General features: G+C 38.2%; 1 protein-coding gene across 1 annotated transcript; it reads right to left on the reverse strand.

The window, feature by feature from the left end:
- Nucleotides 1-14,654: 14,654 nt before the first annotated feature.
- LOC149227238 (uncharacterized protein At1g03900-like) lies at nt 14,655-62,198 on the reverse strand. The gene is made up of 3 exons (XM_089377725.1): nt 61,315-62,198; nt 15,376-15,672; nt 14,655-15,240 (listed from the first exon to the last, which is right to left on the reverse strand). The coding sequence occupies exons 1-3, from the start codon at nt 61,795-61,797 to the stop codon at nt 15,169-15,171; spliced, it is 852 nt and encodes a 283-aa protein (XP_089233851.1). The 5' UTR covers nt 61,798-62,198; the 3' UTR covers nt 14,655-15,168.
- Between the last annotated feature and the right edge of the window lie 81,981 nt (nt 62,199-144,179).

Below are 144,179 nucleotides of genomic sequence, written 5' to 3' on the forward strand. Positions count from 1 at the left end.
TCAACAGAAGTCCATCAACGATATTGGCAACCCACCACTCAACATACTCCTATGCATTGAGTTCACCAATCCACCAAAACTCCCATTCTACCACCCCAAGCTGCAATAATTCCACAACTCCTTATCTAAACATTTTACTCCATGTCTCACAAGGCATCCCTAGCCAACTCACTTGGCAACATTGTTGCTTCCTACAACAATCCCACATCTCTCTCTTAGAGCTACTACCTATGCATAAATTTGACCCAACAATTCTTCAAAGTAGCTCTGATCCCATGTTAGAATTCCACGCACCCCTGGTCTAGTCTATGCTCTTATCTAGAAGACATAAACACACTGGCAGTGCCTAATTTTAAACAATTTTGCACGATGGAATATATCAACAATTAGATCAAATGATAGTACAAAATAATTTATGCCCAAACTTGTTTCTTATCAGTCCATTAATAAGAAAAATCGCAGGGCTCTCATACGAGGGATAATGACCCTTTATCCTTGTACAATGCCTAAAATACAATGTCATTTCCTTGTGACCAAACTCTTAGGGTTGAGGCTTTTCTCTCTAAACATTTCTTGCCCAACTTGAATTAACCAAACAATAGTTTACTCACCTAGGCATGTTACTTTAGCCCACATTCCTCCACAACTGGCTTGTTGTCCCTTGCAGCCAGCACTTTTCTCCATCATATATCCTTTACCATTCCTTCAACTAGCTACTCTTGACCTTCAACATCCCTATCTTCCTTGTTTTAGCCTTTTGTTACCCACAATAGGCCTATATTCTCCTTAGTTGTGAGTTGCTTCAATCAGCCTCAGCCCTCCAAAATAGCCTTCCACTATCCAACAACTTCTCCTTAGGCCTGCGGCCAATTTAACCAGCCTCGCAACGTCCTTTCTAGCTCTCCAAACAAGCCCTAATGCAGCCTCCTTCCAGCCACAACTCGACCTTGCTTCCTCCTTGGTTGTGGCCTCTTTTAGCAAGCCTAAGGTTTCCCTTCGTCCTCTATCTTGCTCCTGTGGCTAGGTTTGTGGCTTCTTCAGAGCTCCACGCCTTGTTTTTGGTTGCACACCTTGCCACATATATATACAAGTCATGAGGGATGTGAATGGGTGTGAGTAGCCCAACTGGCATGTCTCTTTAGCTCCTAGTTGACCCTTCATATGGTTGAGTTGACATCCCATCTTCTTAAGCCGGCCCAAAAAGATAGCTTCTAAACTACCAATATTTCAAAATTATTTACTTTTAATAAAACTACCCTAAGATAAATGAAAAAGTATCCTCAGACGCACAAATTTTATTAATAGAGGAAACAAAATTACATTAACTATATATGAGGGCTAAAGGTGAAAATCAACCTCAAAATGGATGGACGTAATTTTTAATAATTTGAATTCTATAACTCAAAAAATAGTGTATAAAAACTGATATAAACAAGTACCAAAATAACTGTGTTAGTGTGATTGATTTCTATATATATATAACATTTTATTCTAGAAAATTATAAACATATGGTATATAACTTTAACTTTATTATGGTTATTTCTAAATAACTTTATTTTTATAATTCAAAAAGTAATTTCTAAATACTAATATGGGCAAATAACCAAATAATCACATTAGCATGATTGATATACATTTATATTATAAAAACTAATGATATATAACTTGAACTTTAGTATACTACTACTAACATTCCACCCTTTGATCCAAAAGTTGTCTTGAGCAAACACCAAGTTCAACCCTAAAATTAGTGAGTTTAATTATCCCAAGTGAAAGTGATTTAGTATAGATATTTGAAGCATAGTCTTCTATTGGACAACATTTTAGTATTCATGATTCCTTTTATGATAAAAGTTATGATGTAATGGTACTTTGTATCCACATGTTTTTTAATTGAATGAAACACTAGATTTATGGCTAACTTGATTGTTGATTAATAACAAAGGATCTTCATCTTCATTTCGAACAACCCAAAGATCCTATTAAATTCTTCACAACCACATTAATTCACTTGCTACTTCTCAAGCTAAAATATGCTTTACTTTTGTTGTTGAATTCGCAGTTGTTCTCTACTTCTTACAACTCCATGACACTGCAATTGATTCCATATTCATTAAATGCTCTAATATAGAAGCCATGTGATCAATATCTCCAAAAAAAAATTGCATTTGAATATCCAACAAGTCTATTTTTTTTAATATTCAATTCTAAAATCTTTTGTCCCTTGAAGATATCAAATTACCTTTTTTTGTTACATTCCAATGGCCTTCTCTAGATTCCTAGATATACATTGAAATGATACTACAGTTTGGACTAGCATTTGTCAAATAGATTAAAGTTCTAATCAATTTCCTTACATGGTATTGTTGATAAGTCCCCCTCATTCAAACTTTTAAAGTTTTAATTTTTGTTCCGTGGGGGTGGAAGGTGGTTTACAATCCTCCATTCCAGCTTCTTCAATAATTCCAAGACACCTTTAGTTTGGAGAATAAATACACTTGTTTGTCCTTGTATTACTTCAATTCCAAGATAGTAGTGAATTAACCCCCCAGTTATCATATCATTTCAAAACCTTTTTGAAGCTCTTTCTTTACTTGAGAAATATGATCATCATTGTTTGATACTACTAGAAAATCATCAATGTACATTACCAAAATAACCAAATTATTTTCTTGAAGTCTAACATACAAAGTATCATATGATTCTCTCCGTAGAAAACTATATTTTTAATGATAGACCATCTATTTTAGCATACCAAACTCTAGGAGCTTGTTTTAACCCATATAATTCCTTACACGATTGGCACATTTTTGTTTTTTGGCCCTAAGATTTCAAAACTAGGAGGTTTCATCATATATATATCTTCCTATAAATCACCATTTAGAAATAACTTTTTACATCCATTTGGTGCACTTTCGTCCATGTTGTGCGGCTAAAGCAAACACCACCCTATCAAGTGTTCCTCTTAGTTGTTGGAGTGAAGATTTCCTCATAGTCAATCCCTTATTTCAAAGCAAAACCCTTTGCCATTAGTCTTTCTTTATACTTATCAATTTCATCATTTGCATATATATATATAACCATGGAAATCGATAACTCACTGGAGTGATCTAAGCTAGGCATGAGATTAAACCTATTTGTTGCCACTATAATCCAAGAGTATATCCAACACTCTACAAACCAAATATACAACTAAAGTGTGACTTATCAAGGGTTGAGGCATCCCAAGGCACACTGGAGTGGACCTCTATCCTAGGGGGCATCTATCCCTCTACTCTTATTGCAACATGACAACATGTCACTTGTGGGAATTGAACTTGGGTGGGGAGTAATCCACCCAATCATTCAAGTTATGAACCCTAGACCAATGGGTGTTACAGTGTGAGGACACAACAATTTTGCAAGTTTTATTCTTAATCACAACAACATATTCCTTCTCCCATTCTTCATGTTTGACTTTAGTTTATTTATGCTATGATGTCTTATTTCACTATATTATGTTTCTTAGATTATCCCACATTCCTAAAGTGGATTGCCTCAACTTGCTTGTAATTCTATTCAAGAAATCTTTCACTTTCTCATTAGGTAAATAAAATTTGGTGAACTCTTGCGTTACCTTGGTTTCTTTATGTACTCGATTTCATAATATGGTACCAAAGCTCCAACTAGAGCTACAAAGTCCATGAGAGCATGAAAACCTAGACTAGAGCTACAAAGTTCATGAGAGCATGAAAAACTAGATTGAGGGATCACTAGCATAACACATTGAAGAGCCAAAAGGGTTCGAAAAAAAAAACAAACAAACTCAGTCACCATTCCCATTCATCATATAGAACAATCATATAGTTGCACAAAATCATATGGAATTCTACAAAATTTCCTAGAAAAGTACAATAAAAAATCGATTTAAGGCCCAAATTATCTTATTTCTTAGTTTTCTTGATAGTATAGACAATTAGAAGAAGATTGAAGGTAATTTTCAATATATATATATATATATATATATATATAACAAATTAGTGAATTATTACACACACAAAAATGAAATATAGACAGATTCAAATCTCTTTAGAATTTAAAAACTAAAATAGTTACAATTTTACATGTTGATACTACATATTCAATCATACAACTAGTGCATATAACCAAAATAGCACCAAGTGCAATCCATCATTGAACCAAAAATACATCAACAAAGAGGCTCTAAATGGCCTCTAGAGTCCAAAAAAATATCATGTTACCACAAATAACTACATATCATCAAAATTATTACCTATATGGGGATCCTCATCATCAAATATCACCCTCACCCCATCTAAATAAGATAGAAAAAACTTAACATGTCAAATCAAAATTTTGTTTGAGTGATAGGTACATTTTTACTAGGATCATGCTAGAGTAGTTCAATAATCACTACCACCAACATCGAGGTATATAGAGGGCTTGGTGCTTTTGACTAAATGCTAGTTCCATACCCTCATACATGAAAGAATTGAATGGAAACATTGCAATCCGCCAAATCCTTATATCATTAATATTGAGTGGGATCTAAAATTCTATGTTCTCCATAAAAGATCCAGTGAGGTTGGAACCACTCTCACACATCCCAAAACAATTAATAGTGATGTTAAAAATTTAAGTAAAATGATGAAAAGGCATTAAGACTCAAGACCGTGATTTTTTAATAAACCACAAAAAAAGTCTAAAAATATCACAATTTTTTTAGGCTGAAAAATCATCTAGTTGAAAAAAATCATGAATTTTCAGCACATATCGAAAATCGTCGATGTTTTCAACATTGTTAACAAGGACCAAAAGAATAGAATGTCGCTTCAAACCTTGCTCCTCCAACTCATCTTAAGGGATGAGCATAATAATTGGTCTTTTAGAGAAACGACTGTAAAATGGCAGAGAGATATATATGAAGGATGTATTATTTATTAATGGAGTATTCAATACATCACTATCAGCTCGTTTTATACATTATACTAAACTAACCTATACTTAGTGTTAGGTCATTGACATTTATTGTAACCCTCTAACCTTAGGACACATACCAACATTTGTATTGAGTGTTACCACTCTAACATCCCCTCAACACGAAATAGCACATTTTATTTTACCACCTTTAATCACAAACTAAAAGTTCAAAAAAATTGTCAAAGAAAATGGTTTTGTTGCTTTTGCGATAATATTTTCCAAAAGATATTACAAAGCTTTTCATAACCTCTTCCCCAAAAATAAGAGATTAAATTAAGTCAAAAATAGTCAATTGCATCCATAAAACAAGCATCTTTTATTAAAAATACTTCTTCTTTGTCTAGAAGTTGATATCATATGTCATTATACCACATCAAACAAAAGGAAGACAACGAGATAGCCTCATGCACAAAAACAACCTTACACCTAATTTTTCAGTGAATAAATATAGCAAAGACCCTCAAACAATGCAAAAGCCTTACAAATGTGAGAGGAACCTAAAACCAACAATCACCAAACGCCGCACGTTGCCAACAAACCCTACCTTGAAGCACCCTAAAACACTTATCTTCAAGAAACCTCCAACACTATTTGACAAAATAACACTCCCAAAAGATCTGTTTAAATGTGTTTGCGCACTAACAAACATGACAAAGGAAATCAGAGAGTCCACTTTTGGCCAACCTAATCTTGGAGAGAACCCCTTAATATATCACCAACAATGTAAAAACTCTCAACTTATAAGAACATTAAATTGATAAAACATTGTGCAAGAGACGAATCTATCCATCCTCTCAATCCATCAAGAGCCAACATAAATTAAGGACCGAGGATAATAGATGTCTGATGAAGCACAAAATACAAATGATGAGAATCATACTACGAAAATGGACAACCAAATGACCAACTCCAATCCCTCCAAAATGACCTGGAGATTCCATTGTTCACTTTAAAATTACTCGATCTATGGGATAAGTCATCACAACTCCATAATCAAGAGATCATGAAGGGGAAGGAACTATACTCCTTAGCAAGATCACCACTCCTTCTAAGAACAAGAGTCGTTGTCCCACAAATCACCCCTGAAAAGGATGCCCTTCCTACCTAATCTACAAGATTGGAAGTAAGGCAACTTTGCTACAAAAGAACCCTAAATCCTCCAACTCTCAATAGGTTGACAAGCTAAGTCCCAACCTACCATGGGGCCCTCCCACAACAAATATACCAAACCTACAGCTACTTTCCAAGCTAACCAAATGTTCCAAAAAATGAGGGAGCCCAACACCTAAAATGAGTGAAGCGACAAGATGATATTGCATGGTCTAAAAGCCTAATGGACTCTACTTGAACATTGCATTGTAATCACTCAATGCTAAAACAAGATCTACCAAGGACCTAAACCCTTCAGGCACTGCATATCCACTTGGCTGCCAAAATGTTATGCTAGGTGGCAACATCAATCAAATCATCCCATCCTCATCCTTTGACATAGTGCAAACATCTCATGGAACTAATGGAATGCTCTACTCCCCACCATAAATTAAACCACAAATAGGCCCTCAAAATCTGCTGAAGTCAATGAAATTGTGCCTTGTTGAGAAACCAATATGAGACATAAGATACATGAGAAATCTAAAGAATATAGCCAACAACAAGTAGCTTGCCTACAAAAGGGAGGTCCTTATGGTGCCAAATGTGCAGCTTGATTTGCAACGTTTGTAAAAATCAATCTCACATGGCGACTAGAGATAGATAAACTCCAAAGGAAACAACAAATAGTGAGTGATAACTATAGGGAGAATATAAGACTGAGCCATAGGGATCTAGTCTAAGGTTGCATCCAATCCTACTAACCAAAAATATATTTTGTGAGCACTAATCACAAAACCTAAGGCAAAGCAAAAGGTGTCCAAAAAAGCAAGGGCCCCATGAAGAGAAGCCTTCTCTTCCCTAGCCAAGAGGAGAGAGTCATCAACAAATGGTTGTTAACCATCTCAAAGCCATCCAAGAGAAATATCATAGATATGTCCAGAAGTATGGGCAACCACCAACAAGTAACCAAAGCATTTGTAGTCAAGACCTACAAATACGAGGCCAAAGGACAACCCTAACAAACAAGATAATGTAGAGAGATCCAACGAGACAAGGCCCTATTGACAAAGCATCGGTGAATGCACTATTCATCATGGCAAAACATTGGGGGCCAAAACCCAAACAAATCAACATCTTTGAAATAAAGGAGCAATCAACCCAATCATATGCTTTTTCTGAAATCAATTTACAAAATCAAATGTTGATGCCCAATCTCCCTAGCCCACTCCATGGCCTTATAAGTAGAAACCACGATGTCAATAATGAATCTCCATTGAAGATTAATCTTGTTTGATCCTAACAAGCCACATACTTAGAGACTAAGTGAACCCAAAACATCAAAGCTCTAGCCACAATTTAAAAAGAAAAAAAATGATGATTTACAAAATTTTGATTTTTAGTTGCACTTTCCCCAAGTTTTTTCTTGCTCATAAAGCTATAATTATGCCAACAACACTAAGTTCCCGTAGAAAATTGTTTATGTCAATCAATCCCTTCAATGTTCCCCCACGTCTAAAGACCCACACAAGAGAACACAACCATTCAAGACAGGAAATCATTGTCAGGTGTCGTCACCAATGTCATCTTCGTCGTCCTCCTTAAAGTTATTATCAATGACTATTATCCTTTTTTTCTCAGTTTCTTTAACCTTTCATTTGAGAAGATCAATGGTTATAACTTTAAAAATTTGGGCTATGGGGCCTGGTTTTCCACAATAATGGCAATATGGTGCTCCCTCTTTGTTGGCAACTTTACCTTTACTTATTTTCTTGTTTGATTTGCTTTCAGGAAGATGATCATTTTCTGGAGTATTCTCCTCTTTACTCAATTGTTTTTCTTCTACAATAAGCATTGACATCATGGTCTCCAAAGACTGCAAAGGCAAATGATCAAGTGTGGCTAGCACATGGCTATAATCTAGGGATACAGTGCTTAATAATATCTCTTTAGTGTATTTTCATCAACTTTTACACCTGCCTTTGCTAGATGTTTCATTAGGGACCTCAACTCATTCATCTGACTTCACATATTTTCACCAGCATAAATCCATCTTAACCTTGGATCTATTAAGAGTTTAGAGGGATCAAAAATAAATTGAGGTGAATAAACCTCTCAATGCTTGGAAGATCAAGGGTTAACATATCTCTAAGCTGGTTTAAAATATTTTATTAATATAGTCCCTTTTTTTCTTTTTTATGTGATGGCCCTCAATTACTCTTTTATTTTAGTTTATTAGTATGTTACATTAGACATCTCATCCATTCTAAGTTGTAGAATGCATCTTGCTTCTATCGGTGCAACCACTAATCATTTTGAACCTAAAGACAATGGTTTTAGGGAGATCCTAACATTCAAGGATGGATTTTGACCTACTCAGTGCATTCAACTTGTCCCAAATTTCTTTTGATGGTTTTAATAAATCAAGATGATGTACCCTGGAGTCAATGATACCAAAACTAATGATGGATTTTCCCATGTCGTCCTGGCATTGCCATTCTATAATTTCCCTCAACTGTGCAGAATTTGGCTCAATCTAGCACCGATCTCTTCCCCAAACATTCTATGCAATTGAGTTTTGTTTTAAAGATGCTTGTTGTATCCCAATGTGACAAGCATACACCTTCCAATATGGGATTATATTCTATGCAATGAATCCAGCCTACAACATTCAAATACTCAAGCTCCTTCACCTAAGTAGCAACAAGTGGGGGGCATCTATGCTAACAAATATGCCTAGGACTTGCACCTGAGCAAAACCACAATAATGGCCCCATTTGCAAAGGTGTGCTAGTCCACAACGGGTGAAAATGTCACTGGCAAGGTTTGAACGTTCATTGGGTGGGGGGGACAGGAGAGGGGGGGGGGAATATCACCACCATGCCTTTACCAACAAACAAAGCCCCCATTGATAATTCACTTGAGTTTGGACATTCCATGTGTGGAAATTCTGACAATTAACTTTTTCGGGCGGGGCTTACATTTAAAAAAATTACCTCCTAGTTGTCTGCTAAATCTCTTAGAACTTAAAAAAAATACCATGAATGCTGATTTCATGCATGCTGACATAGGGTGAAAATGAAATTGGCAGGCTTTGTAACTTAGTGAAAGGGGGTATTACTACTGCAACTTTACCTACCAACCAAGCCCCCATTGGCAATGCAATTGAACGTTGACTTGCCAGGTGTGGAAATTCTGACCAATTACTTTTCAGGAGGGACTTCCATTTGGAAATAAAATACCATCAAGTTGTCTTCTAATAGCTTAGAGCTTGAAAAAATGCCTCAAATGTTGATTGGGTGCCATAAAGCCTAATTTGGTGTCTGCGTGTAGCATGGTCTGTAACCTAATATGAATTCTCTACTTAAATATTCCACACATCTGCCCGCTGTTCAATAAAATGAATTTTCATCTGCTTATGTCAAATTTAGTCTGGCCTATAGGGCTTGCAACTATGACAACCATAATCTGCACAGTGCAATTCTGCACACACCCACGTCTCTATTTGCTGGATCTGCAAAACGCCTGCAACAAAATCCCGTTTTTCCGTGTGGATCAGCAAAAACGTACTCCCTTCAAAAAAACTTGAATTTATTTGTTGTTCTGGCCTCCAATTTCTGCCATTGGCCATCTGTGGGCATCTACAGCAGCATCAATCTGCAACACTTGATGGTTCCACTGTCTTGGAACTTACCATGAAATCTGAAGACTGTAAAAAAAAAGTTGCTATTAATTCAGGCTACTTGAATTTTTCCTAATGCTGTGTTTCTCGTAAATAAGTAGTCAGGACAAGACCAGGTATATTTTAATTTGTTTAATTGCGCCCTCTGCATCTAAATCTGAAATGCATCTTGATCTGCAATAAAAATTTCTCTAATTACCAATCTCTTTCCTGTTGAAAATGTAGCAAAGGAAGGTCTTTTCGCTTGTGCCTTAGCCAGTAAAGAGATCTTGATCTGCAATAAAAATTTCTCTAATTACCAATGTCTTTCCTGTTGAAAATGTAGCAAAGGAAGTTCTTTTCGCTTGTGTCTTAGCCAGTAACGACCTCAAATCATCTTTCTCTAGTGTGAATGCAAATTCATAATTTAGACTTCAGTTGTGATGAGTTGATTTCCAGTTCACTGGAATGGTCATCAATAGATTGCATGTGTAGTGTTGGAGCTTCAGTTCGTTGGAGTCTTCTTCAGGATGAGGTGACAGAGACAAGTCCATTTAGGACGAATTAAGACTGCAGAGACAAGTTCAGTTAGGATGAGTTAAGACTTCAAAGACAAGTTCAGTGAGGACGAGTTATGTCCTTAGTTAACTTGGTCCACAACTAGAGGAAATCAAGGAGCGCCTCAAGCTAGTTAACTAAGACTTGCTCCAGTTAACTGGCAAAAGGAACTCGTTGCACTTGTGTGAATAGCCATTTGAACTTGGCCTCCTTGCATACATCGAAAGTCTATTAAGGCAAGAGAAGGACGAAGGCACAAAGATTGATGATTCTTTCTTGCTGGTACAGCGCACTGGTTGTGGAGCGAAGATCAGGAATTCGAGGAGCAAGCTGTGACTAGTTTCAGCCAGAAACAACTGTGTGAGTAGGTCAAGTTCAAAACGCAGGGCCAAGAGCAATTTCTCAAGGCCGAAAGCAGGGACAGGTTGAGAACAATTGGTGGAGCTGAGATTAGTGAGAGCAAAGCCGAGAGCTTTCTCAAAGTTTATTTGCTGGCTGCAGTAGCAGCGCATTGAATTGTAATAGAATTATTTGCTCAAAGAACAATCAACAAGAAGACCACAACAAAGAAAGCAGGTTTTCCCATTTAGGTTTCCTGGATAAAACACTGGTGTCAAATTTGTATGTGCATGTGTTTTTATCTCAACTTTTTCCCACTGCATGTTGAATGTTAAGAAACTCTATCTTGGTGGAAGTTAAACTTGGTTTCAGTTTTCAGTTACCTTGATTTTTCAGTAAATACTAAATTCATCCAAGTAGCTGCAGAGTTCCAAGAAAATTAACATTTCCTACTATCTTGATGTCTTTGGAAAAATCATAAAATGTATAGGTTTTCATCTGATGTTATTTGATATCCTTTTATATATTAATTGAAGAAATCCCCAAAGCTGAGCATTTTAAATAATTAGATGTTGAACTTAAGAAATATTACAGAGCTCACCCTTTCAATTTATAACTTCTAATTGCTAATTTAACCTTGGAACTTGCCTCAGTTAAGTACACTAGGTTCAGATATACACGCCTTACATTAAACTTCTTCTCCCTGGTCTTATTTGTATCTCCTTTACTCTTTCCAGTTCATAGGCTCCAAGCACCACTATAATACCATTGTTGATTTTCTTGAGGCATGCAACTGTAACACAAGACAGATATAAGTAAAACGTTGTATTTATCAATGGAGTCATTCAATACATCAACATAAGCTTGTTTATTCATCAAGTGATAACTTATTTAACTACCTCCTCAACTAACCTACCTGTGTTTAATGTTGGCCGCTAGATTGCCTCAGGGCTTCCATATGAAAATTGGAGATAAATAATTCTCCTTGCTTGATTAGCACGAAAAGTCAACCAAGTAGCTTGTTTTTATATATTGGCCACATTGAATTGCTAAGGGGTTCCATAACCCTCATGACTGAACTCTTCCTCCTAGCCTTGACTACCTTTCGCGTCTACACTTGCTTTCTTGAGTTTTTGGTTTTTTGTTCTGTTCACATCTAAAGAGAGTATGTGGAAGGGACCTTACTGTTGAAGTGTTTTAAGCAGGTATCATTTTCCTTGGTTTGTTTTAAGCAGGTATCTTCTCCCTGGTCTTATTTGTATCTCCTTTACTCTTTCTAGTTCATAGGCTCCAAGCACCACTATAATACCATTGTTGATTTTTTTGAGGCACGCAACTGTAACGTAAGACAGATATAAGTAAAACGTCTTATTTATCAATGGAGTCATTCAATACATCAACATAAGCTTGTTTATGCATCTATAACTCTTACTCCTAGCCTTGACTACCTTTTAGCTTCTACACTTGCTTTCTTGAGTTTTTGGTTTGTTGTTCTGTTGTGGTGGATTAAAAAGTACACAAGGGACCTTACTGTTGAAGTGTTTTAAGCAGGTATCATTTTCCTTGGTTTGTTTCAAGACGGTATCTTCTCCCTGGTCTTATTTGTATCTCCTTTACAGTTTCCAGTTCATAGGCTCCAAGCACCACTATAATACCATTGTTGATTTTCTTGAGGCACGCAACTGTAACACAAGACAGATATAAGTAAAATGTCTTATTTATCAATGACCATGAATTGCTAAGGGGTTCCATAACCCTCAGGACCGAACTCTTCCTCCTAGCCTTGAATACCTTTTAGCTTCTACACTTGCTTTCTTGATTTTTTGGTTTGTTGTTCTGTTCACATATATAGAGAGTATGTGGTGGATTAAAAAGTACAAGGGACCTTACTGTTAAAGTGTTTTAAGCAGGTATCATTTTCCTTGGTTTGGTTGGTAACTCTCTCTCTGTCTGGTTATTGCTAGCAGGATAAACGCTGTTGGTATATAGATCCATAGTCTTGACTCTTGAGCTAGCTGTTAGGAGTGGTAGCATTAAGTGAAAGTGTTTTGTTAGAAGTCCTAATATTATAGAGTCTCAATTTATGTTAATGACCCAACTGTCGGCCCACATACTCAACTATTCTCATTGTGAGTAGGGTTTCTAACTCATTAAAATAATAAAGCAAAGTCAATGGTGCCTTTCTGGGTCAGTGAAAGCAGGGCGTTCTTATTGGCCCCATCAGGGTTCAAGTCTTTACAATGGCATGTTCTATGTTTGTACTCGTGCTTGTGCTAGTGCTTGATTTGCAAACACAACTGGACCCAGATGCAAGTCCTGGGCGTCTTTGGTGGAATAGATACTCCCCACCCATGGCTTCTTAGCAGAACTTGAATAATTGAATGTTGTATATACGTCTTGTTTCATTGAATATACTTTCATATTGGGAAGGTGCAGAATTGCCACATGGAATATAAGAAAGCAACTGCCAATAAAAATAATAATGGGTTGGATCCAATGGTGGAAAGCAAGGAGCTTTTCACCGTTGGGCAAGGTTCAATTCTTGTGAGGGCCTAGCACTAAAGCCATGGGGGCACCTTGAGGTAGTGGTCGAACATGTGGTTGCACCCAAAGAGACTATAGATTAAAAATGGTCCCATGACCCATGCACAAATAAGTGGATCAAAGCCCACCCCCATATCCTTTCTTTGAAAGCCCCCAAGGGTGTAGATCAATTGGCAATAGAGTGTACTATGAAGGAACTCCTTGCAATGTCGCTGGTTCAAACCTCACTTAACCCCTGTGCTGTGCTTGGGGGCTGTGCGCTGCACCTAGAGGTAATATTGGTAACAGTTGGAATCAACCCCAACTCACATGAGTACAAGCCTGACCTAGTTTCCTATTCCTCTAAACACAAAAATAATAATAATAAAATAAAGCAAGATATAAATTGTTGTCCCCCTTGTAGAGGTTCTTTTGTTACAATGCAAATCCAAGCATCATTAGATGCAACTACAGGATAGGTGCATCCCTCACTTAAAATCTTGCCTTTGCACTTGAAATCTTGTTACACGAATCTTAGGATGTTATCACCCAAATGCTCTTTAACATCACTTTCATAAACTTAATAAATTTATAACATGTAGCAAACGCTTCAGAAAGGGACACTTTATCAGATCTCTTAAGAACAAAAAATGTTAAAATACATGAATCCTTGCACAATGCATATGATTGATGGAGGAGAATGTTTTATTCCTTTCTACCGCAATAGCAAGAAAAGATAGACTTGTTGACAACCAACCAATGCTTAAAATGGAACATATCGAAATTGTTACCTTCGTAGGGTGAAACCTAATGAGAACAATTATTTGATTGTAATTTTTTTGAAACTGAAGATGATAAAAGCTGCATAGAAATTGCTTAGTACTGGCATTCATGATGCACTTGACTATTATAAATAAAGGATTGGTTTTTGATAAGTGTAATGAACAAAAATTGAAATACAGAACAAGATCAACTAACAATACCAATCAATTCAGCAAGCAAAGTAGCATGCACTTCAGTTGAAAATCAGTCAGGCCATTACCCGATATTCTTTTTCCCAGATCCAAAAATTTGTGCTCTTAATGCATTACCAAATAGGAAACTTGTATAAACATCCTTTCCTAATTTTAAATCCGAGTTCTTCAAAAGGGTAAAGGACCTTTAAAAATATAATGAAGACATATTTCATAACATTTACTTTCTCGCAGTTTATCTGTGTGCTTGTTCATTCATTTATCTGGTGTTGTTAAAAACGAACAAAAAGCATCACTAGTGTCATTGGCACTTATTAAAAGAAGAACCATTGCTATCCTATCTTGGATTTATAAAAAGTAGAACAGAATTCTATGCTTACATTTAGAATACTTTCTTGAAAGTCTTTGAACTACAGAGGCGATGGTACTATTCCAGGCAATACACGCTAGGTATAGCAAAAATGAAACATGCCTGCCTACCAGTTCCATGATGATTCCACAAAGATCATAGTCATTACAGTCGTACCCATAACACCAATAATAAGCCCTCTTGTGAATTCATTGTTCAGACATACATGCTTAAAAATGTGCCTTTATGTTGGACAAAGGCAACATAAAATACGTTAAAGACAAAGTTCAATTCTGATTTACCTGAAAAAAATTCATCCTTCCAAAGGTTTACATCACCTGTGATATTTTGGCAAACACAGACACTAAATTGACATGCTGCTTAAGCTAGTCTTACAGAACACTATACTTCAATCTGCAAACATGTTTACAGATATTCTAGAATAGTCTCTCAAACACTCATGGTTTAAATCAAGGTAGAAGATAGACAAACATCTTCACAAGATGCTTTAACCATCATGTTTCGTACTCACACTTAATTTCTTAAATCTCTTTAGGAACTGCACCTATGATTGAGGCAGCAAATATGAATTCACTTTCCTTTCATTTCTAGGTGTTTTTCCATTATGACTGAAGAAGCTGAACTGACGACAAGCTTTGTTCACTGAAAGTTGGAATTGGTTGCAACAGATTCTTCAGAATGCTGCCCAGCCAGAAGCAGAAGCGGTCTTTGCTGAACCAGAAGAAGTGCTTGAAGGCAGGCTCATCTTCAAACCCTCAAAAGAAAGGAAAAATTCAATTGATTCCAGACATGGTCAATCTGAATTTACTTCCCAGAAGGAAGCAGAAAGGTAAATAACAGAAATCAACAAATAATTATAAGGGATAACAGCAAAACTTACCTCAAGCTGAGAAAGATCTGATAAGGGATCAGCATTATGCCTTGAAGTGTCCCTTGAAAACATTGATCCAGTGTTTTGAATTGGACTGGAAATCATCGCAGAGCCAATTTTGGCTGTCACTGTATCATTAGGTGGGGGAGGTAGAGGAGACCTAATTCTCCCACTCCCCGGGGGAGGGGCAAGAGATGCTTTTTGTCTGCCCGTGCTTGAGACACTCCCTGCTAAGCCTGCAGCTGAAAGCATGCCTGTACCTGCAGATGCTTTATTCTTGACATTTATACGGATAGTCTCACCTTCCTGCAATGATCATTAAATATTCATCCTTCAATCATGAAAAGGAACATTGAACACCATGACAAAATGAAACTGTTCACCAATCAAAGATAACTCTTAATACGGCATGCTGAGGACAGAAGTAAAACAGGACCTTATTAGATTAATTTAATACCATTGATGGTTCATGTAAATACTAAGGAAACAATAGATCATAAATTCAATGAAGCATCTGTACAGTAGTACCTAGACTAGTCTTACTTGTCTTTCATGTGGCAGGCAAGAATGATTATGCTTTTACTTTACTTACAATTTGAAACTGATACAGGCCACAGCAAAATGCCAAAACATATCAAGATTCAAAAAGTCTACAAAATAAGTTATAACAAATAACAGAACGCATAGCATGTTTGGCACTTGCTTCTTTTTCTTTGCAAATCCTAACATTTCTCAGAGCAACTTCTGTTAGCTATGTCCAAATGTTGCTAGTTTCCAGCTTTCCATTTACATTTCCAGTTCAATCCTCTGTAGCATTATCCAAGAAATTTGGCTCCTTCGGAGAAAATGACAACTGTATGTGTGCAATACAGCTTAACCATACAAACTGGTCCTATTCTTTGATTCGTTGATTCTTACACTTACACTTAATGTTTTTGATTCCTTTTTTACAAGAAAACGGTAAAGAAAATCATAGAACTAGGTTTGGATATATAGCTCCTGGTTACAACAAGCTAAGAACAACAATGTCAGACAATGGAGTATCAAAGATGCAAGGGTCGATGGACCAACTTAAACAAACTTGGGGAAGGGCATGGTGTTGAAAAATCATGGATGGCTAAACACATATTGGTTGAGGAACCATGATAAATGTCAATGTGAGCAAAGGACCTTATTTTTTGAGGAAATTGACTACTGTGGAAATATGGATTTATGTTTATAATATGAAATGTGGAAGCATGCGGTAGAGGACATTGGTCATGATGCAACACAGGTTATCACAATTCTAGCACCAATTTGTCAAGTTGTTAGTTTAATGATTCAAAACAAGTATCAGCATAAATTCTAGACTCTCCTTGTGAATGTGCCCTAAATAGTGCATTCAAAGACTTTGAAAAAAAAAATGATCATAGATATTATTTTAACATCAACAGAGTCACAACTATTCATTTTTAACCACCATGCCTCTTTATCTATTCAAAGGTTACATGTACTTGGGAATTTTTTAAGCTAGCTCGTACACAATATGCCACCTCATTCTTCTTGAGCATATGAATGAAGCGCAAAAGGCCTTTAAATTTTTCCATTGTTAGTATAGACTAGATTAAATCAGGGGAGACCAAAACAAGAACAGCAAAGTACAATACATGATTTTTGAACCAAGGTTGATGTAATGATAATGGTGATTATAATCCATGCAGATTTAGGTTCCCCTTGTTAGTTTGGGTTGCTCTAAACTTGTTCTCCATGCTTCTTTAGCTTTATGAGCATTTATGTGAGAACACTTCATGGGAGGGAATCTCAAGAGGGTGCTTTGCCTCATAGCCCATTTTTCATCTATTTTGTCACTTGGATTAGTAGGGTGCTCTTGTTGTATAAAAATGTGGAGTGGGTGACTTACAAATGTGGATGCATAAAATATGTGGTGTTGCATTGAGTTGACATTTGTGGGCACATGCCTACCTAGTTGGCACTCTACTGGAGTAGGTAAGTTGGTTCATGTGGGCATGTACCTACCTACTTGGCATGTGTTCAAACACATGCCAAGTAGGTAGGTACATGCCTACATGAACCAACTTACCTACTCCAGTAGAGTGCCAACTAGGTAGGCATGTGCCCACAACTGTAGATGTTAGAATTCCATCAAACCTAGCACCCAACACTTAATTCCTAGCGAGTTATCGATTTACTAATTAAATGCACAACTAGGTTCATTAACACAATAAATTTAGCATAAATTCAGCAGAAGCAAAATATACCAATCTCAATCACAAAATAAATGAAACAACAAATTATGCCCAATCAAATTAGTTTATCATTAAATTCTTCAAAACCTGCTTGGGCTTTTGTCCTAGGATAATGGCCCAACTAAGTAAATACATACAACAATTGGATCTCATCCAGTGCATCAAGCACTAATTGGTTGATTTGGATCTCCTTGATTCCCCCTTCCTCAACCCAGCACAGTAGAGTATCACACTCCTCACTTAGATGCCTCTTAATCTTATGTGGTTGTATGGTGTGTCTTCTCCATCTCCTTAGCCTTGCTTTTATAACTTTTCGTTGAGCTAAATCCCTAAAACTAATCTCCAAAGTGATTGATGGCCAAGATTAGCTCTCACCTCACATGGATCAAGAGTCGGGATTAAAACATAATCACTAAAGAAATTAATTTACTTTTCCTAAGTTTACTTTAGCTCAATAAGCCAAAAAGATAATTATGTGTTTTTCCTAAGTTAGGCTTAGGCTAAGTTACAAATGCAACTTGCTCACACTAGAGGAAGTTTCTAAGGAGACTTTGGGGACTTTTGCACTGTTGAGAAATCTAGGGCAGCTTAGTTAGGGTATTTAAATTTGATTTCTCTTTAACTTTGATATATGCTTGTGATCTTCTTATTAAATTCTTCTTCTTGTTGATATTATTATCTCTTTGATCATCAAACAACTACCTAAACATGAAAAACAAAGACATCAAATATAAGCACTTAGCCAGGGCAAAAACCCTATAATGGGGAAAACCCAGTCAAACTCTTCCACTAGTAGATTTCAGATCAAATTGAAACAACCAGACCAAAAACAAATGATCTCCTTTTCTCCACCAAGTCAAGCTCTCAAGTCCCAATTTTGTTCTTCAACAAAAATTTCGGCATGTCCTGCAACTTCGTGGTTCCATGTTCTGCAATATCGTGGATCTATCACAAATATTTTTGGCCCTACAACTTCATGTAGAATCTTCCATTATGATGAAAAAGTCCTTTAAGATGTGAAACTCGCATTCCTTTTATTCTTTAATAACTTCAAAACTCGGCTTGCTATTCTTTTAGACATAGGATAGGATCTTCTTCCAATATTTCACACTTCCTTTCTACTTCATAGGTTTAGATTGAATCACATATATGTCACCTTTAATTGGCCGACTGCACTTGTATATATATAGTAGTTTGAGTCTACAATATGAGGTCGACTTGTCAATTTGTTCTTCAAGGAGTAGGGCAAGCCTACATGTAGGAGAGAGAGTTGACTTGGTGGAGTCGTATTTTTGACACAAGACAATTGTTCTTCTGACTTAAGGTGCCCATGAAAGGTCTTTTACATTATGACTTTGACTTTGACCCAATACAAAAATCCTAGAGCACTCAATGGGTGCTTTGACCTATTGACCATTGACCCAAGCATGAAACCCATGCTTTAATAAGTCAATTTCTTTTATAATAAAAATTCATTTTTCTTTATTTAGATATACAATTATGAAGACCGACACTAGTTACATTCTTCAACACTCCCTCTTAACTAGGGAGGTATTCATAATTACATATATACATAGGTACATGGAAGATCTCAAAATGATACGCTCTACGAAGAGTCATAGCACACGCAGTGCTACAGATTGGATACATGACCAAGGTATCTAATCGGGTGGAACTAAGGTGTGTTCCAAGCTTTAGCCTCTATAGGTACCATCAAGCCTTAAGCTCTAACACCAACCCAAGGATCTAGGTGTGTATCCAAGGTCAGAGCTCCAAGACAACGCCACCCCCCATCTTCGAGATCTAGACATTATCAAAGGTCAACCAGATGTCCTCCCAAGCATCTTGTCGCCCCAATATGCTTCATCTCTCCTTATCGACTAAATCAGATATATCCACCAGTCCAAGCATGCATCAAAATGTTCAACATTCTTATAAAGTGATCCTACACAATAACAACCCCAATTAGTAATAAACTTTCAATATATATAAGTTAACTCAAACCTCCGGGGTTCTCAAATATACTGATGTTGTTAGGTCGTCATCATATTATTCAAACACATCTAGGAAGCTTTCATCTTTAACTTTTATAGTAACACCAAACTCAACCTCATCACTTCTTTTGGATCAGAAAGTCTTGTTTTACAACTTTGCCATTCACGAATATCTATCTGCAAGGCTTCAGCCATGATCTTTTATTCTTTCTTCAAGGTCTTAGATGTAACATTGTGCCCTACCTCTCAACTAGGAAGATATACACTTTCTTTGATCCAAGCTCCCTCTCAACTTAGGGAGATCAACGACTTCATTCTTATAGGTGCTTTATCATAACATCGGAGAAACTTCAACCTTTCAAAGCTTCATTCATACAGGAACATCATTCTTTTTCATGGCAACAAGGTCATCTAGTCATCATCATTCTTACAACTCCCTTTATTCATCATGCTCATCATTATTATCAAGTCTTCTTCAATTATGAACATCTTCAACATTTTGAGGATTATGTACTTGCAAATCTTCAATAGCAAGTATAACCAAGTACAAATATACAGAAGCATGAAGTCAACTATATCAAATCATGTCAAAACAATTAGGCTTTAGACATCATGCTCATCATTATTATCAAGTCTTCTTCAATTATGAACATCTTCAACATTTTGAGGATTATGTACTTGCAAATCTTCAATAGCAAGTACAACCAAGTACAAATATATAGAAGCATGAAGTCAACTATATCAAATCATGTCAAAACAATTAGGCTTTAGACATCAAATACCTAAACCTAGTTAGGTTCATAGTCAACAAGGGTTACAATTTTTATATTCTGGACTTCAACAACTTGTTAGGGTTTTTGTCATAAACCCTAGATTTCATCATTGAGACTTAAAGTTTCCGATATCAACAACTAAATCAAGTTAGAAATCCAATCGTAACGTTTTATATCTTCAAAATTATGCCCTAGAATTTTGTTAAATTCTACTAGGGTTTTGTCACAAACCCTAGGTTTCATTAATCAAATTAGCATACTAGCATTTTATATCTAGGGAATCATTCTTATATCAATCTTCTACTAAGGTTTTATCGTAAACCCTAGATACAAACATCAAACCCTAACAATTTTGACCAAACTAGGGTTTCAATCATGCGGAAGCTCATACACCCGAGTTTTCATTTGACTATTGCAAGGGTTTTGTCATAAACCCTAATTCACCAAACCCTAAAATCTAGGGTTTTATCATATAACTTAAACATCAACAACAAACCCTAAAAAGGTTAGGGTTTAAACATCAAGAGAGTAATATTTCATTACAGGTTCTAAACTTTATCAACAAACCCTAAGTAGACTAGGGTTTCATCATTAGCATACCCTAAGCATCGAAAGGCTAGGGTTTTACAGTGAACCCTAAAGGTTAGGGTTTCACCAAAATGAGCAAACAGCAAGAGATAAAATGATAAGGGTAGATTCAAGCTAAAATTAATCACCTAAACAAGAATCCTTATGATTCAAAATCCTAGATATGAAATAGTTAGTAATATAGAACAAATTTCAAAACATTTGCACCTTGTAATATGAAGAAGATTTACTATAAATTTGTATACATACCTTGAGTTACCCCTTTTACAAACCTTGTAAGTTTTCCTTAATGAAGGGTTGCCTTTGAAATATGATAGCATCTTCATAGTTCAACCTTATTAGTCAACCAAGTTACCATTCTTAATATATACCTGCACTATTTCTTGATAGGCACAACCAAAATATGCAAGTACAATAGTGTGATGATCATCTAGAATTTTTCATTAGAGTGAGTTTCTAGGGAATTGAGCTACAAAATCTAGACATCTTTTAATTTCATTATTGCCAAGAATCGTCATATATCATGGACTATCTATAAACCCTAGACAATTGTGAGATAGGGTTTCTAAGAGGAAACAAGTGAATGAGAGAGAGACTATCATATGTATTATTCCTAGATATTAACAATCTTTAATGAGGATTTGCCATTCCTAGAGACATACTAGCAACTAACTCTAGAAAATAAGCAAGTTATACATACCTCAAAACTTACATACCTTTGAAGGATAGATGTTTCATAGAGCTTGTTACCTCTTCTTGCAAACTGCATACACATTTTGTTAGATGGCTAAAAACATAAAGAGCGGTAACAATACTTACTTGATGAAGGTTGAGTTGGACCGCAAATGTTGGATATTATTTTATTGACTGTAGTAGAGGCTGCTACAAATTTCTATTTTTGACTTCTCTTTATACTGACATAGATCATTGTAGACCTTGATTTGTTTCAATGATTCTTCAATTTTGTTGACACCTAATCCTTGTGATTGGGTGAATATATGTAAATATATAAATAAGAAATATGAACAGTCATCAGTAGATGAACTGAACAGTCTCTCCCTCATGTATATAATGAAGACCTACCTGATGGAATAAGACACATGAATCATTTTTGCCTTATGGAGTTACTACCTGGCCTGACATGGTATCAGAGCTAGCTCCTTTTTTAGCTTTTATGTCCTTTGTAACTCCCTATTTTGCTCCTCTGCTCCTCTGCTCTCCATTCAAAAGAGTTGTCCATTCAAAGCGTTGTCTCTCCATTCAAAATCGTTGTCCATTCATAATTCGCTGCATACTAAACGTTGCATACAAAGCGCTACTCCATAAACATTGGTGTTAGTGACCTGAACGCTGCTGCCACGCTTCCTCTGCTGCAACGCTCCTCTGTTGCAACGTTTCCTCTGCTGCAACGCTCCTCTACTGCAACGTTTCCTCTGCTACAACGCCGGAAGCTGTGTGCTCGGAGGATTGCGTGTAAATGGTATGCTGTACCGTACCCTGCGTTGAATGGAATGTTGGATTACTGCTCTGCGTTTGACCGTGAACTTCATTGAACTGTGCACTAGTTGTGTTGGTCATGGTCTGCGTGTAAATGGGGTGTAAATGGTACCATTTTTCGGTGTGTTGATCATTTTAACTCCATGCTGCATTGTTTGTATGTTTAAATAAAAAGAGGGCATAGTTGAGGTGTTGTTCATTTTTTGGGGTTTGCTAGCGAACTGTGCATGCGTGGATTTAATTTGTCTGAAGCGACAGGTTGGAAGAGAGTTTGGATTTTGTGCATATCCAAGACTCATTTTTTTCTAGCAAGCGACTTTCTGCAGTGTTAAAGAAACGTTGCGTTCACCGCCGCTTCATTTCAATTCACTTCCACCTCACCTCCCCATATTCCATAAGCGCTCCATATTGTTTTTATGCTCAATCGGCAACACACCTATATTGAATAAGCCTACGCAGAAGTTTGGTGCGATACATTTTTTACATGAAAACATATGTTCATGTGTGAAGGCCGTGATTAATGTGTAATAAGAATAATAATATATTATATGGAGTGATAATATATTATTTCAAATGGGAATAAAAGTGAACGTGACATGAAATTCATTAAGTTTTTTATGGCGATGTGTTATATGGTATTATAAAAAAAAAAACATATATGGGTATATGGAAGGTATAGCATATATATTTGAGAAGTGGAAGGTATAGCATATATATATTTTTCTATCAGCAGAAGTAATTTTTTTTACATAATGCATTCAATCATATCCATGGTGGGAATAGTTCTCACTGGCAAGGAGAACTATCCTGAATGGTCCCGGATGATAAAACATACCCTCATTTTCAATGAGTTGCGGAAAGGAGTGTGTCGGAGACGGAGACAATGAACCAGTACAGCCTACCTCAGACAAAAAGCTCGTCATTTGGGAAGACAAGAACAGCAAAGCTTATGCATTAATCGCAGCATCTGTAAATGAAGAAGTGAGTCGCCATATTTCGTCATATTCAACTGCCTTTGAAGCTTTACAAAAGTTGAAAGAACTCTATGACTCACATTTTGCACTTGAAGTTGTTCAACTCATGATTAAACTCTTCACTCTTGAACTACAAAATAATGATCCTCTTGCTCTTGCATATGAAGTAAAGTCTATAATGCATGACATCAAATCCACTAAGGTTGAATTGGATATTCCTCTTATCGCTTTTCTCAAGGCACTTTGTCCTACTTACTCCAATTATCTTGATTCATTGCAAGCAAATGGAAATCTCAAAGATACAACCTTTGACTCTCTTATGAAAAAGTTTGCTGAAAGAGAGAAAGCTTTTGGAAAGAAGACAGCCCCTGAATCTTTTGAAGAGGTTGTGTGCCTTGCTCATAAAGAAAAGCATCTTGCTCAAGAATCTACAAGAGGAAGAGGTGGTCGAAGAGGAAGAGGAAGATATTTCAGAGGCAGGGGGGGCAAACATTCTCAAGGAGAAAAGGCAGATTTACACTGCATACGCTGCAAAAGAAATGGATCACATGATGCCTCTACATGCAAGCTACCATGGGACAAAATTGAGGAGAAAAGAAACCAACAAAAAGGTAAAACTGATGATACAGACAAAGTAAAGCACCTAAATCCGCTCACTATGTTGTGACACAATGTAACATTGGAGTAAATGAAGATTTATTTAATGCTTCACTTGCTTCTTGGAAAAATGATTGGTTGCTTGATTCAGGAGCAACCTGCCACGACTCATAGAAAAGATTTTTTTGAAGATTTCACTGACAATGTTGATGGAGCAATATACTTTGCAGACCAATCAAAAATCAAGCCATCAGGGCTTGGCACAATCAGGCTTAAACTTCATGGTCTTCCAGACTTTCTTCTGCATCATGTTCTATATCTCCCACAACTCAAGAGAAACTTGTTGTCCTTGGTCCACATCCGCCAGCAAGGTCACTCCATTCATATGTTTGATGGCAAGCTTGAGGTAAGAAAAGCATCTGACCACTCACTTGTCATGAGGGGAATAGAAGAAGAAAGGCTTCTCAAGCTGCAAGGAACCTCTGCTTGTGCACAACATTTCTCATACAATTCCCATCATGAAGAAGGTACACTTCCATCAAGTTTATTATGGCATGCTAGATTTGGACATTTGAACTATCACAGTCTCCGCTTGTTGAAGAAAAATGGTGTTGCTGGTTTGCCTACAATTCCTAGGAAACTTAAGCAATGTGATGCTTGCATTCACATTCAAGAGCACATAGAAAACTTGAACTCATTCATTCAGATTTATGTGGTCCAATGCCTGTTCCTTCTGCAAATGGAAATAAATATATCATGACATTTATTGATGACTACACCAGAATGTGTTGGGTTTATTTATTGAAGAACAAATCTAATGCTTTTCAAACATTCAAGAATTTTCATAAATGGATTGAAAATGATGCACAATCTCATATTGGGTCTATTTGCACTGATAATGGAAAAGAATACACATCAAATGAATTTGAAAACTATCTTTGCCAACATGGGATCAAACATCAAACAATTGTGCCTTATAATCCCCAATAGAATGGTGTAGCTGAAAGAATGAATAGGACAATCTTAAATATGGTACGATCCATGCTCTTCTTAAAAAATGTAAAGATAATGTTTTGGGCTGATGTTGTTCTATGTGTTGCATATATAAAGAATAGATGTCCATCTAATGCTATAAGAAACAAGACTCCATATAAAATGTGGTATGGACATGTTCCTTCGATAAAGCATCTCAGGGTCTTTGGTTCCACCTGTTATGCCTTGATACCAAAGGTACATAGAAACAAACTTGGTGGTAGAAGTCGTAAGTGTATCTTTCTGGGGTATTCAAACATCTCCAAAGCATACCGTCTCTATGATAAAGTAAATAAGAAGTTTGTTGTATCTAGAGATGTAATTTTTCTTGAATCATCCAAAACTGACAATGTTGTTGAGCAGCAACTTGATCGCTTGGATAGATTTGCAAAAGCAAAATCATTTCAAGAATTTGATAATCAGATTCCACATCTTGAAGGGGGGATTCCTATACTAGATCAACATGTGGAATCTTCTTCTGAAGAACACTCTCCCCTGCATGAAACTCCAACAATGGATGATGCTTTAAGTGATGTAATTGATAGAATTGGGAGACTCAATCTTGATTCAGTCCCAATTCAATCAACGGAGCAGCCTGGACCATCTGAGAAAGGTCCCCCAAAGTGGCTGACAAAGACACTTGAAAGTGTTCATCCTAATGAGGTTGGAAAGACAGGAACTAGAAATTCAAACCAGCAAAATGGAGGTGATGTGGATGACTCTAATTCACCTGTTGATATGGATGTTTCTTATGATTGTGAATTGAACTTGTCTACAGATTTTGAACCAACTTCCTTCAAAGAAGTTGCTTCTCATGATGAATGGAAAGAAGCAATGCAAAAGGAGTATGATGCCCTCATAAAGAACGGCACTTGGAAGCTGGTTGATCCTCCATTAGGAACCAAACCAATTGGCTGCAAGTGGGTCTACAAGAACAAGTATAAAGCTGATGGCTCACTTGACAAGCACAAAGCTAGGCTTGTGGCAAAAGGTTTTGCACAGAAGGAAGGGATCGATTATGAGGAGACTTTTTCCCCCACAGCAAAATGGGCTACCATCCAGACACTCTTTGCACTAGCAGCTCAGAACGGTTGGAAAGTCCACCAAATGGATGTAAAAATTGCTTTCTTAAATGGAGATCTAAAAGAGAATGTTTTTATGTCCCAGCCTGAAGGATTTGTTGTGAAAGGACATGAACATAAAGTAAGCAAACTGGTGAAGTCCTTGTATGGCCTCAAACAAGCACGCGACCCTGGTATGAAAAACTATTGAGCATCTTCTGAAACTCAATTTCAAACATTATGATCTTGATGATGCAACTTCATTTGTCAAGAAAGTTGGCAAAACAGTTGTATATCTTGTGGTATATGTAGATGATCTTTTGAAGACAGGGAACAATGAAAGCTACATTGCATCCATAAAAAAAGGAATTGGGGAAAGTTTTGAAATGATTGATTTGGGCTATGTTCATTACTATCTTGGCATTGAAGTAACCCAACATCCGAAGTCCATATTTCTTTCTCAAAAGAAATACATTGGAGATCTGTTGAACAAGTTTGGCATGACAGAGTGCAATCCTCTTACTACTCCAATGGAACAAAACTTAAAGCTCACATCTATTGAAGGAAAAGAATTTGAGGATGCAACAAAGTATAGACAGCTTGTAGGAAGTCTCAACTACCTAACTACTACCAGACCATACATTTCGTTTGTTGTTGGAATCCTCTCCAGGTTTATGCAAAAGCCTTGTGAGGGACATTGGTCTGCTGCAAAAAGAGTTCTAAGGTACTTGAAGGGAACTCAAGACTTTGGAATCAAGTATACACAGGTGGACGACTTCAGCTTGATTGGATACTCTGATTCAGACTTCGATGGAGACAAAGAAACTGAGGTATCTACTTCAGGATATGCTATGAGTCTTGGATCAGGAGCTGTCTCCTGGAGATCATGCAAACAATCAGTTCCAGCAGATTCCACAACAGAAGCAGAATACGTGGCAACAGCTGAAGCAACAAAAGAAATTGTGTGGCTCAAGAAAAGTCTTGAAGATTTGTAGGTAAAACAAGTACAATCAACTCCACTCATGTTTGACAATACCTCTACAATAAAGTTGGCCAAGAACCCAAAGTTCCATGATCGCACGAAGCACATCAATACTAAATATCATCTGATTCGACATCATGTTGAGGCAAACAATCCATCTCAGTCATTGTTCCACAAATGAGCAAATTACAACCATCTTCACCAAAGCGCTTGGAAGAGAAAAGCTTAAACGATTCAGAATGATGCTTGGACTCACCAACATCCCTTCAGATTAAGGGGGGGAATGTTGACACCTAAACCTTGTGATTGGGTGAATATATGTAAATAGATAAATAAGAAATATGAACAGTCATCGGGAGATGAACTTAACAGTCTCTCCCTCATGTATATAATGAAGACCTACCTGATGGAATAAGACACACGAATCATTTTTTCCTTAGGAGTTACTGCCTAGCCTGACAAATTTCAAGAATGGTTGATTCTAGGTCAGCTTCTACGTCATCATTTAGACTTGGACATTATATGTAGATGCACAGTTTTTCGTTCTATGTCACAGTTGTCTCAGCTTCCCTTCTCAATAAATGTATATGTCTCTTTTTAGGGAAGATTGTAATCCTTATGGTGGCTCCTAAACATGCTTATAAGAATGCCTTTATAAAACTCAGTCCTTCTTCCCAGGCTTATCTGTGCGTTTCCATGTCTTTTATTTCACAGGAATCTCGGCTCCTTCAGATATTATGGTGACTGTGTCAAAGTGTCACTTGATCCATTTCCTTGTTGACTGTTTAGGGCTTCTTCTAGTCCAAAGTGAGACTATTTAAACTTGGATCCAATCACCCATGAATTGTGCACAGACTTCTACACTTTATGATCTCTGAAATTAGAGAATTCGAATCACTGAGATACCACAAATTTTGAGGATTTTTTCTTTCCTTATGAAAGTGCTCGGTCTTGAATCGACTGTTGAACTAAACTTTCGGACTTCAAAAACAGAGTTTTAACACTCTTCAAAATCCTTCGCTCTACCTTGCTTAGGTCTACGGGCTAGTCATTGTGGCAAGGACTAATAGAATGTGCCCAGAAATGTGTAGAATCAGTTTGATTTTTCTTCTGGATGGATCGGCCTTGAAAGGTACATATGAAACTCTTGTTCTTCCAACCAATAGTGATCTTCCAGCTACCATTCTTTCATCACTAACCTTAACTCTAATACGATGTTGAGAAATCTAGGGCGGCTTAGTTAGGTCATTTAAATTTGATTTCTTTTTAACTTTGAGAGATGCCTATGATTTTCTTATTAAATTCTTCTTCTTGTTGTTATTATTATCTCTTTGATCATCAAACAGCTACCAAAACATGAAAAACAAAGAGACACTAGATATAGGCACTCAGCGAGGGAAAAACCCCTATAAAGGGGAAAACGCAGTCAAACTCTTCCATTAGTAGATTCAGATCAAATTGAGACAATCAGGCCAAAAACAAATGTTCTCCTTTTGTCCACTAAAGTCCCAATTTAGTTCTTCAACAAAAATCTCGGTATGTCTTGCAACTTCGTCGATCTATGTCCTGCAACCTCGTGGTTCCATGTCTTGCAATATCGTGGATCTATCACAAATATTTTTGTCCCTGCAACTTCATGTAGAATCTTCCTTTATGATGAAAACGTCCTTTAAGATGTAAAACGTGCATTCCTTTTATTCTTTAATAAGTTCAAAACTCGGCTTACTATTCTTCTAGACATAGGATAAGATCTTCTTCCAATATTTCACACTTTCTTTCTACTTCATAGCTTCAAATTGAATCACATATATGTCACCTTTAATTGGTCAAGTGCTCTTGTATATATATAGTAGTTCGAGTCTACAATATGAGGCCAACTTGTCAACTTGTTCTAAGGCCGACTTAAAGGAGTAGGGTAGGCCGACATGTAGGAGAGAGAGTTGACTTGGTGGAGGAGTCTTTTTGACTCAAGACAATTTTCCTTCTTTGACTTAAGGTGCCCATGAAATGTCTTTTACATTATGACTTTGACTTTGACACAATACAAAAATCCTAGAGCACTCAATGGATGCTTTGACCTATTGACCATTGACACAAGCATGAAACCCATGCTTTAATAAGTCAATTTCTTTTATAAGTAAAAATCATTTTTCTTTCTTTAGAAAAATACAACAATTATGAAGACCGACACTAGTTACATTCTTCAACATGCACGCCTAGACACTTAGGCCTATGCGGAAGTACCTATCTGAGCTATAAACATCAACACTCTCTCTTAAGTCAAAATGATACTAGTAATGATAATATTGATAAGTAAGTCAAGATTGAACTATTAGGATTGATTAATGATAAGTTGAGTGATTTTCCATCATCTATACTTGATTACCAATTGATACAATGTGATTTAATATTTTGGGAAAGTCATACTTGAGATGTTATACATGACTTTCTATTTTAAGAAAGTCACTCTAGAATTGTCAAAAATGAAATTTTATTTAACGAAATTCATCCCTGAGCTACAAATTTTCAACACTCCCTCTTGGCTAGGGAGGAATTTCTTTCTGCAACAAAGGTCTTTGTTTTCTCTACGCATCTTTGTTCATCTCTGCTTTGGAATAATGATGCCTCAATCTAATGAAGAAGAATCATCATAGGGGAGATTCATATATCACCTTATATCCATTGATCTTCCCATATTGACACAAGCTTTGGGGGATTACCACTTGTCAACACATGACAAGGATCGCGCACAACCAAGTCTTGCCTCTGCTTGGGGGGGGTTAACACTTGTCAACACATGACAAGGATCGCGCTCAACCAAGCTTTACCATAAGATTCAAGTGGTAGAACACCTGCATCCACAGACCTTGAGGGGATTACCACTTGTCAACACATAACAAGGACCTTGGACAACCAAGTCTCATCTCTGCTTGGGGAATTACCACTTGTCAACACATGACAAGGATTGCGCACAACCAAGCTACACCCATTGGCCAGATGGGTGATAATCCCAAGAAGCCCAGCTTGTGGGTAGGATGCATACTAGGGTATACTCTTGGCAAGTCCCAGACTTGATGGTAGGGGGGTTAGCACTTGTCAACACATGACAAGGATCACACACATCCGACACTCTCAACCCTAGCAGTTCTCTTGGCTCCATTCCCAACTTGTGAGCTCAAACAAGAGGGAAGAGCATAGCTCAATGTTCTTGATCATCCATGACCACCCCCACTAGGAAGGGCATCAGTCCAAGCTACTCTCTAAATACCAAAAACTTCCTTTTTGGCAAAGGCTTGGTAAGAATGTCAGCTATCTAATCATTATTTGCAATATGATGGAGCCTCAGTGCTCCTCTCTGCACCATATCCCGAATATGGTGATATTTAATCTCAATATTCTTGGACTTGTCATGGAACAAGGGATTTTCTACAAGTTGAATCTCACTCTTATTGTTGCAGTATATTACTATCATATCTAGTACATGCTCAAACATCTCTCCAAAGAGCTTCCTCGGCTATACTACCTCACAACTAGCTATGTTAGTAGCAATGTACTCGTCTTCAACCGTGTTATGGGCTACAATATTCTGATTTCTTCTCATCCACGATATCATGGCAAATCCCAAGCTAAAGTAGCATCCAGATGTGCTCTTTTTGTCAGTGGAGTTACCAGCCCAATCAACATCAGAGTACCCATGTAGTCTCACATCTCTAGCAGTATATCTCAATCCAAGATTGATGTATCATGCAGGTGTCTCAACACATGCTTTGCAGCAATCTAGTGTGCATGAGATGGCTTAATCATTTATTGGCTCAGAGTATTGACAACAAAACATGTCCGGTCTAGTGTTCACTAAGAACATCAATGCCCCAATCAGTTGTTGATAGTCAAAAGGATTAGCCAAATCCAGTCCTACAGCTTCACCACATAACTTTTTGAAATTCATTTCCATTGGTCATACAAAATCTTTCCAGAAGCTTGACAGCATATTTTCCTTGAGAAAGGAAAATCTCACCAAGTCTTTGCCATATGCCTAGGCCCAAAAAGTAGTGCATCAAATGAATATCTTTCATTTCAAATTCAAAAGTTGACTCCCTCTTACACTGGAGGATAAGAGGTTCTCCACCTATCAAGAATAAGTCATCAACATATAAGACCAAAATCAAAGGCATACCTTGGACCGTTTTGAAGTAGAGATTTGGATCAGCATTGCCTCTGGTAAAACCAATCTTCATCAATAAGCTATCAATGCGAGTATATTGGGCTCTTAGGACTTGCTTCAATCCATAGAGAGCTTTCCTCAGTCTACAACGAGTTTTTCTGTCATGTACTTCAAAGCCTTGTGGTTGCTCCACAAATACTTCTTCCTTGAGGAAGCCATGCAGAAAAGCAGTTTTCACATCCATTTGGTGAAGAGTCCATCCCTAGCTAGCAACTAGAGCCACAATAGATCAGATGGTAGTATATCGAGCAACAGGTGCAAAAATCTCATCATAGTCTATTCCCTCTTTACGAGAGAAACCTCTAGCCACAAATCTAGCCTTGTATTTTTCAATACTTCCATCTGCACCATGTTTAATTTTGAACAACCATTTAAAAGCAACAACAGACTTACCTTGGGGTCTTGGAACTATTTCCCAAACACCATTATGTGTGATGGACTCATATTCTTTGACCATTGCATCTTTCCATACTTGATTTTGCACTACGTCTTCAAAAGTGCACGATTCAGTTTGAATAATGTTGATCATGGCTACAACATATCACTAGAACCAGCATGGTTTCCTGCTTCCTCTGAAGCTTCCTCTAGGGGCAACAAGTCTATCAGCATCTTGTAGAGTGTCACGAAGACATAATGGTCTCTTTCTAGCAGGAGGATCTAAGGGGTCCATGGGTCCCGTGGGTTCATCAACAAGATTAGGCTTAGAGGATATTCTTGAGCATCCAAGGCATCATCCTGACTTTCAACATTAGCAGGAGTGTCTCTTGCCTTTCCAAGAGTTGCATCTTCATCAAATGTTACATCCCTACTAAATTGTATTGTTCTTTGACCAGGCATGCATATTTTGTAAGCTTTAGAATTTTCACAATAACCGACAAACATACCTTTCTTCCCTGAAGCTTCCGACTTGTTCCTCTTTTCCTTTGGCACATGAAAGTAGACAGGGTAGCCAAAGATCATTAAGTGCCCAACCTCGGGCTTTTCACCAGTGAAGACTTCTTCAAGAGTCTTGTTGTTTAAGGCTCAGTGTGGAGATCTATTTTGGACATAGACAGCAGTGTTAGCAGCTTCTCCCCATAGAAACTTTGGTAGCTTCTAATCATGCAACATAGCTTTGACTGCTTTCATGATAGTTCTGTTCTTTCTTTTGGCCACACCATTTTGTTCTGAGTTATATGGTACAATGGTCTCTTTACTGATTCCAACTTCTTTGCAGAAATCAATGAAATCGTTTGAAGTGAACTCTCCTCCATTGTTAGATCTAAAGATTTTAATCTGCTTTCCAATTTGTTTTTCTACCAGAGCTTTGAAGTCTTTGAACATGTTAAATGTTTGACTTTTGTTTTTCAAAAAGAAAATCCATGTTTTGTGAGAAAAATCATCCACAAAGATTATATAATACAAGTAGCCACCAAGAGAAGTTACAAGCGATGTTGGATCTGGTAGCAAGCTTTCTTGAAAAGTGATGACCTCTTTTTCCTTTTTGCTTCTTGTCCTCGACAACAAAGGTAGTAGGTTCTCCCTCTTCATGCTTGGGAATTCTTCCTCTGGAAATCATTCTGGCCTCTTCTTGACTACACTTTCCCAGGAGCTCATCAAATGTGGGAAACTTATCATTGTTGTTGATGGTAGTAATAAAAGTTTCTCAAATTGGAGAAAGACCTTCAAGCATAATCAACACTAGTTCTTTATCAAATAAAATTTGACCAATTGTTGACAGTTGATCCTTGATTTTCGATATCCTTATGAAGTATGCTTGAATGGGCTCTCCTTTGTTCATCTTTCCTTTGTTCATCTTAATGTCCTTGAGTTGATTCTTCAAAGCAAGGATTTGACTCAAGTTATTTACTTGATACATTCCAATAAGCTTGTCATACATTTCCTTAGATTTCTTCAAGTTGGAGACATAGATGATGAGATGGTCTCCAAGAGAATCAAGGATAATCTTTTTAGCCTTGACTTTTCATTTCTTATATCTAGCCTTGATAGCAGCATTTGAATTTTCTAGTGGATCTGCTACTTCACCTTCAACATATTCCAACACATAATGCTCCTCAAGAGTAATATCCAATCTTGCCTTCCATGGACCAAAATTTGAAGCATCATTCAGCGTCTCTTCATTCTTGAAGTAAGAAAAAGACATCTTGATCAAGTCAAACAAATTTCAACAACAAATAGGACAGAAAATAAGATCTCATTATTTCAGCAGCAAATAGGACAGCAAATAAGATCTCCTTATTTCAGCAACAAATATGGTCTTCAAAAGGGCATCAAGTAAGATTTCAGCAGCAAGAAGGAGCAGCAAATGAGATTTCAGCGGCAAGGAAGGAGAAGCAAATAAGATTTCAGCAACAAGGTTAGGAGCAGCAAGGCCTCCTTATTTCAACAGCAAATAAGAAGTGACAGCTCTTTATCTTCTTGGGCTTGTCTTCACCAAAGCTCTGATACCATGTTAAAATCTAATGTTCTATGTTGTAACAATCACTTATTACAAAACTTCTTTATGCTGCAATATTAGTTAAGCAATTGTAAATAGAAGAAAAATCAAATGCACAATGGAAGACAACCAAGAACAGAATGAGACACAGAATTTAGGTAACCCACAAGGGGAAAACACAACCAAATTCTTCTTCTATTAAATATCAATTGTTCATCAGAGATACAAAGTACAATAAGAAATCAAGAGAATGAGTAAGTTCACCGAAATCTGAACAAGTTGTAGCATGAAGATCACTGATAGCAGCAGTTGATGCAAACACTGAATCAACCTTCAAGTTTTGCTCTTATTCTCCAACTCTCTCTTCCAAATCTTCTTCAAGTCTCTCCAACTCTCTCTCTAAATTTCGAATCCTTCTTTCACAATGCACAAGTAGTGAGTGGAGAAGATATGAGGCACATATATAAAGGAGGAGCAATGAATTCATGCCATAAAGGAGGAGCATGCCTTAGAGTAACTTGTATGCCAAATACAGAAGAATAACTTGAGCCATTACGAAGAGGCAATGCATGCCTTCAATGGAGGAATCTCGCATGCCTTGAGGAGTGTAATTCATGCCCTTTTAGGAAGTGTAACTCATGCCATTAAGGAGAGAGGGTAACGAATTCCATTTAAGGAGAGGTATGCATGCCTTTGTAACTTATGCATTTAAGAGAGTGTAACATATGCTTTAAAGAGTGCGTAAGAGGAATCTTTTATGACATGCCTTCAATGAGTGTGTAAGAGGAATATGCCAAGTCTTTAATGAGAGAGTAAGAGAGAGTGTAACGTAGAGTCATGTGAGACATTAAGGAGAGGGGTGCAAAGTATGAAGGTAAGGTGACTTGAATTTCATTTTGATAATATCATAGTATCATAAGGATAATGATATTAGTAATGATAATATTGATAATTAAGTCAAAATTGAACTATTAGGATTGATTAATGATAAGTTGAGTGATTTTCCATCAACTATACTTGATTACCAATTGATGCAATATGATTTACTATTTTTGGAAAGTCATACTTGAGATGCTAGACATGACTTTCTATTTTTACAAAGGCACTCCAAAATTGTGAGAAATGAAATTTTGGGGAAATTCATCCCTGAGCTACCAATTTTCAACACAGACCTCTTGCCCAATGACTTTTTACTGGCCACTAAATCCTGCAATTACTCAATCATGCCCAAAACGACATTCTGCCCACCACACAATTCTCTACTATGCTCTATGGCACCACCTGCATTGGACCCTGTCGCTCCCTCTACGACTGGCTCGTTGAACCCCAACCACGTCTGAGGTTTTCCCACAGCCTCTTTAACTGTTGTAACCCTCCAGGGCCTAACCTATGACACTTTTTGCTACGCTGACCTTGCTCAACAACTGCCTGCAACGGTTTGTGCCACCCACCCAAGTGTGCACCTTTTGGGATCAATGGTTGTGCCTTCCTACCCACGATTTGACTAGCAACTTAACCTACACACATTGGTTCGCGGTTTTATTTGTCCTTCACGACTGCACTCCTACCAACCATTGCCCAGCTAGCAACTCTAGATGTTGACATTTCCTGCCCTCTCACACAAGCCCCGTCATTTGCAACAGTTGGCCTAGTCCACTCCCTAGGGTGGTGTCTTCCTATCTACAGCCTTCTCCTCCCCTTGGGTTGACTGCCATTATAGTGACTTAGTTGGTCGCGACTGAACTCTTACCAACACCGCAAATCCGCTCTCCTTTGTGGCCCGCTACACTTGCTACCATCCAGTCACCCTAGCAACAAGTCTAACATGTTGGAGTTGTTAGCTTAGTCACCACATTCGTCGAAATTTAAGCATAAAATTTGAAGTTCGATCAATTTAGTTTGCCCGAGTCATCATTTGTTAATTAATTTTTTATAGTCTCAAGGTACCATGTATTTTTACCATATGTATTTAAATTTTTATTGAATTTTATTTATATTATATATAATTTTTCAAATTCCTAGTAAGTCTAACTTAATGCCAAACTTTATCACAAAATTTCAATTGTCGAACTTTATTCGAACATCAAAGTCATCGAGCTCGAACGCAAACGTGGTGACTAAGGTTGCAACCAAACCATGCTGACATTTGTGAGTAACAGGTTTCATATATTCCCCGAGTCATCCATGCACTAGTATGTAGATGCATGCCGACAATGAAAACCATTTCTCTAGTGTATTATACAACTAACAATACATGGTGCCTTGAGGACGTAAAAAATTAATTAATGAATGATGACTTGGGTGAACTAAATTGACCGAACTTAATCGAATTTATTCGGCCATTGATTAAATGTGGCGAACTTTGAATTTTATGCTTAAAATTAGGCGAATACGATAACTAATGTTGCAACTTGCATGTTGGTCCAAAAATGGCTGCGATTTGATTCTAGTTGAGGATCAAGATAACATGTTTAGAGAGAATACGGTTTATTAGCCATGACAATTTCATAGTTTATATTTATATTATAGTTTTAATTAATAAAATAAAATAAATGTTATATAAATTAATTTTATATAAATATATGAAATTTAATAAGTAATATATTTTAAACATAAATTATATAATTAATTAATCATATATACAGAGACATATATGAATTATAACTAGAGAACTAGTTTGTTACATTTTGCAGCTTTATACAGAGTTGTTGTTATCCTATTTGTCTATTGGTTCTCTAAACATAAATTATATAATTAATTAATCATATATACAGAGACATATATGAATTATAACTAGAGAACTAGTTTGTTACATTTTGCAGCTTTATACAGAGTTGTTGTTATCCTCTTGGTCTATTGGTTCTCCATTCCATTCCATTTTTAAGGTCATCAAATTGGTGTATCTTGTTTGTTCCACGCAGCGATTTGACTGCTAAGTCTACGAAGGCATACATACTCTACTGGTTTTGAACCTGTGACCTCTTAGGAGGAAACACATGCTCTTAACCATTAGGCCCACTCAAGCATTAAAGGCTCAAGGTTTATTTTTTTTCTACCATATTTGTTTAAATTTTTATTGAATTTTATTATATATATGGATTAATATAATTTTTCAAATTCCTAGTATGTTGAACTTAATGCTGAACTTTAGAACCAAAATTTTTAAGTATCGAACTTTATTTGAACTTCAAAGTCATTGAACTCAAAAACAAACATGAATGCAGTGACTAAGGTTGAGGCATTGGGTTTCTTGAGCATTTTGGAAGTTTACGGTTAGGGTTTCGAATCTAAGGAGGCAAAGAGTTAAAGTTTAATGATAAACCCTAAGGTTGTAAATGATGGAGAAGAAGATGAGAGAGAGACATATTGCTTGGAGCCAAGGGCTTGCTAGAGTTGATCCTAGCTTGTGTAAGATCTTTTGTGGAGCTAGGGTTTTTCATGTTTTCCCAAGCTAGATTTTTAGAGAGATTGGAAAGTTGTACCAACTTATCATGCACTAAGCGTATGTCTTTGAACTTCATGTCCTATATATATATATATACATATGAAGTTTTCAAATGTCCAAAATTGTCTTATTGCAGATCATATTCTCAGCTATCATTGTCTTATTGCTGATTTGACATAAGTTAAGAGTCAAGACTGAAATTGTTGAAGGGTATGAACATTGATATTGAAGTTATTAAGGCAGATTTGTGGATATAATTACTGATGTCATAAAGTTATTTTCAGATCTGGTTTGTTCATGATAAGATTACCCTAGAGAGCTAAAATTTGTTGGTATGCATTTCGTATCTCTTCTCTTGGATTGTCTTGTTAATTGGGGTTGAAAAGAGTGAAATATTGTGTGTTGTTTGCTGTTATAAACTATATTTTAGATCAGCCCTAATGCTGGAAATTCATAGGCACTGGATCCATTGAACCTTCAAGAAAGAGGTGAAATATTCCTGAAGTTGCATTAATTTCCTTAGAATCAGAAATTTCTACATGGCATATGAGCTTTCTCGCTGAAATAACTCTCTAGGTGGAAGAGGGGGTTAGTATTTCAACTATGGTGTACTTGGGAGAGGTGCTCAAACTTATTAAGGCTGTTGGTTTAGTTGTCCAAGGTTGTTGGATTTGAAATCCTAGCACCCTCGGGAGAAGCATTATGACCATAGCAAGACTTGTGTCTATTTCGTTTACTATTGATTTGCATTTAAGGACTGTTTGAGGATGTGTAGAATGACTCGAGCTTATAGATTGTGACAGGTAAGAAAGAGCTTCCAATTGTGTTTGTTGGAAGCCAAATGCTTACGGAGGAAGCTGACCTCTGGGAGAATGGTGTGAAAGTGGTTCCGAAACCTGCCAATCCTGCACAGTTGGCTGCTCATCGTAAGAAAAAGACCAAGGGAAAGAGATTCATGAGGATATAAAAAAGAAGATGATATGTAAGGACATGTTTGGTTCTTTCGTTGATTTGTTTCAAAGGTTATGTTTCTCAACCAATTCTCCTGCATAACAAACTTTCAACCATTTGCATGAATAAGACAAATATTGTGATGAGCTATATGACTAGGATCACAAAGTTGAGACAGAGGTGGATTAGTTAGTTGTCATTGGGCCAACGATGGAGGATAAGAAGTTGATGACCACTGCTTTAAATGGACTTTTATCTTCCTGAAGGCCTTCTATGCAAGATGTCTATGTCCGTGAGAATCTTCCTCCTTTTGCAAAGATATGGCATGATCTTGTGTGGGATGAAATCAGGATATAATCTAGCTCAAAGCAACAAGAAGAGGTAAATAAAGGAAATTACAAGAAGATGGTAGATTGCTCTTATCAAGATCACAAAGAAGGGTGGCAAGAAAGGCTGCAAGAAAAAGGAAGATACAATATAGGAAATAAGGATTTGAGTAAGGTGATGTGTTTCCAACGTCATGAAATGGGACATTATGCCAACCAATATCCATTAAAGAAGAAAATGAAGGGAAGAAATAAGTTACAACTGTGGTTGTACTAAGTGTGGACGAAGATTCCTCTCAATTTGAAGCCATGGTTTCTTGTTTGTTTTCTAACATTGTGTCTAGTGTTGGATTCTATGTGGACAACGAGGCATTGAGACACCACTTCTGACAAGTCACTCTTTAGTAGACTTCCAAAGCAAGATAGAGGTATGAATATGGAGTTAGGTGATGACATTACTTATCTCATGAGAGGAGTTGGCTCCATTTCCTTCTAGATGCCATTAGGTATGTTCTTGTGTAGAGTGGTATTTTGTTTGTTCCTAATTTAAACAAGAATCTTCTTTCAATTTCTTGTACGATAGATGTGTAATGTAGAGTTGCATTTGATGGACGACATTGCACCATTAGTGACGTTAGTCTAGCTAGTCCACGGACTTTCGCTAGAAGTGTAAAAAATAATCACTTTTACAAGTTCCTTGTTGATCCTGTCACACTTGTTCATTCCAGTTCCATTTCCTTCTAGATGCCACTAGGTGATGTTCTTGTGTCGAGTGGTATTTTGTTTGTTCCTAATTTAAACAAGAATCTTCTTTCAATTTCTTGTACGACAAATGTATAATTTAGAGTTGCATTTGATGGATGACATTGCACCAATAGTGACTTTAGTCTAGCTAGTCCATGGACTTTCACTAGAAGTGTGAAAAAGGATGGCCTTCACAAGTTCCTTGTTGATCCTGTCACACTTGTTCATTCCAATGAGAGACTAGATGTGCCTTCTAGACTTCAGGAAGAAAATGTAGAGCATGCAGATGTCATGGATATAGATTCAAAACCCACTGTGGAATCAAGGTTTTATTCTAGGCTTGCAGCTGAGGGGAACGTTGAAGAGTACAAACACATAGTTATTGGATTCTCTCAAGCAGAGGACGTTGATCTCAATGATACTCTTGATCAAGATTCTCTCAAAAAGAGAGAGGTGGTGTAGCTCGAATTGATGAGTCAATTGCCAAAAGTTTTGAGGTATATAGACAAGACTTCCATCATCACATGTTGACAAATTTGGCATGTGATGACCAATTAAGGGATGATGGGTGTTGGTAAGTTGTTGATAATTTAGAGTTATGTTGCCCTAGATTCATAGGTAGATAGCATTCTTTAGAAGTTCAATGTATCATTACAGCATGTTTTGTTGATGGATAGAATGATACTTCTACAACTTACAAAATCCATCTCCAGCACGTCGAAAGACAATAGTGAGCGCAGATGTAAAGTTTGATGAGGGCATGAGATTTTCTAGTTCACGGGATTATCCTTTAGATATTAAAGGGAGTGAGGAGGTTTGTTGTTCCAAACATTGATTCAAATGTCATAGATGAGTAAGATTCAAGGGTGAATGAAGTGAGATTAAGGAGGGATATACCCTCACTTTCCATTCCAACATGCATGAAGCCAAGATGGCTTACTCGAACATTATAAGAGGTACATGAGCAGGTAAGAGCACCCAAATCTTCAATGAGGGAAAGTATACCTCCAAGAAGATATTATTGCCATGTTGCATTGCATTTCTCCACCTTTGAGCGTAACAATTGTTTTGAGGAGGTTGGGTGTGATGCTTTGGTGAAGGAGTGTCATAGATGAATGATAATTACTTTTCAAAAGACAACAATTGATTTCGAGACTAGATGATTTTTAGACATGCAAAAAGCGAGTTTGGTTGAGTTTCAGAGGGAATTGACTAGTATTGGTGAAAACCTTTTCCTCAAAATGGAGTTGTAGCTTTTGGGGTTACTCTAAAAGTGTTTACACCATGCCTGGGGGTGCTACATGGTATGTGGGGTGCATGTTGTCTAATTAGACCTTAGTTGACCATGATGGATTTTCACATTGGAAGTAGGTTACCCATTGATTGCTAGATCTCATATATATGCTTCCATGACATTCTTCCTTGGAGAGTTGGAAATCTTTAAACAACTTGGTGAAATTCTACACATTGACCACATGGAGAGGTTTGTTGCTTGGACAACGCCACTGATATTATAAGGTTGAGGAATCCAAGTCTGAAGGCCTTCAGCTAGATGATGTTTATGTAGCTCTTGTTGATGTTCCCATTTCTAGTAGTGGTGAATCAGTGGTGAGTGATCATGTTCATCAATGATTTGTAGTAGGCTACAGGCCCAATAGCTTGTAGCATTGATTTTGGACTCTAGAGGCCACTTACAACCTCACTGATGATGTATTTCATTGTTGATATGTATTACACTCTGTGCCATTTTGATAAATTCACCCTTACATGGTATATAGATGAGCAAAATTTGCATATTTTGTTTTTAATGGTCTGGAATCATAGTTTGAAATCTTTAAAAAAAATCATTAAAAATTAATTATTTTATGTATTTTTTTAAATCTGGTTTGATCTGAATCTAGTTCGAACCCCAGTTAGATAGGTGGTCGATTCAAAACCCAGTTCCAATTTTTAAAACTATGCTTGCAATTGGAAGCAAATCTTGCATAATCATGCTCTTTCCACAAATTTTATCACCCCAAGATCATTGGCAAATTGTCCCGCGTCATGGAAAGATATGGTAAGTTCACTTTTCAGTCATTGTTGGTTTTCATTTCACAGTTTTTATTTTATTTGACCTTTGAGCTTATCTAGCCTCCAAGTCACCATCAAACCCTTCTCCCTTATTGTCCTTACTTTCTTATGAATATCTTGCCCATTTGAATCCTCTAACCATCTCTAAGATTGTGCCCCATCCAAACTCAATGGATGGTTATGTCCCCATTTTGATATTGGAGAACCCCGAGCTACATAGTGCATGAAATCTAAAGAAAGCCCAAAGTCCTGATGAGAAATGAAATCTAACCCAATCAAACACCACACCCCCCAAAATGGGCAGAGTTATTGGTACTCGAATCTTTGTTTGGTAGACGAAGAGGCACATAGTTGCTCTTATGCCGAATACTGAAGACCCCAATAAAGATGAGGGAAATGATGACCCTCTTGAAAGTGGCATCCCTACTATCTTTAAAGACTACCACAAGTTGAAGCTTTCAACCTCATAATTCCAACCTCTAGGTGGTTCCAGCAACAAGACAACAACATTCTCTTTGATCGTCGTCCATCTAGTACTTGTGACATCTTAGCACTTAGTTTTATTACTTCAGACCTTTTTTCCTTCTCCTTCTATTGCTTTTCCTAATTCTTCTTAAAGTAGCTTTGGCACTCCTAATTCCTTTATCTCTAAGTTGCAGGAAACGTTGGAGAAGGGTCCGTTTCCGGCCGGAAATGAAACAGAAACAAGGAAACTCGTACTGTACGGCCTGGAAACTCGTTTCCGGCCATACTGGTCGGTTTCCCGAGGAGGAAATGTGGCCAGTACTGCCAGAAACGTGTTTCCAGGCTGTAGAGTGGAGTTTCCTCTTCTAACTTGACTTTTTCTTGTATTTTATTTTTATTTTTTCGCTTCTAATTTTTTATTGGGCGACTAAAATATCTTCTGGATACTTCTAGATGCCTCTCAAGCTATAAAAAAGAGGATTTTTTTGAGTGGGGCAGCCTAATGTTCAAGCCTATGGCCCTAGTATTGATATGTAGTTCATGGTAATGTTAAAAGTGACATTCTCCCTTATTTTTCATTTTCATCCTTTTACTTAAATTTTTAACATTGCCATGAAATGACTCAGGATGTGTGAGAGTGGTTTCGCCCTCATTGGATTTCATATGGAGAAAGTAGAATTTTAGATCTCACTCAAAATCCAGCCGACTTATCTGTTTTTCAGGATTTCAAGATTGGGGGATTGCAATGTTTCCATTGGATTTTGTCATATACTAGGCTATGGAACTTGTATTTAATCAAGAGAACCAAGCCCTTTATGCAGGGGAGACTCCCAATAATCAAGAGCACGTAGGGTACTAGGGTATGGAAGTTATATTTAATCAAGAGCACTAAGGTCGTTCGACTATGTAGGAGAAGACTCTCAATCAAGCACGAGACAAGAAATTAGAAATTTCTCGTGGCTGATTTTGGATATTGCTATTTTCATTATGTGATCATTCATAAGTAAATGTGATGTAAATTTAGAGACTTATAGTTTATGCATTGACAATTGAAAATTTAATCATAATGTAATAAATTAGAATGTATCATATATGCTTTATGACTGCACATATTTTTTAAATGTCCTAATATATATATATATATATATTGTGTTTCCCCATTTCCAAAATTTGGGGGGGTCACATTTCGTACCCATGCCTGTTTCGGAAACTCGTACTCGTTTCCCCGTTTCGTGTAACTTAACTTTATCTTCTCCTTTTCGTTACCCTATTGCTTTCAAAGATGCTTTGGCACTCCAAATGCTCATTTTATCTTCTATTTGTAATTTCACAATCTCATTGACCAAATTAGCCACTAGTAGACCTTGATATTAAATTGTATTATTGTTGATGGTTATGGAGGTCCTTAGCTCAATATCTCAAACCACTATGACTACAAAACATCTTGATTGTTTTATCCTTTATGTTGCACTAAGTTTTGGGGACAAGCATAAAGGGACAAGTGGATGGCACCCTCCAAGCTTCTATGGGCAAGCAAATGAGGATGAACAAAAATATTTTAAAAAATAAAAAATTTAAAAATAAAGAATCTAGAAAATAGGGCTATGATACAACTCAAGCGAGTAGCAATTCTTAAATAATATGCTTAAAGACCTAGTTTGCACGAATATTAAAACCTTCAAAAGAAAGGAGTAGACATAGAGTACAAAAACTAGGAACTTGAACTTGATGGAGTCGCCAATACAGTTGCATTCCTACCTTTGACCTCCATTCCTACCTTCACTTCTTGGTGCACTATGTTTGTTTACCTTATTTTCATCTTGTGGATATCATAAGAATTTCCTTCCAACCTAAAACAATAAATAAGCCTCATACCTGGCTCCTTGTGCATCTTCTGAAGCATTCCAGACCTTGCAGATTCTAAAAGGAGGAATCAGTTTGTAGTTCTTTTTTCAATTTTAAATTCTATGGAGAATGGTTTTTTGCAATTGACTTCTTGTAATGGCAAGACGATGATACTTGTCAAGGCAGTATGATTTCCTTATCACAGTGTCATTTTTTGCAATTGAACCAAACCCCACTATACCCTCAGCATCCTTAACCTTTTTTATTTGAATAATTTGGATTTGATAAATTGGTTTCTCCTTGATCACTAATTCACAATCTCTATTATGAAATATGCAGTATTGCAATTACTAGCTTTTAGTGGCACCTTCAATGAGACTTGGGCAATGGAACTTGCAAATAAATTTTACAAAAACTCAAACTCTATAATTTGCTTCTCATTCCAAGTCTTTTGAGGATCAATATTGGTTAAAGATGATTGGCAACCACAAATTTATTCTACGAGTTGCGAGGACCCACTTTCTTCATTGGGGAATTAGCATTCGCAGTTTACTATAGTGTATTCAACTGTTGATTTTTGTAGCTATGGTCAGTCTTCATAATTAATATTTTTAGCCCTCCAAATATATGTAATAACAAACATAAGACATGTTGTTCATGTCAGTTTCAATAAGAAGGAATTTTGAATTTACAAATTTGAATTTTCGGCTCCTAGAAGATCAAGTCGGCCCAGCATGTAGAGACACCCATTCGGCCTCCCAAAAAAGACTATAAAGAGGCTACTTGTTCTCCACTTCATGACACCAATTCGGATCACCATCCAAGGTAGAATAAGGATGAGATTTTGAGGCAAGAATATAAGTTTCTGGGCAGCAAAATGAATTATGGGCAGAAGGCCAGAATTTCCTAAGGCCGCAGCAGATGGAAATTTTCTAAGGCAATAGCCTGAAACTTCATGAGGCCAAGATTTCAAGACGCAGAATTTGTCTCTGGTTGACCAGGTTTGACCTGGGTATGCTTGTGGTCAATTTGACTTTTTGACTTGAAGATCAAATTGTATCTCTTGTTGAATTGAATGATTTCTCTAAGAAAAGGTTGTTGGGTTTTTCCCCAATGTGGGTTTTCCCCGGGTAAATATTTGTGTCTTGTGTTTGGCTGTCTCTTTATGATCCTACTGCCATTATTTGTTCTACTGTTGAGATCCTCTGTGTAATTGCTTAATTATAAATGTGAATACAAAAGGATTTAACTAAGAGATAATTAGAAGTACTTATCAGATTAGAAGGTCTTGAATACTCAACATGGTATCAGAGCAAGGTTTAAGGAGCATCCATTAAAAGTGTAGCCAAGGATGGTCAAGAAAAGTCAAGATCATAATGGTTTTGATTCTGTCTAAAGTTCAGGATGAAAAAAGATTGTTCTGGCAAATCCGAGACTTTGATTGTGTCCTAGACAAGGGACAAAATATTTTTGCTGGACAAGGAAGATACTCCACTTAGTTTCTGATCAATTTGCAAAGAATTTAAGTATTGTTTATATGGCCGAAAAAGTCGCGAAAAACCTCAGTACAAATTGCAGAAGGCCGAAAGGCCTGAGTATGACAGCAACAAGACTTGTCAAGTTTATCTGTCAGAATATAAAGCACAATAACAACGTTTACATTAACTATCATGCCTCAACACCTGGGTTATCGAATGAGCTTATGAAGCTCAGCAATAGTTTTCTAGATCCATTGATTCTCTAATCTTCATATTGTTACAGCCAAACCATTTTACACTGATAATTGATGTGTTTGCATTAGTATCATAAGCAGAAAATAAATTTTCTTGTAAAGTGAGTGGCAAAAATTTTGAGATCACAAATATAGTGCTGATGAGGTTCCTGTGAAAAGGTTTAGACCACTAGCATTCCTGTGCAGAAAGCATCTAATAACATTTGGTTCCTCCACATCAAGTTTTGGAAGGATCCAGTCAAAGTGATCAAGATGAGGATCAAAATTTATATAAAGACCCTTTGAAAGATTGATCTGTGTATTTTTTGCATGCATTGGGAGGATGGCTATAATCCATTTGTGGTGAAGGGTTCTTGGAAGACAAACCTTCATCCCATGAGCAAATTTCTCATAATATTTCAGATTTTTAAAACGGTTTGGTAAAGAGGGAACCAAGGCTACCCTTTTCTGGCAACACATCTTGGGCCAAGTTTGGCAGCAAAGAAATCGTGGTCAAGACCTCTTTGATGGCTGTTGAAGAGCAGAACCTGGTTGTAGACATGTTTCGGCTACAAATTTGACAGACTGATTAGGGAAGAACTGAAACAATATGAAAACTAATAATGGAACTAACAAGTTCTTGACTGAATAATTCAGATTACAAATGCAAGAATTGGTGAAGGAAGTCGGAGGCCTAGAAGAGGCCAAAAGCCTCTGTTCTGTAAGCAGAAGGAAGCATAATCTAATGAAGACCAGCCAATACATTGGTTATATAGACATTGCTTGGGTTATTAAGAGCTATGACATGAGAAGATGTGCTGGTCTGATAGACAAGGTCAAGACTCCACAATTGATCGCCAACACTGTTGTTATTCGCATTGCTAAGCAATAGACCGTGGTTCAATAATAGATCATTGATTGTAGTGTAGCTACATGTACAAGTATACAGAGCAGTTAACTGTGGGTTTGATAAAGGCACAATAGCTTACAACTGTGGGTTTGATCTGACAACTATGGGTTTGATCTAATACATTGTGTGAAAAACATACTGTTCCGATTCAGTGCATACATAGGTGAGCAGAGATATCCCAATGTTTGGTGATCAAAATGCATGAGACCCAGTGCATGGTTGATCTGGAATAATGCATAAAGTTGGGAACGTTGAATGTTGTTGACTGATTATCCTAAATGGTTCTGTACTGGAAGACATACCTGATTCGATTCATTGTAGCATTGCACTAAACTGGTACAAAAGCACTTGAAGTAGATGACATGAGCTATTGGTTGATGGTGAAATCATTTCTATTGGTCTGGTTCTTGCTCTGATGTGATAGGGTAAGGAGAAAAGTCTCTCTCGCATATAAAGTCATAACTCTTGTGCTAAAGTGTGACCCCTTCTTGGAGGAACTGATAGACATAGGGTTTTATATACCTAAGAAGATCTAAGGGTTATCATTTGAATAAGGGTTTGTGAAACCCTAGTTCATATCCAGGGATGCCAAATACTAGAAAGAGCTCATTGTCTTGCAATTGAGTCTTTGATGAACGAAACCCTAGCTCATGCAAGGAAGGAAAGGCAACAACATGCATTAATGACTGATGATGACAACGAAGATGATGAGTTTGCAGACGGATTTATGATTTCTGCAAAGAAAGCAAGGATCAAGAGGGAGCTGACAAATTTCCTCAAAGTACATTTCTCTTCCTTTATTATTATTTTATTTCTAGTCTGCCTCTCATTTTCGTTTCTTTTGTTGGATTATAATTTTTCTTCCATAAACTCCTACTGAGGGTCGCAGGTACATCGTAAAGGTTGCCAAGGTTTTGAAAGCATTGGGAAGAACGAAGCAAAGCCTGTGATGAGAATTCTCCCAAAATGATTTGTGTTCAAGAGGGAGGAATTGTACTAATAGCTCCTAGTTCAAAGGGACCAGTCAAGCCAGCAAATGCTATAACAGAGGAAATTGTGCTGAAAAGAAATCAGTAGAACTACAAGACCTAGCACGCAGCAGATGGCAACATAGAGAAGTACAAAGCAAGGATTCTCCCAAGAAAAGGGAGAGGATTAAGACGAATCATTTGCTCCAGTTGTCGGATTGAAGAAAGCCTTGTACTGATGAGTCTTGGTTGATCTTGTTATCATATGACTTGTTTCTCATGAGAGCAGAAGGACCCACATGTTGATTTGTGTAGCTTGGGAGGTACTCCAAGCCCTAGGGTTCGGGGTTTGGAGGGAAAAGCGCCACAAGAGTCACTTGTGGACTTGGAACCCAAGTATGGGGTTTTGCACCAAATCGTGTTTTGGGCATTTCCGTGGGCACATTTCTACATGAGACAATAGAGGGCGGAAAGGAGAACCCAATGCTTCGAGAATCGTCGAATTCCGAGTTGTAGAAGTGGAGATATGAATTTTTGAAGTTATATTATGGGGTTTACATGTGTATCAAGGTCGGCTTGGTGTAAACATGACCTATGACATTTGTAGAAGCCCCTAATCATAACGTTGGAGGAGCCCTTGTATTGGATATAAATACAAGGTGAGTATGAGGCTAAAGAGCATCCATTGTGCAACACAAATACACAAGAAGACTGTTCAGATTTCTCTGCCCTAGCCGCAGCAAGCAAAGGGTAGGACAGCGAGGGATAGAAGCTTGTTTTGGGCATCATTAAGGAGGCTGAGGTGCTGTCTTGAGGGCCGCAACCCTGATTTTGAAGGCTGAGGGTGAGGAGACTGTTTTAGGGCCTTGCTGGAGGGTGGACAATCCTCTTAAGAGGCTGTCGCAGGCCTAGTGAAGGCCCTATAGGATGTCGTAGCTATTTTGGGGAGACAGGTCTGTGCGTTGGGCTTGAAACTGCCCTAAAGGAGCAGCATGGAAAGCAACATCATATTGGAGGACAACCGCAGCAAGGGGAAGCAATTTTGGGTTAGTTTGAGGGTTGTTAGGGACTGTGGTTGGGTGCCCTAACCAGTCCAGAATTGTAGCAGCCAAGGTACCCTAAAACAGTGAGCTAATGCACACATTTTGGAGTGCATCTTGTGTGTGTTGGGTCAAGGAAGTGACCAGATTTGGATCAGTTTATCTTGCAGCCTATAGGTGCCATTTGGAGGACCTTCCGTGGTGGTGAAGAGTCCATCCTAGGAGCAGAATCTACAGTGAAGGATTGGGCATCATTGGTTTGGTGGAGGGCAGCGTGTTGATAGCCCAAAGTAGCCCTAGATGAGCTATCTTGAAGTGACGAAGAGGAGCTGAAGATTGGGTGAAGATTGGTGCCGAAGTGCAGCACCTTGATGGACAAAGGTGACTGCTAGCCTGGCAGTTTGGAGCTCGGGAATTGGCCAGCCCAGAGAGCAGATTGACTTAGCCCGTGTACATGCAGCAGAAATGACTTGCAACAGTGTTAGGTGGCAGCCTGTAAAATTTCCAGTAGATTCACAAACTCATGCAATATATTAAAGCACAGGACAAGAATCTACTTCTACTTTCAACCAGCGGAAGCCAATAGATCGATGAAAACAATATGAACAAGAAGAAGACAAATCAATGGCACATAACACAATAAGTTTTCCTGGGGAAAGCCACTGCTCAAAACCCTGCCTATCTGTATTGCATTAAATCATAAATATGAGTGAAGATACAAAGCTTGTTCTCACAAGAACAATTCCGCACAAGTATGCTCAACTCTCTACCTCACAAGCCCGCTATTAGCCAACACTTAGCCAATTTCCACTGTCTGCCAAGCCCCTATTTCCTTGTGCAATTCCTAGGATGAATAGCCCATATTTAAAGGGAATTCATGCTTCCAAAACTACACAATCCAAACATAGGTCCTTCTCTGATTGCATGCATGATATTTACAACTTAGTAAATCATACCGTTGATAGTACATTGTCCCTGCACTCTAGTCTCAACTAGGCCTTTCTCTGCACTGACATGCATGAGTTTCTCATAAGGGAATCTTCAGTTAACTGCAGTAACACTTGTGGATGCACCAATGCACCAATTGACTGTTAGTCCTCTATTAGTTCCACAAACAGTAAACTGAGTTATCTAATTACAACTCAATTTAAACTCACATTGGACCCCTAAAATTTAGGGCGAACATATACATCATTACAGAAAGACTTCCAACTCGAAATTCCTAAGCTAATTAAGTTAATTAAACTTAAAAAACTATTTACAAGTTGCTATGAGAATAGAAATTGATTTTAATTCTCAGTTTAATTCAAGGACAAATTAAATTGGAATTTCTTGTTGCCATTTCTCAACACAGCCCTAATGGAGTCTCGATGTGTTGTCCTTTGAAGGACTAAGGGGCAGCTAGTGAGCAATACAAAAGCAAAGGGACCTAGCATGACAAGATACGACATAGAAGTTGCAGCGAAGATTGTCATTGTATCTTGTATACCATTGACTGTTGTATTATACAGATTGGTTTAATATAGCGAAGATTGGGTTGTACATTATTGTACAATTTTATTAAAAATTGTGTATACTTGTGCATATGTGATTTACTGCTTTATATTTTCCGATGTGCATAGTTCTTATTGAGATTCTTGGTTTGGTAGAGTCAAAGATTTTAAGATTCTAACCAAGACCCAAGCTCGTGGAAATTCAACATGGTACCAAAGCATGTCTGAGTTACTTTGAAAGTCAATGAATCAGAGTTGTGCACATCGAAGTATAGCTTAAGAGGGAGTTGGTTACATTGTCGGTGACAATATCGAAGTTGCAGATTGGTATTCGGTATGAGGACAGGTTGGAGGGGTTGTCCAACTATAGTCCATGGAAGGAAAGGATCAAGTTGGTCTTGTAGGTCAACAAGATCTAGGAGTTCGTCGAGAAAGCCATCAAGAAGCCAACTGACCCAAAGGAGCTGGAAGTGTAGAAGGATTTGGATATGAGGGCGAGATTGATCATGCTAGATGGTGTGAAGGATGCCCTAATACCTTATTTGTCCAAGAAGAACACCGCACATGAGATGTGGATGGCTCTTCAGAATTTGTTCCAGAATAAGAACGAGAACCGGGTACTGGTATTGGAGGATAAGTTGAAGTCCACCAAGATGATAAAGGGTGAAAGCGTGACCTTGTATCTGACGAGATTGTCTCAGGTCAAAGATGAGCTTGTTGCCATCGATGTGACTATCTCAGATGGAGATATGGTAAGGATTGCCTTGAAAGGGTTCACCAAGGAATGGAAGCCCTTCATCAAAGGAATCGTTGCCAGAGAGAAGTTGCCAGACTGGGATAGGTTGTGGGATGACTTCATTCAGGAAGAGTTGCGAGATGAGGATCTTCATCCAAAGAAGAAGTCTTTTGATGATGACATGGCACTTGCAGCACAAATGAAGGGTAAGCAAAAGAAGGACTTGAGTAAAGTCAAGTGTTTCAACTATGGCGAGATGGGTCATTATTCATCAAGATGTCCGATGAAGAAGAAGGGAGATGATGAGAAGAGGAAAGGAAAGCAGGTCACCAGTGTTGCCACTTCAATTGAGATAGATGATCTCACCAGGAGATTGGAAGAGGAAGACTTTGCTATGATTTCTCATTTCTCGCGAGGTACTATCAATGAGGATGGATGGTATGTGGGCAGTGGCGCGACAAAGCATATGACAGGGTCACGGGAAGTTTTTGAGACTCTGTTGAATGGGACTCGAAGTTGCACATGGTGTTGGGCGACAAGAGTCAATTGGAGATTTGAGGATCAGGAGTTGTGCCATTCAGGATGGAGACAGGACGTGTGATGCGAGTCCAGGATGTATTGTTTGTACTAGGACTCAGATATAGCATGATTTCCGTCTCGATGATCGAGAGGAAGGGGTTTGAGGTCTTGTTCCAGTATGGGAAGGCAAGACTTAGGCCCAGAGGCTCGTAGTCTAATGGGATTGTACTCGAAGTTAGAGAGCATGGTCTCTACAGGTTGACGAGCAAGCCTGTGGATCATGGAAAGAAGTAGGTGGAGCAAGTGCAAGTTCCAAAGAAGCAGGAGCAGGTGTAGGTTCCAGAGAAGTAGGCTTCAGAGGAGCAGGTACAAGTTCCCGAGATGAAGGTACACTTTCCCGAGAAGAAGGTCCACTGTCCAAAGACTCAAAGGGAGTCAAGTTCGAGAGGGAGCTTGCAGGTTCAGAGGGAGACTTTGCAGCCCAAGAAGAGCGTGTGGTCAGTGGGGAGCAAGGGTGCTCCTAATAAATGCCAAGAAGGAATCATGGAGGGATTGGAAAGTCGTATAGGAGAAGAAGAAGAAGCAGGATGCTTCCAGTGACAGCGACACTTCCAAGAAAGGTGTAGTTCACAGAACATGGATTACTATGATTGTGAGCGCCAGGAGTTAGGCAAGTGTTGCGAGCAGTGATTATGATGATGAGCTACTTCCTAGTCTAGGAAGTACCTTCCTCGCTAAGAGGGAGTGTTGATTTGTGTAGCTTGGGAGGTACTCCAAACCCTAGGGTTCGAGGTTTGGAGGGAAAAACGCCACAAGAGTCACTTGTGGGCTTGGAACCCAAGTATGGGTTTTGCACCAAATCGTGTTTTGGGCATTCTCATGGGCACATTTCTACATATGATGGCATGAGACGATAGAGGGCGGAAAGGAGAACACAACGCTTCGGGAATCGTCGAATTCCGAGTTGTAGAAGTGGAGATATGAATTTTTGAAGTTATATTATGGGGTTTACACATGTGTGTCAAGATCGGCTTGGTGTAAACATGAACTATGACAGTTGTAGAAGCCCCTAATCATAACATTGGAGGAGCCCTTGTATTGGATATAAATACAAGGCAAGTAAGAGGCTAAAGAGCACCCATTCTGCAACACAAATACACAAGAAGAGAGTTCAAATTTCTTTGCCCTAGCCGCAGTAAGCAAAGGACAGGAGAGCAAGGGATAGAAGGTTGTTTTGGGAATCGTTGAGGAGGTCGAGGTGTTGTCTTGAGGGCTGCAGCCCTGATCTGGAAGGCCGAGGGTGAGGGCACTATTTTAGGGCCTTGCTGGAGGGTGGACAATCCTCTTAAGACGTTGCCATAGGCCTAGTGAAGGCCCTGTAGGATGCCGCAGCTATTTTGGGAGACAGGTCTGTGCGTTGGTCTTGAAACTGCCCTAAAGGAGCAGCCTGGAGGGCAACATCATATTGGAGGACAACCGCAGCAAGAGGAAGAAATTTTGGGTTAGTTTGAGGGTTGTTAGGGACTGTGGTTGGGTGCCCTAACCAGTCCAAAATTGTAGCAGCCAAGGTACCCTAAAACAGTGAGCTGATGCACACATTTTGGAGTGCATATTGTGTGTGTTGGGTCAAGGAAGTGACCAGATTTGGATCAGTTTATCTTGCAACCTATAGGTGCCATTTCGAGGACCTTCCGTGGTGGTCAAGAGTCCATCCTAGGAGCAGAATCTACAGTGAAGGATTGGGCAACATTGGTTTGGTGTAGGGCAGCGTGTTGATAGCCCAAAGTAGCCCTAGACGAGCTATCTTGAAGTGACGAAGAGGAGCTGAAGTTTGGGTGAAGATTGGTGCCGAAGTGCAGCACCTTGATGGACAAAGGTGACTGCTAGCCTGACAGTTTGGAGCTCGGGAATTGGCCAGCCCAGAGAGCAGATTGACTTAGCCCGTGTACATGCAACAGAAGTGACTTGCAGCAGTGTTAGGTGGCAGCCCTCTTGGAGTCTCGATGTGTTGTCCTTTGAAGGACTAAGAGGCAACTAGTGAGCAATACAGAAGCGAAGGACCAACAGGACAAGATACGACATAGATGTTGCAGTGAAGATTGTCATTGTATCTTGTATACCATAGATTATTGTATTATTCAGATTGGTTTAATATAACGAAGATTGGGTTGTACATTATTATACAATTTTGTTAAAGATTGTGTATACTTGTGCATATGTGATTTACTGCCTTATATTTTCTGCTGTGCAAAGTAGTTCTTGTTGAGATTCTTGGTTTATAAGCGTCAGAGATTTTAAGATTCTAACCTAGACCCAAGATCGTGGAAATTCAACACCACGTGACAGAGGGAGCAGCAGTGGCAGGAAGATCTGCTTTCGCAATAAAGGGACCAGTCAAACCTTGCTTCACGTCAAAGTGAGCTGACCTCTGAGTTCGAGATGAAGGATCTTGGTTGGGTACATTAACTTCTTAGAACTAAAAGTGTGATGGTGGACAGCCAGTCCATGGTCACCTCCATGGTAACTAATTTAAAGAAGCTAAGTGGCAGAGGGAGCAGCCAGATTGCTACAGCAAGATCTGTTTCAATGTCAAAGGGAGCACCCAATCAAGGTGACTAGAAAGTAGTTGTGGCACAACATGTGTAACGACCTGCAGTTCGGTTGATGTGCGACCGCGGGTGAAGGCTGAACGAGCGCGCGGGTAGGCTGAACGAGCTGCGGTTCAGTGAAAGGTGCGAGCTCAGATTCATGTGTGCGTGGAGTTATACGCCTAATGGAGGAGGGCGAGCCGAGTTTATACGCATGGGAGCGTGGGATAAACATTATGGAGGCCGACCACACTTGGAGAGAAAGGCCGACGTGAAGTTAATGGCTTTTGCGATGAAGTGTGGGCGTGGGGAGGTCAGATGGGCAAGCCACGACCTCGCCCTACGGTTGGTATATATTAACATTGCGTTGGAGTCATTTGGACATTCAACCATCATTCGCTCATCGCTCAACAAAGAAAAGTGCGCAGAACAAGGTGTAGGCGTAGCAAAGGAAGAAAGGCGTAGTTGGAGATGCGCCCGTCCTTGGGCAAGGCCGCACGGAGTTAGTCGCTTGTCTTGGTTTTGGGTGAAGGGCACGGGCAGGGTCGCCCGTCGGTTGGAGTGAGGTGTGCACGGGTGTGTGGCGCCCGGTTTGTGCGACGACTTGGCACAGGTTCTTGGGTGGCTCGGGTGAGCGCCCGCCCGTCGTGCAAGTGTGCACGGTGACTTGGTGAAGTGTTGAGATTGTGGACAAAGGTGTGTCTCGAGTGGAGGCGCCCGTGTGTGGCGACTTGGAGGCGCGCCCAAGTTGTGCAAACAACACGATTGTGCGACGAGGTGAACGAAGGGTTGGTGAGTCGTGCGGCGACCGTGCGGAGGCGCCGACGAGCTGGGCAACCGAATTTGCCGAAGATTTTGGCTAAGTATGAAACTTAGGGTTTCCAAGTATACTTGTAAAAGATTGTATAATATATTATTCGGGCAGACTCATTGTTCAGGGAGTTGCCCCTCCCTTTGTACTGTGCAATTGTGTTCTCCATTTATAATTGCTGATGATAATGAATGTGTATGGGTGTTCATTGGTATAAAGGATAACATAATAATACTTGGTTGCGAAACACAAACTAGGTAGGAGTAAGTGGTTAGGCGTAGTCCACGAACATAAGTAATGGTGAAAAGAAAGTGTTCAGTGGTGCCGCACCTCGCTAAGAGCGGTTGAAAGACTACCACAGGCTTGGGGGCGTGACAGATGGTATCGGAGCCAAGTTGGAGCTGGTGATTGAAGCTAATTCAAGGTTGAAGAAGCTTGACAGTTGGTGACAGTGAAGCAGGTACTTGCAGGTGAAGGAAGTTGTTTCACATACAAGTGGGACAAGAGCTGGTTCAGGTTGCAGGCATCTTGGTGAAGTTGTTGGATGGTCGAAACTAGATCGCAAAGAAGAAGGAAGCTGTTAGCAATGGCAGCTGAATCTCAGGCTGGGTCTAGTCATGGTGTGAAGGATGCTACTATAGCACTTATGGAAAAAGTGTTGGAGAAGATGGAGGACTTGGAAGCTTCCTGGAATAAGAAGATGGATTTGATCGAGAGAGATCAAGAGGCCAATTTGAAGATGAGGGAAGAGCTTGAGGAACTCCGGACTCAACACGAGTACACTGATCTTATGTGTACACAACTTGAAGTAAGGGTCAAGGAGGTTGAAGAGGCAAGAGACCAAGGTCTTGCAGAGATCGTGGGCTTGCGAAAATCTCTTGATGAAGCCAGAGATGAGATCGCAGTGTTGAAGAAGGCCGTGAGGCATAACTCAGGTGGAGGAGTGCCTCATGTGAAAGTCAAGGAACCGGAATCTTACGATGGTACAAGGAGTGCAAAGACTCTTGGCAACTTTCTATGGGACATGGAGCAATACTTGGAACGCTTGGGTCTATCTGATGATGAGACGAAGGTCAAGGTAGCTGCTCAGTTCTTAACGAAGGATGCTAAGATGTGGTGGCAAAGGAGGATGGATCAGATTGCCAATGGTAGTGCTGGTGACATTACTTCGTGGGATGACATGAAGAAAGCTTTGCAGACCCATTTCAGTCCTCAGGATGAAACGTGGGAAGCAAGGATGAAAATTAAGTTCATAAAGCAGACCGGGAACCTTCAGACATATCAGCGGGAGTTTGCAAGTGCGGTTCTGGAACTTCCTGACATGGCAGAGAGAGACAAGGTGTTCAATTTCATTATTGGGTTGAAGCCTTGGGCACGCAATGAAGTGAAGAGGCAGAGGATTAGAACACTTGAGGAAGCTTTTGCTGTTGTGGACAGGTTGGTGGAGCATTATGATGAGACTTCTGATGATAGGAAGAAGAAGTCCGATAAGCGATAAGAAGAAGGATGATGTTTCGAAATCGGACGATAATTCGAAGACGAAGAAAGCCTTGAAGTGTTGGATATGTGCTGGACCACATACGGTGAAGAATTGTCCTTATAAATCGAAGGTGGCTGCGATTGCACAATCTAATGCGAAGAATGAAGAAGCTTCTGTGGGGATGATGCAGATACTTGGTGCTGCTGCTGCTACAGAGGTGGTCTCTCGAAGGGATCCTGAGAGGAACAGTTTGGAGTATGTTCGGATGAAGGTTGGAGGTGCTGATATACTCACTATGGTGGATAGTGGGGCTTCTCACAACTTCATGGGTGAAGATACTGCGAGAAGAATTGGGCTGAAATTTGTACCGGTGAAGGCACAGATGAAGACAGTCAATTCTCCTCCTGATAATGTTCTTGGTGTAGCTGAGAAAGTGGACACAACACTTGGTGAGTGGACAGGGAAGGTCGACTTCACTATAGTGCGGATTGATGACTATGAAGCTGTGCTAGGAATGGAATTCATGAAACAGTTTGATGCTATGATTGTTCCACATTTGAGGAAGTTGTACATTTACGATGGAAGGGAAGATGTACCCATTGGTGTACCAACCATTGGAGTGACAAGGCCTGATTGTAAGTTGGCAGTGATGCAAATGGAGGACGAGAAGCGGATGGAAGATATGAGTAAGCGGTTGTCTACGATTGAGACAAAGCTTACCGAGCAATCATCGGTCATCAGGACACTTTCAGATAGTATCTTGGATTTGTCAAGAAGGCTAGAAGTGGTTGAGGATGATGATGATGATGATGAGGCATATGTGAGGCCGAATGTCTGGGAGGAGGATCGGGTCACTTATCTACAGAGGATGGAGATAGAGAATCCTGACAGATGGATTGAGTTGATTAGTGAGGGTGAGCCTTCAGGCTCTACTCCCTCCACATCTTAGATGGACAAGAAGATGGGGCTCATTGTTAACTGCTCATGGCAATGAGTCCTTAAAACAGGTTGAGGAGGTATGGTAAATGGTGCAGGGATGGATTGGCATCAAGCATCATGACATGTTGCAGATGGGATGGAGTTTCCATGGACCTAAACATGGTGGTGAGATTCTTGGTGAGTCCGAGATGTGGCAGAATCCGAGATAGACTGGTGAAGGCATAAGGATGTTCACTCTCATGGCTTGAGCATGACAGTTGGATTAGCTACCCAACTAGTTCAAACATGGGGTCCGGAAGTGCACGGAGAGATGTTGGCATTAGGCAGACGAGGAGGACAGTTCACAGGATGAGGACGACACATGGTGGAGATGGAGTTCTACATATGTTGCAGGGATGTTTGCAGTATGTGGAAGAGTTGACATCATGGACCGAGGATGAGACAGACATTGATGATGATCTTGGTGGATGGCTACCAGGATGGTATGTTGTCGAGGACGACAACGATTTCAGGTGGAGGAGGATGTAACGACCTGCAGTTCAGTTGATGTGCGACCGTGGGTGAAGGTTGAACGAGCTGCGGTTTGGTGAAAGGTGCGAGCTCAGATTCATGTGCGCGTGGAGTTATATGCCTAATGGAGGAGGGCGAGCCGAGTTTATACGCATGGGAGCGTGGGATAAACATTATGGAGTCCGACCACACTTGGAGAGAAAGGCCGACGTGAAGTTAATGGCTTTTGTGATGAAGTGTGGGCGTGGGGAGGTCGGCTGGGCAAGCCACGACCTCGCCCTATGGTTGGTATATATTAACATTGCGTTGGAGTCATTTGGACATTCAACCATCATTCGCTCATCGCTCAACAAAGAAAAGTGCGCAATTGGAGATGCGCCCGTCCTTGGGCAAGGCCGCACGGAGTTAGTCGCTTGTCTTGGTTTTGGGCGAAGGGCGCGGGCAGGGTCGCCCGCCGGTTGGAGTGAGGTGTGCACGGGTGTGTGGCGCCCGATTTGTGCGACGACTTGGCACAGGTTCTTGGGTGGCTCGGGTGAGCACTCGCCCGTCGTGCAAGTGTGCACGGTGACTTGGTGAAGTGTTGAGATTGTGGACAAAGGTGTGTCTCAGGTGGAGGCGCCCGTGTGTGGCGACTTGGAGGTGCGCCCAAGTTGGGCAAACAACACGATCGTTGACGAGTTGAACGAAGGGTTGGTGAGTCGTGCGGCGACCGTGCGGAGGCACCGATGAGCTGGGCAACCGAATTTGCCAAAGATTGTAAATTTGGCTAGTATGAAACTTGGGGTTTCCAAGTATACTTGTAAAGCTTATAAATTGTAAAAGATTGTATAATATATTATTCGGGCAGACTCATTGTTCAGGGAGTTGCCCCTCCCTTTGTACTGTGCAATTGTGTTCTTCATTTATAATTGCTGATGATAATGAATGTGTATGGGTGTTCATTGGTATAAAGGATAACATAATAATACTTGGTTGCGAAACACAAACTAAGTAGGAGTAAGTGGTTAGGTGTAGTCCACGAACATAAGTATTGGTGAAAAGAAAGTGTTCGGTGGTGCCGCACCTCGCTAAGAGCGGTTGAAAGACTACCGCAAGCTTGGGGACGTGACAACATGTGTTGAGATGGTAAAGTTGAATGTGAATTGAGAAATACAGTTGCAGGGATATATAGATTCAAATGAGGCAGAGAGTGTTGAAGACGGTAAGAGCACATCAAGATGATGATTCAATTTAGATTCTGCTTGGGCAGGAAGCAAACATCTATCGCTCTCAGGACTACAGAAGCCAAGTATATTGCGGCTAGTTTGGAGAGTTGTGAAGCAATGTGGCTTTGGAAGCTACTCACAAGATTGATTGATCAAGTGCAAGTGACGATCATGATGACTGGTCGAAGCACATCAAGATCATGGTACCACCATAGTTGACTTGTTCAAAGGCCACCTGCATGTGATTTCCTTTTAAGCTACTTGTTAATGAGATGCAACAATACCAATATAAAACGTATACACTGTATATTGTATCGAAAAATGGCATAACTGTCACCTGTCCAATTCCTATGTCCCCACATAAGCTACTTCACAAATTAACAAAACAAAAACAAAAAAAATTGGCTGAACTCCTCAATGTCTATCCATGAACTTCTCAACTTCTAGGAACGAGACTTTCTACTAAACATCTAAAGCACATTCAGAGATCAAGGTAGGGTTTCATTCCAATTGCACAAGCTTTAAAAAATTTCCAAGTTTTAATTGTTGGGAATTTGCAAAAGGAAATTTCCCTCGATGAAAGGACTGACATTGGTCTGAGAAACTTAATCACAGCTATGCTTCAAAATTCAGAAACCTCGAGTACAGTAGTAATCTCAGAATATTCCTATGTTTCAATTAATTATGCATTAAATCGACCCAAAAAGCATTTTCAGGAGAACCGTATCAAAAAATTTCACACTTCATAGACTGTCTCTGACACATTTTTGAAGAACAAAAGGATACTACATCATCATCCAAAACCGAAACCAGATCACAGACAACCTACAACCAGTCTGGATACTGTAAGAATTTGTAGTGAGGGGTCAACCTAGTGAATGTGTGTGGAAAGGGTAGAGATGAACACAAGTTCCCAAATATTTTAATCATGAGAATATTTGTTTAAAAAAGGCAACGGATGCCAGATGCCATCCAAGATATAATATACACAAGATGAGTACAAATATGCATTATGTACTTTGACATAAAAAGTGTTAATTGGATTAATGAACGTATGTGATAGGACAAACCATTATAGATGGAAAATTTTCAGTCATTGATAGTTGACTTGTTCAAAGACCAATTATGTGTGTTTTCATTTCAAGCTAATAGTTGATGAGATGCAACAATACCAATACAAAACATATACATTGTATATTGCATCGAAAAATGGTGTAACTCTCACCTGTCCAATCCTATGTCTGCACATAAGCTACTTCACGAATAAAAAAACATTTGGCAGAACTCCTCAGTGTCTATCCATGAACTTCTCGATTTCTGGGAGCTAAAACTTCTATTAAACATCCAAAGCATATTCAGAAATCAAGGTAGGGTTTCATTCCAATTGCACAAGCTTTAGAAAATTTCCAAGTTTTAATTGTTGGGAATTTGCAAAATACAAGTTTCCTTGAAAAAAGGACTCCCATTGGTCTGAGAGAAACTTGAACCCAGCTATGTTGCAGAAGCCTTCAGTACAGCAGCAATCTCAGAATATTCCCATGTTTCAATCAACTATGCATTAAATCAAATCCATAAAGCATTTTGAGGAGAACCGTCTCAAAATTTTCCACACTTCATAGAATGTCTCTAACAGATTTTTGAAGAACACAAATAATGCCATATCATCATCCAAGATCGAAACCAGATCATAGAGATCCTACAACCAGTCTAGATAGTATGAGAATGTGTAGTGAGAAATCAACCTAGTGAATGTGTGGGAAAACGGTAGGGATGAACACGAGTTCCCAAATACTTTAATCATGAGAATATCTGTTTAACAAAGGCAATGGATGCCAAATTCCATCCAAGATGAGTACAAAGGCATGTTACATCATTATATACAGACGCCTAGGCAATCTATTGAGTTTGAGATTCGACAAGTAAATTGCATGTAGAAGTTATTTCCACTGTAAAAATTAAATTGCAGGTATTCTTGATTTTCTTTGGTTGTTTTGACATGATCAGTTTGTTCATGTATTGCGTAGAAAAAATTGAAATTTTATTCCACAATCACACATCACTTGCATCTCATTTTCAGACAGAAAAATGTCAGCAAAACTGCATGGAATGGAAATAAGGGGTCACTGATAGATCCTCAAACTAGATAAGCTGTTATAACGAACCTGATCTAATAAACAACCGTGACAACGCGAGGGGTAAAAAGTTCTCATTGACATTGGAAAGGAAAAAAGATACACACGTATACTTCTGTGTCCGGCACCTGAAGTTCTCTACTGCTCAGAAATCAGAACCATGAATCGGAATCTAATTCCATAGTATGTCCATCTAATTCCATGACTCAATTGAGATCAACCAATATCCTTTGGTAAAAATTATAGCCATCTAAAATAAAACACGCTGGGCACCAATTCATTTTCATTGCCAATCATGAATCAGAAACCATTTTGTTGATCTGTCATCAGAAAGACACTAATTGTTTAAGATCAAGATATATCATTCGGTAAATCGTAGCTGTTCTCTGAAAACTATGAATTTTTTCAGATCAGCGTATATCTTTTAACAAACCCAAAACATAAATTTAATGGCCAATTCAGCAAACATAATCTATGAGAGGCATTAAGGTATTGGGTAATAAATCACAAGCTAAAGGCAACAAAACAAGATACAATCAACAACAGTAAGAGGCCTGTCCCGCTGTTTTTGACTTTATTGTATTGGAAGCATTTTACAATAACAAAAGAGAGTGGCATGAAAGCGCAGAATGCTGCAGTGCCTCGTTATCGTACCTTTAACCTCTGGTTAACAGCAGGGTGAATTTCAATTTTTCCATCCTCGTTCTCTTCGCCCTTCTCCTTCTCCTGCTCCCTCCTGATATACTTCTCGTGATCGGAAAGGGCAACATTGAAGTCGAAGGCCTCGTTCCTCTCCGTAAATCCGAGGCCAATGAAGGCATGTTTGCCTCTGCCATCTTCAATCTTCAATACAAAATAGCGGGAGGAATCGGCAACAGTCTCAACAGAGCTCTCCCTGTGACCCGGATAGACATAGCAGGCGGCAAAGAGCTCCCCTGTGTTTGAATCCTCCAGCCTAATCTCACACCTTTCCTTGCAGGACACAACTCTGAGCCTCCCAGTCCAAATCTTATCGGATTGCAGCCATTCCCCGCATTTGTAGCTGCCACTGGTGCTCCTTGGTGGGATCTTGTAAACAGAAACCTCTCTCACTACAAGAAGGGTGTGTTCGAAGGCCTCCTCTTCCTCAAATGACATTGTGAGGCACTCGAGATTGTTTCAATGACTGTGAGATGGAGATGAATTGGGTTGGAGTGAATTTGATTTGCCTGGTGCCTCCCACAAAGCAGCGCGTCTGGGAATGGGATTTTAGAGGCACTTTGGCAGTGACCAACTTGTTTTTTTAGCTTATATTCTTGTAAGATTTGGGGTTCCAAGCGAGTTTTATGGCGTAATCGAAGGAATTAAGAGGTAAATCCGGCCTCTGAGGACGTATTTGGCGAACACCCAGTGGAATTAATGGTATTGTTGAGTATTTAAGGCTAAATCCGGAGACCAAGAATGCAACTGGTGGATGCCCGAATGGTTTTATACTGCGGATCGAAGAATTTGATGCATGTGCCCATGACCCACTTCGCTAACACGAGAGGTTCTGCACCCAAAATGGCCTGATTGGTTTTGGGTTTCGTGGTTTTCAAGATTAATGGTTAGATCATGGTTAAAGTGTTAATTGGTTTAGTAATTGGGAGCATTGTTTGTTTTCTTATTCATTTTGGGTTTAATTTCAAGGGATTTATGCAGGGATTCAGGCTTTAAACTTTATTCAAAATATTTTAAGAATAATTAATTTTGGGTTTTTATTGTTTTTAAAATTAATAGTTGGGATCATGATTGAGTCCTGGAGAGCACTCTTTGTTAATTTGTTAATTTATTTTTTTGGATTTAATTTCAAAGAAATGTATTTGGTTATGATAAAGCTTAAAAAGTAAGCGATTTTGATGTTGAAATATTTTAAAAAAATAAGTTATAAGTTATTGATATATTTAATTTGCTCGTATTATAGTAAAAAAAATTGATATAGTGTATAAATTATTCTAATTTGTTACTGGTTTTTTATAAATTAATAGAAATTAAATAAATAAAGCTTGCTTTCCTTTTAAGTTTATAAATTTTTGAAAATTTAAATTGCAAAATGTAAAAATAAAAATCAAAGTTTTAAAAAATAATTATGAAAGTCATGGTCACTTAAACTATGCTCATTTGATCTAACATATTTATGTGGTTTTTTAAATTATTTTTATGGCCTAGAAAAAAGAGTTGTCTTTAGTGTGATTTTTTTTATTTTCTGGTGTCAGAATCCGGTCAAAAATTTGGAGGTGAAATTTTGATTTTGTGTTATTTAAACTGGTTTTTCACTGTATATATGGATTTAGCGCCTGGAAAACCCTGAGGCGCTTCGATTGTGCAGGGTTACCATCAAGCTTTTGATTTCAATAAATTCCTACCAAATTTTAGAAAAATAAACCCAAAAAACCCACCAAAAAAACTTCCAAAAAATCTTATTAAAAACAACTCACTCATTGCCTAAAAACAATCCTATTTCTCTGGTTTTAATCATGTTCAATGATAATTTTTTGTAATAGAACAAAAAGCTCCGGGCCTACTAATTTTTCACCATGTTTTGCATTTTGTGCTGCAATGGGACCAAGAACTCTGTTATATTGCTCCGCACCATATGACCATAGCCCAACGCACCATATGACCACAGTCCAAGAACCCAACTTCTCTGACTGGACCACGTAAATTGTCTCTTTCCGCGTGATCTGACTTCCTACGCGGCCTGCCATCTGCTGATGGGGATTTTATTTTCCGGTAATTGACGGGAGGTTAGTCTGTCTGTTGACTGATGTGATGTACTAGGTGAGCGGTTACAAATATGATATGTGCCTTCGGAACTACTGTTGGAATATGATGTGGACCTTTAAATGTACAGGTCAAAGCATATTCCTATTATTGAGTATTCCTCAAGATAAAGGAGTGTACAGAAATTTATTTTCCGGTTTTTGCTAAGAGACGTTAGCAGTGAAAGTGATATCTTTTTTTAATTATTTTTATCTTATTCATATATTGTCAAATTTTAAATCAATCTAATATTTTTAAAATTTAATTAAATTTTTGAATGGCATAAAATTAAATATTATTATAGAATTAAATAATTTGTAGAATTGAACCTTCTGTGATTCATAATAATTATAAGAAGAGTTTTGGCGTAAATCACATGTAGAAAACCTTTGTCGATGCGTTTCGAACCAATTAGTGTGATTCATCGTTAGGACGATGAATCGAAACGCAACCAACTAGTGTGATTCATCGTTAGGACGATGAATTGAAACGCATCGACAAAGGTTTTCTACATGTGATTTACGCCAAAACTCTTCTTATAATTAAATAATTTGTTTTTATTTTAAATTATAGTTCTAGAAAATATTTATTTAATTAAAGTGTTTTTTTTTAAATATGTTTGTAATCTTATTTTTTAGTTTTCTTGGGTAGGGTATATTACTAACTTGTGATATTTTGAATAGCTCCTCAAACTACCATTCAAGGAGTTGATGTTTAGTTTTCGAGGATGAATAAGGCATGTCACTTTACCTCCATTTCAGTTTGGGCAACAAATAACCCAACACTTTGGTATCATTTTATCAGTTGGATGAGCACTTTGGTGATCAAGATGTGGCACTCTGCACAGTTATAACAATGCATGCAACAGGTACCTACAATCAAGAGTTGTTATTCTTTAGTGTACAAGATATGGGTATGTTTTCAATTTTACTCATGGTTTTGTGTTGTTTTAAGTTGCCTATTTCGTCTTCTCTTGTTGTTGTTTCCTCACTGTCATTTTGTTATCCCTTAGCGTTATCACCCATCCTTCTTTTCTCTTTCCAGCTTCCCATTTCATTAGTTCTCCTACAACCCAACCTTGCCTTCTTATTTTGTGTCTTCGTTGCAACAACCCCACGTCCCTCTGTTCAAAAACTTTGTGCCACTGCTAGAGGCCTTCTTATGGTCTCCCCTTCAAGCACTTAACCACCCCATCTCTACCCTACTTGCATAACTTGCTTTCATATCACTATGAAGGGGTCTCTCTTCCTCTAGTTGTGGCAGCTCCAACAAAGGCTTGTTGTCCCATACCGATGTTGAAGCCTTAAGATATAGATTCTAGGAGTGCACTTTGCAGTCAACCTGAGAAGAAATTGAAGTAGTTGGATGTGAGGCCATAGTTGACTATCATCTTTTATATGATATAAAGGTAGTGGACAATGTGGCTTCGTGGATTCTAAATACAATGTGCACCAAATCCATGCAAACACTATATATGCACATTGTATACTTATATTGGCAAAGTAAAAACATTGATGGGCAAAGCATTAGTGGAACATAATGAGGCTTAGGAAGAAATTATCTATTATATTGATGTTCACCAACAATAAGCAAACAAATTGGATGCAAAAGTCTCAATCTTGGATAAGAAACTAACCAACATAGACTTCGACAACCACAAGGAGGAAGACCAAGTTCCTACTCCCACCCCGGTGGACTCCCCCACAGAATAATTAAGGTGCACATCAAAGTTTTAGTTTTAAAAGGTTTTGTGGGCTAGTATGTTTGTCTATTAGTATATGTTATGTTTCTTCAGTCATTTAGATAGGAGCAAACTCAATTATTTAGAACAATACCAGTATAGATTCATCTTAACCACAAATCTAGCAAGAGCCAATCAAATCTTTTTACTTTCAATTATTTATTATTCATATTTGTGTGTGTGTGTTTTCTAATGTTGATATTAAAATAAATTAGTTAAGATGGATATTAAAATGTTTATTTGCGCATCTAATTGAAATATAAATAATATGAGTCAATATCAACTTTATTCTTTTTTCTTTTTTCTTTTTTAAGAATTTTAAAGGTTGATATAAAATTATCTTTGTCATATGGATATGGAAATATTTATTTATCACTAAGAGTGAAATATTTCTATTGGGTTGCAATATCAACAACCAATCAGGCAAGCACGGTTAGAGTGGGACTACGTTTTATAAAGAGTTGTCATTAATGTGGCTTTTTGGAAGTTTTACGGTGGGTTTTTCGGGTTGGTTTTTCTGGTCAAATTTCTCTAAAATCCGGCTGGAATTTATTGAAATCACAAGTTTGATGGGTAATATTGTGCAATCGAAGTGCCCTAGAGGTTTTCCAAGGTGTTGAATCCATATATACAGTCAAAAACTAGTTTAAATAATACAAATCAAGATTTCACCTCAAATTTTTCCACCTGATTGATTCCGGCACCAGAAAGTCCAAAAAGTCGCACTAAAGACAACTCCGTTTTATAATACTTAAAGTAAAACTAACCAAATATGTATATTCGTTTTTTATTTTGGTTATAGTGGACATTATTCTTTAATTTAAATAATATTTGAATTCTATTTTAAAATGGACACATATCAACTCCACTTTGAGCACATAGGGGATTACACATCGCCCTTATACTCGGTTGTAGAATGAGCCTCTCTACTCAATTATTATAGATTTTTTTCATAACTATAAACATTTTTTCTTTGCTATTAATTTGGTTTCTCTAGTAACAAATAAATAATTATAAAAATAAAATGTTTTAATTTAATGGTAATAGCAAATATGCTTCTTTTACCCAAACAAAAAAAACAAATAACCCTTACCTTTAATATTTTACCAAAAATAAAATTTAAAAACTAACCTCATGCGGTAAGGAGAACTATATAATAAAATTAATTGGCTTCATCTAATATTTGGAAGAAGAGAAATATATATATATATATATATATATATATATCAAAAAAATTGTTCAATGATCGAGCAAATCTCACTTATCTAACATTGTGTTGATCCTTCAAAATATCTTTATAATTCTAAATGTTTACATATAAACCTCACAATCTCTCTCACACAAGGGTAAATAAGAAGATTTAAATCTAGGTAAGTGAGATTAACATCATTGATCTTGGAGTGGAGAGGAAGATGGAGCTCGGGATTGTTCAACGGTGGGAGCACAGCTAGGGTTTCTACCTCACCGCCTGAAGCAACACAGTTTCTCGTTGCCATCCTCACAGTTGTGATGTCATCTTCACCGTCACGGTCGGCATTAGCTCTTCAGATTTGTTGTCAATGGACCACCCTTCGTTGTTGTCAGGATTGTCTACAGGATGTCAGACATGGAAGAAGACGTGGTGGATTATTCTGCTGACCCTAAACCAAATATGTATATTTGTTTTTTATTTTGGTTATAGTAGACATTATTCTTTAAATTAAATAATATTTTATTTTTATTTTTAAATGGACACATATCAACTCCACTTTGAGCATAGAGGGGATTACACATCGCCCTTACATTGGGTTGTAGAATGAGCTTCTCTACCCAATTATTATAGATTTTTTTCATAACTATAAACATTTTTTCTTTGCTATTAATTTGGTTTCTCTAGTAACAAATCAATAATTATAAAAATAAAATGTTTTAATTTAATGGTAATTGTAAATATACTTCTTCTACCCAAAAAAAAAACAAATAACCCTTACCTTTTAGTTAACGAATTTAATATTTTACCAATAATAAAATTTAAAAACTAACCTCATGCAATGAGGAGAACTATATAATAAAATTAATTGGCTTCATCTAATATTTGGAAGTAATATATATATATATATATATATATCAAAAAAATTGTTCTATGATCGAGCAAATCTCACTTATCTAACATTGTGTCGATCCTTCAAAATATCTCTATAATTCTAAATGTTTACATATAAACCTCACAATCTCTCTCACACAAGGGTTAATAAGAAGATTTAAATATAGGTAAGTGAGATTAACATCATTAATCTTGAAGTGGAGAGGAAGATGGAGCTCGGGATTGTTCAACGGTGGGAGCATGGCTAGGGTTTCTACCTCACCGCCTGAAGCAACACAGTTTCTCATTGCCATCCTCACAATTGCGATGTCATCTTCACCGTCACGGTCGGCATTAGCTCTTCGGATTTGTTGTCAATAGACCACCCTTCGTTGTCGTCGGGATTGTCTGCAGGATGTTGGACATGGAAGAAGACGTGGTGGATTATTTTGCTGACCCTAACCCCTATGATCCTATCTTGACATGCCCTAATAATCCATCGGAGGCTACGACTACTCGGGTCCAGGGTTCACCTTTTTCACGGTTTTCTGTTACTCCTCCTACCCGTTCCGACCCCAGTCCTTCCTCGTCCAATCTGTCGTTTGCTACCCTCTCTATTGACTCCTCGGGCCTTGACTGCCCACCCTTATCACCGGCTACCCTTCACCTTCTTGCCTCTTGCACGCCACCCTCCCCCTCTTTTAACCTGTTGCCTTCGGATACTACGCCTCACCAGGTATCCTATGATTTTCGCTCCTCTTTAGGGTTTGACACTACAATGGGCTCCTCTGATCCATCATCCAACCCTTTCACCCCCTTTGCGACAGAGTTGAGTTCCACCTCCTCCCCTTCTAGTTGCTTTGATATGCCGATGATAAACTCCCGGGAAAACTCCTCTCCCCCAGCAAGAGCGTTAGGGTTCACAGGACCCCTTGTAGGATCATCTTACCTTTGCCGCTTACTGGTAAGAAAAAACTAAAGTGTGTTAAGGCTACCAGCAAGGATCTATCACTCAAACTTGGTGAAGGGGTTAAAATGGGGGAAGTTGTTGATACGGCTAGCAAGGTTTTAGTGGGTACAGTTAGAGGCCGAGCTTATTTTGTTGCTCGCCTTTGCCTCTAGGTTAAGGAAATTTGGGGGAATATTTTCAAGGAACTCCCGGAGGTTCATACTCTGGCTCGAGGATGGTTTGCGCTCAACTTCCAAAGGGAGGAGTACACCTCTTGGGCACTCTCTAGGTATTTGCATATTGAGATGACCCCAATGCTGCTTAAGCATTGGAGCCTATGATTCAATCCAAAACGGGAACAGGTGTTGGACCACTATGGGTCAGGTTGTTAGGGTTACCCCTCCACTTTTGGTCTGAAGACATTTTCACTTGCATTGGGAATGTGCTTGGTACCTTTCTGGATTACGACAAGACCTACATCAACTCTGACAATCGATCTATGGCTTGTATTTTGGTATACCTGGATACCAGAGAAGGGTTGGAAGAGAAAATCACTCTACATTGGAAGAACTTCACTCGCATTCAAATCTTGGATTATGAAGGAGTGTCGTTCAGATGTCAAAGGTGTCATAAAGTTGGACATCTCTATAAGGAATGCCCTCTGGTTTGCTCAGTTGCCAACTTCGGTCTCCCCCCATCCTCCTTCCCTGCCTATGACGAGATCTAGGGCTGCAGCTGCGGCCTCTTGCTCATTGGGTATTCCTCCTCCCTTTTTTTTATGTTTCTGATTTTTCATTAAATTGCTCTATTCAGCACTTGCATACTCCATTTGCATCTATTCCAGGCATAACTTGCACTGTCATTACCTGCCCCTTGGACCACCACCAACCTGCTATCTCGACTACTCCCCCTTCTATCCCTGGTTTGGCTCACTCACCCCTCCCCTTGGATCCCTCGTCCACCTCTGGTCACTCTCATTCCTACAACCTCTGATCCTGAGCATCTCATCCACCTCAACATGTAGGGATTGGATTGACATCCCCTCTTCGTATTTCCAAGAACACCAGGGGTCGTCAATACCACATTTCTAAAGTTATCTTGCAGGCTAGGGTGGAAGTAGTATATGGCAGACAATCCACATTTGATTGGGTACTTAGAGCACCGAACACCCTCCCTTAGCCACCCCCATGAAGTGGCTATCCTTTAACTGCAGAGGATTGGCTAGCCCTCAAAAGATTATTTGAATTTGAGAATGTTGATATCATCTTCCATCAAGAAACTCTTGGTTTGGTTGATCTGGTCATTCCTGTACTGTAATCATTGAAGCCGGGTTGGACCTTCCATGCTCTTGACGTCGTTGGGAAATCTAGAGGTCTTTCTTTGGGCATAAACCCTTGCATTATCAAACTCAAAGCCTCCTAGGGAGGATCTGGCTTCATCAATATGGACATCTACTCCTCAGAGTTTGGCATGGATTTCAAGATTATCAATGTATATGCCCCCTGTCAAAACAGAGCTGATTTTTGGAACCACCTCCTCAATCTATCTTTTGTCAGATCTGACAATCTCATTTTGGGTGGGGATTTGAATTTCTCCATTGGATATGGGGAATCTTGGGGATGCAATGCACAAGTGGATCCCTTATCTAACACTTTGGAGCAGCTTCTTGAGCAACACCACTTGATTGACATACCTATGAACAATTCTCAGCCTACATGGCGCAACAGAAGAACAGGGAATGCTGCTCTAGCTAGGTGTTTGGATAGATTCCTCATCAAGGAACCTCTGGTAAGAATCCTATCAAATTATAAACAATGGGTTAGATATGGTGGAATATCTGATCATTCTCCCATCTTCATGGAGCTGTCAGGTCCTTTCTAGAAGCCTAAGTCCCCTTTCAAATTCAATACCAGCTGGTTAAAGGACCCCAATTACATCAATTTAGTCACAAATTACTGGTGCTCTCATCCGGAGAACCATTGCTGAAGGATTTTGTCATAACCTTCTTGAAATCAAGAGATTATCTATTAAATGGGAAAAAGACAAACGAGATCGGGATGAACAAATTCTCATTACCATTGAGTCTAATATGGTTGATCTCCTAGATGAGCAGGGGCGAGGATTTATATCTGCAGTGGCTAAATCAATTCTCATTGACCTCGAGACTTAGAGATCCAAAATTCTCAAAGATCGAGAAGAAACATGGCGCCTTAGAAGTCGATCTATTTAGCTTCAGGCTAGAGATGAGAATACAAAGTTTTTCCAAAATTATGCAAAGGGAAGAAAAGTCAGCAACACGATTTGGCACATGCCTTCTGAGGATGGTCAACTCGCAAAATCATTTCATCAGCTGACACACATGGGCAATTCACACTTCTAGAAGCTTTCAAGGCTCCCCTTAGTGCCACCCTTACTGAAATAGTTTGGATTGCTGGACTCTTCCCTCGGCTTGTTGATCCGGAAGAGGCAGAGGAGCTTACAAATCTTGTTACTATGGGAGAATTGGAAAGCACGCTAAAATAGTTCAAAAAAGATAAAAGTCTGGGACTTGACGGATGGACTATTGAGTTTTACTTAGCCTTTTACGATACTATTGGATAGGATCTTCTAAAGGTGGTGGAGGACTGCAGGATTTTAGGGAGAATGTATGAGGCCATCAACTCTACCTTCATCACCCTCATCCCCAAAACTGACTCTCCTATATCTTTCAATGATTTCAGACCCATTTCACTTTGCAACTATCTATACAAGATCATAGCTAATATTATTGCCAATAGACTTAAGCCTATTCTATCATGTCATATTTCTCCGAAACAATTTGCTTTCCTCCATAATAGACAAATTCATAAGGCTATTGGCACAGCTCAGGAAGCCCTCCATTAAGACAAAAAATCTTAAAGGTGCCATTCTCAAAATTGATCTCTCAAAAGCTTTTAATCGGGTGTGCTGGTTCTATCTCATAATGTTACTCACCCATTTAGGCTTTCCCCCTCTCTTCATTCATTGGATCATGTGTTGTATCACTACTGTCTCTTTCAGTTTCATGATCAATGGATCTACTTCGTACTTTTTTCATGCAGAATGTGGATTCAAACAAGGATGCTCCCTCTCCCCGCTCCTCTTTTTGTTGGTCATGGAGGGACTTAGCAGATTAACAGCCTTGGCCAAAAGAGAGGGGCGCTTACAGGGACTCAACATATCAGACTAGTGTATTCTCACCCACCTCCTCTTCATTCATGATGTGCTCATATTTCTCAATGGAGGCATTCGAGACACCATTACATTTTATGACATCTTGTTGCTCTTCTCTTCGGCCACATGTATGGAACCTAATCGATTGAAATCCACTATCACCCTCTTAGCCTGCACTCCACATGAAGCTTGGGTTGCACAATAGAAATTCCATTCCAGAGCCTTGAACTGGATGATGGGCTCAAATACCTTGGTTTCGGATCAAACCACACTGCTACAAGATTGCTGACTGGATATGGCTTGTGGCCAAGATCGAAAAAAGACTACTCAACTAGAATCACAGATTCCTCTCTAGAGTGGGTCGATTAGTGCTAATTAAATCAGTCTTGGAGGCTACACATGTGTATTGGATGTCTCTGGCATGGATTCCTAAAGGAATTTTATCCTGGATACAAAAACTTTGCTGCAGATTCCTTTGGAATGGTTATAAGGAAGGGAAACCTTTTGCCTGGGTGGGCTGGAGACACATTGCAATTCCAAAGAAATGGGGTGGTTGGGGATTGAAATACCTATCCTCCTTTGCTCATGCACTAGCTGCAAAGATGGGATGGCTTATCCTTACCTCCCATAGCCTTTGGACAGAGGTGATTCACAACAAATATATCTGGCTACATTAGATTACAGATTGGATTCACTTGCCTACCTGGTAGAGAAATGGGATATCCATGATTTGGCGCGCAATATTACATACTTTACCCACCATCAGTAATGGAATCACTTGGAGAATTAGAGATGGTTTATCTATGCGAATTGGCATCGACCCATGGATGGGTTGTGTGATCCGGATTTAAACGGGAACGCAATAGATTACAGAGATAACCATAAATACAGAGATGCAATAACCATAAACACAGAGATGCAGCGGAAATAATACTTAGCTAGGGTGATGGTAGCTTATCTCTGAGAAGAGATGTGGCGGCTACATGCCTCTGAACTGTTCCCAACTGTATTACAATGAGGCTCGAAGGCCTATTTATTGTTGAGAAACAATGGAAAACCCTTCACATCCCGAAACCTAACCCTAGAAGATGAAATGCCAAATTGTGGGCCCCGTTTGGGTAAATTGGTACATCAATTTCCCGGGGTCGTAACTTTGGCATACGATCTCCGTTTGACGCGTACGATAGCTCGTTAGAAAGATCTATCCGAGAACTACCACTTTGGGAAGGGCAACATCGGTCCATGGACCCATGTTGCCCCTAGATTCCCAAAAAAACGTCGTTTAGGGCCTCAAAACGGCTCCGGAAGTTCAGGACCCGAAAAACTGCTAAAAATAGTAAGTTGTGCTATAATTAAGGAAACTGAAAATGCTGAAAGAGACAGTTGTGGGGGTCCAAATGGGTTGGTGGGTGGCCACCAACATCCACCTGGATCATTCCTCCCCCCTTAGGAAGCAATGATCCCCATTGCGTTGAGTTCCTCCATCTGTTGAACTTGTCCTGCAATCTCTGATGTGTCCAGTGATGTTGGGAAGCATGGTCGACGATGGTCCATATTGAACATTTGGTGCAGGCAAAGGAATGGAGGAATGATGTGCTCCAAAGCATTGTTCCCCACAGCCTTGGTACTGTTGTGAGGACCATGTCGGAGTGGTCTGAGCTTCTGATGGGTTCTGGTAAGTCGTTCTCTCTGCAGATGCAACCAGACTTTGTTGCCCACCTGAAACTTGTGTGGTATCTCAGTGGGTGAGGAGAAGTTGTTCCTGTGTTCTGTCATGACCGTATCCCTTTGCTGCTGCTGCTGCATGGAGGAACCCTTTGCAGGGGTCATGGAGGTAGCAACGATCTTCCCCTTACTTTGGGAGTGAACCAGACAGATGAATTTCCTAGTCTGTGATATGAGCTTGCTGCCTTTCTTGGTAGTAATCAAAGATGTGGCGGTAAGTGGGGCTACCTCTGGTATCCTGTATAATGAATTATTCAAAGAAATAATGACAGCACGAGGCCTTGACTCATACACAGCATGTCGCCTCCATAAGTATGGTTGGCCTAATAATACATCGCAAACATCCAGAGGTGTAACATCACACAATACCTCGTCTGTGAAGGGCTTGATGCTGTAGGGAAGGCGACACTGTTGGCGAACTTTGAGATCTCGTCCTTCATGAAGCCACCCGATATTGTACGGCTGTGGGTGTGGTGTAGTCGGTAGGCCCAACCGCTTCACGACCTCTGCTGAAACAAGGTTCTTTTGGCTGCCACTGTCGACAATGAATTGTAGCGGCGAACCCTTCACCCACATCTGTGAGTGGAAAAGACGCTCCCCTTCCTCTGGATTTTCGGGCTCATCTTTCTGGATCTTGGCGGTGGCAACAGTGGCGCTGGGATCCGCATCAATGATCTGCTTCCCTTTGCCATTCCCCTTGTCGGGTTCTGGCTCAGGATCGGAACATGCATCTGATTCGGAAGCCTTCAACTCAGCCACCAGCGACTACTTGGTCCGACACTCACTTGTGTTATGAGTGGGACTCTTGTGGAACTCACACCACTTTCCTGTGTCCTTCTTCGGCTTCATGGTGTTGTTCTTTTCTTGCGGCTTCGATGGGTTGTCTTGGGTCACCCCGCCTTGGCTTTGTCCTTTGGGCTTCGGATTTGCAGATCCAAAGTCTCGCTTCTTCTGTTTGAACTTTTGCTCGATTTTGACAGCGTATCGGTATGCTGTGCCGAGTGAGGGGATGTTCAAGAACACCATCTCTTCCTGGATGTATCTGTGTAGGCAGCCGCGGTATTTGAGTACCAGATGTAGCTCAGAATCTTTGATACCCAACTGTGTGTGAAGGGTATGAAAAATGTTTGTGAACTCTGATACATCTTGGTCTCGTCCCTGCCGCAGTGTGGTCCATTTGATGTATTTGTCCTCATAGCTTCCGACAGGGTAGTACTGCTCCTTGATGGCATCCCGGAAGTCATTCCAAGTGGGTGCGGCTGAAAATAGTGAGCCTGTACTTTCATCCTTCTGCTCGCAGTAGGTTTCCCACTAGTCCTTGACGTGGGGGGCTGCTTTGAGAAGAGCGAAAACAATCTTTTCCCGACTTGAAAATTCATGAACAGAAAAATACCCATCTAGCAGATTTAACCATTTATCTACGGCATCTGCGTCTATTTGACCCTCGAAGATGGGGATTTCAAAATTAACTTGTACCTTGAACGGTGTGGCGTTTCCAGAGTCGCTGTTGGAAGCCGATGCGTCGCCTCTGGGTAGCCGCTGAAGGATCTGCGCAAAGCTATCCATCATCGCGTTCCTTTGCCGCTCGAGCGCTTCTTCGAGCAAGATTTTGATAGGATCTCCTGCCCCCTCGTCTTTCTTCTGATCCGCCATGGGAGGCCGTCGGGATTTGCGAGGCTGGTCTTGCAAAGGTTCGACCAGTTCAAGCCCTAACTCCTTATATCCCGACCTCGTTGGGGACATGCAAAGAAAAACGGAGAAAAAAGCAGACCGCTCTGATACCACTGATCCGGATTTAAACAGGAATGCAATAGATTACAGAGATAACCATAAATACAGAGATGCAATAACCATAAACACAGAGATGCAGCGGAAATAATACTTAGCTAGGGCGATGGTAGCTTATCTCTGAGAAGAGATGTGGCGGCTACATGCCTCTGAACTGTTCCCAACTGTATTACAATGAGGCTCGAAGGCCTATTTATTGTTGAGAAACAATGGAAAACCCTTCACATCCCGAAACCTAACCCTAGAAGATGAAACGCCAAATTGTGGGCCCCGTTTGGGTAAATTGGTACATCAATTTCCCGGGGTCGTAACTTTGGCATACGATCTCCGATTGACGCGTACGATAGCTCGTTAGAAAGATCTATCCGAGAACTACCACTTTGGGAAGGGCAACATCGGTCCATGGACCCATGTTGCCCCCAGATTCCCAAAAAAACGTCATTTAGGGCCTCAAAACGGCTCCGGAAGTTCAGGACCCGAAAAACTGCTAAAAATAGTAAGTTGTGCTATAATTAAGGAAACTGAAAATACTGAAAGAGACAGTTGTGGGGGTCCAAATGGGTTGGTGGGTGGCCACCAACATCCACCTGGATCATTGTGGCAACATATTTCACCTCCCTCCTAACCTCACACAATTTCTCAAGAACAGAGATATACTTATGATTGCTCATATTGCTGACCCTAGGAATACCTTGGTTTTTTCACAAGCGTGGAAAATTGTTGAGCATTTGGGTATTCTTATGCGATGACATCAAGATTAGGATGGCTATATTAATGCGCTGACAGAATCCCATGTCTGAACAAAGGATGGAGCTGATGAACTCATATGGGTCCCTGCTTCACATTTGGGAACAGGTTCTAGCTACATTATCCTTAACCAACAGATGGCACGGTCTCAATGTTTTAGAAGCCTGGAATCAATGGAGGGTTGGGTCCTCAAACCAAAAAGTTCATTGTCTTCCGCTGCTAACCTATTGGTCTATTTGGCTCAATAGGAATGGGATCATTTTCAGAGACAGAGTAGCTCGTTAGTCGTCATCCATTGCCCATATTGTATCTACTTATCATGAAATCCTGGAAGAGGATCACACCCCTGTTGGCCACGTCGTGACACCTGAAGCCATTATCGCAATCTACCTTGGGTATATTTTGATGGTACAACACAAGCACAGGGGTGTGGGGGGGTATAATATTGCATAAAACTAAAAATCATCTCTTCAGAATTCAGATGGGCATGAGGATGGGGACAAAATTTTTTGCAGAATTGATCTCTCTTAGACACCTCCTCCATTTTGCTCTTGCACATGCATGCAATCACATATAGATATTTGGAGATTCTAAAATCATCATCAATTGGTTCAACAATACATCTACATGTCATATGCACTCTCTCAGAAACATTTTGGATGAAATCATGATCTTAAAAGCTCAATTTACTTATATCTCTTGTCAACATATTTACAAGGAGCGTAATATGGTTGCCAACCAACTTTCCAAGGAGGCCACAGTACATCCTAGAGGACTGTGGATAATTCAGGAGTAGCAAGGAGAAGAACATTACCAGTATTATCATCGTCCCTATATAGATCGGTTCTACCAACGGGCCGCTAGGCCCTAATTTTTGCAGTATATAGCAGTGATTTCTATTAGTACTTGTTTTATACATTGTATATATCCTTTATATGAACTTTTTTAGTATACCCTGCGTGGTAAATTATGTACAAACATATTTCTGATGGCCACGACCAAACTTACTGCATATGCCATACAAGCATCTACTACATGTAATTTTTCTATATTAATGGAAAATTATGATTTTTCCCTAGGGAAAAAAACATCATTAATCTTTATCATTTAAATTATTTTTAATTTTACAATTAAACATATTATTAATCATTTTTATTTTTTTATATCTTAATATAGAACCAAACATTTAGAGTGTGGGTTGTGCCCTAAATTTTTTTATACTTGTTAAGAACTTGTTTTCATCAAATATAAGGAAATAGGTTAATTACCCAAGATCTAGAGGCATATGGTAATATTGAAAGTCTGGCCCCTTATGAACCACTACCAGGTAATTCCAGTTAGCATGGTTTTCCTTGAATAACAGTGATGAGTCAGCTTGCATTCGTCGATAACAACAAGTGATAATTGTTGCCATTGTTGGTTTGACAACTAAACTATATAAACAATAATAATAAATAAATAATTCTAATTATATAAGTAGTAGTTATAATAATAAATATGTAAATACATTCCAAAATTATTTTTGATTAAAATGCTAATAAAAATATTTATGGAATAATTCAACTTAAAATATGTTAAGAAAAAATAATTTCAAGACACTAAACCATGTGATGTAGTCATTTTTGGAAATAATAAATATAAAAAATAATTATACATTGTTTGTGGGAAAGTTAAGGTTTTGTTTTGTAAATTAATAAAACTAAAAGGTTTAAATATAAATTCAGGTTGAGTTTTCTTACGGGGCGTAGAATAGATGATTATGGGGTGTAATGTTAAGTCACTTCGTGATCTAAAGGTCACCGGTTCAAATCTTCGTAGGCAAAAATCCAGTCATGTTAAGGGCTAGTGTGGCCCAGGTCGGGTGGGATCCTCGAGTGATTTTGATGGCTTAGATGCCCTGTGTCACGGTTTCTCAAACCAAAGGTTAAGCCTGTAGTCATCTCTGGAGGACACATAAAACTTAACAAACCAAAAAATATTAGTTTGAGAGGTGACGTTGATGTTTATTAGATAAACATATTTTTATTAGTTATTTGAAAATAAATTCATTATTAATTTTTAATGAGATGGTTGGAAATTTCATCTTTAGGGATTATGTAAATTTGCATTATTTGCTTGAGAGAAAGATGAAAAATCATAAGTGAATTTGAATAGCCGACTAGATTTTAAAATACCTCTTGCAAAATGAAACCAAGGATTACAAACAAATGGATTTATGTTTATCACTCTAATGACAAATGCATCACATGTTTTATCAACTCTCTTTCATTATCATGTGTCCAACATTGGTATTAGAGCCACAATTTTGTAACCCTCAACCTAGGCACTCTCACCATTCTCGTGCCCTTTATTTGCATATATTTTCTCTATACCTACATGCTCGTTTGGCTCTCTGTCTTTCACACAAATCTATGCATTAGTCTAACTTTTCTTACTAGCATTTGGCCTCAAATTTTTGGATTTTGTTATATCTACCTTTAATGTCCAAAGATTAAGAAGCATGAGGTTCATACATGGTGGAACCAACTCTTAGTCCCCACTATCTAAAGAAGGTATATAGGAAAGACATTGCACCCCTACTTTAATTGCAACTTTAATCCATTTGAATCACCTTCTTGCTACATTGTCTGTTCACAATTTGCAGAGGTATCAAGCACAAAGCTCAGAGGAGTAAGATATCAAGGTGTTGCATGAACATTTTCAAAATTTTGTGCAGAGATGCCAGGCCTTTAGCTACTCTAAACATGTTCTCCACCCTATCGACCACATTAGGCATTTAGGCCTCCATAGAGATCTATGCTCATTGTAACAAATGACCCATGACAAAAGGAAAATGGATTCCTCACCTAACGCTCACAATTAGTTGAAGCTAAGAACAAAGATTTGTAATTTGCAACCTCTCTATTCAACATCAAGTTTGTCTTTGATGCCTTCCTTACTTTCTCCTTGATCTCAATCACTTGCAGCACTTTTAGGGTTTCTGATCCGGATTTAAACAGGAACGCAGTAGATTACAGAGATAACCATAAATACAGAGATGCAATAACCATAAACACAAAGATGCAGCGGAAATAATACTTCATTTCATTACTGTAAAATATTGAAATATGCTTACAAACAGAAATGGAAAGAAACCAGCTAGGGCGATGGTAGCTTATCTCTGAGAAGAGATGTGCGACTACATGCCTCTGAACTGTTCCGAACTGTGTTACAATGAGGCTCGAAGGCCTATTTATTGTTGAGAAACAATGGAAAACCCTTCACATCCTGAAACCTAGCCCTAGAAGATGAAACGCCAAATTGTGGGCCCCGTTTGGGTAAATTGGTACATCAATTTCCCGGGGTCGTAACTTTGGCATACGATCTCCGTTTGACGTGTACGATAGCTCGTTAGAAAGATCTATCCGAGTACTACCACTTTTAGAGGCAACATCGGTCCATGGACCCATGTTGCCCCAGAATCCCAAAAAAACGTCGTTTAGGGCCTCAAAACGGCTCCGGAAGTTTAGGACCCGAAAAACTGCTAAAAATAGTAAACTGTGCTACAATTTAGGAAACTGAAAAGACTGAAAGAGACAGTTTTGGGGGTCCAAATGGGTTGGTGGGTGGCCACCAACATCCACCTGGATCATTCCTCCCCCCTTAGGAAGCAATGGTCCCCATTGCGTTGAGTTCCTCCATCTGCTGAACTTGTCCTGCAATCTCTGATGTGTCCAGTGATGGTGGGAAGCATGGTCGACGATGGTCCACATTGAACATTTGGTGCAGGCGAAGGAATGGAGGAATGATGTGTTCCAAAGCATTGTTCCCCATAGCCTTGGTACTGCTGTAAGGACCATGTCGAAGTGGTCTGAGCTTCTGATGGGTTCTGGTAAGGCGTTCTTTCTGTCGATGCAACCAGACTTTGTTTCCCACCTGAAACTTGTGTGGTACCCATGTGGGTGAGGAGAAGTTGTTCCTGTGTTTTTTCATGACCGTATCCCTTTGCTGCTGCTGTTGCGTGGAGGAACCCTTTGTAGGGGTCATGGATGTAGCAACGATCTTCCCCTTATTTTGGGAGTGAACCAGGCAGATGAATTTCCTGGTCTGTGATATGAGCTTGCTGCCTTTTTTGGTAGTGATCAAAGATGTGGCGGTAGGTGGGGCTACCTCCGGTATCCTGTATAATGAATTATTAAAAGAAATAATGACAGCACGAGGCCTTGACTCATACACAGCATGTCGCCTCCACAAGTATGGCTGGCCTAACAATACATCACAAACATCCAGAGGTGTAACATCACACAATACCTCGTCTGTGAAGGGTTTGATGCTGTAGGAAAGGCGGCACTGCTGGCGAACTTTGAGATCTCGTCCTTCATGAAGCCACCCGATACTGTACGGCTGTGGGTGAGGTGTAGTCGGTAGGCCCAACCGCTTCACGACCTCTGCTGAAATGAGGTTCTTTTGGCTGCCACTGTCGACAATGAATTGCAGCGGCGAACCCTTCACCCACATCTGTGAGTGGAAAAGACGCTCCCCTTCCTCTGGATTTTTGGGCTCATCTTTCTGGATCTTGGCGGTGGCAACAGTGGCGCTGGGATCCGCATCAATGATCTGCTTCCCTTTGCCAGTCCCCTTGTCGAGTTCTGGCTCAGGGTCGGAACATGCATCTGATTCGGAAGCCTTCAACTCGGCCACCAGCGACTGCTTGGTCCGACACTCACTTGTGTTATGAGTGGGACTCTTGTGGAACTCACACCACTTTCCTGTGTCCTTCTTCGGCTTCGTGGTGTTGTTATTTTCTTGCGGCTTCGACGGGTTGTCTTGGGTTACCCCGCCTTGGCTTTGTCCTTTGGGCTTCGGATTTGCAGATCCAAAGTCTCGCTTCTTCTGTTTGAACTTTTGCTCGATTTTGACAGCATATCGGTACGCCGTGCCGAGCGAGGAGATGTTCAAGAACACCATCTCTTCCTGGATGTATCTGTGCAGGCAGCCGCGGTATTTGAGTACCAGATGCAGCTCAGAATCTTTGATACCCAACTGTGTGCGAAGGGTATGAAAAATGTTTGTGAACTCCGACACATCTTGGTCTCGTCCCTGTCACAGTGTGGTCCATTTGATGTATTTGTCCTCATAGCTTCCGACAGGGTAGTACTGCTCCTTGATGGCATCCCGGAAGTCATTCCAAGTGGGTGCGGCTGAAAATAGTGAGCCTGTACTTTCATCCTTCTGCTCGCAGTAGGTTTCCCACCAGTCCTTGACGTGGGGGGCTGCTTTGAGAAGAGCAAAAACAATCTTTTCCCGACTTGAAAATTCATGAATAGAAAAATACCCATCTGGCAGATTTAACCATTTATCTACAGCATCTGCGTCTATTTGACCCTCGAATATGGGGATTTCAAAATTAACTTGTACCTTAAACGGCGTGGCGTTTCCAGAGTCGCTGTTGGAAGCCGATGCGTTGCCTCTGGGTAGCCGCTGAAGAATCTGCGCAAAGCTATCCATCATCGCGTTCCTTTGCCGCTCGAGCGCTTCTTCGAGCAAGATTTTGGTAGGATCTCCTGCCCCCTCGTCTTTCTTCTCATCCGCCATGGGAGGCCGTCGGGATTTGCGAGGCCGGTCTTGCAAAGGTTCGACCAGTTCAAGCCCTAACTCCTTATATCCCGACCTCGTTGGGGACATGCAAAGAAAAACAGAGAAAAAGCAGACCGCTCTGATTCCACTGATCCGGATTTAAACAGGAACGCAGTAGATTACAGAGATAACCATAAATACAGAGATGCAATAACCATAAACACAAAGATGCAGCGGAAATAATACTTCATTTCATTACTGTAAAATATTGAAATATGCTTACAAACAGAAATGGAAAGAAACCAACTAGGGCGATGGTAGCTTATCTCTGAGAAGAGATGTGCGACTACATGCCTCTGAACTGTTCCGAACTGTGTTACAATGAGGCTCGAAGGCCTATTTATTGTTGAGAAACAATGGAAAACCCTTCACATCCCGAAACCTAGCCCTAGAAGATGAAACGCCAAATTGTGGGCCCCGTTTGGGTAAATTGGTACATCAATTTCCCGGGGTCGTAACTTTGGCATACGATCTCCGTTTGACGCGTACGATAGCTCGTTAGAAAGATCTATCTGAGTACTACCACTTTGGGAGGCAACATGGGTCCATGGACCCATGTTGCCCCAGAATCCCAAAAAAACGTCGTTTAGGGCCTCAAAACGGCTCCGGAAGTTCAGGACCCGAAAAACTGCTAAAAATAGTAAACTGTGCTACAATTTAGGAAACTGAAAAGACTGAAAGAGACAGTTGTGGGGGTCCAAATGGGTTGGTGGGTGGCCACCAACATCCACCTGGATCAGTTTCAAGGAGATTATTTTATCAAATGTCAGTGATGAACACAACACAATCTATAAGGACTTATGTGGGAAGCTAGTGAATCATATATCATACCCTTCCCCATCACCATAGTTGTTGCATTTGAAAGGTTTGAATGGAAATTTTTGTGTTTTATATGGACCTAGATCCTAGAAGGGTTGTCAATTCGTTGTATTGTTGGTATTTCTTGGACCCTCGATAACTAAATTCAAAGTGATATGGCAATAATAGAATTTGCTTATGTTCGAAAAATAAAATTGCTCTATGTTTTCTAAATTCTAGGTTAGTTGCACTTGGATGCTTCACATTGATCAAGAGAAGGTCTTCACATCTATTCAAAATCATATAACTCCTAGCCATTTACTATTTGTTAAGTAATATTTCGTGCCTTTTGGCAAAGGAAACTACATTATTGGCACTTGGCTCTCCTATGTATTAATAATATCACTCTATATCACAATTTTCCTATAATGTACAAGGCCTTTGAGTTATGACTTCCTAATTCCCATATGTTAAGTAGATTTCAAAATTTCCATATAATTTCAAGTTTGTTAAATACACGTCATATATGTGTATGTATATGAACATTAAGAAATTGATAGCCATCAATATGATGAAAGGAACCCTGGAATAAGCTCTCTAAATCATAATGTGATAAATTCTTTGGGAGAAGCACCTCATTTGGAAGCAATCCCACTTCTTCTTGCCAAAGTTTTCCTTTTGGAACCCAATCAATAACTTGATATGGTATTGGGATACATTTTTATTCTCTATTGTGTATGAGTTGTCTAACAATAGTTATTTTACATTGGGAGCATTGAAACATTCTTTAATTTGTAAACTAAACATTTAAATACAAGCCAGAACACCAGTCAACTCAAAATATTATCATATTCTATCTTGAAGATCAATTCAACTCTAGAATAATTGTAATTTGCAAATAGTTGTGTTGTAAGTCTAATTGTAGTATTTTGAAATTAAGTTGAATTACATTGTAAATGGGTGCATTTTCGATAAAAATCCAACATCCTTCATTTGTTGAGCTCTTGTTGTTGATAGAATGGCTTGATTTGACAAAGTGTTAGAGTTACTCAATACTCTACTACTCTTTGTTATTGATGATATGACCAAAATCGACAAAACCACTCTCACCAATCTTTGAATTTGTTTACAAGACGCACAGGACAAAATCAGGTTTCCGCAACTTGAATGACAACTCCAATGAGCTGAGGTACAACAAGGGAATTGACACTATGAACTAGTTTTGTTATGAGAAATTATTTGTTTTAGTTTGATAAAGATTCGTATTAGCAACCAGTAAATGATCATATCAATGATGCCACTTCAAGATCATGAAAATGTAGATGAAGAAGTTTCTCTTACATTTTCCAAGCTCGACATTTGACCTTGGGAAGAAATCATCAACAACAAGCATAGACTCAACCTTGGATATGAAAAGGAAGTGACGTTTCACATTCCAAACTACCAAGCCAATTAAATTCTAGAGTGTTGGACTTCTTTGAAAAACCTCATCTTCACCTACTCCACATCCATATTAGATTCCTAAATGCCAACATCGTCATTGAGTTGACCACATCAAGAATCAATGTTTTTAACTTCATCCTTGTGAGCATTGTGGAAAGCATAATTATCATTTAGAGAAATGATCCAAGAGCCCTACAAGAATAGAGATTCACCTTAGATGGATCACTTCATGGCAATGGTCTTCAACAACCAAGAAAACATATGTTGAAGTGGATATATTTTTTACTTCTCAACTTGTTGCGCTAATAGGTGCTTTACAACCCAGTATGGGGTAGACGTCAAGCATAAATGTTTAACAATTAACAAATATAACTTTTAAAAAAATTAATCTAATGTCAATGTTGGCCCTAATTAACAATCGATATAACTATTATGTATAAACAAAATATAAATTCAACATTGGTTTAATGAAAGTGAAGTGGAATTTTCTTTGTGAGAAAGGGTGAAACAATTAAAGTAAAATAATTACTGTTGGTGGAATCTAGATTTTGAATCTAATATTTTAAAATAAATATAAGATATATATATATATATATAATTACTCGGTTTTTATTGGGTTGGGAGGTGCTCTCCAGCCCAAGATGCTAGAGATGTGCAATGTTAATGTAAACATTTTAACTCGGTGGAAATAAAATAAAAATAACCCTATAAAAATTAAGAATTAAAAAAAATAAAATGACTCATGTTATTAACCCATGGTATTCATGTGGAATATAACCTATTTAAGGCGGGATCCATCTTAGTTTGATGTTTTATTTAGATACATAATTAGTTGTATAAAATGATGGCATTGAATCCATGTAGCCTATAAAGGTAAAACATTTTTATGGATATACAATCCCACTTGGCATTTGTATGTTTTGTTTCTATGGTTGAATGGATGAATACATAATGTGTATTTATGCATAGAAGCCTTAGATCTTCCTAGAGGCTATTGGGTGATTTAGGAAGGTGTTTCTAGAAGCATAAGGTTAAACACGATTGCATAGTTGCTTCTTCATTCTAATGGCTTCTTTGATAATCACTTTAATATAATATATGTAATATATTCTCTTAATTTATGTGTAATAATGTGCTATAGAAATAGAGCTTTGATAGATCTAGGATGGTAAGTTTAGAAATGAATAAGCTTAACTATGAAAGTGAGTTGGGGTGAGGGGAGGAGGTGGGAGAAATATTAGGTAAAATGTAATTATTACATTTTATCTAATATTTATGCCTACCTTCATCCACTTTTTACTAGCTTGCGAGAAATATTGGGTAAAATATAATACTATAATATTATATTTTACCCAATATTTCCCCTAACTGGTCCACTTTTATTGTAATTTTTCTTTATATTTGAAGTTTAAAAGTAAACAAACTCAATTATAAAATTAGCAAGGGTGAGGGGAAATATTGAGTAAAATGTAATAATTAAGTTTGGGGATGGGAAATATTAGGTAAAATGTAAAATATTATATTTATGTTTATAATTATAATTAATAAGTAAACCAACCTAGAACCATCTTAACTCTGAATCTACCAAGCGTCGAGAGAGATCAAATTTCTTGAGATGTAAACCTCTTTTAAAGTGAAAAGAAGTTTGAGCTCTCTCGGTGCTTGGTAGATTCGAGTTAAGATGGATCTAGGCTAGTATATGACAATGGAGGAATATTTAATGGTTAGTGTTCAAGTTTCACAGTCTTATCAATCAAACATAAGTGAGAGTGAGCCAAAACCAGAACCAAAGCCTACAACTAGAGTAAGCTAAAGCAATAGTTAAATCTACAAGCCGAGACAAAGCCATGCTCCATGAGCATGGTTTGGTTTGTGGTCATCCCAAAACCACCATTTGGTTTGTGGTTCTCTTTAACCACCACTTAGTAGCAAAATTATTTATTCCATTAGGCAAAACTTTGTGGTCATCTTTAAACCACCACCATAAAGTACTTCCATGTTACATAAGACATTTACTTCTAGCTAGATTCGAAACTATTGCAAGAACTACTTTGAGCCAAGTTCCAAAGTTGGTGGCAAGTCTTAACCACTATTAAGTATAACACTTGGGATTCTACTACCCATTTGGTTTGTGAACTTCATTAAGCTACTAGATTCAAAGAACACATTCAATTAGGTTTTATCCATTTCAAGATTCCAACTCTCTTCTTGGAATCACCTATTCCCTTTCAAATTAAAGGGGGGTTGCGGGGAGAAGTTGGAAACCTAATCCTTAGGGGTTATGTAAATTTTTATAATTCACTTTGAGATGAAGATGAAAAGTCACAAAGGGACCTGAATAGCCATAAAGAGTTCAAGAAACCTCCTGGAAGATGAAACCAAGATTCATAAACTAATGTATTTGCGTGCATCATTCTAATAAGAAATTTTATCTCTTTTTTATTCTAATGTGTCCAACGAAGATTAATTTGAATTACTAGATTTTAAGGAAAATATAAGAAAATACTTTATCTACTACAATTTTATTTATGCATTTTAAATGTTTTATTTAAATCATAGTTAAATCATTGTATTTTAATGAGTAGAAGGATTATGAAAGTCAATATTATAAAAATTATTTAAAATTTAAGATTTGATGTGGGTTTACATATTTCATTATAAGGGAAAGTGATTTTCATCTTCGACTCTTTTATAATCACAAAGATGATAAGTTTTACCAACCAATGATATTTTAGGAATTGCCCAATGCCATATTTCATTACGAAACTCATCAAAGTTTATTGTTATTTTAACAATGTTGGTTTTCTTCTTTGCACCATTCAAAACAAGAGATAAATTTGATCTTTTATATTAGGGTAGATCATCTCCTTATAGTATCATAATTTCCTCTTATCCTCTAATTTTTTTTATCACACGATAATTTCCTAAGGATGAACCACATTAGTTGGTTCGAAACGTCGACCAAATCTCAACAATGTGATTAATCTGAAAGACAATCTTATTATCAATATGGATCACAAAAGTCTAAGATCTAACAATATTATTGTTATTCTGTAGATTGACTTCTTTCTCTATTCTCTGATGATTTTGCCAAGAGTTGGCATCCTTATGCCAACCCCAACTGAGCCATATATAATAGGTACCTATTCATAACCGTGCTCTCAATAAGGGAAAATCTTGCATCTATAAGGAGTATACAATGGGATGCATTGCCTTTAATTCTAAAATTATAAGTTATAAAATGCTTTTGGATTTGCTTTAACTTTCTCCAGAATTCTTTTTAGATGCTGCAACCCCAAATTTCATAAACCTATAAGATAATTGGAGTGATGAGGGTCTCAAAAGGGAAGTTTCTTCTTATCCCAAAGCCAAAGGTTCGTTGATTTACAATTGTTTTCAATGCCATAGTAATTTTTCCACCTTCCATTTATCTTTTTTCACAATGTTATAACTTTGATTAAACTTGTGATGAAGATCAATTCTAATATATTTATATGAGGTCACTTCCTCCAAGTTCTTGTTATCATACACAAAATTAAGGTAAGTTATCTTTTTAGATTTGATTATGTTAACCTTTTTTTGTCAATGTGAATAGTTATATCCATAGGTTCTCCATCTAGGATCCAATGTTGAATGACTCCACGTTAAGAGGCAAAATAATCAGTTGGCAGACACGCTAGCCAACTTGGCGATAAACATGAACAAAAGTAAGGGGTGGTTTCTTTTAAAGGAACAAATGTCATCCATCCTATTCCTTAATATTGTGGATCAACAATTGTCAAGTCAAAGTTGTATCAAATGGAGCCACTGACAAATTCTTCATGTCACACATAATATTCATTCACTGCTCTATGTTATGATGCATGGTTATGTCACATGCGAGGGTTTTATCACCACTAGTAATTTATCACACTTCCATTATTTTGTTTTGATTGGTATTGCCAATCACTCTTATCTTGGGAAATTGTCTCATAATGCTAGAAGGTAGCTTGGCATATTATTATGCAACATTGCTTAAGGGTTGCAAGCAACTTATTCCTCGTTATTTTTGCTCCCCCTTTAGTTACACATGTAAATATAGATTTTGGGGAGCCATGAATCACTCGTAGCTCCCTTTGTAAGCATGAATTAACACTTCATCAGTAATGTTATGGCTTGTACATTGTAATAAACAAGATGTCAGTGTTAGAGAATCCCCCAGGCATAGAACAAAATGTCTTCTTGAACATTCTGTTGCACTTGAAGAGGAGGATTGATTCCTTGGAACAAAGAGTCAGCAATTTGGAAATCCTAACTTTTGTGCAACCCTCTCAGTCGAAGAGCAATGCTCTCTTGGGTGTTGGTGCAACCAGTTTCCTCCCCCAACAATAATGGCTCTCCTTTTTGTGAACTTCGGTATTCTTGGTGGCAATTTTAATCAACATCTCAAAAGCTGATACTTTTGTGTCATGTCTCGCATATTTCAGTCTTATGTCTTCAGGATGTATATGCTTTAGGTCATTTTTTGGTTCGTGTATTGCTCAGACCAATTGTAGGATCTTTGTAGGTCCGATACACCCTGCTAGTTTCTATATGTTTTGTGTTTTGTATTATTCTATATCATAGAAGCTCAATGAAACTTCATCACAACATATACAAAATACTTCAAGTATTTTTTGATACATATGTAATCGGTGAAAGAAAAAACTTCTCATGAATTCAAAAAGATATTTTTTGTAATACATTCGTATGGTTTAACCATGGCCTTTTATTAATATAAATATTTCCATCCATATATATATATATATATATATATATATATATATATATATATATAATAAGCTTTAGAGATTTTTAATTATTAATGAAAGTCATAATGTCCTTTCACCATAAACAAATATCGTCACCATTAAAAAAAAATAACAACAAACCTAATTAAAATTGTAGATAATATTAAAAAAATAGTAATAATCAAATTATAGTTGTAAAATACTAGCAATTGCCCCTAAAGGTGCAAAGGTACACTGAAGGAATGGAACATTTGGAAAATCATCTCGCCACCAACAAAGCCCACCACTACCAAATGGATGTGCTTAAAATATGCCAAAATCTCCAATGCAAACATTATTAATAATTATTTAAATGATTGATTTTATTCTAACTTACAAATGGTTTTGATACTCACATCATAAACTATGAGCCCATTAGAGTTCATAACATTGAATCTGAAAACTTATTCCATAATCACAACTATTCCATCTTACATGCCACTTAGCCTTGATGCAAATCCAAATCCAATTTTTTATATATATAAACCTTAAATCATGATCTTCTTTTTAGTAAATTACTATTTCAAAAAATAACGTGATATATAAATTTTATATGATTAGTAATTGTTAGTAAATGTTGAGAAAGAATAAGTGGAGACATCAAGGTGATCATCCACTGTGACTGTATCAGTTTCTACAAAATTGCAATTTTTTTCTTCTGATAATTAACTATAGGAAATCATAAGGTTGATCAAGAATTCTAGAGGTGGTAATGGTGACCTAGTTATGGAATGACGGGTTGAGTTGTAGTTGTCTACGTGGGCCCCCTTAGCAGGTCCTCGGCACCCCTGGCCAGGATTCAGCCTCTCTGGCCTGTTTGTTGGTTTGGCGCATTAGGTCTGAGGCTCTTATCATTTGGAGGTGTGTTGATTATTTTTTGGTGCCCTTTCAAAGCTTGACTCTGCTCCTCTTGGGTAGTGTTGGCTTCTTCAATGTCAGAGCCTTCCCAAGCGACGTCATTGTTGGTGGAGATTGCGGCCTTCAAGTTTCTAGTTGCTTCAACTCCAAAATTTTGTAAGCAAGGTGGGTCAAAGTTTATGAAGAAGGCAGAGGAGATCCCAAAGATAGAGATTTGTGCCCCTCAGGCCTGCTCCCGTGCCTTGAAGTTGGTTGATTGGGGTCTCATTAGCCAGTTTATGGGCCTATGGCCGTCCCCTAAGACGGTAAAAGCCTGTATTGAGAAGAAATGGAAACCTCTTATTAAAGGAGAGGTTATCTCCTCCTTCTGTGGTAAAGGATTCTATAATTTTTACTTTGAGAATAAGTTGGATCTAGATTTAGTGTTCAGGAGTGGTCCATATTTTATGGGGGCTCAGGGGTTGTATCTGGATCATTGGAGCCCTAGCTTCAACCTAGAATGTGATGTTCCATCCTCGGTTCTGGTCTGGGTGAAGTTGTCTTACCTCCCCCTTCACTGCTGGAATGATGCAACTTTCAGGCTCATAGGGAACTCCTTGGGGAAGTACATTGACTGCTCAGAGCCAAAATATGGTCTCTTCTCTTGCGCCAGGATTTGTATGGAGGTGGACTTAGAGAAAGGTCTCCCAACAGCTGTCACTTTATGCATGGATAGATGGACACATGTGCAGGAAGTCGACTATGACCAACTGACCTTAAAATGCAAACCTTGTCACGAGTATGGGCACTTTGGTAAGGGTTGTCCAAAAGGTTTGGAATCTTTGGAAAAGTATTCTAGGGATCCTACAGAAAATTAGCATTTAGTTAAGAGGAGGAAGCCCTCAAAGCATTCGTCCCCCACATGCTCTGTCCCGGTCTCTAAGGCTAATGGTCCTACCTCCCTCGGGCTCTCCTTCTCGGATGGTTTTGGTTTGGTGTCAGAGAATCATTTTGGGATCTTGGACTCTGTTTCCGTTGTTGAATGCTCTATCCCTCCCCCCCATTCCTCCTCTCAAGAGGCCCCTGCCTCTTGGTCTGCACCCTTGGCCAGCCCCAAAAGGTCAAAAAGCGAGGAGCTCTAGCCCAGACACTAATAGCAGTTCCGAAGAATCATCAGATGAAGAGGAGGAGGTGGATGGATTCCATACATCATTGGAAGGTATGGGGCCATCTGTGCAGTTGAGTTCAACAGTTGAAAGACTAGATAATGCAAGGACGAAGAAACCAGAAAGAAAAGGGAAAAAAATAGGAAGAAAAACAAATAAAGAAGTCAGGAGGGAAAAAACAGAAAAAGACAAAGAGTTGGGAGTCCAACACACTATCCCTCGTCAGCTAGCAGGAGCAAGGAACATAAAGGTGGGGGGGGGAGGAAATAATACGGGCCCTGGTAAGGGGGCGAGAATCATAAAAAAGTGATTAATGAATATAATCTCCTGGAACTGTAGGGGTCTGGGTATAGTAAAAATAATAATGGAAGTGAAATACCTAATTAGAAAGGAAAGATCGGATGTCACCCTCCTTAAGGAGACCAAACTGGATGACCAGGCTCTCAACTCAATCCAAAATAAGATCTGGAGTAGCTGCAATCTTGAAACAATTAGTTCAAGAGGAGCATCGGGAGGCCTTTGTACGATGTGGAACCCAACGAAATTGCATTTGGTAAGTTCTCTAAAAACTACACATTGGATACAACTACTTTTAATTCAATAGAAAAGCAGAAAGTCTTCACAGTGATCAATGTTTATATGCCCACTCACTTCCGGGAAAAACAAGATTGTTGGAAATCCCTGATGGAGTTAAAAGGCACAGAGTATGGACATAACTGTATTCTCGGAGGAGATTTCAATACAACAATGGGCAATCATGAAAAAAGAGGGGGCTCCATTGTTCGTGATGCCCTACAAGAGCATATGGAAGATATAATCTTAACTTTGAACCTATTTGATGTTAAGCCTCAAATTTTTTTGTATACATGGACCAATAAAAGAGTAGGAGTGAGCCATATTGCGGCCCGGCTGGACCGTTTCCTAGTCGCTGACAATCTCCTAATCCTAAATTTCAGCCTCAAATCCTCTATTCTTCTGTGGTCCAGATCTAATCACCAACTGATCAGTTAAATAATTTTCCAACCATTGGATCTGGTCCCTATCCCCTTTCGCTATTCTCCCTATGGTTGGAAGTCCCCAAATTCTTGGAGTTGGTTTCCCTCTCATGGTCAGGATGGATTGAGGGAAGCCCAATAACTATCTGGGAGTCCAACATTCACAAACTGAAAGGTGACATTAAAAGATGGATAAAGGAAAAGAAATCAGGCAGACAAAACAATATTAAAGAGATGGAGGAAAAACTAGCATCAATCCAGGGACAAATGGAATCTACTTTGGTAAAAGAAGCAGAGATATTCAATACCCTCCACACAAACCTTAGGATGGAAGAGGAATACTAGAGATTAAAATCTCTAAATAATTGGTTGAAGGTTGGGGATAGGAACAAAAAATTCTTCCATAACAAGCTAAGTTTAGAGAATCGAAATGGGGGGGGGGGGTGGGGGTGGGGGGGGACTATCAAAACTTTTGAAGAAATTAAGAGAGCAATGGTAGAGCATTATGAAAATTTATATACAAGAGATCATTCGAGTGATATTGATAGTGAATATTTCTTCCTGGAAGGTATCCTAGTGATGGTGACAAAAGAAATGAATAGAGCTCTGATATCCCCCCCTGCGGTAGAAGAAATTAGGAGGGTCATTTTCTCCTCCCCCCTTGATAAGGCTCCCAATCCGGATGGTTTCTCGGCCAACTTCTATCAATCCTTCTAGGAAGTCATAAAAAAGGACCTATGAAGATTGGTGGGATATTCTTTAAAGCGCTTCACCATGGGGGGTGGCATAAATTCTTCCTTCCTGGCTCTGATCCCCAAAGAATCGAATCCCTCCTCCTTCTCTAGATTCTGTCCAATTTCCCTCTATAATGTCTCATACAAAATATTCTCAAAGATGTTGGCCTCACAGCTTAAGTCTCTCTTGCCCTCTTTGATCTCTGACAAACAAGGGGGGATTGTCCCAGGTAGGCAAATCTCTGACAATATTATCCTCATCCAATAAGCACTTGATTCTAGTTGGCGCAAGGCTAATCAAGGTATGATCATAAAATTAGACATGGAAAACACTTTTGATCGCATTAAGCATGGGTTCCTGATAAAAGTTCTCAAGAAAATGGGGCTAGATGAAACATTCATTATATGGATCAGCCTTTGCATTTCTTCCCCTTGGATTGTTCCTCTGGTTAATTGTTGGGTGGCAGGCTTCTTCTAATCCTCGAGAAGACTTTTTCAAGGACGTTGCCTCTCCCCTTTCTTATACATCATCATGACGATTTCACTGAGTAGGAAATTGGAATATGAAAGAGCAACTCTCAACCTTCTGGGCATAAGGTATAAAGAAGGTATCAAAAGCATAAATCATGGGCAGTTCACAAATGATACAATTTTGATGGGCAGAGACTCGATAACAATTGCTTGGCGCTTCAAAATAACTTTAGACAGATTCCTTAGTGTGTTGGGGGGAGCCACTACTGATAGTAAGAGCCACATCTACAACTAGAATATCTCCAGACAAAAAGAGAAGAAAATTGAAGAAATTATGGGGTTTAAAGCAGTGATAGATAGGAAATATTTTAATTATTTAGGGGTCCCTATATTCCTAATAAGGGTTCCTCCTTATGCTTGAAAAAGGTGCAGGATAAAATGAAAACAAAAAATGTAAATTGGGGAGGGATATGGGTCAACTATGCAGGAAGGGAAATCCTAGTGAAGTCAGTTTTGTCAGCAATCCCTTTGTATCAGTTTATTGCCTTGCAGGCCCCCAAGAGCGTTTTACATCAAATGGGGATGCATATAAGGAAATTTTTGTGGGAAGGAGGAAGAATAGAAACCAAGAAGTATCAATTGGTAAAATGGAAAACGATTAGAGCCCTGAAACAACATGGTGGCTTGGAATAAGAGACCCAAGGTTAGAAAACATGACAATGGAAGCAAAAATGTATTGGAATATGATTATGAATTTGAATCAATGGTGGACTCAGGTGACCAGGGCCAAGTATTTACTTCAGCAAAATGACGAAGCAGGAAGAGTAGACCCAAGCTTGGTCTCGCCATATGGAAGTTGACCAATTCCTCCATGGACACCATTAAAAATAATTTAAGCAAAGTCCCGGGGAATGGAGCCTCCATCAAGATTTTCACGGATTCGATTTTGGGCCTCCAACCCCTTGGTCTGGATCCTTCCTTGGTGGAACTAATATCCTTCATGAGATAAGGAGGGATGGTAAATTTGGACCAGATATCAAACTGGAATCAGCAAGGAGGGTGGAAGGGATGGAAGATAGATAACATTCTTGAGGCTCTTCTCCACCAAAGAGATAAGCTAATTAAGAAACTAAGAGGATGTGCCCCCATTGCTCTCACAATTGAAGATAAGTGGGGATGGAAAAATGCCAGCTACACTGTCAAGGAAGGGTATTCACATTTGCTCTTAATTCCCAGGTCCCTCCTAAATCCACCATTTGGAATAAAATCTGGAAAAATAAGGTTATTACAAAGGTCATTATTTTCTGCTAGTTACTTTCACATAAAAAAATCCTCAGAGCAGAGAACCTCTAGAAGCGGGGTCAGATTGGCCCCTCAAGATGCCTGCTATGTGAATCTTCGGAGGATTTTATTCCCCATCTCTTTCTCCACTGTCAGGTGGCTAAGGCAGTTTGGTCGGTATTACTTGGCCCTCTATACAACAAATTTTCATGGTCGTCTGACCTCCCGATGTTATTAATCTCTTGGCCCAAATGCTATTTAGGATCCCTTAAGGCTAAAAGCAAGTTCAAAGATATCTGGTCTGCACTTCCTAATTATGTCTGTTGGCAAATCTAGCTATCAAAGGAATAAAGCTATATTAAAAAACACTCGTCCCTTTGTCAGACTAACTGCCATGTTATCCATTTCATAGTGTATGGAATTGCATGGATGGCGCCATTGGTTGGAACCCCTGCTTCTCAACATTCGGCTAAAGGTAACCCCTCTAGTGCCCGGTGGATTCTACAACTATCTTTTAAGGGGTTGGTGGAATGGATAAGATCTTCGAATCAATGGACCCTTCAACTTGATGGAGAATCAAAAGGAAATCCTGGGGTGGTAGGAGGGGGAGGGATTCTTATTAATCCTGAAGGAATCATTGAAGACAGATATTCTTGGGGCTTGGGTAAGAAGACAAACAATTAAGATGAAGCTTATGGTTTGTTTCTCGGCTTAACAATGGCTTGGAAAAAGGGCATTAGAAAGATATAGGTCCAAGTAGACTCAATGTTGATCATAAAGCATATGAACCATAGATCAACAACAAAAAATATGAACCTTAATCAAATAATTAAGAGATCCCAAGGGATGATCCCCTTATTTGAGTTTGTGTCATTTTTTCATATCCTAAGAGGGAATAACCAAGAAGTAAATAAGCAAACAAATTTGGCTTGCCAATTGAAGGCAAAAAAAAGTATAGTGAATGAGGTTGAGGAAACAGTATGCATTCCCTAATCTTATTCATGGGTTTATACTATTGGTCTAAGTATGGCATTCTTGGCTCATTGATGAGGTCAAAAAATATCAACAATTTGGATTTTTCAAGATTAGTTGGTCTTAAGTTTTCATTACCCCGCCCCCTTCGCCTCACTCTCTCTCTTCCCACCCCCCCACCCGTTCCTCCCCCTCCCCTCTTCTCCTTTTTCCCCTCTCCTCCCTATCCTCTGTCACCTTTCTTCCTCCCATTCTTATCTCTCCTCCTCTTATCGATATCGTTAGGGCCCCCTCCCCGCTCCTTGGTACATATCACATCGGTCAATGCTTGGCCCATCCTGTTCTTTTGCCTCGTGGCATGGGTTACCTTTGTCTGCCACAAAAACGTGTTTGCATCCTTCATGGAGATACTACACTTAGCTCGGGCAATCATAGTTCGTGAGAATACAGTCCCCTCGGCATAAATTTTGTTGCAAAGGCCGACATTCCAGTATAATTGAAGGCAGGTTAATGGAAGATTGGGAGAAACATTTATATCCTCGACTCAGATTTTCTTTGGTCACTCGTGGGAAGAAATTGTGGGTGAAGATGAAGGAACGGGAGAAGACCTCAGAATTTATGGTTATTAGTTGGGAAATTAAGGATCCCAACTCCATTAGTACTAATTTACAATACAACATCCATATCCAGATTCGTTCCTTCTATTTAAAGAGTAACAATTTGGTATGCTATTATGGGTTAAGGCTTATTTTTGCTTAGGTGGCCTCTGTGAAGGCCTGGCAGATGAAGCTTGGGACTTTAAGCATCTGTTGCGGGTTCTGGGTCAAAGTGCCAACATTGAGTGGGGTCTCGAGAGGAATTTACAGCTGCAAAGGGAATCCAAGTGTCGACTTACTTCTGTATGTCAATTTACATAGAGCTAGTTGCCTGAGAGAGGCCACAAATTGTGGGGATAATCAGAGTCAGGTGGGGGTTCTGGAGCAGAACTACGCGGGCATTCTGAAGTTGGAGGTCTTTGGTAAATTAGAGTTGGGGGACTGTGGCATTCTGGTCACCACCATGAGCATGCACACTGCAGAGGATAATGCTTTGTCTGGCTTTTGGGGGCGCCACAAGCTTAGGAATGGGGGGTCAAGGGATGGAACATCTAGGGAAGGTGACAATAGTAGGCAACCCTGCAACGACTGTGGGCAGGAACATTTGATGATTCAATAAGGTTTGGAAATTCTGTAACGTTGTATTCAACAACAACAATTTGACACTATGGCCATGCAGGAGCAACAATTGGAAAAGAAGGAGTGCATCCGGCATTTGGAAGACGAGGTGGATGTGTTGCATCAACAAATTGAGCTATTGAAGCTCAAGATGGAGGAGAGAAGCAAGAGAAAGGAAGAATAAATCACTGTCCTAGATCTGAACAGTCCAATGCCAATGGAAGAATCGTTTGTTCACTCGTTTTTGTAAAATGTTTTTGAATGGTACACTATAAATGTATATACTTACTATGTCAGTTATGTCGATTGTATAGCCATATGATACCAGAAATGAGTTTTTTTTGTAAGAAGCATGGGAAAAACTCTATGGGAAGGGATGGGGAACAATGGATGTATCAGAATCCCTTAACAAGATTGAAAATATGATGTAAAATATCGATTTTGCATGCGAACAGGCGTGATTTATATATATAAAAACACTACTCATTATGGTTAAAAAAAATGTTGAGAAAGAAGATAGGCTTTCGTTAAATGTTTTTTTGGTTTAAATATGTGTGAAAGAGAAATTATCTCCATAATTACCTTCTTCGTAATATTTGGTTACATAATATGCTTGCTTGAAACGTGTTTGAAATTTTTAATGATTAAAAGCAGTCGAAGTGGACCACTAAAGTCAAAGAGACAACGTCGTGACTAATGAACAGGGTGGAGTATTTCAAGCTTTATGTTTATTTCTTAACGCAAAATTAGGAATACTAAATTCATTAGTAGTAATTCTCCTTCGAGTTTGAATTTACAATTGTGCATGACATATATTGACACACATCAATTTTAAAATTTTCGCAGATCGTTGTGATTTTTTCCTCTAATTAGGTCTCTCTCTAAGAAAAAAATTAAATTACGAATATGAAAAAGAAAACAAAAATAGTTATTAGTACGTGGGACCCTACCTTAGGATGGGGTCGTAAGAAGTTACCACTGCATGTGGCTTTCTCAAGCCAAATACAATGTTTATATTTATATCATGCAACATTTATATATTTTATGAATTTTTGTATTGACATTATGGTTATTAAAATTATGCATGTGGTGGCACAATTAAAGGGTTGGGGCATCATTATATCTACGAGCATTAGCATTTATATATTTTATGATTTTTTTTTTGGACATTATGGTTATTAAAATTATGCATATTGTGGCATAAATAAAGGGTTGGGGGCATCATTATATCTACGAGAATTATTATTAAATGAATATTTATGAGGCGATACAAGCGGGTACGATGTGAATAAGTCACGTGAACGCCCCTCACATGGAAAACTTAGTGTTTGAATCCAACAATATCATTTGATATTGTTAATCAAACGTGACCATCCATGTCACCAGGGCGTTCACATGACAAACCTAGTGTTTGAAGCCAACAATAGAATTTGATATTGTTAATCCAACATGACTATGGATGTCACCAAATCCCACGTCGGACATTACTCTCGATTGTACATGAATTTTACTACAATTAATGTTGGTAGTTAAACTTGGTTGCTATCCGATTTTCGAGCCCACTACGCTTTTGCTGCGAAACTTCGAGATGATTTTTCACATTTGCCAATTCTTTATGTTTATCTCTTAACGCAAAATTAGAAATACTAAATTCAATAATAGTAATTCTTCTCCAAGTTCGAGACTAAGGTGGTGGAGTGTCAAAAAATCGAAATGTAATTGATGTTCTTGCCACGTGCTCAAATATTGTTGGAGGAAGGAGGAAAAAAATGAGCCTCTTCGATTGACTGGATCTGCTCAGTAAAACCCATCATAGGAACATCACTTGTGTAAATATTAAAGTTAAAAAATAAAATTATATTGATTTATTTATATTTCAAATTTTAATTAAGAAAATAATTACAATCTTATTTTCTAAATTCGATATGATTTTTAATGAAATAAAATTAATATTTCCAAAATAATTTTATAACTAGTGCATCCATATAAATTAGATGGTTAGTAAATGTCGATAAACACCAATCTATGCTAAGAATTAGAAGACTCACTTCATGATACATCTCACATTGTTTAAAAATAAATAAATAATTTTATTCATTTATTTATTTATTTTTAATTAGTATCATTATTATTAATTATAAAAAGAATTAATATGTTGGGGCGACAAGAGCAGGAGGGGTTATTCTAAACCTTGATGGAAAAATTGAAATATAGTGCAGCTAGGGGTTAGGCAATTGAGTAAATAATGTGGCAGGGGCATATGGATTATTACAAGGGCTCCTTCTGGTCAAAGAAGCGAACATCAAAGAATTGGTGGCATTAGGAGATTCGCTGATCTAAAATTGAAAGTGAAGGTTTCATTGATTAAATTGCAGGTTTGTTTATGTTCTTTTAGGAAACGGATCGAAATTGCAAAATTACACAAAATTAAGTTAATTTGCAGAAATTTTGCAGTAGGATAAAAATGCAGCATAAAACAAGAGAAAAGTGATAACGAAGTTCACCCATCTTGGGCTACATCTCTGGGTCCAGCTTTCGATGGTGACAACTCCATTAAAATTCTCAAATGTTAATTACATCAATTTATCATCTTCAAACTAAAAAAACAACACTCATGTGCTGTCTAAAATGCTCAAAAACCCCCATATGAGCTCTTCTTAAGCTCTAAAAGGCTTAAAATTGAGCAAAATACCCCACTTTAGCCAAACTAGTATGCAACTGCAACTCAACAAGCCTCTGCCCTGGTAACTTGGCAACCAAACCATCCTAGCCCAATTGGTAAAGTGTTTAGGATGGTACTTTGTAGGTCGAGGGTTTGATCCTCCCCACCCGTCATTCGTTGCATTGTTTATTTTAAATATGAAATAAAAATTTTAATACAAGCCAAAGCCCCCATCGATGGCCCTGCTCCCAATTTCCACGTTAACCACATGTCCTTGGGCCATGGGTCGGGTGGTGTGCCACATGCCCAACCCCCACACCTGGCGTAGTCAGTCCCATAACAAGTGAAAACCATGGATCGGGTCGGTTGGGCACGCCCACCGACCAACCCTTTCCCCCAACCGCTGGACCACTCAACAATAAATATATGCCCCAACCATTAGTTAATAAACACCATCCTTTGTGCATTGGTAGGGTGACTGATCCACAAGTAATAAGTCATGTGTTAAATTCCTGCGGAGCCTGTCAGTCAACTTAATTTTTTTTATGCTTACTCCAGAGACACTTGGTGGCCTCTCATAACACCATGTGGCGCCCTTTGATTGGCCCACTTAGTGGCCTATGATTGGTCCACCGAATCAACCATACACCCAATAACTGTGCACCACATGCCCTCATGCCATTAGTACACTTGCCATCTGTACAACCTAGTCAATAGATGATGTCATCACCACATCAATGTATGGCTACCACTTCAACATCTGTACCCTGCATAGTCAACCTGCAACTTTGACATTTTTTGTTTGGCCAAAACTTCAAAACGTGATAAATTTCTCATACGGTGTCAGATTGAGGCAATTCAAGAGTCGTTGGAATCAAAGTGATGAGCTCTATGATTTGGAGCTAGTTTTGGGAGAATTTGAACACATTTATTTTTGAGCATTTTCTAGTTCCCCTGGATCACTCCTCCCCACTATAAGCTTTTGGACCACCAAAAGTCTGTTTTTACTCAGCAAGTAAGTGAGGGTAAAAATCCCTCACTTTCCCTACCTCTATACACCTTGATTTACTTGGATTGGTACCTTTGAGCCCCACGTAAAGATACTCCTTATTTTCTCTGAGTGAAGTTCTTATTCTCCTGTCAAGAACAATGTCTTCTTGCAACTCATTCAAATATTCAGGAGAAAAATAATCTATAGATGGAATATGAACATTCTCTTCTTGATCAACGACCATAAGAGGTTGATACAATCTCAAGTTTTCCACATTTACAACAGAATAAATTTGCATGTAAGGTGGAAAATCTAATTAGAAAGCATTATTACCAATCTTCTCCAAGATTTTGAAAGGACCATATTTGATTGGTTTGAGCTTTTTACCTTCACCTTGCAATCTTTCCTTGCTGATGTACAGCCAAACTTGATATCCCACTTGGAAATCATGAACAACCTGATGCTTATCATGCCTTGCCTTGTACTTAGGTTAGATTTTCTCCAACTGTTATTGTACCCTTTGATACACTAACTAGATTTGTTCAATGAAATGCTTTGCTTTGTCTACATCACTATGTCCATCTACTACAATATCTTTACTAAAGATAAAATCCAAAGGAGACTTTGGCAAATAATCCAAACAAGCTTCAAATGGAGATACTTGTGTAGATGAATGCTTGGCACAATTGTAGGCATGTTGGATGTAATGCAAATGCTCATCCCAAAGCTTAGGATGCTTACCACAATATCCTCGAAGGAGATGCACTATTGTCTTGTTCACTACCTCTGTCTAACTGTCAGTTTGTGGATGAAATGTTGTGCTCTTATTCAACTTTGTGTCCATGAGTTCCCATAAACTTGACCAAAATTTCTCAATAAATCGAGAATATTGATAAAAAATAATAGAAGTAGGTAACCCAAAATGAACCCATACATTTTGGAAGAACATCTGTACAGTTTGTTCATTTTGACCTATTTATTACAAGGCATCAACACACACATTTTGTTGAATACATCCACTAAAACATATAAATAATCATGACCTTTCCTAGACATAGGTAGTCCCCCTACAAAATTCATAGAAACACTTTACCAAGGACGAGAAGGGATAGGAAGTGGAGTATACAACCCAATCTCCTATTACTTGGCTTACTAGTAGCTCACAAAGAACATCCTTTTACATATCTTTATATTATTTCATTCACTTGAGGCCAATACCAATACCTTTGTAGTTAAGTGATTATTTTTCCTACACCAAAGTGACCAACAATAAGAGAAGTATGAGCTTCCCTTATGACATTAACTCTTTCACCCTGTGGAATACACAACTTGCCAAGATGATACAACAACTTGTTATGAACATGATAACAAATTCTTTAACATGATTTCCTTGACTCAAAGTTGCATAAACATCTTTAAAATCTACATCCTTAGCATATTGTTCAATGTAACATTCATGAATGATTTAGTTATGCTTAAGAATGATAGATGCATTAACAATAAGACCTGAAAACATCTCCACAAATTTGTTGTAAATACCTTTCTTATACCTGATGACCAAATGAAATTGTTGCAAAAATCCCATCCATCTGAAATGTCTAGCTTGTTGTAGCTTGGTTTTCGATTGAAGATATTGCAAAGGTTGATTGTTAGTATGGATGATCATTTCTTTACCCATCAAATAATGCTTCCACTTCTTCACACTTTGTACCAAAGCATATAACTCTTTATCATCAATTGGATATTTAATTACTGCATTGGAAAATGTCTCAGAATGATAACATATTGGCTTACCATGCTGCACCAACACTGCCCCCATAGCATATTCGCTTGCATCGATTTGAATTTCAAATGCCTACTTGAGATCTGGAAGTGCTAGAATTGGTGTTGTATTAATTTTCTCTTTCAAAGTGTTGAAGGATTTTTGTTGCTTGCCTCCCCACTGAAAGACCTGCTTCACACTTATCAAAGCATGTAATGGTGTTGCAATAGATGAGAAGTCAACGATAAATTTTCTCTAATATTGGGTTGCTCCCAAAAAGCTCCTAACTTCTGTTACATTATTGGGTTTATACCAATTCACAATGACTTCAACTTTGGAGGGACCAATCTTCAATTCACCACCTCCTACAATATGATCTAAGTAAACTAAATAGGTTTTCCTAAATTCACATTCATACATCTTCAAATACAACTTTTCCTTTTTCAAGACATCTAAAACTTGCTTAACATGCTCCACATGCTCTTCACGAGTCTTACTAAAAATCATAATATCATCCAAGTAAACTATGACAAAATCATCAAGGAATGGTCGCAATACATCATTATTAACTCTCATGAATGTAGTAGGTGCATTACAAAGCCCAAACGACATAACTAACCATTCAAACAATCTTTGTTTCTTCTTAAAATCAATTTTCCAAATATCATCTTCAACAATCCTTATCTGATGATAACTGCTTCTTAAGTCTAACTTAGTAAAATAAATAATATCCTTCAATTGATCTAGAAAATGCTCAATGTGAGGAAGAGGATAATGATTCTTTACCGTAATCTTGTTCAACACTCAGAAATCCACACACATGCGCCATGTACCATCTTTCTTTGGAACCAAAATAATAGGAGAGCCACATGAAGATGTACAAGGTTTGATGACTCATTTGTAAAGAAGCTCTTGGACTTTCTTCTTGATCTATGCATTCTCCAAAACTAATACTATATACATGCCAATATGTGGAAGTGGTGCATCCTACTGCAATTGTATCTCATGTTGAATTCCTCTTTTTGGATCTAACCCTTCGGGTTCTTGAAACATCTCATCATAAGTACTAACAACTTCAACCAATTCATGCTTGAGTTTAGAATCACATCCTGAGAAAGCTTTAGCTTTAGTAATACCTTTAGCTTTTACATCAATAACACAATATTCTTATTAGCATTCACAAGCCTTTTCATTTGTAATGCACTAACAAGAGATAAGTTCATCTTCTTGTGATGTGCTCTAACAATATACTCAACTCTATCTTTGAAAAGATGATACTTGTTCGCATGACAATAAAATATGGATTTTTGGTCATTTAAATATGGAATCCCTGAGACAATCCCATAAATGTCAAGTGGTACAACATCAAGCTCAACCTCATCTATAAAATTAACAATGATGGCAAATTTTAGTTTACATTTTATTTCACTTGTAATTTGGCATCATCACATACCCAACCCAAGGGGTAAGTTTTTTCATGAGGTGTAGTCTCTAAATTAAGTTTCTTGACAATTGTTTCAGAAATAAGATTGACTTGAGATACACTATCAAATAGTGTATCAACCTTTGTATGTTTTGTAATGACCCTGATATGAAAAAAACTCACTTCTTTCTATCATTTTGAGATTCAAAAGACTTGCTAGAAGAACTAGTACTTGTGTTAGAATATATACCTTTCATTCCCATGGTTGTGATTTTAGTTTCATCACCTGAATCAGATCCTAGATCTCGTTGAGTTGTAGCAGAAGTCTTTTGTTTCCCCTTGTTATTAAACTTCTTTGGTCTCAATTCGGGATTAGTTTCCAACAATGGTCTTCAACATGGCCATATTTTGAATAACGTTTGCAAGTAATTTTTACCCCCTTTCTTGATTGTAGCACTCTTCTTGCTTTTTTCCTTTAGCTTTCCCCTTTCCTTTGTCTCCAAATTTAAAGTGTTTCTTGCTGGAATCTTGAGGAACATTCTTGCCTCTTGATTCTAAATAAGTAGCATGAACACATGCTTCATATATATTGGTGGATTAAACATAACATGTCTCAGATAATTGTGCAATCCACCTATATATTTAAAGATATTATCTCATGAGGTCAAATCAACACCCAAGATTAATTCTCTTTTTCTAAATTCTTTTGTGTAACTTTGGACACTCTAACCTTTAACTTGTCTAAAAATTTTCCAATCCATTATTTCTTTTTGCATGTAAGCTAATGGATAAAATTTCTTCCTTAATGCAACTATAAATTACTCCAAGAAGAGATAATTTTACCACTTTACTTTAAATGTTCTTGAGTTATGGCTTCCCACCATATAAGAGTTGCACCTCCCAAACGAAGAGAAGTAAGTTTGATCTTTACAACATCATCATCAATATTTTGGATCTTGTAATAAACTTAAATTTAACAAACCCAATTATCCAACTTTTCAGCATTTACTTCTCCATCGTACATTGGTAATTTTAACTTGGCATCAAGCTTAAGAAAAGGAGACTTAGTATGTCCTCTTGGAGATGTTGAAGGAGTTGGTCTATGTGAGGAAGGAGGTGAAGGAGGAGGAGGTGGTGGAGGCTTTATCCCATTATCACTATCACCTTTTGGTTGATTAGAACTTTTTCCTTGCAACCGTGTTGTTCTTTTATTATACAACCCTTTCACCATCTTAGTCATATCAAAGAAAGCTTTTATGAAAGCTCTTTCATCCTCAGTCATCAATTCTTGTCCTTGTCCTTATTCATGTGCCATGACTTGCGGAGTATGTGGTCTTCTTGAGCCAATTTGAGGGTTAGGTTCTTCAAGTGCTCCTTGTCCTCCTATCAATATAGACCTTGTAAGCATTTACAAACCTTGCAAATTTTGTCAAACCTTCACAAAAGCCAAGCTCTGATACCAAAGTGATCATAAATTGAAAGCAAAGGTTTCATTGATTAAATTGTACGTTTGTTTATGTCCTTTTAGGAAATGGATTGAAATTGCAAAAGTACACAAACTTAAGTTAATTTGTAAAAATTTTGCAGTAATAAGAGGATAAAAATGCAGCATATAACAAGAGCAAATTGATAATGGATTTCACCCATCCTAGGCTACATCTCCGAGTCCAACTTCTAATGGTGACCACTTCATTAAAATTTTAAAATGTTTTACATCAATTTATCAGCTTAAAACTAAAAAATAACACTCACATGTTGTCCAGAATGCTAAAAAATCCCCATCTAGGCTCTTCTTGAGCTAAAAAAGGCTTAAAAGTTAGCAAAATACCCCCCCTTTAACCAAATTGGTCCGCAACTGCAACTCAATAGATGTTGGCCCTGCTAACTTGGCAACCAAAACCATCCTAGCCCAATTGGTTGGGCGTTTAGGTTGGTACTCTATAGGTTGTGTAACAGCCTTGGTGAAAATTCCATGTAATAAAAGTTAATAAAGGAAAAATAATAACCACGGTTGATGGGACACTTATTCCAAGTTAAATGTTGGGCAAGACATCCTAGTGTGGGTGTTCATTGGTTTATTAATGGCTAAGGAAATTGGAAATGGCAATGGATAAGGTTTTGGAAAGGCAAAATGGCAATTTTGGCACATTTATTTACGAAAATAATGGAAATTAGGAGAAAAGGGAGGTGAAAGGTCACAGGTTGCACGTGAGGAGGAAATTGAAGGAAAATAATGGAAAATAAAGAAAATAGAGGCCTAATTGATAAAAAATCTTCTTAGGATCAGTGGGTAACTTTTTTTCAATTCATTTTTTGGAGCTCTCTCATTATTCTCTCTCTCTCACTCTTGGACACTTAGAGTTTTCTTGGAGCACTCTTGGAGGGTGTGGCGCAATGAGGCAAAGGAAGAGTAAGAAAGTGCAAGAGGAAATTAGGCTCAGCAACTACAATGGGTTTGGCTTGCAGGTACCAAGTTGCATTTATGTTTTTCTCACTAGTTTGGCATGCATGACATATGCATGTAGTTTATTGGCCATGTTCTGTCACTCGTATAGAGGATTGCCTTGATGGACAGTGGATTTTCCTAGCCTTGACATTTCATAGATAGCCATGGTTATTTTGGATTTATTTCCTTGTTTTTTTTGGTTGGTTCTCGTGTTCCCTTAGCTTGGGTTGAGTTACTAGTTCCTGGAGCCTTGGTTGGACAAACGTTTTGGAGCCCTGTAACAGCTTGGGTTGAGTTACTTGTCCTGGATCCTTGATTGGAAAAACACTCTGGAACCTGATATAAGTTGTGGGTTCAGTTACTAGTCTTGGAGCCTTGGTTGGAACAAACGCTCTAGAGCCCTGGAAGGCTTGGATAGAGGCCAAATGGATGGTGGTTTTGTGATGTCCGACCATGAGGTGGAATCATTGTTTGACAGGTTGAGGTGGTTTGCCTCTGAAATTCGTGGATGATTTTGGATTGATGTGTTTGATGAGATCCCACATTCATGCTTGAAATATGGCACGAGGGTGAATGACTGAAGAGATATTTGGCTCAACCATTCTACGGTTTGGTGGAACGTGTTAGTCCCATCAAGTGTTTGGATTTTGCATCATCAATATGAGGTTATTTCTCCTTGTATTTCTACGAGTATTATATTGGTTTATATGTGGATCATATGGCTATGATTTCCTTGGTATTATTTTTTCTATTATGTTGGTTATGTATATGTTTTATGACGGTAAATATGTATGGCTCTCATCATGTTTTTACTTGTAAGTGAATTAACAATGTATATATGACCTAATGGATGAAACTACAACTAATGTGTTGAGGCATCAATTGATCCAGGTGGATATTGGTGGCCACTCGACAAGTCCACTTGGACCCCCACCATTGTTTCTTTCAGCTTTTTAGTTTCCCTAACTGTAGCACAGTTTACTATTTTTAATAGTTTTTCGGGTCCTAAACTTCCGGAGCTGTTTTGAGGCCCTAAACGACGTTTTTTTGGGAAAAATGGGAGGAACATGGGTCCATGGCCCAATGTTTCTCTTCCCAAAGTTGTATTTCTCAGATAGATCTTTCTAACGAGATATTGTGCGTGTCAAATGGAGATCGTATGCCAAAGTTACGACCCCAGGAAGTTGATGTACCAATTTACCCAAATGGGGCCCACAGTTTGGCGTTTCATCTTCTAGGGTTAGGTTTTTGGATGTTTAGGGTTTTCCATTGTTTCTAAACAATAAATAGGCCTTCAAGCCTCATTATAATAGAGTTCAGAGGCATGTAGCTGCCACATCTCTTCTCAGAGATAAGCTACCATCACCCTAGCTAGTTTATTTCCATTTCTGTTTGTAAGCATATTTCAGTATTTTACAGTAATGAAATGAAGTATTATTTCTGTTGCATCTCTATATGTATGGTTATATCTGTAATTTGTTGCATTCCTGTTTAAATCCAGATTAGTGGTATCAGAGTGGTCTGCTCTTTCTCTGTCTTTCTTTGTATTTCCCCACCGAGGTTGAGATATAAGGAGTTAGGGCTTGAACTGGTCAAACCTTTGCAAGACCATCCTCACAAATATTGATAACCTCCCATGATGAAATGAAAGATGAGGGGGCAGGAGATCCTATCAAAATCTTGCTCGAAGAGGCCCTTGAGCGACAAAGGAATGCAATGATGGACAACTTTGCCTAGATCCTTCAGCGGCTACCCAAGGGCGACACATCTACTTCTAACAGCTACTCTAGAAGCAACACACCTTTTAAGGTACAAGTTAACTTTTACATTCCCATATTTGAGGGTTAGATAGATGCAGACACCATAGATAAATGGTTAAATCTGCTAGAAGAGTTTTTTTCTGCTCATGATTTTTCCGGTCGAGAAAAGATTACTTTTGCTGTTCTCAAAGCCGACCCCCACGTCAAGGACTGGTGGGAAACCTACTGTGAGCAGAAGGATGAAAGTACAACCTCACTATTTTCAGCTGCACCCGCTTGGAATTCATTCCGGACTGCCATCAAGGATAAGTACTACCCTATTGGAAGCTATGAGGATCAATACATAAAGTGGACCACGCTGCAGCAGGGAAGGGACCAATATGTGCCGAAGTTTACCAATATTTTCCATACCCTTCACACAAAGTTGGGTATCAAGGATTCAAAGCAACATTTAGTACTCAAATACCGTGGCTGCCTGTGCAGGTACATCCAGGAAGAAATAGAATTCCTGAACATCTCCTCGCTCAGCACGTCATACCGATATGCCTTCAAGATCGAGCAAAATTTTAAACAAAAGAAGCGAGACTTTGGATCTGCGAATCCAAAGCAAGGGAAAGGTGCCCCTAAACCGAAGAATAAAGGACAAAGCCAAGGTAGGCGGCCCAAGACAACCTGCCAAAACTACAAGCCAAGAACAGCACCGCGAAGCCGAAAAAGGACACGGGAAAGTGGTGTGAGTTCCATAAGACTCCACTCACAACACAAGTGAGTGTCGGGCCAAGCAATCACTGGTGGCTGAGCTAAAGTTTTCAAAATCATATGAATGTTTCGACTCTGAGACAGAACTTGACAAGGGGAATGACAAAGGGAAGCAAATTATCGATGCAGAGCCCAACGCCATCATTGCCACCACGAAGATCCAGAAGGAGGAACCTGAAGAACCAAAGGAGGAGGAGCGTCTCTTCCACTCCCAGATGTGGGTAAAGGGCTCCCAGCTACAATTCATTTTCGATAACTAGATCCAAAATAAACTTATTTTGGCAGAGGTTGTGAAGCGGCTGGGTTTATCGACCACAACACATCCACAACCGTACACCATCGGGTGGCTTCACCAAGGACGGGATCTTCGTGTGAGCGAGCAGTTTCGACTTTCATACAACATGAAGCCCTTCACGGATGAGGTATTGTGTGACGTTGCTCCCCTTGATGTTTGTGATGTATTATTAGGAAAGCCATACTTGTGGAAGCGACATGCTATGTATGAATCAAGGCCTCGTGTTGTTATTGTTACTTTGGGAAATAAGTTGTACAAGATACCGGAGGTAGCACCACCTACCGCCATTTCTTTGGTTACTACAAAACAATGCAGTAATCTCATTTCCAAAACTGGGAAATTTGTTTTCATGATGATACACCCTCAAGGAAAGAAGAAGATGGTGGTCACGACCTCCAAACAGGGCCCCTCCGCACAATAACTACAGATGGACAAGGTTATGGAGGAGTACGAGGACATCTTCACCTGCCCCGTAGGGGTTCCTCTGCACTGTCAGGTCAAGCACTCCATCGATCTAACCCCAGGTGCACTGCTGCCCAATGGACAAATCTATCGGCACTCCGTTCTGGAGAACAACAAAATCAAGAGGCAGATTCAGGAGCTATTACAAAAAGGTCACATCTGTCCAAGTTCATCCCCCTGTGAGAGCCCGATCGTTTTGGTATAGAAGAAGGATGGGACTTGAAGACTCTGTATTGACTATCGGGCGCTGAACAAGATGACTGTCCATAATAGGTACTCAATCCCGTGGATTGATGACCTCCTGGACCAACTAAAGGGGATAAAATATTTCAGTAAGATCGATTTGAAGTAAGGATATCACCAGGTACCAATCGAACCCTCCGATGTGTGGAAGACTGCCTTCAAAGCCAAGGAGGGCCTTTTCGAATGGTTGGTTATGCCTTTCAGATTGACGAATGCTCATGCAACCTTCATGAGGCCAATGGATGACATCTTGCGGCCATTCACCAACTCATTTATAGTGGTATACTTGGATGACATCCTGATCTTCAGCCAGAGTTGGGAAGAGCACCTCCACCACATCTGACAGGTTCTCCAAACACTGCGGCAACACAAGTTATGTGTTAATTTGGAGAAATTCACTTTTGGTATGACCCAGGTTTAGTATCTGGGATACATTATTGATGAACGAGGGGTGCATGTGGATCCAGCCAAGATCCAAGTCATTCAGGATTGGCCATCTCCAACCACTCTGACAGAGCTTTGCATCTTTCTAGGTCTTGCCAACTTCTATCGCAGGTCCATGTTGTGATTTTCTCATATCACTTGGCCCTTGAGTCAAGTCACCAAGGGAGGAGCGAAAGAAAAATTATTTTGGTCTGATTCTCAACAAAAGGCATTCACAGAGTTGAAAGATCGCTTTTGCTTGACACCAGTGCTCACATTACCAGATTTGCAACAACCATTTGAGGTCGAGACAGATGCCTCTAACTATGCTGTTGGGGCGGTCCTTACTCAACACGGGCATCCAGTGGCATATCACAGTGAGACACTTTCAGACACAGTCCAGAAGTATCCCACTTATGACAAAGATATGTATTATATTGTGCAGGCCTGCTGACAATGGAAGCATTACATTATGGGAAAGGAAACGATCATCCACACAGACCATTGACCCTGCAGTTCTGTTGTGGCCAGCAACAACCCCCTTCTTATTTAGTGTTCTTACTAATACTAAACAAGTGGGGACCCTTAGTCAAAATATTTAAAAAATCAATTAGTGCTTGAATTTCCTTTTTCAATAAAACTTACCATCATAAACTTATGAGAATACCCTTGAAAAATCTAAAAAAGCTTAAGTTTTATGAGAAGGTAGGATAAAATCACTCCTTAAGAAATATCGCAGCGCAAAAAGGATAATGGATACCTCCTTACAAACACAATTCTAAGGTTGCGAGATCGCGATACGAAACTTTATCCCATTGCATGCATAAAATATCACTTACGCTGAAAAACCTCAAACTGCCTCGCATTTCGCGAAAAACACATTAATAGATGATTGTCATATGCTACACTCTAGCGATATTGCAATCAAGCGATAAAGCGATATTGCGATCGAGCGATAAAGCGATATTGCGATAAAGCGATAAAGCGATAGAGCGATATTGCGGTGTTGTGATCTGCGATATTGCGAAGCAAATCGCAAAATTGCTTCATCGCAAATCTTTCGGGCTTGTTGTTCAAAAAAGTATTTTCCATAAACCGAGACTTGTTATGCGCTTTAATGCTAATTAATGAGTTAGTTGCCAATCATTAATGAAATAGGGTTTCGTGCTTATCGAAGAGCCATTTCACGTAAGGTGGTATATTTTATATGTCCTCAGCATTTAAATATTTCCTATCACCTTTCCTTATCATTACTCTCACCTTACTTGTAAACTGCAGGAACGAAGAAAAAAGAATTATACAAAGCAGTATAAAGGATATTATAGGGAAGAAAGGCAAAGCTCCGAGCTCTGAAAACAAAGAAATGATGCCCCTATATACAGACACTGCCTGTAACAGAGACGTTGGTATTACTACTTGGGAAGGCATGTATAATCTACTTGAAGAAGAGAATCCCAAGGTGTGGAGGTTACAGTTACTGCAGGTTCACAAGGGTCTTCTGAGGCATCAGTTGCAAATTTAGCTTGTTCGTTTTTACACTGGATAGGGGCGAGGCCCAAATTTCTCCCATACACAGACATGGTTAAATGGGTACTGGATAGCGCCGACATAAAAAAACAGACAATTTAAGACTCAGGGTCAAGGACTCATTGGCTCATTCACTCCACAAGATTTGAAGCTCATGTATCATTTACCAGAGCCACAGGCGACTTATAACGGACAGTTCATAGAGAAGTTTGCTAAAGAAAATGAAAGCCTGGCAGAATGTACCAAAGACTGGTCAAGGAGGGACGAACCACTAAAAAGGGATAAACATGGTATGTATAGTACTGGTTCTCTCACCTCCCCGTATTGCTTTGCTGCTGCTATGCTCTGTAGACTTTTTGGGAAGCCAGACATTAAAAAAATTTCATCTGAATGGCTACCAATATTGGATGCCACCATTAATGCTATTGTTATGGATTGGGCTAAAATATTGTCTGGCAACTTAGCCATAGCCATTGTAAGTTACCGGTCTAAAGGAACTATTTCTCAGAGAATTTACCCCTCTTTCTACTTATCTGCATATGTGATGGATGCAATTTGCTATGTTTCCAAGTTTCCTTTGATGGGATGGAAATGGACGACTCAAGACCCCTTACCCATTCATGTTTATCACAAAGAATTGTGGGATTCTAAGTTCACTCCATTCTTCTACAAGATTTGTCATGGAATCATGTTGCCCCTGTACAAAATGTTGTATGATAAAGATGCTCCAAGATGTTCTCCTGAAGCAGAGGTAGACATACTCCCTGTCGCGAGATGGTTCAGAGAAGAACTGTTTACATATGTCAGGGTATTCGGAAGTGTTGCTTCCCCTCACATCTTACCTTTGTATGTCCCTGATAAACTCATGGCACGAGAAATTGCTTATCAAACCTACGGAGCAGGAGGTTTGACTAAAGATTTGAAGGACAAAAAGAAGGCTATTTGGCCACAATTTCCTGTAGCCTATGGGGCCTTTTCATTATTTGATGTAGGCCATGCATTCAAGGAAATAAACAACATAACGTTTCTACAATTATTCAAGTTTCCAGGAAGAGCCATGCATTCAATGAAGTAAACAACATAACATGTCTACAATTATTCAAGTTTCCAGGAAGACCGTTCGACCCTCATGATATTGCTAAGAATTTCACTGTCGCAGTCAAAATAAAGGTGTTTTCTAAAGAAGAAGATCTTTTTGATGACATGTTCCAACAGAAAAGTACGCTTGAAGAAGTTCTGCATTCGGCTCAAATGTGATTCCCTCTAGCAGAATTTCAGCAGTTCAAGATATACAGGGAGAGGAGGTTAGCTAGTATTCCTTTGGAAAAACTACGCTTAGAACCCGTAAGGGAACCAACTCCAAGTATTAGTCTTAGTGGAAGTTCAGGCACAGATAGATCTAAATCTAAGTCCGGGAAAGAAACATCTGAACATTCCAAGAGATTAGAAAGTGACCATGGTAAAAGCGAGGGGTCAGTAAAGGATACTGCCCAATCAAAAGAGCTCCCACAACAACAGGCTTTTACCTCCCCACAAATAGATCCTCCCCCTCTCATCGTTCAGCCACCATCAGTCAGAACCGAGCTAGATAAAGAATGGGAGACCTTCAATGATTTGATCAATCTTGAAGGACAAAGCACAAAGACACCTGTGAGCAATGTACAGACAACAAAAGATATAGTCACAGGAACAATTAGCAATGTCTCAGATATGGAACATATTCCTATTACCCCATCCTCTGAACTTATACTCAAGATAGAAGAGATTCCTCCTCTTGATATATTTTATAGTCCACAACACAAGGCAGTAGTGAGAAGACAAAGGAAGAAAAGGAAATTGGAAAACGTGCTCTCTCATGATGCAGAGCAATTAGACGTCCTATGGCAAGATCCTACGATCGATCCCACTGAGAATCTCACCAAATTATCTCAGATTGCAGGAGCATATGCCTTGGTGACTATTGATAAAGCATCTGTTGTACAACAACTGCTAAAAGAAAAGGAAGACTAGATACAAGTTTTGCAACAACAGTTGCAACAAGCTAACGCCAACAACAAAGCACAAAAACAGCTTGAAAGGCTGCAACAGGATTTCCAACGAATGCAGATAGGCTACCAGAACAGTTTGGCTGAGAAAGAAAAATAGTTACAGGATATGAAGGAGATGCACAAGGATGATCCTAAACTTACAGAATTCATCACAGAATCCATGTCCTTGAACGAACAACTACTACAGCAACAGGAAGCATTGAGCCAAAGAATATCACAGTGGAACTCGTATTGCGAAATAAGTGATAAAATCACTAATCAAGTCATGGATTTACGACATGATTATGATTTAATTGATAAACGAGTTACTGAATATTTGGCTTGGCAAGAAATAGAGGAGGGAAAAAGAGCAGGTGCACCAATAATCAACGAAAATCACAAAGAAATGCTATTTAACAAATGGGATGCGCAAATTAGAAAAGCAGAACAAGCGGCAGAAGAAGTAGCCACGACAACAAACAATGTTATTGACTGTATAAATGAAAATTTGCATAGAGAAAATCTGATCTCAGAAACCACTCCAGGATATCTACCAAAAGTACAGTAACTACAAACAGGCTGGAGACAGAAGGCTCAAGAAAAGGCAGAATCAATCAAAAGATTAACTAAGTTGAATTGGGATTCTTACTGGGCGTATTTGGTAAAGCCACACAGCCAGTGTATGACTCTCAAATGCATCATCAATTCTGCCGAGAAGATGGCACCATCTCTCGTTGATTCCGTTTTTGCAGGACAGTTAAAGTTTGAAGTTGGTCAGCCGACTCTTCTCAAGCAAATGCCGAATGCTTGCGATTTCAAGGATCAGATACAGAAATAGTTAGTTGTTAGTTTTAATTTTAGATTCAATGTTAGTATTAATTTTGCTTTATTTTTGCCTGAAAAAAGGACAATCATTTAAAACCGTATCCTACATTTTTGTAATAAGTTATTTTTAGATTTAGTTATTAGTATTTAAACCCTTCTCATGCATTTAGAGAAGGGTCCTGAAATTTATCAAAAACTTGTCCTCAAAACATGCACTTTTGCACCCTCCGAGGAGGTTTTGATGAATGAATGGAACAAGATTTATTGATATCTGCATTTAATATCTGCTACTGATGTTGCACTTCTGTAATCTTAGTGGATGTTGGATTAAGAAGAGATAAATCATTATCGCTTGAAGCTCATGAGTAGAACTAGTTATAAATGGTACTTCTATCTCTTAACTATTTCTGCCTTTGTGTTAAAAGTGACATTCATGTTCGGCTATTTATATGTTTATGTGTGAATGTCTGAGTTATCATTTGGCACTTTTGTACAGTGATAGCTATTTATTTATGCTTAATGTATGAGTAGCTTATTATGCGATATGCCTTTCACAATTGTTTCAACTAACTTTTTATACGAAGTGGTTTATCTGTATTGAATTCTTTTCTCATAATAGTTGAATGATATTTATTATCGATTGTTATCTGAAATCATTTTACATCGCATAACAGAAGGATTACACCCCGAGTTAGTGTAGACTTAGATATTTCTGCTTATTAGAATACAATTTGCATGTTATTAGATTAGAGTTAGCATTAGAACATCTCACTTAGGAACTTTTAGAAAGGAAATATCAATTCTTCACACACACACACACACACACACACACACACACACATAAATTGGGAAACTGGTCCCATATCCCCAGTCGGAACCACTATACCAAACACAAAAGGAGCTGCTAACCAAGGTCTGGACCGGGTGGGTATCCCCCTTGTTGTAGACCCGAGTTTGGGGGCTTCAAAATATTTGGTGCTAGAAGGAGGGCCTCGAGCTGTGAATGGCAAGCGAGTCTAAATCTAAATATCATTTTGAGAGTAAATCACCCTCACCATCTCCCCTGACTTCTCCGTTGCATTTAGAATCCTTAAATCCAGAGCCAGAAGTCACAAGAGTAACAATCGTTGCTACAAACCCTGACATTTCATAACAATCTACTATTGAACCTCCTGAAATTGAATCTTTGATTCACAAACTTTAGCGATTTTCTATATCTCCTCAAAGATACGATAAATCTCAAGGTAGCATGACTTCACAATATAACCCTGCTCATCCTCTTACCAGATTAAAGAGAGAAAAATTTGGCATTCAGCCAACCGAGTTACCTCTACCCACAAGGAAGACAGCAAGGAAATCTCCTAAAGGGTTCGATAACGAGACTCTTTCATCATCATCATCCATCTCAACCCCTCCATCGTGAAATCAACCATCCACTCCTCCACTTTAGATCATTGTCCATCAGTCTACGGGTACTCCCACATCTCCTTTTCAGTCATCTGGAGTCATAATACCCTCATCTTCTCAACCGCAGGGATCATCTTCTGCACTTTCCTCTATTAATAGATCAACGATGGCCCAATCTCCATGGAATAACCCAGGGGCAGTCTTAATGCCTGCACCCTTGAGTCAGCTACCAGCCCATCCTGAAAAATGGCTGCCTAAGTTTAATCTTGAGGCAGGCATGCTAGCGGAAGAACATATAAATAACTTTATGCTATCCATAAATCTCAATGGAGTTACCAACGAAGACGTTGTTGTTCGACTTTTTCCTTATACTCTGCAAGGAGCAGCTGGATCATGGTATTTTTCATTACCATCTGGATCTATCACTAGTTGGGATATCTTCCAAGAACAATTCCTTATTAAGTTTGGTGATGATAGGTCTATGACGACATTGATCAACGACCTGTTTAACCTTAGGGCCGAGTCAAAAGAACCTATCAAAGATTTCAATTCACGTTTCAATAACCCTTCTGCTTCCAAGCCTAGCGAAGAAGTGCGAAGTAAATGGTACATCACTGCTTTACCATCAAACATAGCAATCTTTGTTGATAGGGCTAACAAAACAACTTTACCCGAAAATATGAAAGAAGCAATAACAGTAGAGAAACGTATTATAGCCCTAGAAAAGAAAAACGCGATAGAAGAACGAAAATCCAAGAAGGTTTCTTTCAAGGAATATCCCAAGAAAAAACAATCGAAAGATCCATTCGATTTAGAAGGATTACAAAAAGTTTTGAAGACCATGTCTAACGAGATGATCGACATTAAGAAACAAGTGGTAGAAACTTCTTCTAAAAAGCCGTACAGACCTTTTAAAATAAACCCTTCGACCGATTCCAAACCCCCTAATGCTATTACAAGTGTTGAATCCGAAGAAGAAGAAGAGGAAATCGCTACTGAAGAACATACCGATGAAGAAGAAGTTGTAGAGTTACAAGGTATGTGGGATTTCATCCTCCCAGATGAAGAGGATCAAGAGGCATCCCCGGTTAGTACTCGCAGTAGAAATCAACTTGATCCTCCTCAACCTACACCTAAGCCAAAGAGCGCAAGATCGATGACTAAGGATAAAGTCGCAGCCAAGAAAATGACACGTAAAGCGACTCAAACTAGCCCAGTCCAAACAGACCCATCAGCTCCATCTAAAACGCTGATCGTTTCGGATGAAATGGAGTATAATATCATAGAAGACATGAAAAAGACTAGGCCCAATATCACTTTTTACGAATTGAGCAAGTTAAAACACCAACAAAAGATACTTTTGAAAGAATTACATGTTGTACCAGTTGCACCTTTGCCCGCCGTTGTAATCTCTCAAGCTTCCCATGACATGGGAAGACCTCCAGCTAATGCGATTAATAAAGTTGATCCAAACGATATCGCCTTAATTGGAGGAAGATCGAGATCTCATACTCCCCCATTTCTTCTTACTTATGAAATTTTCAATAAAGTATTTCCATTATTGTGTAGTGGATTCTGGAGCTTCATAGAATATTTTACCAAAGTCAATATGTAAAAAATTGAACATTCAACCACCAAAATCTGTTGTGCACATAGTTCAATTATATCGATTGCAAGTCGAAGTGATTGGCGAATTAATTCAAGTTACCATAAGGCTGTCATCCAACCCAAAGGTATGTCAAGTTATCGACATTTTAGTTACTGGTATTTCAGAATTTTATGGCTTAATTCTTTGCAGAGATTGGTGAGAAAAACTTCATGGATACTTTGCAACTGACTGGTCGCACATGTGGCTCCCTTACAATGGTAAACCAAATCAAATAAAAGTTGAGCGGGAAAGACATCAGAAATACATAGTAACAGAACTGGAGGGAGAAAATGAACCAATAACATACAACAATAACATCATTGGTAACTACTCAGTAGATTCTTTCTTAGGAAATTTAATGCTCATACTTCACCTTACTTAGAACATTCTTTTTTATCTCAAGTAGAAAATTTCTCTCAAACAGATAGTTCTAAATGTATTAATTTTATAGATAGTCCTGTAAATAAATCTTTATTTTGGAAATTATTTTTTGATGGTTCTAATTTTAACGAAGGAGCAAGAACAGGATGCGTGTTAATAAGTCCAAAGGGAGATAAAACTATGCTAACTTGCAGACTCGAATTTGATTGCACCAACAATACCACAGAAACAAGGCTTTAGTCCAAGGGTTATACAAAGCAATCGAATTAGACATCAAATACCTTCAAGTTTTCGGAGATTCTGAAATTGTAATCAGATAGGTACGTAATACTATACATTATTTATCAGGTCATTTAAAACATTACCAATCTTTAGTTCAAGATATGACTGAACACTTTATAACATTTAATATTTCATCAATTACCAGACTCCAAAATACTAGTGCAGACCTCTTAGCTAACGTAGCTTCCAAGCTCATTTCTTCAGAAGATTTTAGCCCTGATCGATTTTCAATTGAATTAATTTTAGACCATCTATTCTTGATAACATTACCAATTGGAGGATTTTCAACGACGATCCTGATATCGTGAGTTTCCTCACATCTGAAGGATCCTACACCAATCAAATAATTGACGAAGACCAACATGACTGACAATTGCAACAAGATAGCACTAACAATACCATACCTAAGTCAGTAGTCAAATTAGAAGACCTTTATGATTCGAAAGATCAGATTAAAATATTTACCAATTCAAAACTCCAAAGTTCAACTTTGAACTATGAATTAGTAAATCTAGGAACTGATACCAAACCATAGAATATCAATCTAGGCCTTGGTCTAGCTCCTGAAGAAAAATTAGCGTATATTCATCTCTTGAGACAATACAAAAGTGTCTTTGCTTGGAATTACGATGAACTCAAAATGTACGACACCTCCATCATCCAACATACTATTCCAATGATAGACGATGAAAAACCTATCCAACAAAAGTTGAGAAAGATCCATCCCAATCTAGAAAACCAGATCAAATCTGAACTCAATAAGTTATTGAAAGCCAAAATAATTTTTCCCGTTCGACATTCCAAATGGGTTTCCAATATGGTCCCTGTTAGAAAGAAAAACAAAGACATTAGAATCTGCATTGACTTTCGAAATCTTAACAAAGCCTGCCAAAAGGATAATTTTCCTTTGCCTCCCATGGAACAAATACTGTAGGCAGTCGCGGGGTCAGAATTAATGTCATTCTTGGATGGATTCTCAGGATACAATCAAGTGTTGGTACATCCCGATGATCAATTAAAAACCACATTCAGAACTAAATGGGGCACATACGCATATCAAAAGATGCCATTTGGTTTGATTAACGCTGGTGCCACATTTCAGAGAGCCATGGACATCGCATTCAAGGGGTTAGTTAATAAATCAGTGGTAATCTATTTGGATGATATAACTGTATATTCCAAGAAACGAAACAATCATCTTAGAGATTTAAAACAAATCTTCCAACGTTGTCAAAGGTATGGAATTTCACTTATCCCGAAAAAATCCTTTTTCGCATTAAGTGAAGGAAAAATTCTCGGATTCATAGTGTCGAAATCTGGAATCCACATTGATCTTGACAGAATCAAGGAGATTTCCGCAATGCCCCTACCTCACAACAAGAAAGCCATGCAATCTTTTCTTGGCTAGATTAACTTTGTAAAGAGATTTGTTCCAGATTTTTCAAGAATCGTGTCTCCTTTACAAGCAATGATTAAAAAGAACTCAAACTTTTAATGGGGCCAAGATGAATATGAGGCATTCAATATGATCAAACAAGCAATTGTTAATGCTCCATCTTTAGCGACTCCAAAATTTTCCGATCCTTTTATTTTATATACATTTGCCTCTGATAGATCATATGCTGCGATACTCACTCAAGCAAATCAAGAAAAGCTAGAAGCCCCAATTGCTTTTCTCAGTTCCAATTTACAAGGGGCTGAGTTAAATTTTTCAGATGTGGAGAAACAAGCTTATGCTGCTTTCAAAGAAATTAAATATTTCAGACCTTTTTTACTCAAAACACATACAAAAATCATAGTACCGTTTCCAACGGTAAGAAATCTTCTAGTACAGAAGGATGTGGGTGAGAAAAGAGCCAATTGGGTTACTGCCTTACAGGAATATGACATAGAAATCAAACCAACAAGTATTGTAAAAGGTCAAGGTTTTTGCAAAATGCTGGTCGGAGCATCACTTATGTCCGAAATTCCATCTACAGAGATACAAATGTACGAGGTAAGCCTAAACGATGTTGAGTCATTATACGTTGATATCATTTATTATCTAAAGAATGGATACGCTCCTTCAAACCTCGATCATATCAAGAAAAGAGCTCTAAGGTTGAAAGCCAAACAATATCAGCTCGTGAACAATGTTATTTTTAGAATAAATTATGATTATGTTCTCCTTAGATGTCTTGAGAAATCTGAAGCTGAAAAAGTCTTGCAGGAACTCCACGATGGGTCAGCAGGCGGACACTATGTTGGAGGTGCTACTGCTCATAAAAATTTACGTGCAGGCTATTACTGGCCCACATTATTGAAAGACTCACATAACTACATGAGGAAATGTCAAGTCTGTCAAACCGCTGCTGGGAAACAAAAGAAACCATCCTTGCCACTACAACCAGTTAACATTGAGCAACCTTTCGATCAGTGGGGATTGGACATAATAGGTGAGATTGTTCCTCAATCTTCTAAACAACATAGATATACCCTTACAACAACAGATTACTTTACTAAATGGGTAGAAGCAATTCCACTAAAAACAGATAATGCTGAACATATCATCGAGTTTATAGATCAGTTCATAATCACCAGGTTTGGGTTGCCTTCTGCTTTAATGTTTGATAATGCATCATATTTTTCTGGTAATGCAATGACTGAATTTGCACTCAAAAGGGGTTTCAAGCTTAAATACTCCGCCAATTACTATCCACAGGGGAATGGATTAGTTGAATCTAGAAATAAAAACTTAATCAAAATTATTAAGCGACCATTGACCAAAATCATAAAAAGTGGCATAAATCTTTAATATATGCTTTATGGGCAGATCGAATAACGCAGAAAGCCTCCATTGGCACTTCCCCATTCAATTTAGTTTATGGGAAAGAAGTGGTTCTTCCAACTCATTTGGCAATTCCCTCTTTAGCCTTGGTTCAATATATTGATGAAGCACCAACTTCTTCCTTACAACTAAGGCAGCTGGAAATAACTAAGTTAGAAGAACAACGAGAACATGCCAAAATAACTCAAGCTCATCATCAAGCATTAGTAAAAGCCTCTTTTGATTCAAACATAATATCCAGAAAAGACTTTCATATGGGAGATCTAGTTTTAAAATGGGACAAGGCTCACGAGGAAAAAGGGTAACATACAAAATTTCAAAGAATGTGGCTTGGCACTTTCCAAATCATAGAAGTCATAGGTTCGCCCACTTTTATGTTACAGGATTTAACAGGAAAAAAAGATTCTTTACCTGTGAACGGATAGATCCTCAAAAAATATTTTCCATAGGAGATCATCCTTCTATTTTGTAGATTAGTTTTTGTTGCCATAATAAAACTGGTTGTAAATGGTTGCATGTGAGATTTATGAAAAAGACACAAATTCTCTTTTAGATTTTGTTTTTTCACTTGTATAAATAGAGTTCTTTTAGAAAATTGATCATTATTACTGAAAGATACAGTTAAAGACTCTAGACCTAGAAATGATACTAGTTTCAACTTTGTAAATTTTGACAAAAAACTACCTTTAGTGGGAAATTGTTTTATATCAGTCCAATGAAAGGTATCAATAACAAAAATGAAGATTCTCTGTAGAAAATCTCTTTCCAAAAAACTCTACCATTGTCGTCCAAAGCTATCTTAAAGAAACAATGACTTCCTCCCCACTTAGGAAATTACAATGTTTAAGGAATAATCCAATGATACACTTTAACTTAAAGAGTAAGAGGTCTCATCACAAGCTGACTTATCATGATCATAGATATTATAGCTTGCTGACTTTGCCAATACTGCATACCACAACAGGGCAATGACTCAAAGATTGTTGCAATCAAAAGACAAGGGGTCTCATCACGAGCCAGCTTGTTCAGCAAAGTTATAAATCAAGTGAATGACACTGTCATAAATTGGCTACCAAACCAAGACATTGTTCTTTAGGGTAAAAATGAAAAATGAAAGCAATAAGTGTGGATATGGATTTCTCTTTGAAAGTGGTAAATTTCTTTAAGTAGGATATAGGATCATTGTTGGGTAACAGGTAACCCTGTCGAGTCTATAAATGCCTGCTGGCAGCAGAGGCTCTACCTACGACAAATGAGCATATTCAAAACTGATTTACAGAGAAGGCTTGTTTTTATCTTTATAAACCAAGTAATGACTGATGTAGGTACAAGGACTAGCTTGAGGGAGTAAATAATCAAATTTGAAAATACAAGAAACAAAATATCATTGATAGGTAAAAGCATAATGTACTTTTTCTTTTTATAATAAAGTTTGATTTTCTGGAAAATTTTCTGTTTTGGAAGTTTAGAAAATTCAAAAGAAAAGCAGAGATAACTGGTTCTTCCAAGTGAATCGCCAATTGTTGTGGCTAGCAACAACCCCCTTCTTATTTAGTGTTATTACTAATACTAAATAAGTGGGGACCCTTAGTCAAAAATTTTTAAAAATCAATTAGTGCTTGAATTTCCTTTTTCAATAAAACTTACCATCATAAACTTATGAGAATACCCTTGAAAAATCTGAAAAATCTGAAAAATCTAAAAAATCTTAAGTTTTATGATAAGGTAGGATAGAATCACTCCTTAAGAAATATCTCATCGCAAAAAGGATAATGGATACCTCCTTACAAACACAATTCTAAGGTTGCGAGATCGCGATGTGAAACTTCATTGCATCGCATGCACCAAATATCACTTATGCTGAAAAACCTCAAATTGCCGATATGCGATGGCGCATATCGCAAATCGCATTTCGCGGAAAATACATTAACAGATGATTGTCATATGCTACGCTCCAGCGATATTGCGATCAAGCGATAAAGCAATATTGAGATCAAGCGATAAAGTGATAAAGTGATATTGCGATAATGCGATGAAGCGATAAAGTGATATTGTGGTATTGCGATCTGCAATATTGCGAAGCAAATCGCGAAATCGATTCATCGCAAATCTTTCGAGCTTGTTGTTCAAAAAAGTATTTTCCATAAAACGAGACCTGGTCATGCGCTTTAATGCTAATTAATGAGTTAGTTGCCAATCATTAATGAAATAGGGTTTCGTGCTTATCGAAGAGCCATTTCATGTAAGGTGGTATATTTTATATGTTTTCAGCATTTAAATATTTCCCATAACCTTTCCTTATCATTACTCTCACCTTACTTGTAAACTGTAGGAACGAAGAACAAAGAATTATACAAAGCAATATACAGGATATTATGGGGAAGAAAGGCAAAGCTCCGAGCTTTGACGACAAAGAAATGACGCCCCTATATACAGACACTACTTGTAACAGAGACACTGGTATTACTACTTGGGAAGGCATGTATAATCTACTTGAAGAAGAGAATCCCAAGGTGATGGAGGTTACGGCTACTGCAGGTTCACAAGGGTCTTCTGAGGCATCAATTGCAGATTTAGCTTGTTCGTTTTTGCACCGGATAGCGGCAAGGCCCGAAATTATCTCATACACAGACATGGTTAAATGGGTATTGGACAGCGCCGACATAAAAAAACAGACAATTTAAGACTCAGGGTCAAGGACTCATTGGCTCATTCACTCCACAAGATTTGAAGCTCATGTATCATTTACCAGAGCCACAGGCGACTTATAAAGGACAGTTCATAGAGAAGTTTGCTAAAGAAAATGAAAGTCTGGCATAATGTACCAAATATTGGTCAAGGAAGGACGAACCACTAAAAAGGGATAAACATGATATGTATAGTATTGGTTCTCTCACCTCCCTGTATTGCTTTGCTGCTGCTATGCTCTGTAGACTTTTTGGGAAGCCATACATTAAAAATTTTTCATCTAAATGGCTACCATTATTGGATGCCGCCATTAATTCTACTGTTATGGATTGGGCTAAAATATTGTCTGACAACTTAGCCACATCCATTGTAAGTTAGTGGTCTAAAAGAACTGTTTCTCAGAGAATTTACCCCCCTTTCTACTTATCTGCATATGTGATGGATGCAATTTGCTATGTTTCAAAGTTTCCTTTGATGGAATGGAAATGGACGACTCAAGACCCCTTACCCATTCATGTTTATCACAAAGAATTGTGGGATTCTAAGTTCACTCCATTCTTCTACAAGATTTGTCATGGAATCATGTTGCCCCTGTACAAAATGTTGTATGATAAAGATGCTCCAAGATGTTCTCCTGAAGCAGAGGTAGACATACTCCCTGTCGCGAGATGGTTCAGAGAAGAACTGTTTACATATGTCAGGGTATTCGGAAGTGCCGCTTCCCCTCACATCTTACCTTTGTATGTCCCTGATAAACTCATGGCACGAGAAATTGCTTATCAAACCTGCGGAGAAGGAGGTTTGACTAAAGATTTGAAGGACAAAAAGAAGGTTATTTGGCCACAATTTCTTGTAGCCTATGGGGCCTTTTCACTATTTGATGTAGGCCATGCATTCAAGGAAGTAAACAACATAACGTGTCTACAATTATTCAAGTTTCCAGGAAGACCGTTCGACCCTCATGATATTGCTAAGAATTTCACTGTCGCAGTCAAAATAAAGGTGTTTTCTAAAGAAGAAGATCTTTTTGATGACATGTTCCAACAGAAAAGTACGCTTGAAGAAGTTCTGCATTCGGCTCAAATGCGATTCCCTCCAGCAGAATTTCAGCAGTTCAAGATATACAGGGAGAGGAGGTTAGCTAGTATTCCTTTGGAAAAACTACGCTTAGAACCCGTAAGGGAACCAACTCCAAGTATTAGTCTTAGTGGAAGTTCAGGCACAGATAGATCTAAATCTAAGTCCTAGAAAGAAACATCTGAATATTCCAAGAGATCAGAAAGTGACCATGGTAAAAGCGAGGGGTCAGTAAAGGATATTGCCCAATCAAAAGAGCTCCCACAGCAACAAGCTTTTACCTCCCCACAAATAGATCCTCCCCCTCTCATCGTTCAGCCACCATCAGTCAGAACCGAGCTAGATAAAGAATGGGAGACCTTCAATGATTTGATCAATCTTGAAGGACAAAGCACAAAGACACCTGTGAGCAATGTACATACAACAAAAGATATAGTCACAGGAACAATTAGCAATGTCTCAGATATGGAACATATTCCTATTACCCCATCCTCTGAACTTATACTCAAGATAGAAGAGATTCCTCCTCTTGGTATATTTTATAGTTCACAACACAAGGCAGTAGTGAGAAGACAAAGGAAGAAAAGGAAATTGGAAAACGTGCTCTCTCATGATGCAGAGCAGTTAGACGTCCTATGGCAAGATCCTACTATCGATCCCACTGAGAATCTCACCAAATTATCTCAGATCACAGGATCATATGCCTCGACGACTATTGATAAAGCATCTGAGGTACAACAACTGCTAAAAGAAAAGGAAGACCAGATACAAGTTTTACAACAACAGTTGCAACAAGCCAACGCCAACAACAAAGCACCAAAACAGCTTGAAAGGCTACAATAGGACTTCCAACGAATGCAGATAGGCTACCAGAACAGTTTGGCTGAGAGAGAAAAATAGTTATAGGATATGCAAGAGATGCACAAGGATGATCCTAAACTTACAGAATTCATCACAGAATCCATGTCCTTAAACAAACAACTACTACAGCAACAAGAAGCATTGAGCCAAAGAATATCACAGTGGAACTCGTATTGCAAAATAAGTGATAAAATCACTAATCAAGTCGTGGATTTATGACATGATTATGATTTAATTGATAAACAAGTTACTGAATATTTGGCTTGGCAAGAAACTGAGGAGGGAAAAAGAGTAGGTGCACCAATAATCAACGAAAATCACAAAGAAATGCTCTTTAACAAATGGGATGCGCAAATTAGAAAAGCAGAACAAGCGGCAGAAGAAGCAGCCACGACAGCAAACAATGTTATTGACTGTATAAATGAAAATTTGCATAGAGAAAATCTGATCTCAGAAACTACTCCAAGGTATCTTCCGAAAGTACAACAACTACAAACAGGCTGGAGACAGAAGGCTCAAGAAAAGGCAGAATCAATCAAAAGATTAACTAAGTTGAATTGGGATTCTTACTGGGCGTATTTGGTAAAGCCACAGAGCCAGTGTATGACTCTCAAATGCATCATCACTTCTGCCGAGAAGATGGCGCCATCTCCTGCTGATTCCATTTTTTCAGGACAGTTAAAGTCTGAAGTCGGTCAACCGATTCTTCTCAAGCAAATGCTGAATGCTTGCGATATCAAGGATCAGATACAAAAATAGTTAGTTGTTAGTTTTAATTTTAGATTCAATGTTAGTATTAATTTTGCTTTATTTTTGCCTGAAAAAAGGACGGTCATTTAAACCGTATCCTACATTTTTGTAACAAGTTATTTTTAATTTAGTTATTAGTATTTAAACCCTTCTCATGCATTTAGAGAGGAGTCTTGATTTTTTTTTTTTTTTCAAAAACTTGTCCTCAAAACATGCACTTTTGCACCCTTTGAGGAGGTTTTGATGAATGAATGGAACAAGATTTATTGATATCTGCATTTAATATCTGCTACTGATGTTGCGCTTCTGTACTCTTAGTGGATGTTGGATTAAGGAGAGATAAATCATTATCGCTTGAAGCTCATGAGTAGAACTAGTTATAAACGGTACTTCTATCTCTTAACTATTTCTGCCTTTGTGTTAAAAGTGATATTCATGTTCATCTGTTTATATATTGATGCGTGAATGTCTGAGTTATCATTTGGCACTTTTGTACGGTGATAGCTATTTATTTATGCTTAATGTATGAGTAGCTTATTATGCGATATGCCTTTCACATTTGTTTCGTCTAACTTTTTATACGAAGTGGTTTATCTGTATTGAATTATTTTCTCATAACAGTTGAATGATCTTTATTATCGATTGTTATCTGAAATCATTTTAGATCGCATAACAGAAGGATTACACCTCGGGTTAGTGTAGACTTAGATATTTCTACTTATTAGAATAAAATTTGCATGTTATTAGATTATAATTAGAATTAGAGCATCTCACTTAGGAAATTTTATAAAGGAAATATCAATTCTTCACACACACACACACACACACACACATAAATTGGGAAACTGGTCCCATATCCCCAGTCGGACCCACTATACCTAACGGAAAAGGAGCTGCTAACCAAGGTCCAGACCGGGTAGGTATCCCCTTTGTTGTACACCCGATTTTCGGGGCTTCAACAAGTTCATACAGACCTAAGGGAAATTGCAGAATGATTTCCATCAGAAGTGGTCCACATACCTGCAACAATTCCATTTGAATATCAAGTATAAGAAGGGTAGCACGAATAATGTTGCAGATTGCCTCATTTGGCCACCGATCATGGCATTAACCACCGTGCTCAAATCTTGTGGGCACGAGACTTCTGATTGGCCACTTCTCTACAAAAGCGACCCAGAATTCGTCCACACATACCAGACACTCTTGGAGGGTCAGCATGTTCAAGATTTTCAACTCAGGGATGCCTTGTTATGCCACTTGGGTCACCTTTGTGTTCCTTCAAGCGAGCGTGCCAAGATGATTTGGGAAGCACACTACAGTCGAGCTGTTGGGAATTTCGGTGTCGAGAAAATGCTGGCAGTACCGCAGAAGTATTTCTATTGGCCGAATCTTCGACATGATGTCAGGAAGTACATCAGATCATGCACTGCCTGTGCCATTGCCAAATCGACCATCAAGAAGCAAGGCCTCTATAACCCGCTGCCTACCCCTAGTTGACCTTGGGAATCCATCTCCATGGATTACATGTCAGGCCTTACTTCTACTAAGCATGGAAACCACTGTTTTTTTTGGGTCGTCGACAGGTTCTTGAAGATGGCCATTATGGCGGCCTGCAAGAAGAATATCACAATAGAAGCCACTGCTAAAGTCTTCTTTGAACGAGTGTGGGTACAATTTGGGATCCCACAGTCTATCACCTGATATTGGGACAACAGGTTCCTCAGTACATTTTGGTCCAGTCTCTGGTCGATGTTATACACCAAACTCACTAAGTCCACAACCTTCCATCCTCAAACTGATGGCCAGACAGATGTTGTCAACAGGATGATCGTACACTTGCTGCGCATGTACAACTCAAAGCATCCACGCACATGGGATGAGATCCTCCCCTATGTTAGCACAACTACAACCGGGCTCTCCACAGCTCGACTAGCCACAACCCTTTTCAGGTGGGCTTGGGATTCCAGCCACTATGTCGCATTGATGTCGCCATGCCATTTGCAGCTACTCACATAGATTCGGCTCATGTCCAGTCTGAACAGATAAGGAAAACAACTTCATTGAGCACATCCAACATATTTGCCAAAAGGTCCACAACATTATGGAGAAATCAAATTCGAAGTACAAGTAGCGACATGATCAACATAGGGTGCCACACAAGTTTTAGGTGGGTGACAAACTCTAGTTGCATTTGCAAAAGGAACGCCTTACCGGAGCCTATCGGAAACTTAGACCACTCCAATGTAGTCCTTACACCATTACCAAGGTTGTGGTAGACAATGCATTTGAGCTCAACATTCCCCCATTCCTTGGTTTGCACTCAGTGTTCAATGTGGACTACCTTTGGCCATACTTTCCACCATTACTAGACACATCCGACATTGCAGAATAATTCACACCCACAGAGTTAAATCCAAATTGCATGGAACAAGCTGCAACTTATCGGATCATGGACACACACTTGAAGCACACTCACCAGCAGAATATCCAACTGTATCGAGTTGTCAAAACAGACCAACTCCTTCACCAAGGCAAGTGGCTCACTACGGACCAAGTTCAGCAGAAGTTTCCTCATCTCATGGAGGAACTCAACGCAATGGGAACCATTGCTTCCTAAGGGGGGACGAATGATCCAGGTGGATATTTGTGGCCACCCGCCAAGTCCACTTGGACCCCCACCATTGTTTCTTTCAGCTTTTTGAGTTTCCTTAATTGTAGCACAGTTTACTATTTTTAGCAGTTTTTTCGGGTCTTGAACTTCCATAGCCGTTTTAAGGCCCTAAATGACGTTTTTTTGGGAAAACTAGGAGCAACATGGGGCCATGGACCTATGTTTCTCTTCCTAAAGTTGTAGTTCTTGGATAGATCTTTCTAACGATATATTGTGCACGTAAAATGGAGATCGTATGCCAAAGTTACGACCCTGGGAAGTTGATGTACCAATTTAGCCAAACGGGGCCCACAGTTTGGCGTTTCATCTTCTAGGGTTAGGTTTTTGGATGTTTATGGTTTTCCATTGTTTCTCAACAATAAATAGGCCTTCGAGCCTCATTGTAACATAGTTCAAAGGCATGTAGCCACCACATCTCTTCTCAGAGATCATCACCTTAACTAGTTTATTTCCATTTCTGTTTGTAAGCATATTTCAATATTTTACAGTAATGAAATGAAGTATTATTTCTGCTGCATCTCTATATGTATGGTTATATCTATAATTTTTTGCGTTCCTGTTTAAATCCGCATCATCAATGCTTATTAGTGATTCTCAGATGAGTATGAGACCCCTATGCTTAGATCTGTTGTTTACACCTGTAAATTACATATTTGTGATATGTTTGATGAAATGCCTGTCAAGGCTAGTAGGGGTCTAGTCAAGGGATTGTTCAAGTATTGGCATTTGAATCATTGTTTCATTGTTATCTTTCTGTTATGAAGGTGTCATTCAATTTTGGGCAGTGACTTAGGCTCTGGGCCTGAAAAAGTGGCTCAAATCCTACGGATGTTGGCATAGCACTAAGAAAAATAGTCCCTAACTTTGGCATGCCTTGTCATGAGAGTGTCCAAAGCCCCCTGGGTGCTGTCAGGCCCATAGCATGGGAGCATCTAGAGGTCAAGAAGTCTAAAATCTCAGTGGGACCCAGGGGTTGGTTACCATAAGTGTTGGGATGGTTCTCAGAGGTTCTGTAGCTGATGCAAAAGGTATGTATAATGTGTTTCCTTCGATTCCATTTCCTTAAGGTCACCTAGGAGGTTGAATCATATCATAGTAGCCTTTCGTCACATGTTTACCCCGATTAGCTGGTTACTTGGGTAGATGTGGGAGGAGGGTGTTACAGAGTGGTATCAGAGCATGGTTCACCCCTCAGACTAGATGGGTTATGTGTTGGTCATGCATTCATGTCGATTGCATATGTGTTTCTTGTGTTGTAGGACCATGTGCTTGTTTCATTTGTATGGTATGGGTCATGGTTGTAGTGGTGTCACCATGGGAAGTTGATGGTGTTGTTGTGGAGTGTGTCGTCATGAGTGTATGGTTGATTATGCATTGCTTATGCACACTAATGTTCACATGTGGTCAAGTGCACAATGATGTGGTGGTTGTTGTCATGCATGAGGTCATGGTATGTGTAGTTGATATGGTCATGCATTGATGACTGGACTCTAGCTAGAATGATGGGTACATGGTTATATGCTTATGTGTTATGTTTCTATATGTTGTCATGAGTATGTTATACATGTATCACACTGATTTGTTGATCTTGCAGACGAGGTATCCTCCCCGAACTATACTAAGGTATGTTGGTTTATTGTGATTTGGTTTAGCTGACATGATATACCTTGTAGGAAGAATATCAAAATGGCTAGAAAGATGGTAGACTACAAAGACTCTCCCTATGGATCATATAAGCAACATGGTGTTGGGCATTCTTCCGATTTGGTAGATACACTGAGAACCTTAAAGGAAGAAATAAGGATTTGTAAGGAAGGCAATGACTGAATCATACAAGCACAGGAGGAGCTTACAGAGGTAAATGCAGTGATAATTTAGAGTTTGTCAGAATTGCAGCGACAGAGACCATTTCAGATCAACCATGAGTAGGAGGACTATTGAGCCTCATAATTTCTTCTTTTTGACAACCTTTTTCCTTCTTTGACCATCATAATCACTCAATGGGCATCAAATCACATGATTTATGGCATGGTAGGTATATAATTGTCTTGTATTTCATAAGTTGATAATGTTCTTTATTATTAGTCTAATATTTGCTTTAGCTACCGAATTGGGATGATTCTGTAGCTAATGTCTAATTCCGCAGCTAAGTCCATGGTTTGATAGGTTCCAAGGTGCCAACTAGAGGGTGAAATATATGGAAAGATGGCGATCAATGCACTCAATGATTACCTCCTACCTTCATGAACCAGGTTGATAAATGAAGCTTCCAGTTATGTGGTCAAGGATAAAGTCAACTTTGTCAGCTATAATAGGCGAGCGAGGAACGAGATATACGCCTCACGATTTGCTTTGTTAATAGAAAATCGTGAGTGAATTTTGTTATGTTATCTTTTCATAGTTAATTTTAGCATTCCGTTAGCGAGGATAGGCATATAGCTCTAAACATGTAATGATATTGGCTTTATAAAAAGACCTCGCAATAAACATAAACACAATGATTTTATGTATGCACAGTGAAGACTTAAAACTCTATTTTTAATTCAATTTATGAAGAACCTTTTGATTTCCATGCATGGTTGAGTGTTTTATCGATAGCTTGATTACTTGCTTCTCGTGGAGGCCCCCCTCAAGAAATAAGGATTTTTATTTGTCTTTAGTAGATAGAATTTTTGTATAATTTTAGAAGCTTTCTGTTTTGTTTGATTGAGTAGATGTGTTTTTAATTTCTTTTAGATTCAAATTATGATGGTTTTACTAACCTTCTCTTTTGTTTATATATGCACATGAATTAAGTTTAACAATAGTGTGAGTTTGTACTTAGAGTAAAACTGTATTTCGTACGACAGAGGATTTGTTTGCAAGTTGTATTTCAAGCATGAGTGATTTATAAATGAGCAAGTGTGAACATATTTAAGCAGAGATTCAGTTTATGCAAGAGTGTGTTATATTGATAATGAGTTGATTCTACAAAGCATATATCAGATATATAGTAGAGTGTGCAATTTTATGAATTGAGTTTCATTTTACAAGTGTGAGATTGATTTATAAGTCTGAGATTTTTATTGGTTGTGTGGATTTCATAATTAGTTATAATTTTTATAAGAGTGCAATTAATTTTCATTTACAATAGGTGTGGGATTGATTTACTTATATGCAAAGTTGTGAGATTTTCCTTTTGAAGCAGAGTGTGAGATTTTCCATAAGTAATCTTTGATAAAAGAGTGTGATCATTTTATTTTCTAGGAATAGTTTCTTTACTCATGTGCATTTCAATAACTTAATTTATAATTTATATTTTGATAACTCAACTTAATTTAGAATTGGTGTGAATAACCAAGGACTTCTAGCACATACAATGCACTTACACTTCATCAACTTACTAGCCTTGGACGATAATTTATGCAAGTAATTTAAGGTTAATTAAATTACCAAACATTTTGGCATCGTTGTCAGGGAAGTGTAAATATGAGTCTTTTCTTTTTATTTAAAAAAAATAAAAATAAAAATGATATGCATAGGGAAAGAGATTCTAGAGGTAGATTTGTAGGTAGAGGTAAAAGTTTAATTCCAACAACATCACTCACCCCACCACGACCTCATAGTGCCACACCACCCACTCAAACTCATATTCCATCATTTGCAGGCAAACATAAACTTCCTGAGGTACTTAGATTCGAAATCCAACCTATAGATTCACCAACCTCATCAATTGAAGCAATAATAGAAGAAGAAGATCCTACATCCCCAACAGAAGGAGTAGTTTTCCGATCTTCATCTGGAGAAAGACTTATAGGACAAGAGTTAGAGATCGCTAGTGAAGAAGAAGAGGAAGAAACATATTTTAACTTACTATTGATAGAAGAACGAGTACTAGAAGAGCTAGAAGAATAACTAGAAAACCCAATTTTGGAACCCTATATTAGTTATGAAGAATCTACAATGGTTGGAGAAGGGGAAGGAGAGGTACATAATGTTAATGGTGAACAACCTAGGATTGGAGGAGGAAGAGGAGGAAATAGAGGTGGAGGAAGAGGGAGAGGAGGATGTAGAGGAGATCTAGAACCTTCGGATTTCCTATCCTTGATGAAGATACAACGGTTACAATGAAAAACATCTCACCCTCCATCCTTCCAATATTTCATGGATTAAGAAGTGAGGATCCTGAAACATTTCTCTTTGAGTTTGAAGTCTTGTGTAGATCTTATGATTACTTGCTTGACCCTCAAAAGTTGAAATTGTTTCCAACAACTCTTAAGGATGCAACATTAAAATGGTTCATGGGCTTAGGAGCACATTCTATAAGAACATGGGAAGAAATGAAAACTACATTCTTAGAGAAATATAAGGATTATTGTATGCCCCATAATCTTAAGGATGAATTCTTTAAAATGATGCAGAAAGAAGATGAAAATCTTGAAGATTTCATTGAAATATTTGCTTATAATGTTAAAAGGGCTAAAATGCATGAACTAGATGAAGAAAATTTGAAAGCTCTCTTATTAAAATCCATCAGAGATGAGTGGATTGATCTTCTCAATTTGATGGGTAAGGGAGATATTTCTCAGTTATCATTTGGAGAAATTTGTGAGTTATGCATACACATTTCAAGAGGTAAGGCAAGAACTGGGAAAAATCCAAGAGATCCTCTCATGTCTAGGATTAATAAATCTGCAATTGGGACTATAAGTAGGGATGAATTAGGAAATTTGCTTGACAATTTTAAAACAGACATTTTGGGAAGTCTTAGTGAACAAATAGATACCCTTAAAGTGCAAAACAAGCAAAATGTTGAAAATGCTGCATTGTCAATATTTTGTCCCAAATGTAGAAAGAAACATGCTCTAAGAGAATGCCCTCTTGACTTAAAAAGTGTAGAAACCTATGTTATATGTGCAAAAAATCATGATACAAAAGAATTTCCTTCAATACCAAGTCTTAAATTTGTTTATCAAGAGGAAATAATACCAAATCAAATAGATTCCCTCAGTTTTATTGCTAAGAGACCATGACAAAATTCATAACCAAATATGACTCAAGGATTTAACACTCAAGCATTTTCACAACCATCACAAAACAATTAGACTGCACCCATGCCTTGGAAATATTGGCCTCAACCTTGGGCACAAGGATAGCAAAATCCTCATGGAAAATATCCTCAATATCAACAACCTTATCTTGTTTTTCCACCAAAATGTTCAACCAACTCAACCTCAGAATCCAAATCCACAACTTTCATTACCATTCCTACAAAGACCAAATAAATTGCCTGCTCAACCACTTCCAAATCCAAATAATAATAAAAATTCACAACTTGTTTACAATATGGAAGGACAAAATTTCCAAACCTACATGATAACTCCACTAGATCTAAACAATGTCCAACTTAGATCTAGTAGAGTATTGGAAAAGAAGTCCCCATCAGTTGTTATTTAGGAATCTGAAAAGGAGAATCTCTCTAAAAAAGAGAAGTCTCTTAGTCAAGAAGAAAAATCTCAAAAACAAACCACCCCTGCACATTTTGATGATATTCCAATAAACTCAACTCCTATCATAGAACAACCCTTAGTATCTATCCAAACACCACCTTTTCCTGAAAGGTTAAAAATTGATAAAGGGGTAGAAAAACATATTTTGTTGCCTGATTATGATATGATAGATGAACTGAAGAATGTTTGCATAAAAATCCATTTGCTACAAGCCATTAAGGAAATGCCAATTTTTGCAAACACAATCAGGGAATTGAGTATTAAAACATCAGGAAGAAAGAGAAAATAAATCAAAAGAATTCAATTAGTTGGAAAAATTGTAGATATCATGATCGGAAAAACAACAATTTAGAAATACCTTGACCCATGAAGTCCCATTGTGAAAACACTCATCAATGGTATTGAAATTCCAAATACATTGATTGATTTAGGAGCGACTATAAACATCATGAGTAAACAAACTATGAATCAATTGAAACTTCCTAATCTTTAATATACACCTACATTGTTTCAATTAGTAGACATATCTGTTATTAAACCCGATGGTGTATTAGAAGACATGTTTGTATCCTTAGATTCTTTGGAGTATCCTGTTGATTTTATGATTCTAACAACTAAGAGTAATTTAGGAGGACATCCATTGATTTTAGGAAGACCATGGTTAGCTACAACTGATGCTTTTATAAGTTGTAGATCTGGTGATATGTTTATTTCTGATGGAAGTTCAACAAATAAATTCACATTATATCCTCCTGCAAAAACAACAATAGAAGTAGAAAGTGAAGAATGGATAGATGATGATATTGATATATGACCAATCTTTGTTACTTCACAAATAGATGAAGAAGATCAGATTTTGAATTTAATGGAAAATAATGAGTCTTCCTCATATTGTGAATCTAATCAAAGTTTTCAAGAACAATGCAATATTGAATATTTATCATCTCGTCAATTATCTTTACATTCTATGGAATGACAATTCTCAATTAGAAATCTTCCTAGAAAGAACCTTGAATATCAATAATATGGAATAATTTCAAAAGAAAGACTTAATAAAGATGTTACAAGAACATTAATATACTTATGCATGGGAATACACTGACATGAAAGGAATTGATCCTAATACTTGTATACATCATATTTACATTGAATAAAATGCTAAACCAATCTAACAACCTCAGAGAAGAATGAATCCAAATTTGAGAGAAATTGTTAAAGAGGAATTACAAAAATTGTTAAATGTGAATTTCACTTATCCAATATCAGATAGCTAGTGGGTTTCACCATTGGTAATTGTTCCTAAAAAGAATGGAAAATGGAGAGTATGCATTGACTATAGGGAATTGAATAAAGCTACCTTAAAAGATCATTTTCCACTTCCTTTCATAGATCAAGTTTTAGACACATTGGCAAGAAATAAATATTTCTCATTTCTAGATGGTTTTAGTGGATATAACTAGATCCAGGTAGCTCCATAAGATCAAGATAAAACTACTTTTACCTGTCCATGGGGAACCTATGCCTACCAAATACTTCCTTTTGGGTTGTGTAATGCACCTGCAACATTCGAAAGGGCAGTTTTTTTTTTTTTTGATCTAATTCGTGATTGTGTGGAAGTTTATATGGATGATTTTACTGTCTATGGAAATTCTTTTGAAGAAGCTCTTAAAAATTTGGAAAAAGTTCTCATTAGATGTAAGGAAGCAAATCTCTCATTAAGCCATGAAAAATGTTTTATGATGTTTACTGAGGGGATTGTTTTAGGACACCATATTTCAGGAAATGGAATTAGAGTGGACACATCTAAAGTAGAAGTTATTTCTAAATTATCAATTCCAACTTGTGAAAGAGATGTCAGAAGTTTTTTTGGTTTTACCAATTACTATATAAAATTCATAGAAAAATTTACAAAAAGTGCTTCTCCACTTTTCAAATTGCTCACAAAATATTGTGAATTCAATTGGAATTCTGATTGCCAAAAAGCTTTTGAAGCATTGAAAGAAAATATTTCCGAAGCACCCAATATGAGAGGGCCAAACTGGAAATTACCTTTTCAAATTTCAACCAATGCTTCAGATACAACATTAGGTGTTGTACTAGGATAGAAAGATTTAATGCCTTATGCCATTTACTATACCAGAAAAATTAGACTTCTACATAGTTAAATTATATTGTAACAGAAAATGAGTTTTTAGTTGTTGTCCACACCATCAACAAATTTAGACATTAGATCATTGGCTATGAAACCTTTGTACATATAGATCATTTTGCAAGTATGTACTTAATGAATAAACCAATTACTAATGGAAAAATTACAAGATGGTTATTGTTGTTACAATAATTCAATATTACTATTTTGGATCGACCTGGAAAACAAAATATAGTTGCTGACTTTCTATCTAGGATTCAAAATGATAATAATGATGTACCTGTAGAAGACAATTTTCCCGATGAATATTTATTTGTAGTATCTACTAAATCTCCTTGGTTTGCAGATATTGTTAATTATTTGGCTATAGGGAAGTTACCATTATATTTTTCTCCTCGAGAGAAAAGAAAGGTAATTCAAATTAGTGCATCTTACTCCTGGATAAATGGAGAATTGTACAAAACAGGGCCAGATCTGATTATTCGAAGATGTTTTAGACAAGATGAAGTACCAGAGATATTAAAGGCTTGTCCTGATGAACCATGTGGAGGACACTTCCCTGACAAAAGAACTACTTACAAAATCATTCTCTTAGGATATTATTGACCTTCCCTTTTCAAGGATGCTAAAGAATATGTAAAAATGTATGATAGTTATCAAAGAATGGGGAAACTTGTTCCTTCAGATGAAATGCCTCTTTAACCTTAGGTGCTCATTGAACCTTTTGAGAAATGGGCTCTATATTTTGTTGGTCCAATTAATCTACCATCTAGACAAAAAAAGTACATTCTTGTTTGCACTGATCATGTTACAAAATGGGTAGAAGCTAAAACACTCTCTTTTGCTACTGAAAATGTTCTAGTTTCATTTCTTTTCAAGGATATTTTTACTCATTATTGTGTCGCAAGGGAGATTGTGATAGATCAAGGAACTCAATTTACATCCAAGTTGGTACAAAAGATAATGGAGGAATATAAAATCAAACATCAGAAGTCCACTCCATATCATCCACAGGAAAATGGACGGGTGGAATCCACCAATAAAGTAATTTAAGCAATTCTTACCAAGACTGTGCATCTGCATAGAAGTGGCTGAGCATAAAAGCTTCCAGAAGCTTTATGGGCATACCATACCACATGGAGAAACACTACAAGACATACTCCATATGAACTTGTTTATGGGAAGCAAGTCTTATTTCCTATTGGTTCCATGTAAAGACCTTCAAGAAAACAATTAAATTAGGTCTTGACCTATCTGAAACATGTAAACAAAGAATGGAGCAGCTGAATGATCTAGATGATATAAGACAAGATGCTATTCAAAGAACCAACATAGTTCAACAATAAAGATCTAGGTGGCATGACAAGTACATAAAGGAAAGAAAATTTTAGCCAGGAGATCGAGCATTATTTTTTGACTCAAAGTTTAAAGACTTTCAAGGAAAATTTCAAATTCATTGGCCTGGGCCTTATGAGATTGAAATTGTCTTTGATAATGGTGCAGTCAGGATCAAAATCATTAATGAAGAAAGAGTGACGTTCCTTGTAAATGGTCATTGGTTGAGAATTTATCACAAGCCATTGAGAAAGGAAGAATTTGTTAAAAGCCTGCAAGACAATATTGACTTGAAGATGATTAGGAAGGATCTTACTTCCTCTCCAACTTGATTTGTAAATATTTTCGTTTTGTTTAAAAATAATAATAATAAAAAATAAAATTGTATAAACATGAAAACCAACTATGTTGGCATGTTTATACAGAAAATCTACGGTGAAAACCAAGTATTCTTGGCACCCTAAATTTTCTTTTTTCAATCCTATTCTAATCCCATTTTCTTTATATCCCTATTTTCTAATCAAAACAAGTAGCTACAGAATTGTTGAGAATCTGCAGCTTTGACAAAATTCTACAGTTGATATTGGCAGGAATCACTGATTGGGATAATCAAAGATTCTAGCAGAAGGGAATGATCAAGCCTACAATTGAAAGCACCTAAGGACAATTCAAAAAGAACAATCAAGTATTAGAATCAAAATTTTGAGGTATGTAAATATTGCATTTAATAATAAAGGTAAAAACATTAGATTATGAAATAATATAGACGTTTTACCACCATTTGAAATAATGATAACTTCGCACTGAGTTATAAATATCATGTCATATCAATGAAGTTAGCTGAAAAAACCCATTTTCCATTCATCATTATGAAAACACTTCATTTTTGAAACCCTATTTCATTGATAATTCCGCTCACTCATATCCATTCATACTCTGTTTTCTCAAGAGCCATTCTACTCATTTACCATTTCACTCTCGTCCATACTCATATTTCCGAAACTGATATCATTCCAAAATCTTGTCAAAGAAGCAATTGTGGAGTAAAACTTCACCAACATGGGATTCATTGTTAGAACAGAGCCAAATGGAAATAAGTTTATGGAAGGGTACCCACAAGTCAAGCAGCTGCTACAACAAGGGTAGTGATTGGATTTTATAGAAAAGTTCGATGGCTATGACAGAGAGGTAACCAAGTCTTTTGCCCGAGCCTTTGATGGAACTAAAGCAGAAATCGGGGTATTCAAAATAGTGGTGACAAAATCGTTCATGGCTGAGGTAACTGGACTACCCAAGGTTGGTGAGAGGTGGTTCAAAAACAAGGGAATTGAAGGAAATGAATGGAAGACATTTCTAAAAAACTCAGGTATGGATACTACTATATTTAAAAAAGGTATTCCAAGCAAAACTCTCAAAAGTAATGGAGGAATTTACTGTTAGTTATTAAGAAGTTCATTACTTGTGAGGGTAGATTTGGTAGCATGTTTTTTCTATCATGTATGTTTAATGATGCACTTTCTTGAAGGAAATGAAATCAATTTACCCTATTTTCTACTTAAAAGCTTGAGGAAGATATCTCACAATACTTAAAGAAAAATACAGTTCATTGAAAATACTATGTATCATTATGGTCTTGTAAAAATGCTTATTGAAGCCCATATTGAGAGATTATGAGATAATTGGGAGAGTTTTCTAATCAGAATTCATTTTAAGGAAATAGAGCAAGAAGAACCTAGTAGCAGTGAGATAAAGAGAAGCAGAAGAATATTGTCTGAAAACCCTACTGATAACTCACTTCCATAACCAAAGGAACATTCAGAAGATGAAATTTCCCTTGTAAATGTTTTAGAAAACATAAAGAAGAAAGGGGCTAGAAGAAAGAAAGCTAGTGAAAAGGAAGAAAATACACCCAAAAAGAAAATAGAGGAAACAAAGAAAATCAGTGACAAGGAAGGAAGTATGTCTAAAAAGGAATCAGAGGAAATGGAACAGGAAAAAATTGAACAAGCAAAAGTTCAAAAGAAAACTCCTCTTACTAAAACTTCATCTATTGTTAGGAGAAGTGCCAGACTCAACAAATCAACAAAGGAATCATCTCGAAAATCTGTAGAGTTTGTCAACTTGGAGGAAGATGAAGAACTGAAGATTCCATCGCCTATAGTTCCATCACCAACTTTATCACTAGTTTCATCACCAGTTTCTAATACAGTGAGAAGAACACCAGAGGTTGACCCAAGCCATAGGAGATATATGATTACATTGGGTCTCTAGAGAAAAAAGCTACAGAAAAGGCCACTACATCCTTAAATCAAGGAATTCAGTCTGATAGTCCACAAGAACCTCCAATTGTGAATACTCTCAAACAAGAAAATTTTGAATTGGAGACACTAAACAAACACTTAAAGTAGGAACATGAAACATTGAAAGTGCATAATGAAATACAAAGGACACAAAATGACAACATTCTCTTACATCTTGCTCTGTGGTATGATAAGAATAAAAAGCTAAAGGAAAAGAACAAGTCTCTCAAGAGGAAGGTCATAAGTTTGAAATACAAAATTTTGATGAAGAAGCCTAGGATGGAAGTTGCTAAGAAGAAGGTAAAGAAAACAAACTTGGATGTTCTAGCTCAAGTTTATGAAGGAGTACAATGATAGAGAAAGGCTATCAGTTTTGAATTTTTGCATGAGGACATGCAATGACCTCCATGTGGGGGAATGTTGAGCCTCATAATTGCTTCTTTTTTACACCCTTTTTCACCTATCTTATTCTTCTTTGACCATCATAATCACTCAATGGGCATCAAATCACAAGATTTATGGCATGGAAGGTATATAATTGTCTTGTATTTCATAAGTTGATAATGTTCTTTATTATTAGTCTAATATTTTCTTTAGCTACCGAATTGGGATGATTCTGCAACTAATGTCTAATTTTGCAACCAAGTCCATGGTTTGATAGGTTCCAAGGTGCCAACTAGAGAGAAAAATCTATGGAAAGATGGCAATCAATGCACTAAATGATTCCCTCCTACCTTCATGAACCAAATTGACAAACGAAGCTTTCAGTTACGTTGTCAAGGATAAAGTCAACTCTCTCAGTTATAACGGGAAAGTAAGGAACGAGATATATGCCTCACAATTTGCTTTGTTAATAACAAATCGTGAGCGAATTATGTGATGTTATCTTTTTGTAGTTAATTTTAGCATTCTATTAGTGAGGATAGGCATAGAGCTCTAAACATTTAATGATATTTGCTTTATGAAAATACCTCGTAGCAGACATAAACATAGTGATTTTATGTTAGCATATGAAGACTTAAAACTATATTTTTAATTCAGTTTATGAAGAACCTTTTGATTTCCATGCGTGGTTGATTTATTGATCGATAGCTTGATTACCTGCTTCTCATGGAGGGCCCCTTGAGCAGTAAGGATTTTTGTTTGTCTTTAATAGATATATTTTTTGTATAATTTCATAAGCTTTATGTTCTGTTCGATTGAGCAGATGCGTTTTTAATTTCTTTTAGATTCAAATTATGATGGTTTTACCAACCTTCTTTTTGTTTATAGATGGACATGAATTAAGTTTAACAATAGTGACAACAATAGTGTGAGTTTGTACTTAGAGTAAAATTGTATTTCGTACAACAAAGGATTTGTTTGCAGGTTATATTTCAAGCATGAGTGATTTATAAATAAGCAAGTGTGAACATATTTAAGCAGAGATTCAGTTTATGCAAGAGTGTGTTATATTGATAAATGAGTTGATTCTTACAAAGCATATTTCAAATATACAACAGAGTGTGTGTGTTTTATGAATTGAGTTTCATTTTACAAGCGTGAGATTCAATAATCGAGTTTAGGCTTCTGTGATCCATATCAAGTTAGAGAAAGATTTCGGCGAAAATCACATGGAATCTCATTTGTCGACGCGTTTCGAACCAACCAGTGTGGTTCATTGTCAGGACGATGAACCACACTGGTTGGTTCGAAACGCGTCGACAAATGAGATTCCATGTGATTTTCGCCGAAATCTTTCTCTAAAGTGTGAGATTGATTTATAAGTCTGAGATTTTTATTGATTGTGTGGATTTCATAATTAGTTATAATTTTAATAAGAGTGAAATTAATTTCATTTACAATAGGTGTGAGATTGATTTACTTATATGCAGAGTTGTGAAATTTTTCTTTTGAAGCAGAGTTTGAGATTTTTCCATAAGTAGTCTTTGATAAAAGAGTGTGATCATTTTATTTTCTAGGAATAGTTGCTTTACTCATGTGCATTTCAATAACTTAACTTAGAATTTATATTTCGATAACTCAGCTTAATTTAGAATTGGTGTGAATAACGAAGGACTTCTAACACATACATTGCACTTACACTTCATCGGCTTACTAGCCCTGGATGATAATTTATGCAAGTAATTTAAGGTTAATTAAATTACCAAACAAGGAAAAAACTAATGGGGCATATGGCAATAGGTCACATGGTGGTCACAAGTCAAATAAAGATGACATGGTCAGAGATGACATGTTTTTGGATACTCTAAATAGTAGAGGTGATAGACACATGTACTGTTCTAGTTCTGGTTCTGACAGGCATGATGATCAACATCGTTATCATCCTTACATGAGGAGCAATAGGGGGTATTTTATGAATGAGTTAAAGAAAGAAAAACCACCTACATTTGATGGAGAGATGAAGAAATCACAAGATGTAGAGGCATGGTTTCTTGGCATAAGGAAGTTCTTCAGGTTGCATGATTAGTTAGACAACATGAAAGACATAACAACTACATTCAGTCTCACAGGTAAAGTAGATATTTGGTGGGAAGACATGAAGAATGTTAGAGGTATACATGAGGAGGACTTGACTTGGAATGAGTTTGAGTGGCTATTCAAGAAGAAGTTCCTATCATAGAGATAATTTTTTTGACAAGGCAAAGGAATTCCATGAGCTAACGATGGGATTTATGACAGATGAGGAGTACACAAGCAATTTATTGGAGCTACTAAGGTATGTACCTTACCTCAAGGAGGAGAAGGCCAAGATTTAGAGATTCACTAGTGGGTTATCGATGGAATTCAAAGATAGGATTGAGTTTGATGAGCCTAGATCATTGGAGGAGGCCATCCGATAGCTAAAGCATTGCTATGAACAATCGATGTGCAAGTTCGAGACTAAGCCAAACTAAAAAGGTAATGCAAAGAACAAGGGAAAATGGGACAAGAAGCGAGTAAGACCTCATGATTCAGGTAATAAAAATAATGTAGTATACCTAGGGGGGATAATATGGGGTACAAAGGGAGGTATCCAAGGGAATAAGGTAATAATGGGATGGGCCATAGTAATAAATAAGGTGGTTAACCCGTATCATGTAAGGGACCACAAGTAGTTAGCAATAATGTAATAAGCCCATGGTATTAGATAGATGGTATTGAGGGAACCATCGTAATGACCCATGGTATTGTATGTATGAGGCCTATATAGAAGCTAGAGACTCCACATTGAGAGATGTCAAGGAATATTGTATGAACATGCATATGGCTTATGGAGTGTTCTCCTTCCTTATGGAGTGAATGTATAGTGTTGCCCTACCCTAAGGGTTTGATCAATAAAGAAGCATTCATATATATTCAGATCTTGTTTTGCAGTTATTGGATATATTGGTATGTTTTCATATATTTGTAGGTCAGATCTATAACAAGTGGTATCAGAGCACTTTCTTGGGCAAAGTGGCGATTTTTTTTAGGAATTTTTTGGGTGGCGAGTTTGCAGATCAGATCTATATGTTCTGGTGAAAAAAAAATGCAAAATCTAATCGCAAATCTGGATTCTTTGTGAAAAAATACCCAAGTTCAAAAAAAAAAATCAGCCGAATCAGAGTCCGGATGAGGGAGATATTGATGATTTAAAAATCAGTTGGGTTGCAGACATTTTTTTCAGGTCGGTGGGTTTGCGGCGCAGATCTGTATGTTTTGGTGCACAATCTAAAGAATCTAATTGCAGATCTAGATTGTTTGTGAAAAAATACCCAAGTTAAAAAAAAAAAATTCAGTCGAATCGGAGTCCGGATGAGGGAGATATCGCTGATTTAAAATCAGCTCTTTTTTTAGATATTTTTTGTGACGATGAGACAGTTGCAGCGTGGATCTAAAATTCCAGTGCCTAGATCTATATGCTTACCACATGGGAAGATGCAGAATGGTTGTTCCATTTCCGAAAATAGGTCATAATAGGGATTCTAAGAAATATTGACGGAATTGTGGCCATTTCAAATTTTCGCCAATTTTTTTTTGTGATGGTGGGCCTAGATCAGAATTTGAGGGACTTGTATAAATTTGATGGCTCTCATCCAGCCACATGGCTAGCACAAATGGAGAAATATTTCACATTGAATCACATCATAGATGATGTGACTCAGCTGAGTGTGGGAATCATGTACTTGGACCACGAAAGATGGCAATGGTGGCAGTGTCATAAAAAATGCCATCCAAGGACAACTACTTGGAAGATGTTCGCAAAATCTATTTGTGACCACTTTGACCGTAAATCTAATTTTGTGGGTCCTCTTACTAAGCTCACACAGACAGGCACACAACCTAGCAAAGATTTTATTTTTACAGGAAAGAAGGAAACCAAGAAACCTAAAGGGTTATTTTTTGCTGGTATCTCCTTATTGCAGGTTCATGGATTGATTCAGAAGGAGAAGATCATTGTGTCTATAAATCCTAGTTGCAAGAAAAATCTCATAAATGTCAATTTGGAAAAAAATTGCAAGTGCCAACAAAACACATTGAAAACACATAGGTTAATGATGAGGATGTGCAAGTTTATAAAGATTTGAAGCTTTCGATGGATAAGTATGTGTTGCATTGTGATTTTTACACTTCAGATATGGATAACATGGATGTTGTTTTAGGATATCCTTGGATGGAATCTGTGGGTACTGTCAATATTAATGTGCAGAAGAAATTCCTGAAGCTCTGGTATAAAAAGAAGAAAATTACATTGCATGATATTTCC

This window comes from Pinus tabuliformis, chromosome J (genome assembly GCF_031772625.1).
Source record: "Pinus tabuliformis cultivar Carrire ecotype Pingquan chromosome J, CPIR1, whole genome shotgun sequence".
Taxonomy (NCBI): Eukaryota; Viridiplantae; Streptophyta; class Pinopsida; order Pinales; family Pinaceae; genus Pinus; species Pinus tabuliformis.

Coding starts and splice junctions, on each gene's coding strand:
- LOC149227238 (XM_089377725.1), bottom strand. CDS start 61,797: ATGTCATTTGAGGAAGAGGAGGCCTTCGAACACACCCTTCTTGTAGTG. Junction 15,673..61,314: donor CTGTTAACCAGAGGTTAAAG/GTACGATAACGA, acceptor TGATCATTGCAG/GAAGGTGAGACTATCCGTAT. Junction 15,241..15,375: donor CAGATCTTTCTCAGCTTGAG/GTAAGTTTTGCT, acceptor GAGGGTTTGAAG/ATGAGCCTGCCTTCAAGCAC.